The 122,012-nt window shown below is 39.9% G+C and overlaps 14 protein-coding genes across 18 annotated transcripts; 7 read left to right on the top strand and 7 right to left on the bottom strand.

The window, feature by feature from the left end:
- The first annotated feature begins 1,920 nt into the window (after positions 1 to 1,920).
- On the top strand, positions 1,921 to 13,740 carry LOC144044838 (carbohydrate sulfotransferase 12-like). The gene is made up of 6 exons (XM_077559495.1): positions 1,921 to 2,154; positions 2,473 to 2,564; positions 6,776 to 7,461; positions 7,952 to 8,104; positions 11,173 to 11,352; positions 11,561 to 13,740. The coding sequence occupies exons 3-6, from the start codon at positions 7,093 to 7,095 to the stop codon at positions 12,122 to 12,124; spliced, it is 1,266 nt and encodes a 421-aa protein (XP_077415621.1). The 5' UTR covers positions 1,921 to 2,154; positions 2,473 to 2,564; positions 6,776 to 7,092; the 3' UTR covers positions 12,125 to 13,740.
- A 2,619-nt stretch (positions 13,741 to 16,359) lies between these two features.
- Positions 16,360 to 19,954, bottom strand: c1qtnf6a (C1q and TNF related 6a). 2 transcript variants are annotated; one of them, XM_077558168.1, is made up of 3 exons: positions 19,455 to 19,954; positions 18,164 to 18,369; positions 16,360 to 17,045 (listed from the first exon to the last, which is right to left on the bottom strand). In XM_077558168.1, exons 2-3 carry the CDS (start codon positions 18,357 to 18,359, stop codon positions 16,498 to 16,500), a joined length of 744 nt encoding a protein of 247 aa, XP_077414294.1. In that variant the 5' UTR covers positions 18,360 to 18,369; positions 19,455 to 19,954; the 3' UTR covers positions 16,360 to 16,497. The 2 variants fall into 2 exon arrangements, with proteins under 2 accessions (XP_077414294.1, XP_077414293.1); XM_077558167.1 differs by lacking the exon at positions 19,455 to 19,954 and having other exon boundaries at positions 18,164 to 18,925.
- Positions 19,955 to 21,200: 1,246 nt separating this feature from the next.
- Positions 21,201 to 34,308, bottom strand: il2rb (interleukin 2 receptor, beta). 2 transcript variants are annotated; one of them, XM_077555561.1, is made up of 10 exons: positions 33,535 to 34,308; positions 31,284 to 31,378; positions 29,102 to 29,237; positions 28,966 to 29,032; positions 28,779 to 28,872; positions 28,548 to 28,693; positions 24,325 to 24,487; positions 24,157 to 24,259; positions 23,472 to 23,541; positions 21,201 to 23,385 (listed from the first exon to the last, which is right to left on the bottom strand). In XM_077555561.1, the coding sequence occupies exons 2-10, from the start codon at positions 31,360 to 31,362 to the stop codon at positions 22,624 to 22,626; spliced, it is 1,620 nt and encodes a 539-aa protein (XP_077411687.1). In that variant the 5' UTR covers positions 31,363 to 31,378; positions 33,535 to 34,308; the 3' UTR covers positions 21,201 to 22,623. The 2 variants fall into 2 exon arrangements, with proteins under 2 accessions (XP_077411687.1, XP_077411686.1); XM_077555560.1 differs by having other exon boundaries at positions 28,779 to 29,032.
- Positions 34,309 to 43,549: 9,241 nt separating this feature from the next.
- On the bottom strand, positions 43,550 to 47,217 carry LOC144044827 (SUMO-conjugating enzyme UBC9-like). Of its 2 annotated transcripts, none has more exons than XM_077559481.1 (7): positions 46,945 to 47,217; positions 46,682 to 46,767; positions 46,513 to 46,596; positions 45,382 to 45,454; positions 45,145 to 45,254; positions 44,436 to 44,515; positions 43,550 to 44,078 (listed from the first exon to the last, which is right to left on the bottom strand). In XM_077559481.1, the coding sequence occupies exons 2-7, from the start codon at positions 46,745 to 46,747 to the stop codon at positions 44,015 to 44,017; spliced, it is 477 nt and encodes a 158-aa protein (XP_077415607.1). In that variant the 5' UTR covers positions 46,748 to 46,767; positions 46,945 to 47,217; the 3' UTR covers positions 43,550 to 44,014. The 2 variants fall into 2 exon arrangements, with proteins under 2 accessions (XP_077415607.1, XP_077415608.1); XM_077559482.1 differs by having other exon boundaries at positions 46,988 to 47,217.
- A 1,945-nt stretch (positions 47,218 to 49,162) lies between these two features.
- LOC144044836 (3-mercaptopyruvate sulfurtransferase-like) lies at positions 49,163 to 51,372 on the bottom strand. The gene is made up of 2 exons (XM_077559489.1): positions 50,751 to 51,372; positions 49,163 to 50,547 (listed from the first exon to the last, which is right to left on the bottom strand). The coding sequence occupies exons 1-2, from the start codon at positions 51,340 to 51,342 to the stop codon at positions 50,249 to 50,251; spliced, it is 891 nt and encodes a 296-aa protein (XP_077415615.1). The 5' UTR covers positions 51,343 to 51,372; the 3' UTR covers positions 49,163 to 50,248.
- A 1,918-nt stretch (positions 51,373 to 53,290) lies between these two features.
- On the bottom strand, positions 53,291 to 56,264 carry LOC144044848 (3-mercaptopyruvate sulfurtransferase-like). The gene is made up of 2 exons (XM_077559506.1): positions 55,619 to 56,264; positions 53,291 to 54,150 (listed from the first exon to the last, which is right to left on the bottom strand). The coding sequence occupies exons 1-2, from the start codon at positions 56,208 to 56,210 to the stop codon at positions 53,852 to 53,854; spliced, it is 891 nt and encodes a 296-aa protein (XP_077415632.1). The 5' UTR covers positions 56,211 to 56,264; the 3' UTR covers positions 53,291 to 53,851.
- Positions 56,265 to 62,861: 6,597 nt separating this feature from the next.
- On the top strand, positions 62,862 to 67,505 carry LOC144044133 (uncharacterized). Its single transcript, XM_077558360.1, has 2 exons — positions 62,862 to 62,978; positions 63,188 to 67,505. Exon 2 carries the CDS (start codon positions 63,227 to 63,229, stop codon positions 67,076 to 67,078), a length of 3,852 nt encoding a protein of 1,283 aa, XP_077414486.1. The 5' UTR covers positions 62,862 to 62,978; positions 63,188 to 63,226; the 3' UTR covers positions 67,079 to 67,505.
- A 1,935-nt stretch (positions 67,506 to 69,440) lies between these two features.
- LOC144043723 (mitochondrial ribosome and complex I assembly factor AltMIEF1-like) lies at positions 69,441 to 70,815 on the top strand. Its single transcript, XM_077557654.1, has 2 exons — positions 69,441 to 69,550; positions 70,564 to 70,815. The coding sequence occupies exon 2, from the start codon at positions 70,603 to 70,605 to the stop codon at positions 70,813 to 70,815; it is 213 nt and encodes a 70-aa protein (XP_077413780.1). The 5' UTR covers positions 69,441 to 69,550; positions 70,564 to 70,602.
- A 633-nt stretch (positions 70,816 to 71,448) lies between these two features.
- Positions 71,449 to 73,787, top strand: mief1 (mitochondrial elongation factor 1). Its single transcript, XM_077557652.1, has 4 exons — positions 71,449 to 71,595; positions 71,687 to 71,867; positions 72,183 to 72,454; positions 72,539 to 73,787. The coding sequence occupies exons 1-4, from the start codon at positions 71,449 to 71,451 to the stop codon at positions 73,376 to 73,378; spliced, it is 1,440 nt and encodes a 479-aa protein (XP_077413778.1). The 3' UTR covers positions 73,379 to 73,787.
- Positions 73,788 to 75,085: 1,298 nt separating this feature from the next.
- Positions 75,086 to 78,512, bottom strand: napsa (napsin A aspartic peptidase). Its single transcript, XM_077557653.1, has 9 exons — positions 78,338 to 78,512; positions 77,960 to 78,113; positions 77,316 to 77,439; positions 76,613 to 76,731; positions 76,301 to 76,500; positions 76,111 to 76,233; positions 75,862 to 76,006; positions 75,691 to 75,789; positions 75,086 to 75,621 (listed from the first exon to the last, which is right to left on the bottom strand). The coding sequence occupies exons 1-9, from the start codon at positions 78,403 to 78,405 to the stop codon at positions 75,460 to 75,462; spliced, it is 1,194 nt and encodes a 397-aa protein (XP_077413779.1). The 5' UTR covers positions 78,406 to 78,512; the 3' UTR covers positions 75,086 to 75,459.
- Positions 78,513 to 82,057: 3,545 nt separating this feature from the next.
- Positions 82,058 to 85,886, top strand: LOC144044225 (uncharacterized). The gene is made up of 6 exons (XM_077558493.1): positions 82,058 to 82,205; positions 82,276 to 82,386; positions 82,650 to 82,748; positions 83,059 to 83,086; positions 83,337 to 83,391; positions 84,274 to 85,886. Exons 1-6 carry the CDS (start codon positions 82,146 to 82,148, stop codon positions 85,013 to 85,015), a joined length of 1,095 nt encoding a protein of 364 aa, XP_077414619.1. The 5' UTR covers positions 82,058 to 82,145; the 3' UTR covers positions 85,016 to 85,886.
- Positions 85,887 to 86,051: 165 nt separating this feature from the next.
- Positions 86,052 to 88,805, top strand: atf4b (activating transcription factor 4b). Its single transcript, XM_077558666.1, has 3 exons — positions 86,052 to 86,249; positions 87,040 to 87,498; positions 87,566 to 88,805. The coding sequence occupies exons 2-3, from the start codon at positions 87,144 to 87,146 to the stop codon at positions 88,516 to 88,518; spliced, it is 1,308 nt and encodes a 435-aa protein (XP_077414792.1). The 5' UTR covers positions 86,052 to 86,249; positions 87,040 to 87,143; the 3' UTR covers positions 88,519 to 88,805.
- A 2,501-nt stretch (positions 88,806 to 91,306) lies between these two features.
- On the bottom strand, positions 91,307 to 99,171 carry LOC144045051 (GTPase IMAP family member 8). Its single transcript, XM_077559855.1, has 6 exons — positions 98,922 to 99,171; positions 97,448 to 98,012; positions 96,391 to 96,488; positions 96,183 to 96,314; positions 95,268 to 95,858; positions 91,307 to 93,268 (listed from the first exon to the last, which is right to left on the bottom strand). Exons 1-6 carry the CDS (start codon positions 98,950 to 98,952, stop codon positions 93,195 to 93,197), a joined length of 1,491 nt encoding a protein of 496 aa, XP_077415981.1. The 5' UTR covers positions 98,953 to 99,171; the 3' UTR covers positions 91,307 to 93,194.
- Positions 99,172 to 100,220: 1,049 nt separating this feature from the next.
- Positions 100,221 to 110,904, top strand: adsl (adenylosuccinate lyase). 2 transcript variants are annotated; one of them, XM_077559615.1, is made up of 12 exons: positions 100,221 to 100,474; positions 103,638 to 103,841; positions 105,969 to 106,013; positions 106,201 to 106,280; positions 106,358 to 106,529; positions 106,619 to 106,665; positions 107,168 to 107,258; positions 108,218 to 108,287; positions 108,433 to 108,580; positions 109,351 to 109,531; positions 110,382 to 110,558; positions 110,650 to 110,904. In XM_077559615.1, the coding sequence occupies exons 1-12, from the start codon at positions 100,331 to 100,333 to the stop codon at positions 110,734 to 110,736; spliced, it is 1,446 nt and encodes a 481-aa protein (XP_077415741.1). In that variant the 5' UTR covers positions 100,221 to 100,330; the 3' UTR covers positions 110,737 to 110,904. The 2 variants fall into 2 exon arrangements, with proteins under 2 accessions (XP_077415741.1, XP_077415740.1); XM_077559614.1 differs by having other exon boundaries at positions 103,638 to 103,883.
- The last annotated feature ends 11,108 nt before the right edge of the window (positions 110,905 to 122,012 follow it).

Raw genomic sequence — 122,012 nt, 5'->3', positions numbered from 1 at the left:
CACTCACATACATATATGGTCTCCCAGGCGGGGAAGCGAACTCACGCCAACCACTCAGCCAGCCGGAGCCCAAAGAACGGATACACTCTCTTGCTCTTTTTGGCTTCAAAATGACGTCATTAAAATGCATCGGAGAGAGGCCGTTGTCATTATTGCGCAACATTTATCCGATACATATTGTGCAATAATTAAAGTAATACATTCATAAAAACTAAACTAAAACGAAACATTCGAAATAAAACATAAACTTTCACATAAAACAAACATAAAACATTCGAATAAAAACAAACTTGCTCTAAACTAATTAACACTAACTGAATTTAAAAATAAAAGTCCAAACGAAATAAAAACACTGCATGACAAAAATAATAATAATCCAAAACCCAACTGCAGGTCACCTGCTTTAGCAGCATAAGACAAAAATAGTGGTCCGGTGGGGTGCCTGGTGGGCCTGCCGGCCGTGTTGGGGTGGGGTGCGATCTGGGCTCCTGGGTTTGCTCTCCGGCCGGTGGCCCCTCAAGGCCCGGGGGTTGTGCCTTGGCGCTGCCGCGGCCTGGGGGGCCCTAGGGGGTTGTGCTTGCTCTGTCCTGGCCGGGGTCGACGGCTCCCCTCTTTGGTGGAGGTTTTCATGCATGCCACATCCACCACACCAGCATCTACCGAAATTCAAACACAATCTGCTTCTTCCTCTGGTCGTTGAATCGGTGGAGGTTGATGTCTGTGGATCTCACTCTGCTTCATCTATCCTTCCTTCCTTTCCTCAGTTTTTCCTTTGGTCTCTTGAGGTCTCACTAATTTGTTGGAATTTAGATGTTTCTGGGGTTGGTGAAAGATTCTGGTTCACAACTAGCGGGATTCTGAAGTATTCGGTTTATGTAAACGGTATGGGATTTTTAATGAGCACACACTCACACGCACCCCCCCCCCCCCCCCACACACACACACACACACACGCACCCGCACATGCTCACACACATACATAAAAAGAAAAAGAAAAAAAAGAGAGACAGAGAGCAATGATGATGACATGTCGAATCGGTAAGATTACCGAATGACCAATACTGAGCTCTCTCAGGAAAAAAAAAGAACAAAAAAGAGCACACAAAAAAAACTGTCTCAGTGTTTCACAGCCTTAAGTATCATTCAAAGCCACTGTCTTGAACTTTCCATAATGAATGAATGAATGAATGAATGAGTTCATTAATTAATTGCAAGAATGCTGGGGAATATGCATACACCTTCTACAGCTCCCTCTTCATGCTGACCACCTACTGCATCTTGGCACTCATCATCTTGATTATTTTGCAGTATAACATGAGTTGATGATGACTTGATTATTGCTGCAAGCAATGAAATATGTTCATGAAAGTGAAAGGAATAATGGTAGAGAAATTAAAGATGAAAGACTTGGGTAAACTGAAACACTACATACAATAGGTATTGCATTTGATCAAAATGATAAGGGTATAAAAGTCAAGATGACACAAAGAAATTGCCGGTAGGCCTATATTGAAAAATTACTTGAACGGTTCAATATGTAGCCTTCTACAGTAAACCAAGAATGGCACCATTTGAACAAAAATTTGACAAGCTATGTCAGGATTAAGCTGTGTATCTTAATTTATTGATTTGAGTGTAAGTTATCACAATAATTTAGCACACCAAAAGAAGAACAGTGGCGACTAAGATAGACTACGTTAATGATTCGACTGACAAGAAAGTTAGACTTAGACCAGTGGTGGGCAAACTCAGTCCTTCAGGGCAAGGGTCCTGCAGGTTTTGGATGTTTCCCCTGCTCCAACGCATCTGATTCCAATCAACAGGTTAGGATCGTTAAAAGGCTTATGCAGAGCTTGCTGATGAGCTGATCATATATCAGCTGTTAGAGTAGGGAAACATCCAAACCTGCCCACCCCTGATTTAGACATACTAGATTGGGCAGCGGACACCAGTGACAGACGAAGCACAACAGGCTTCATTTATTTTATTATTATTTTATTTATTTAAACATATTTATTTATTTAAAGTTATTCATTTCTATTTATTTATTGGCTTAAAGAAAAAACGGTCCTTTTGTTTCATGGAGGACACAAGAAACAATCCTTTGCGTTGTCCACATGCGAGGCAGAGTATGGCTGTTTGTACATTGTACAGGTGGGGACATATTGACAAATATTATTCAATATGCGCAATCTATCATAGGACACTCAAGTCCCCATAGCACTGTTGAAAAACCCAGTTAAAAAAGCAGAGGTGCTATCACTTCCACACTTAAGGCGTATGTAGTTATTCCTCCGTCATTATTTTCAGTACGTTATCAGGTTGTTGATCCTAAAACTAGTCGTACTGTAGTATCGCTATGCCAAGTTGCCAACTCTGGTCGAGTATCTCCCTGTCATGGTTTGATGGACTTGACCCAGAAAGCTCGAGCCAAATGATCGCGAGACTTGGACAACTCTCGTTTGATTTCAGGAGGAGGGGAGCATTGGATCGAAGACCTGCTGGCATCACAAGCGGGCTCAGCTGACGCGGGGCAGGCAGGCAAGCAGCGTCCCCAAAAATAGGTAAATAAGGTTCTATTTCTCCCGTTTTTAGTTCATATTAGCGTTGCCAAATCTTGGAAGAAACGCTAGATACATTTGTTGAACGCTAGAGAATACTTTGGCATTAAATGAAGCTAGACGGCGAAAGCGTGGGGAAAAGACACTGTTTTCCTCGGCAACCTTGAATTATTACCTCCAGTATTTGGGCTAACAACCCCACGCGAGACTTACTTTCCACGAGACGTGTCTCGTGTGTGAGGGACAGCCCGTTACCCCGGGCTCTCCCCCTCGGTTTAAGGCGACATTGTGCCCGTTCTGGCATCCGCGGACAGGACGGTGGCGACGGCGGTAGATGGGCGCCGAGGAGTGGGGGTGCAGCTGAGCCTATTTCGCCGGTTTTATGGCTTCGGGTGCAGCTCGCACAGTTGCCCACTCGCTAGAACGAGATAAAGACTACTTACAACTTCTTGTTTTAAACTGCCTTCAGCCCCACTTTAAGTCACATTTTACAAGCCATTGACGGCTATTGACGTTAAAAATTCATTTGAACTATTTCTATTAGTTTAGCATTTGTTCCACTTTTGTTAACAAGAGTATGAAAACCTAGGGGGAAAAGTATTCTACATTTAGAACAGATATAACATTCAGTCAATTATTAATTGCATTAAAAAATGTTAATCACCTGATGCGATTTAAAAAAAGAAAAGAAAAGATGATTAAAAATTAGGAGCGTCAGGCAATTAGAATTTTAATCGTAATTAATTGCGTGACTTCACGAGTTAACTCGTGCTTAATCACAATTTTTATATCCGTTCTAAATGTACAATAAAAAAATTATAGGTTTTTATACTCTTGTTGACAAAAGTGGAAACAAATGTTAAACTAATAGAAATAGTTAAAATGAACATTTGACGTCTATAACCGTGAATGGCAGTGAATGAGTTAATAATTTAGGCAAGACGAATGTTACCTTCAAAAGACAAAGGGGCAGGGGATAATATTACAACAATAATTTGGTCACTATTATTATTTTTTGCTATTTTCAATAGATAAATCACAAATTTAAAATTATTTCCCAGTTCATTTCCCACTTAGTGATGTGTGAATGTCGAATAAATGGTTTTCCATCTCCTACAACTGACTGGTGACCAGTCCGTGGTCTAAGTACAGGATAGAAAATGGAGGAAAAGTTTTTATTTAAACAATTTTATTTGGGAAAATGGCTGAATCAATGCCACAAATATTACAGGACTGTTGAGAATGTAAACTAAACACTTTATTGCTAGCAGCTTTGTTTTAAGAAATACCTTCCTTCATTTTTCTTGTCATAGATTCAACTAGTGGAATAATCGCAAACTTGTTCATTATAACTACCTTCACATAAGCACAAACTGTACTTTAGTTTTTATATTGTTTGTCTTCTGTCACACCACTTTCCAAAGGTTTTGGAAAACGGTAAGATGAGATACACCTTTATTTATCATTATCAAAAGGCTCACACTTCTAAGGTTCGAGGTTAAAATTTCAGCTCTGATTTTCCAAGCGTGGAGTTTGCATGTTATCCTTGTGCTTGCGTGGGTTTTCTGCAAGTACAACAGCTTCCTCCGACATGAAAACCTCCCAAATCATTATCTGAATTAAACTGACAGTGTGTAATCCTTAGCGCCATGTAGTGGTGAACTAATAATTAATTCAATTTAACCCACTATTGGTTTCAATAATATGCACAAAAAAAACCTCACATCAACGTACTTCTTTAAAATTTTATATATATATATATATATATATATATATATATATATATATATATATCTGGAGTCTCGACTTACAAGAGGCTGGCATGCAGTGTTGGGAACATTACTTTATAAAAGTAATTAGTTGAAGTTACTCATTACTTGCTCAAAATAGTAACTGGGTTAGTAATTGAATTACTTCAGATTAGTAACTCGTTAGCAGACAAAGTAACTATTTTCTAGGGGTGTTAGAAAAAATCGATTTGGCAATATATCGCGATGTTACAGCGAGCAATTCTCGAATCGATTCAATATGCGGCCAAATCGATTTTTAAAGATACATTTTTTATGGGAATATTCAACAAAACGTCTTACTTAGAGTTAGGATTCACACATTAAGCATAGAAGAATGTTGTATTAATGGATTATTAAGCCTTAATATTTTATTTCAGTGCTGTTCTAACATGAAACAGACTGCAACCTGCTTGTTAAATTCAGTGGCTCAGTTATAAGTCTAAATTTTCAGATAAATAAATACATTTTCATACAAATCTTACAGCGTACATGTACAAGTTTACTGATTAGTATTTTCTAAATTTGAGTTTTTAAAAAAATCGCAATAATCCATTTATAGATCTGCATCGGAATTAATTGGTATCGAATCGTGACCTATCAATCGTGATACGAATCGAATCGCCAGGTACTAGGCAATTCACACCCCTACTATTTTCACTACTTAATTAAAAAAAAATAATAATAATTTGGATTTATTATTATTATTATTATTATATTTTTATGCAAGGAATTTAAATGATATCCAGGCTATAACTAGAGTGCTTTAATTGATTTTTGTCAATATTTATTATCTCACACAAATGTCTCACTCCATAATGGCAGATCTCATACTATGTGCTAACACTGCTAATTACTATATCAATCAGAGAGAAAAAAAGTGGTGAATTGTGGCACATATGTCACCCCTGTGATTTGTAGACAGTCCTTGCACAAACGGTAAAGAGAAATACAAATGTTGGCGCTATTAATTCAACTAGTAGGCGAGTGTTTCACGAATGTGTCACTATGACTTATCTTTTCTTTAGAGTTGTCATGGTGCTTGTGGAGTTGCAAAGAATTGTCAGTAAATCAGTCATCATGGCGGCAGTTTTTCGGCAGATCACTAAAAATGTTATTTTGACCAACGTCATCTTGTCAAACGAACCTCGAATCAGTTCCAGGCTAGGCACGTGGACTCTTGCTAACGTCCATTGTAGAGGAACACACGTCGTTACACGCTTCCCGCGGCACCTACAAAATAAGTGACTCCACCTGTCAAGACACCTTTATTGCGACAAGGTGCGACAAAAACACAATTGAACTGGATGGAATTTGAGAGCCTTAAGTTGTCCTACAACCTTGTCAAATGCTTCTGGAGTGAGCAGAGATTGAGCATGGTCCTCTCTCAGGTTCAACATCAGTGACTGCTAACTCAACATTCTCACAAACCCACTCCAAAAGTCTTCGTGCGAGAGTGGAAGCCACTCTATATTTTCTTCCACTGACATTTCCCGGTCGCTGTAATGGCCAGGTGTCCAACTACATTTGTCCATTCATTCAGTCTGTTAAAAACTGCAATACGGAATGGAAATAGTGAGGCTCAGACCAGTGCTGGATTAGTTTCCAAAACAAGTTGTAAAATCAGTAGTCCTGACTGAGCTTTCCAGTGGGATTAGGTTACTGGGCACAGAGCAACATCCTCTCTGCAATAGCTTTGCACATGAATCTTTTGGCTTGGAGTAAGATTAGAAATCCAGTTGAGGTTGCGATGTGAAAGGCATGCGTATTAGCAGCTTCTGTGGCGTATGAGTATAGTGGAGTGTGAGGGGAGAAGCGATGGTGTGATGAATTTCCAGGTCAGACCAGCCAGCCCCCTTTGCTTCAGGGTACAGGAAATAAAGTGACGACTGTTGCATGAAAGCAACCAAATTTAGAAGGCTGTCTGAGTGGAAAACTGACGCTTGTGACTTTGACATTCCCACATTGAGAGGAGTACAATCTGGTAAAAGGAATCTAACTCAACACATCTGCAATGCAAATCCCCAGCTCACTCTGGTACACATGTAGAACGGGTAAATACTGGATTTCGCTTCGGTGGATTTATCTTGGTTTAAAAACTCATTTTTTTCCCGGGCCGTAATCTAGGTAACAATTATTGTTGCAGGGAAATCATATCAGCCTGGAATCTGTATGGTATGAAGCACTTCCTTTTAACTAGTATGTGATTTTAATTTTTTTTTTTAACTGCCTGCATTTGAGAGTTTGGTCCAATTTTAGTGTCTGCTTTGTATGCGCTTTCTCTTTGCAAATGTGCGGGAATTTTTACTTGGTAGCATTTGATGCTAAGTCAAAATGTCATGCTTGTTGGATTTAAAATGTAGTGGCGGCGCCATGGATTTGTTCTGCTCACAATGCGTGCGTTGTGTGTGTTGTCTTTTTTTGCAGTTGGCCACGTGGAGCGGAGGTGAGAATTTCATCCATGGATACATCCTGCAAGGCGACATGAGAAGCGCGGGTTCAGCTATAGCGACCGCCTATCCATCGCCATGGTGAGAGAGGACCTTCACTCTGTTGCCATGGAGACCCTGTAGCAAGAGCTGTGTAACTAAGATCTGTTGCCTTGGTGACCCCATAAAAAGAGCCAGGAAACTATTTCAAGCCGTTGCCATTGTTTTTTTTTGCTGTAACGGGGCCCTTCAAAGTAAAACGAGGTCGCGATGATGATCCTGTAGCTGGTAAAGCACATCTTGAACACCACTTTCATGATGGGAACATCAAGGATGTTTCACATTTTTATCGTCCTGGGCTCCGCCTTCATGATTCTTGTGATCATCCTCTACTGGAAGGAAGTTGGAGCATCTCTTCAGTATTTGCACAACCCTGTCTTACCGGGACCCAAAGTCGCAAATCCTGTTCAACAGCAGCAACCTCAAACCCCCCTAACCCCGTCCTTCCTCTCCGACATCGATGCCTTTGTCAACCAGTTCTTAGAGCCTGGAACTGGCGAACCCACAGACCCGTTGCCAGCTGAAACAAGCAACCAGTCAGAGAAGGCAGAAGAGCGATATGTACCGAGGCAGGAGTGGAAGATTCATTTGACTCCAGTGGCAGCAGAGCTCCGCCAGAGACAGGTAGTGGAAGTTGTATCTGCTTATTTGTAAGGCTTATTTATTGATTCAGGCTCATTATAGCCATAATATGGTGCAATTATAGTATGAATCGTCAGAATTTTTCCATCAAAATCCAGCCATTTTTCCTGAGTAAGTGTGTAGCAACCACAAAGTGGGCAGATACTTCATTGAGTGAAAAATCTTCGTGATTACAGCGCCAAAATCAAATTTCGTTTTAGCTGGCCTTTGCCTGCTTTTCAGAGGCTATTGCATACAAAAAACGAACTGCTAGATGTGTCATTTTGACCTATGTTATGCGTAAAACATTAGGGAAAAAATAGATTTTGATGGCACGAGAACTTAAAAAAATACTAATAAACTGGTATGGCATTTTGGCCCTATATAATTTTTCATGTCTGTCTCATATTTGGTCTGCTCTAAGGTGTTGGCAAAAAAAGACTCCTTTTTTAACTTATTGATGATCCATTTGCCTTCCAAATGAAATCAACAGGAGAGCCGGCAGAGGTTGCTTAAGGATCTGTGTGCCAACGACAGCTTGACGTTTCCTGGCAAAAACCGCTCATTTGACGACATTCCCAACAAGGACCTGAGTCATCTAATAATTGATGACAGGCATGGTATTATCTACTGCTACGTTCCAAAGGTACGCTTGCATTTGTACTCTTTTACTTTGTTGTACAGGGGAACCACCAAAGTCTAAAAGTAGTTTTTCTAAATTTTATGGAATAATACGGAGTGATAGACTTCAACATTCATTCAAGTATCTTTTTTTTTATGATACTGCATCTCTACAGAAGATGGACAATTTATAATAAATCAAGAAGTAAGTTGGTAAACTAAATAAATGTCAATAAATTAACACAAAATGCAACAGGCGCCATAAAACATTGAAACAATGGTGAGTCTCATGAGTCAAAAAGCCAAAGAATAAAGATGTAATTTAAAAGTGGATAGAGAGCGAGTTTGCCTAATATTTAACGGAAGGTCATTTGAATATCTATGGGGAGAGATTTGTTTACAATCTCGCTAATGTTTCTAGAGAGGAAAATGTGCTGCTCAGCACAGTTTAAATGTAAGTTAAAAAAAAAGAGATTATTATTAAGTGGAAATATGTTTTTATTATCTTCTGTATTCATAGTTGTTCTTTCACCAAGCAAAAACTTAATAATGGATACAAAATTTATCCAAATACTTGATTATTCAATAGAATTTTTTGTAGTGTATCTGAATACCAAAATATTCGATAGCTGTAAATAATAATAATGATAATAATAATAATAATGCATCAGATTTATGTAGCGATTTTCTTTCTAGAAACTAAAAGACGCTTCACAATGGATACATTATTCTTGCGCTCACACATTCACACTGTGGTGGCGGTAAGCTACTTAAGTAGCCACAGCTGCCCTGGGGCAGGCTGACGGAAGCGAGGCTGCCAATGTGCGCCTCCGACCACCACCAAACATTCGCACCTTCCATACACCAGTGTGAGTAGCACTGGAGGCAATTAGTTTGAAGTGCCTTTGCCAAAGACACAACAACACATGACTTGGGGAGAGCAGGAATCGAACAGCCAACCTTCTGGTTACTGAACGACCTTTTCTACATCCTGCGCTGTAGCCCGAGAGGGGACTCCAGCATGCTGCGCTACACAGGTTCATACATCATAGAGATGGATAATGAACGAGATGACCAGACACCTGACACTTGGGCAGACTGGCCATCGGGAATTTAATGAGTTTCCCAAATGCCCAGTCCATTTTCGGACCCCACTTGATAAATATTAATTGGTGCTGGGGGTATGAATTGCCTAGTACCTGGCGATTCGATCCGTTTCACGATTCATAGGTCACGATTCAATTTGGTACCAATTAATCCCGGTACAAATCTATAAATTGATTAGTGCGATTTTATTTTTTGTTGTTGATTTTTTTTAAACTCAAATTTAGAAAATACTAATCAGTAAACTGTATGAAAATGTATTTATCTGAAACTTCAGGTTTGTAATTGTGAGCCACTGTATTTAACAAACAGGTTGCAATCGGTTTGAACAGCAATTAAATAAAATAGTATGGCTTAATGTTCCGTTACTATAACATTCTTCCATGCTTAACGTGTGAACCCTAACCCTAAGTAAGATGTTTTGTTGAATATTTCCATTAACAAAAATTATGTTTAAAGCATATCAAAACAATTTGAGAATTGCGCACTGTAATATAGCGATATATTGCCAAATAAATGTTTTTAACACCCCTAATTGGTGCATTTCACCGTGCGCACTTTCTTACCATGGCGACGAACGGCGAATGGTAATGGCTGGATGTCGGCCAAAGTACCCTTGGGCCTATACGCTGATGAAAAAAATCTCCCTATTTTTCATTTCACAACCCAAAGTTGGAAAGTAGGGCCAGTAGTTGCTCAGTACAATATGAGCGATACAGCTTTAAAATGAGTGAAATACACAAATTCTTCATCGCAAGCTGAAGCTTTGTTGAACATACAATGAAGAAACGGTACCGTATTTTCGCGACAATAAGGCACACTTTAAAGTCTTACATTTTCTCAAAAATCGTCTGTGCGCCTAATAGTGAGGTGCGCCTTGTGTGGACCAAAATCTGACTGTGTGGGAGCACTTCTCGGGACACATTGCTTATATACAAGAAAGGCGGACCTGACTGACAGACATGAGAGCACGGAGGAGTCAACTTGGTGGTGAGTTTTCCAGTCCCTCCTCTCCCCCTCCCCGGGGGTGAACAGTCTGCTCGCGCAGGGATTGAAGGAGATTGAACATACCAAATGCAAAGGGGTGTCTGGGCTAAACTACTACATACAGTAGTGTATTGTTTCCTTTTTTTCCTTTCTTTTTTAAAATGCTTTATTAAACAACGTGCACCTACAGCAACAGACGTTTTTTTCCCCACGCATCACCTTTCCTCCCTTATCTCTGTGACTCAAATGTGTGCACATCTCAGCCGCTTTGAAAAATAAAGTTTGGCAAATGAACGCAGAGCTTGCTATCATTCCCGGAGGCTGGCGAACACAGCTTTACCAAGACTGGGAGGCAGCACTGTGCAGAGTTACACCACAATTTGTCAATGGATCGTGAATGCTTGGGCAAACGCAAAAGCCGGCATCATTTTCGAGGACACGACAACGAGACTGACTCTGACAATGAGACGGCGTGTTTGATGGAGAACTTGCCCAGTAGTTTGTTTTGGAAGATCATGAGGACTATGACTGATTTGTGGATTAGGATTGATCAAAAGCAACGTGAGTACATTGTTATATACTTCAAGTACAACTGAACTCACTGTTTACATTACTTCAACCGAACTCAGTTTTGTTCCGCTCGCTGCCTTTTTAAAAACATGCGCTAGCACTAGCATATGTTTTAGCATACTAGCATGCTACCATATGTTTTGAGCTAGCGTAGGTTTAATGGTGCCAATAGCACCCGCAACTGTGACTGCGCCTTATAATACGGTGCACCTTATAATACGGTGCGCCTTATGGTCGTGAAAATACGGTATATGCATTTTAGCACTTTAACGGATGGTGTTTGACTTTAAAGGTCCCACTGTTGTTTGCCTTTGTACAAACACATACAATTGGTATTATTTTCACGTATAGCAGCTTGTTTTTGTTTTTTTCCTGTGCTAATTCTCCTGAACTTCAAGCTAACCTTTTATGTTATCACCTCCTCCCCCTTAGGTGGCTTGTAGCAACTGGAAGCGAATCATGATTGTTCTCAGCGAGAGCCTGCTCCACAACGGCGTTCCCCAAAGAGACCCTATGGCCATCCCCATGGAGGTGGCTCACGCCGACAACATGCACTTCACCTTCAACAAGTTCTGGAAGCGCTACGGCAAGTTTGCAAAGCACCTCATGAAGGTCTGTTGAGATGATGTTTTTTGCCGGTTTTGTGTGTGATTTTGCTTTGGACTCCAACTAAAGTATTTACTATCTGAACCTGTATTCATTCTATTCAGAGGTGACACTTGTTATTATGTTCCACCCTCCCCCCCCCACCAGCTCAATTACTTTCAGTGTCTTCATTAATTGCTTTGGATGTCTGGTAACACATTTTTTTGTTTTAAAGGTCAAACTAAAGAAATACACAAAATTCCTTTTTGTGCGGGACCCCTTTCTGCGTCTCATATCAGCCTTCCGAGATAAGTTTGAGCACCGCAACCAGAGCTTCTACAAGGGTTTTGCTAAGGTCATCCTGCGGCGTTATGCCAACCACACGGCGCCCCCCGACTCTGTGGATGAGGCATTTGCTATGGGAGTCCAACCCTCCTTCCTGCACTTCATCCAGTATCTACTGGACCCTCAGACGGAGAAGGACAGTCCTTTTAATGAGCACTGGCAGCAGACGTACCGCCTTTGTCATCCGTGTCAGATCCAGTATGACTTTGTGGGCCACTTGGAGACGGCCGAAGAAGACGCCGAGCATTTGCTTCGCCTGCTGCGCGTTGACAATGTGGTGGAGTTTCCTACCTCGCACAGGAACATGACATCCAGGGATTTGGAATCGGACTGGTTCAGCACGGTGCCCCTGGAGATGCGGAGGGAACTTTACAAGTTGTACGAACCCGACTTCAGGCTTTTTGGTTACGACAGACCCGACTCTATCCTTAATGAGTTACTCGCACATACCTGACAAGATGTTTTCATCAATACCTAGGCATAGCTAGCAAGCTCACTGCAGATCACAATTGTGCCGAATAAATGCTGATGAGAACGAAGGCGCTGAAGTTATGTAGCAGAGGAGGGGCAAGCCCAAGTGCATCACTGGGCGCTGTTTTTTTGCCAACCAAACCCCCCAAAAAGTTAAACTCTGAAGCTTCACATTTTACTGGGTCTTTAACAAGTATCTTTCCAGTTTAACTCTGCTCATATTATTTGGGACTCCCTGCTATGGAAGCACACAAATGAGCCAGCTCAAGCAAATGTGAATGGACTGTTCATTGAAGATTTTACAATCGCACAAAGCACACAAATAAGTGTGAGGCTGCTTGAGTAACAGAAGATGTCTGTGTCATTTTTGCACTTCTTCTGAGCTCCCACGTCGAGTGTTTCACACTCCCAGTTCTGATGTCATGTTTGATTGGCTGCTGACCGTTGCCATGTGACTTACCCATGCAGGCTTTGTAGCGGGCTGCCAGATGGCTAATCAAACACATTTTTAATGCTGCTGCACTACAGTGGTAGCTTTACACTTATTTATATCATATTGTGCAACGTTTCATTGAAATCAAATCAAGTTTGAGAGCTTGAATGGTGTTAACTGGTGATGGAACAATGAAGTTGTCTTTTGCGCTCACACTAGTGGTAGTGCAATATCATTGTATCAGCTTCATCTTGGAGACCTTATTTAAATGTGATGTAATCATTTCCGGCATTTAGCAGCTTGCTCGGTTTACCCGTTCTCAAAGCATGATATAAACGGCTTTGAACTTGTAGCATCATATCAAAAGTGCAGCAATTCAAGTGAAAACCTAGCGGGATAGTAGGATTTGTCTTGGCTTGTTTTTGAGGCTTAAACTGGACTTGCAACATTTTTTAAAATTCAGCTGGATGCAGAAGCGGACAAAAAAAACCTGGATGTATTTCCAAAGGCAAAGGGATCTTTTTTTGTGAGCACCTCAACCTCGTTTTTGTCACGTTTGTGTTTTAACAGGTAACATGGTGGTGTTACGTAAGCTGCAACGTAACCAACAGTTGTAACACTTCTGAGTCCTGTGACAATAAAGGCCTGAGCATGAATATGAATCATCCTGGATGATATGAGTGGGATACAAGGTAGTGCCTTTGGTTGAAAATGTTTACACAGCAAAAAACAAACATTTTTTATAGAGAAAATTCTTACTTTGAACAACATACAGTAACAGTTGCAGCTGTGTGATGCTACACGCCTGTTTGATATTCTGGGCCTTGTCTTTCTTTTTGTGACCCCAATGTGAGTCAGCGGAACCCAGCTCAGAAGTCTTAATTGTCTTGGACCTTGTGTGACGATTCTGTACGCTCAATGAAAGTGAATCGGTATGTGCAACCAATTATCTTTATGCAGGATTACTGTGTGTGTTTTGTACTGTCGATTACACTCTATTTTTGGAGTCTTTTTTTCTTTTCTTTTTTTTTTTAATACAGTGCGAGCTATTTTCATGGGGTGCGGCTGTATCAATGTTCTGTCTTTTACAGTGCACAATGTCTGGTTATCCCAAATGCATTTTTATTGAAAAAAAAATAAATAAAGTTAGGGCTGTAGCTTGTCAATTGCTCAAAAGATGCCATTTTCCCCTTCATTTACGACACTCATTTTAATCCAATCAAAGAGGCAGCCGTTTGTCTTGTACCTGAAACGGTGCCTTTTTTCCTTGAGGTGAGTACTTACTGTACTTGAAGCTGCGATATATGCTATATAACTTAGTGTGCGTTTATAAATGGTCGATTCCTGTAAAGTAGTGTTACCATTAAATTTGCATGACGTTCATAGCTGGCCCTGCTTTTAATAGTGGCATTAATTTGAGGTCACTGCCCTCTAGCGCCTGTAGTGACTAACTACATGAACCTGGTGCCTTATGTGAAAGAAAAAAAAAAATCTCGTTCAACTACAAACAGGCAAACAGTTGACAATGTCGTTCAGTCAATGCTGATGCATGAAAATAAAACATGAAGAGAAAGAGGCGTTAATTCAGCAAAGTTAATCTGTGGGGCTTGTTGGTTGTGTATCAATAACAAGAAAATTAAAGGAGAAGTCAACCCCCAAAATTTGTTTACAATAATGTTATATGCAGCCCCACTAGTCTAAACACGGTATAGCCTACTCTGAATAATGTTGCATTTATGCAATATGAAATAAACTGAAAACTCCACCCATTTTTATCCATCGTAGGAAGAGGCCATTTGCTGTCGACTGAAAATGACATCACAATTGCTCAGGTAATGACCAATTACGGTTCAGCTTGCGAAAATCACATGACCAAAGTCAGAATGCAGGTGAACTGGGATTGGTTGTAAGCAATTGTGATGCCATTGTCAGCCGACGGTGAGTGGCAAAATGGCCAACTAATAACGGTATTACGCCACCTTTTATGGATCAAAAGTAATGAGACAAAATAATCATAAATCAAACTCACTTTTTAAATTAATTACAGCTTGAAGCCTGTAACGCATTTCCATCACCAGACGTTGGATTTCATCCTCGGTGATGCTCTGCCGGGACTCTACTGCAACTATCTTCAGTTCCTACTTGGGACATTTTCCCTTCCGTTTTTAAATACACACTTGAAATGGATTCAGGTCGTGTAATTGATTGACTTGGCCATTGTAGAGCACTCCACTTTGTCTTAAAAAAAACGATTTGATTGCTTTCGCTTTCTACAGGTTTTTGTCCATCTGCACTGTCAAGCCTCGTCTAATAAGTTCTGAAGCATTTGACTGAATAGAAGCAGATTACTCAAAGCACTTCAGAATCCATCCCGCTGCTTTTATTCATAGTTAAAGTGTCACTAAAAAGAAGGGAACCGGTTCCATCGGCAGCCATACATGCCCACCTGGTTATGGAATAGCTGAGCAGCCAGTCCCATTAGGTCCCTTGAAAATTGGGAGGCACACAACAAACGTGTAATTCCTACACCATTCACTTATTTTGGATTTCAATAGCCTCAAAGTAAAGCTGAAAGTCTGCCGTTAAAGCACCATGTCCGTTTCAGTTCATCGTTTCATTGTCCCAATATTTATGGACCTGACTGTATTATGTTGTATCATATAAGTCTGGTAATGATGTAATGGTAACGCTGTGGCATCATTCACATCATCTCTGCATTGCATTACATTGTGCTCATAAGTAATCTAAGCTTTTTCAAAGGAATTTTTAGCCATGTAAGTTATAGCCTGAATTTCTAAAAGATGTCATGGTTTTTGCGTCTTTTATTCCCCCCAAACAAACATCAGTTTTGTCATTAACATAAAACAGCCATTCAGTTTTAGTTTTTTAACCCTTCAAATCCCAGTTTCAGGAAGGTACTATTATACATGAAATAAACCCCATGACCAAAATGAATCAATGGCTTAATGTGGAGGTTTGGTGGAAAACAAAAAAATAAAACTCTTAAACTTACAAGTGTTAAGTCTAGAATGATAACAAATTGTATGATTCAATCCAGTAAAGGGATTTTAAAAAATGTGTATTTTCATTGGGACAAAAGTGGCCACAATAGAGCCAAAAGGTACAATTTGACAGAAACAGTGTTATTGACATAGTGAAAGAGCTGAAATAGGAAATCACGCAACCACACAAAAAGCCCCATCCTTTGGAATTGTCGTTAAATTTGCATATACACTAGGGGTGGGAATCTTTGAATGTCTCACGATTCGATTCAGATTTTTGGGTGTGTGATTTGATTTAAAATCGTTTTTCAATTAAGAGCGATTTTTGATTCAAAATGATTTAATGATAATGATTTTTGCTTCAATCTATAGATGTGCAAGTAATTGTAATGATCTATTCCAGTCTGACTCGCTAATGCTAATTAGCGCGCTACTCGCGGCACTTTAATCACTCAAAAGAACACTGCAAAAAAAAAAACTTTTATTGGAATAACTTGATTGTGACTTTTTCCTTCTACTCTCTAATGTGGCTACAACTTAACAGTGTATTAGACCGCGTGGATCCACACTGCCCCTCAGTGGCCAAACTGGGTACAACATGAACAGCGCTCCAGGCACACACAGACAAAGGCAAGACAGTATAATTAAAAAAAAAAAAAAATCGATTCTGAATCGTACTGAATGAGAATCGCGATTCTTATGGGAATCGATTTATTTGGCACACCCCTAATGTACACAGCTAAACTACTTTTTGAAGAATCAAGGAAGCAAGATAGACACAAATTTGCAGCTTAGCGCCTGGAGGGTTAAGTTAAAGAATATTTATTACTGTATTTTACATGTTCTGGATACAATGTGGTTTGCAGATGCCATTTTTTTTTTAAATAAAAAAAAAAGAATAACTCGATCTTTTTTTTGTTTTTACTCTGAGCTTGCTTTGATGAGGTATCCATTGAAAGTGACATAAATGTCCACATCATCGCTGTAAATTGCATTTTCTCTTTCCCGCTTATATAAGCGGATCCACACCTCGTCGTTGAGTCCCAAGTCCAGCATCAGGCTCTGGCTCTGCATGATGGAGCGGTCGCTGGGCTGGGCGTACACTATGGCCTGCTCGGCTTCGTTGCGCATGATGTGCAGGTAGGTCTCCTTGAAGTTCCAGGTGTGAATGTTGATGTTGAAGAAATAGATACCGGCTGTTTGGCAGATGAATTTCCCGCTGAACATGTTGAAGTGGTCGTCCAGGTTCACAAAAACGGTGTCAAATATCAGCGGCTGGTAGGCCTCCAGGCTGTGGAGAGACTTGCGGCGGCCCACGGAAAAAGCAGCGTGCTGAACTTTGCAGGGGTCGCCGGGGAGACCGGCCTGGCCCTTGGAGCCTTTTGAGCCCATGGGCCCTGTGGATCCTGGAGGGCCTTCCTGTCCAGTTTTGCCTGGCGTCCCTCTTTCACCACGGTCTCCCTTGTCACCTGAATCACAGCCAAATGTTTTTAGAATGTGGGAGAAAGCGGGAATACCCGAAGAGATTATGAACTGTTAGTACTGTGGCTGCCGGTTCTAGGGACATCTTTTTTTTTTTCTTTTTTTTCTTTTCTTTTTTTCTTTTTCTTTACAAAAGTAGTCAGTCAGTCCTAGTCAATACACATATAGAGAGGTGAACGATTTTGAATTTTTTTTTTATTGCAATTAATTTCCGTTAATGTTATGATTGCGATTTAATATGCAATTTTTGCTTTTCAAGATCCTCTTCCCATGTATTTTTTTTTAACCCAAACACAAGCAAATCTATTATAATAAACAATATACAGGATTTATTACACAAATGTTTTGGTCTTAGGTTCGGCTCACACTAAAATCCCAATTCATCACAATCAATTTGATAATAAATCAATCACAATGTGAAAATTGCATTCTACCACACTGTGATGTTGATTTGAATGTGATTAATTGTTCAGCATTTAAAGTGGAAGTCAAACTTAAACATTTCCTGACAACAATATGTTATATAGACTATCTGACCTCACTAGTCTGAAGATGGCATTCTGATTAATATTACATTTGTGGAATATGAGTTATGCAGCAATAGCCAGCCGTTTTTATCCATCTCGGGGGCAGCCATTTTGCCACTTGCTGTCGACTGAAGATGACATCACAGTTGCTCAGGGCTCAGGCACAACAACTAATTACAGCTTACCTGCTTTCTGAAGCGGAGCTGGTTTGATTGGTTGAGCAACTGTGATGTCATTTTTACTCGACAGCAAGTGACAAAATGACCGCCTTCTGATATTGATAAAAACTGATGGATTTTATAGCTGCTTAACTCATATTCCACTAACGCAATATTAACCTGAATACCATTTTTAGACTAGTGGGGCTGCATAGAACAAATTATTGTCATGAATTTTTTTGGGGGGGGACTTGACTTCCTCTTTAAAAAATAGCCTGACCTATTGTAAAAATATGCCCCCTAGTGGTTGTGAACTTTACATGGATGCCATCAGAGTGAGTTTGACTTTCTATTAAAAATAAAGCGATAAGATGCAGGATATAAACTACGTAGTGTCTTCAGGATGGACGACTGTCATACCTTTCAGGATTGTCATGTTGATGAAGGCGCGAACCTCGGGAAGCTGGTTGTACACTCCTGTGGTGGGCGGGGCTGCGATGTCCTCCGCTTGTTGCAGGTCATCACAGCAGCGCTTGCAGGGAACAGGGGGGGCATTGGGAGGGGCTGCCTGCGTCACCAGGTGAACCATGGACAGGCTGATGAGGACACCCAACATTTCGCTGATCCTAAGAGCGGGCGAATGTCACTCGAAAATAAACATCGATGCGTGGATAGCCATCCTTTGGTAGCTTGTTGCAATAAGTTGATGAGCTTCATGTCGTGCTTTAACTTCTCTATCGCTTATCCTCACTCAATGTTCCCACCAGTTGAAAAAGAGATGCTGGGCACAAATCCAGCATCAACGGGAATTCATGGTGCAGAACTAACATGAGAAATCCTTGCAGCGTATTTGTCGGTCAGCTGTCCATGTAATCACTGTGGAATTTTTACTGCTTTGTGAAAAAAAAGAAGCGCACTAGGGAGAAAGATGTCCTTGCAGCTGTGCAAGCCAGGGTTACGTGGTTCAGTGACGTGCACTTTCAAACTTGGGTCTTGGAGGAACTCGAAACAAATTAATAGCGGGTTCATAAATGCCACCGTTTGAGGATAAATCAAACATGTACCGTGCTAACGGGCTGTAATTCATCAGCCTTTAGCTGGTTGACTACCCAAAGTGTTTTTTTTAATCCAGAGCAGGCGGCCAAACAGAGTGCTGTTTCAAATGAAAACTTGTGGCTGTAATCTTTTTTTCTGAGTGACGAGCCAACGATAAGTGGGACACCGTGTATCGCTTTATATGGGACTGACAGAATGCACACATTTAAAAGAAAAGTAAATAACCACTTTGAAAGGGAACATCAAGAGCAATAAAGAAGTCTGTATTTTAGACTATTGCATGAATTCTTTGTGCATGCAACACCACAAAAAGTTTGTTGGAAACAAATTGGTCCTTTTCACTTTGTGCCTCAATAATGAGATGACAAAAGTATTACTACATTGCATTGTGTGTGCTCACGCAGCCCCGTGGTGCTATGGAAATGTCTTTTCATGTGGTTTCATCCCAAACTATTTTTATGACTACATATGGTTTCTGTTATCTATTACTGAATAGTCTTATAATGGATCACATCTCATACACAAGAATGGAAACGTTGCATAAGTACAGTCAAGTCATTGAGGAATATTTACTCTTGTACAGTCAGAGAAAATTCATTCAATTCAACAAGTTAACATTTCGTGGCAAATAATCCACAGCTGCAACGGATCTCACCTTGGTCAAGTATTTGCAGCCGCTTCAGTCCGCCAAAGAAGGCAAATTGTCAAGCCCACCCTTCTTCTTGTGTATATGTATGTGGGAGAGAGGCTTTTTCTTCTTGCTTATCCCTGCAGCCTCTTTCACCAGCCTCAATCTGTTTATTTTGGGAGGAAAGCGAATGCCTTCCCCCCTCCTCATTACAGTATAGTATGCAAAACATAGTTACAGTCAAAAGTCTACTAGCAGGAGAGAGAATGCAAGCAAAGGTTTCCAATTCTCAGCAACAACAAGTTTCTCATTTGCGGCTTGCCATTAAGTTTCGCTTTATGCACATGCAGCATTTAAAATACAATCTTGTCCATACGTTCCAATGTTTATTAGTAGGTGGTTGTTTTCAAATGTTTCTCAAATGCTGATCAGGAACATGAAAAAAATGTCCAAAGATTTCCTAAAAATAAACCCCTGCTCAATGTTAAGGTTTTGAGGCCCTGGTGGCTGAAATGGGGGCAGGGAGATGGCAAATGAAGCTTCATGAAGCAATTGTGATATTTTTTGACTCCACTAGATGGCACTCTTGCTTTAAAGAGGCAGTAGAAACTTGATCAATTTCCATTGCACTCGACTATATCTTTAAACCAGGAGCACCAACTAGAGGAGTAAAAAAAAAATATATATATATATATCGCAAGTGCTTCATGAAGCTTCATTTTCTCGGAATTAGATCTGAAAATTAGTCTCAACACTGAAAAATGGTAGAAAATGTAGAAATGGAGTCCATGTAACACAATGAGAATATAGGTATATGCATGCATCAAGTATTTAGACACACACAAAGCAGTAATTCATTTTACTTACACTTTATTTTGGAGTCAGCCAGTCCTTCATCAAGCATAATTGTCTGAAAATAAGCCTCCTCAGTGTCCATTTATAAATATAATATTTAGTCTCTTATTTATTTCAGGACAGCTGTCTCAAAGGCCATTTTTATTCTTTGGCTTTCAACACAGCATGAGTCACTGCCCTTGCTTTAGTGCTTTTTTAATTACATTTAATGCTTTTAAATGATTATATTCAATTTTATATTTATGTGCAGCAATTTGTTTCAAAATTGAGTTGTTAACACCATACTTGGCAAATAGACTACAGTAGTGACGTCAATTAGTACACATGATGAACGCCACAACCTGACAAAGGCATGCTTTCATGTAACACATTGTAGTGTTGATGTTTTCAATCATGACTGCGGTTTCCTCACTGACATTGATTGCAGTTGTATGTTCTGCGTGAGGTGACCCGACGGTGCTAATTGTGGTGGCAGCAAAATGTCAAACCGCACACAAAATACACACGCTCCCACACCGCCGGTACCACCTGACAGGACATGTAAACGCTCAAAGTAGATGCTCACGCGTACGCACGTCTTCTTCAGCCCATTTCTCAGGCTCACTTTCCACAGCGGCACAGGAAGTCACAGGGTGACCCATTTATTTAGATTTTTTTTTTTTTGGTATTGTTTGGTCAAAGCATACTAAGAACACTGAAAATGTACTGCACGTTTTCAGACAAGAATTAGCCATATAATAAAAATAAACGATATAATCACTATTTACTGGATATAACTTGCTGATGTGATAGACTGTTTTTCTTTTTACATTCACATGCCTCTCAGTACAAAACAGAGCCTTTTATTTTAATTTTATTTTTTAAACAAATCATTATTTAGCAGCCACCAACAAAAGAAAAAGACTGGTATTTTCCAGCTGATATTTTGGTTGCTGTTTATTTGGTACATTTGGTAAGCATTCAATTTTGTTGCATCCAGATAAAAACATGAGTATTTAGTTTTTTTTTCATTGTTTCATATATAATAGACACATACACACCTATATCATAATATCTAATATCATTCTCTCTGGATTCAGACGAACAAACTAGAGACAAAAACACAAACCACTTTTATCTGTACTCTCTACTTGGTCAAAAAAAGAAAGAAAGAAGGAAAGACGTAAATAGAGGGAGGTTAAGCCAACTGTGGTTAAGATCTTGATTGATTGACTGAATTCTCAGGGACTTATAAGGTGGTAAATAACTGACTTCTGAGTCAAGAAGCAAGATATTCCCTATCCATGGCATTGTGTATTTTGCCAGCCTAAAAACCTCATCTGAAAAAGCACATACAGTTAAAATGTACAGTGGACCACCACTAGGGAACGGGCCCGCCATCAAAAGGCGGAAATCTACTTTATATATGATCTAACTGACGCCCATTGTAAATCCAATCGTGTTTTTTTTAACTCTTTGACTGCCAAAAACGTTAAATAACGTTTCGTAAAATTCTATGGAGGAGTGCCAAAGACGTTAAAAGACGTTTGTTTCAAAACAGAGGTGAAACTAACCATTTTCTATTGTTGATTACTGAAAAACGGAATAAGGTAGAAACAAACTTTTTTTTCTGATGAAAGATGAGAGTCCAATCTTTCATTTGGTAGTATGTGTGTTTCCATAGTCCAAACACATAATTTTCTGTGGACCTTGAAAGATCAGTCAAAAATGCTTAAATCGGCTGGCACCCACGGCATCCCTTTTCTGAAAACGTCTGGCAGTCAAAGAGTTAATTAAACCCCTCCCCCCAAACAAACATGGATAAACCACCATTAAAAGAGAAGTCAATCCAAAAACTAATTTCTTGACAATAACATGTCCTATGAAGCCCCACCAGTCTAAATACGGTATTCTGGTTAATATTGCGTTAGTGGAATATGAGTTAAGCAGCAAAATCCAGCAGTTTTTAAGCAATATCAGAAGGCGGCCATTTTGGTCACTTGCTGTCCAGTGAAAATGACATCACAGTTGCTCAGGTCTCAGGTTAACAACCAATCACAGCTCAGCTTCAGAAAACAGGTGAAGCTGTGATTGGTCGAGCCCTGAGCAACTGTGATATCATCTTGAGTCGACAGGAAGTGGTAAAATGGTCGCCCCCTGAGATGAATAAAAACAACTGGATTATATTCCATATATGTAATATCAATCACAATGTCATCTTTAGATTAGTGAGGTCACATATTGTAAAGAAATGTTTAAGGCTGACCACCCTCAGGATGACTGGTGGAGGTGTCTGCGCTCTACGGAGGGCTCGAGTTAATCATGATTTTCAGCAGCAACAAAGAATAAAAATGGATCCATCTCAGATGGACGCATTGCTGAAAGTAGATTGTATCTCTTGCAGGATGAAATAGCCTGTTTTGCACGACTCCACTGGCATAGAGGAAGGCCTGTATGTTGTACAAGCAACGGGCCGGCCTGCAGCGCTAACATTAGCTGCTAGCACATGTGCATGCGTCTGAGCGCTATCTATCTGAGATAGATCAGGAGGAGTCGAGGGTCTACTCACCTGCACTGGAAGATGGAGAGGCAGGCTAAGGTGTGAGGAGCTACGGTGGCCTGCAACCTGTTGCTCCTCCCCGTTCACACCTTTTTTATCTTCCTCGACCTCAACATCTTCCTTTCCAATACAAAAGCCGGAGTCGGGGCTTTGTGTACCTCTCTTCAAGCTCTCACAGCTTGGAGACTCGGACAAAGCAGGGCAAAGGTGGAGAGAGATGTTAAAGTTCGGATTATGTGCCTTGTGCAAAATGTGAAAATCATCTTTATATGCAAAGTTGCCAAATTTGGGATCAGTTTGAACGGAGCTGCCGGAGGAGCTGGACACAAAGTAGCCCAAGTTGGAGAAGCACGACGACGAAGAGGACGAACTGTCCGCAAGCCTGTTCTCATCCGAGCCAGCCGACGGTTCGATGTTATTTGGAGGATGCAGGGCACAATTGGAGGTGGGCGGGGTGAAGGCGGAAAGACCCGCATCCCTGCTTTCACACACCTCCACTGGGGAGATGTGCTCGACAGGTTGGGCAATGTGCAAGGATTCAGCACAGCTAGGGTTCAGCCATTTCTGGAGAATGACATTCATAATAAGGAATTTGAAGAGTTTTTTTTTTCTTTTGTGTATGTATGCACATAATCAAAAGCTTTATTTACCTTTAAATTTCCACCATGCAGAGTTTGGAAGTACTTTGACGGATTTGGAACTGGCGTTAGTTTGGAGAATCTGAAATAGTACACAAAGTATTAGGCAGGCCACTTTATTAGGCACACCTGCACAATCTGTAGAGATCAAAGAGCGGCATTAAAACTTCAGTTGTTCCATCATTAACTCTTTGACTGCCAGGCGTTTTCAGAAAAGGGATGCCGTGGGTGCCAGCCGATTTAAGCATTTTGACTGATCTTTCAAGGTCCACAGAAAATGATGTGTTTGGACTATGGAAACACACATACTACCAAATGAAAGATTGGACTCTCATCTTTCATCAGAAAAAAAAGTTTGTTTCTACCTTATTCCGTTTTTCAGTAATCAACAATAGAAAATGGTTAGTTTCACCTCTGTTTTGAAACAAACGTCTTTTAACGTCTTTGGCACTCCTCCCTAGGATTTTACTAAACGTTATTTAACGTTTTTGGCAGTCAAAGAGTTAAAGGCAAAAGCCCAAAAAATAATACTTTTAAGAAAATTACACATCATCAATCTCGACCTTCAGAAATGTATTCATTTAACAATGTTTGTTATTGTGGTTGTTTGCAAGTTGTGTACAGCTTTGAATCAAACTTGCACAAGTACGGTGCCTACAAAGTGATATCAAACTGCATACACACAAATTTTACTCACCTCATAATGATGCTACATTTGTAAAGCACCAGCATCAGGATAACCATGACAACCACGATGATCAAAACAGCCATTTTGATAGCAGTTTGAGACAGATTCCAATCTAAAATAAAATTTTAGAGAGTTTGACAAGCCGGCAAGCTGGTATTGGGCTCCTCTCATCCTTACCTTCATTTGCTGATTCTGGCCCCGCGAAGGATGCGGTTGGACTCCAATCACTCCACTGGCTGCCTTCTCTGTCTGCTGGCTTGACCTTTACACGAACCTGGTGCTTGCCTTTCAGCTGTCCGATCCTTAATTGTGGTTCATTGGTGGAAAATGTGAAAACCTCCTGGTGGGACACACAGTTGCATTTTTTTTTTTGAGTGGCAATGGCTGTTTAACAGCATCACAGCTATTTGCATTTAAGATAAAAAGCATGTGTCAAGGCTATACTGTACAGTTTGTGAGGAAATGAGCATTTGACACATTAGGTTCTCTTCATTTCGTACTTAATATATTCACAAGAGGGGCTCCAGGTAGCGGAGGGGAACCGTCACTTGCCGGCGATGCAGGTTGGCATGGGTTTGCTTCCCCGCCTGGGAGACCATGTTTGTGTGAGTGAGTGCACAAAATATATATATATATATATATATATATATATATATATATATACACTCAAGAGTCCTTTCATATTTGTGGTTCATAACTTGGACTTTTTTTTTCAAGAATTTGTTAATTAAAATGTAATTGTTCAACTTCTATTGCTTCATTTCATATAAAATAGCTCATTTAAAAAAAGTTAATTGACTTTTTGTAAATTGCAACAAAAAACATTTGGTCATGTTTATAAGCCATGTTAGCACTTAAAAAAAAAAAAGTATGTATATATATATATATATATATATATATATATATATATATATATATATATATATATATATTTTTTTTTTAAACACTACAAAAAAAACGGTGTACTGTACCAAAAAATGCACGGTCAAGTGACAGGTACACTCGATTTAGTAAGAAAAACATGAAAAGATCGATACGACATCCTCCATGTGAACTGCTTTCATACACCAATGCTAAGCTAACTTCCTTTCCATAACATTTGTATGGACTCTTTTCACTGCACTATGGCCGCCGGCACGCCACATACGTACACATACATTAGCAGTTTCTCAATTTTCTTGTACGTCATCAGTTGTGGCTCGAATTCAGTTCCAATTGAAAGTACGCATAAACCAAGATTGAACGGAAAACCTGGATGTTGTTCCTGACTATAGCTTAAACCAGGGCTGTCATATAGTCACGCATTGCGCGTGACACACGCGCATTTTTCTCCGCTCTCACACTTTTATTTCTCACGCTAAGGAAAAGTATCTGTAACCAGGATTGAAAAACTAATTTCCAATTCAATTTTTAATTAATGTATTTAATTGAATAAGTTTAACGTTTGTGTCATGCGGTCACGTGACTTAGCGCACTCAGCCATTCGAGGTATGCGGAAGTGGTTGGCCACGGGTTGCAAGCGACACTGGGCTGGCGAAAATTTGCCACAAGTATTTTGTTGATTGTAGGGGTCGACCGCCGTTGCTGTCGAGCGAGTGAATCGGAGCCAAGTACAGTATGATTAAATTACGGAGTTGCTGAGTTGTGTTAACATCGCTTTTCCCCCTTCATTGTTTGAATGGGTTAGCCTAGCCAGTAATGTATGCTGTTTTCCAGGATGGTCGGAAGTCTAAGGTGGCCCTGAAGTGCAAAACGCAAAAACAAAAAACTGACATGACTGCAAATCAAAAAACACAAACCAAATTTTAAAAAAACACACAAAAACAAAACACACTAAAGCAAATCAAAAATCGCACAAATGAAAAGGTAATCACAAACACAAATCAGAAAACAAACACAAAAAAAACAGAACAAAACAATAAAAAGTAATTGCAATTACAAATCAAAAAAACACAAACAAGTAATGTCAAATACAAAAAATACAAACAAAAAACAACATAAAAAATAAAAATGTAATGCAAACAAATAAAAAACACAAAGACAAAAACCGGAACAAAACAACAAACACAAAACGAACAACTGCAACATTTTCCTAACGGAAGTAGTTGGTAGGTGGGGGAAGGGGGAGGGCTTTAGGAACCATACTCGCGACTGATTGGACGAGAGGTGCAGCTTGATTGGATGTGCTCACCGGTGATTGGCACGCGTGCGAGAGAGCTCTTCCTTTTACGCGAACTAAATATCTGCCCTAAATGTTGCGGTTGTTTTGTTTTTGCGGCAACCTTTTTTGTTTGTGGTAACCTTTTTGTTGTTTTGTTCCGTTTTTTGTTTTCTTTGCATTACATTTTTATTTTTAAGATTGTTGTTTGTTTGTTTTTTTATTTGTGTTTGCCATTGCTTTTTTTGATTTGTTTGCGATTACCTTTTTGCTGTTTTTTTTTCTTTTTTTTGTTTTCTGATTTGTGTTTGTGGTTACCTTTTCATTTGTGTGATTTTGATTTACTGTGTTGTTTTGTTCTTGTGTTTTTTTTTATATGATTTGTGTTTTTTGATTTGCGGTCGTGTCAGTTTTTTGTTTTTGCGTTTTGCACTTCAGGGGCTTCCAAAGTCGGAAAAAAAAAAAAGTACCCCGACTTCACGACGGACTACTATGTGACTCACTCTACAATGGCGACCCCTTTGGAAACACAGACCATGAATGGTAAAACACAATTTACTCAAGTATAAAACTAGATAGCTTTCTTCATTCATAAATTCGACATAACTTCACGTAACAACGTACGTGACAGTATGCCGCTATCTTTCTGCATGGAATTATACGGTGAACTTGAATGCTTATGAAATAAGATAAAAACAATAAATGAAGCAAAATTGCAAGAAGGCAAGTTTGCTGGAGGTCGAAATACATTTTGCGGACCAAAATAAAAAACAATTTATCACTATCCGCCATTTTGGTTGTTTACTTTCGCCTCTAACGGCCTCCAGGTGGCGGAGTGGAACCGTTACTTGCCTGCAATGCAGGTTGGCGTGGGTTCGCTTCCCCGTCTGGGAGACCATGTTTGTATGCGTGCGTATTTGTGTGAGTGAGTGCAAAAAAATACACACAAAAAGCTCCCCATTCATTTCAATGCGTCAGCCTTGCCTAGCGTAGCTGTTTGTTGTGTTGTTGTGTGTGTCGTGATATTTCTCTCAATATGATTCATCAAGTAAAATGCCATTAAAGTGACTTATTTATAGGATTGTGTATTACTGTGTGGAGAATTTTTTAATTGGAGAGCTTTAGAGTCCAGTCGCTTGGTTAATACTTGGGATGTCGTTCATTCATCCCCCCACCCTTGATCGATCCTCGACTGAAATCTCACTCCAAGGTGTGTGGTCAAAAGTTTACATATTGCAGCCCTGCTTGGGGGTAATTTACAAGTAGTGATAGATATTATAACATTTTTAATTTCTTCATTTCATATATTAACCATTGTTATACATTATTAACACTTTAATTCTTTATTAACCATGTTGAAATGTTTTATAGAGGTAGAATAGTGTTGTTCGGTATAATTTGACCTTAAACTGGGACATACTAGTTTAGTCTAAAAAAGTTCCTTCTCAGCGCTTTGTGCGAAAACACATTTGGTCCTTGAGAACAGAATCTGTTTTGAACACCCACACCTGACTCTGTTTTCGCCATCGCTCACGGAAAAGTACCAGAGAGTATGTTTTGTCTACAAATGAAAGAGAGGAGGTCTTTTTAACTATAAGACACCGTTGTGCACGCGGAAGAGCTACATTTGACGCTCTGAATCCCACCTGTTTAAGTGATGATTAGAGGCAGTTATTTGTCCAGAGATTCTCTGTTTTTTATTAAATCATTTTTGCAAAGGTGTATTTTTCTTGCATTAAATCTATCTTCATTTTTGGAACACGCAAAGAGGACATAATAATTTATTCCTCTTTCAGTAGGCAGCCCAAATCTGGAACTACAGTAACAGCTACAAGGGGCGTTATGAGTGGACCGGACACTAATCCAGGCTCCACTGGTTTAATGTCCATTAAATTGAGGTCCCATTGTAGTATTACCACAATGACTGTTTTAACAAATAAAAAATCATTTTAAGTGCAGTGTTAATGTTTAAACTGAGTAAAATGTTAAAATGGCTTACAAACATATTCAATTCTCAACACTAGTTTACAACCATCGCTACATACAAAATGGTGTACGTGGAGTAAAAAATAAATAAAAAATCAGTTCTGCAGTAAAGACAGGTAAAACAAAACAAAATAAAATGAGTAATTTCATAAGTAAGTAAATAGGTAAGTAAATAAATAAAATGAATAAACCACTGTGAGCAATACTGTAGGTTGGCCACTGATGCAACATTTCAAAATGTAAATACAATACTTGCCTTTGTCATTGGGTGACTCTTTTGGGTCTGAACTTCGTAGTCAAACAGTTTGAGGTGCGTGGAGCGGGGGCTACCTGAATGCCAAACTATCGCCGTGTGATTTTCAGTGAGGCTGACATTTGGGAGGCCTGGGGGGTGCATTTTAACTGAACACAAACACACACACAATCTTGAACTTGTTCTGGTAATAGATACAAAATGTAAAGAGATGACAAAATAAACTCTACACACTGTGATTTTGAGGTTTATAGTCTTTGAGGTATTCCACCAACACACCGTTACATTCAATGGAGATGTTGGGCATCACCTCAAAAAGATTGAATTTCTGGAGCAAGCCATTGAGACATGAAACAGAGAAGATCAAAGTGGTGCCTGTAAATGATTTTGTTTCTACATTCCTGTAAACAAATGAGCTTACTTTATTTTCAAAGACAAAACTGCATCCCGGTAGTGCGTTACGTTGTTGTTTCACCTTGCAGCTCTGACTAAGTCGATAAAGAATACAAAATCATCGTTATTACATATTAAATGAATATGTTATTGATGTGCCTTACTTGATCAGAATCGGATGTATCTCTCCATCTTTCTTGATTCGTGTTTTCTTGTAGCCAAAGATCATGCAATCGTCCACTGAAGAACTATTGAGTGTGCATGTCACATTGTTGATGAAGTCATTCACACAAGTGAGCCCTGAAATGCAAATAAATGATTAAAAGGTTGTCGTGGAACGAAATGAAGGTTGGCATGCTTGCAGCAAACTCAGAACTGAAATATAACCTTTATCCTTACACGCTCTGTGGGAAGTTAAGGATGTTCAGTCGTTTTTTTCAACCATGTCTTTGCATCTTGAATCTTGACTGTCACATTCAATTCAGGCTGTCTCTTAGAGATAGGGTAAGAAGCTCGGTCATCCGGGAGGGACTCAGGTTCGAGCCGCTACTCCTCCGCGTTGGGAGGAGCCAGTTGAGGTGGCTCGGGTTCAGATGCCTCCTACACCTCTCTGGAGAGGTGTTCCGGGCATGTCCCACTGGCGGGAGGCCCCGGGGACGATCCAGGACACGCTGGAGAGTCTATGTCTCCCGGCTGGCCTGGGAACGCCTTGGGATCCCATCGGAAGAGCTGGTCGAAGTGGCTGGGGAGAGGGAAGTCTGGGCTTCCCTCCTAAAGCTGCTGCCTCCGCAATCCGACCCCGGATAAGCAAATGGATGGATGGATAGATGGAAGACCCAAAATGCGATATTCCGGCCTATTCCCCGATGCATCTGGTAATTTGGTGACTGAAAGTGAACTCGATTTTAGACTCGCTAAAACCAGGTCTAAGTTATGGTGCAGGTGGCGATTTTGGTGGATTTAATTTGGGCGCAGGCAGACAGATTCTGAGCTCCACGGATGTGTGGGGTGGATGTCATCGTATTGCATCCATTAATATGACAACAGTGTGTAACAATCCTCTCAATCAATGTAGAAATTAATTAATTGAAGAAATTCCTGACAGCGACGCACAACTATGGGTGCAACTATGGATGCACGATTAGGGGCGCAAGGCGGTCTTCAAGTGGTCATCCACAGCGGCCAACTTGACATCATCTGCAAGTTGAGATCTTCTTGCAGTTGCCCCCCCCCAAAAAAAAAAAATTGAATTCTAAATTGAGTGAAATGAACCCTTTGCTTATCGGACAACACGATGATAGCCACAATGGTGTCTTAGATGATCTTGCTGACGTGGCCAGTTTATATCTTCCCCCTTTCAGACTTATTCCTTGAACCTCCTCACGTTTATGAAAATACATATGATGCCTGATTTTCATTTCTGTTGAGAAATTAATGATTCATCGGTAAAGCCTTTTGGGAAGTTCTTTTGATGGTAAGTTTTGAACGTAAACGTAGGGTAAAAAAAGAGGGAATGAAGGGTTAATTAAAGGATTAATTAATTGTAAATATGGTGATTGGATTTATATGATTATCATACATTTGCTGTGATGCATAATTTGCAATCATGAAACTTATTTGACTATGAAATGAGAAAGCACTAGCAGCTGAGCAGCAAGAAAAGGGACTCTTGCCAAGAGGAGAAAAACATCTAACTGCAAGATGTTTATAGCGTACCCGCTGATGATTGCAAAAGTCTTGCTAAACATGAAAACTGACATTTCCCATAGTCATGCAAAGACATCATGAAGAAACATCCACACCCATGTTTTAAGATATCGCTCTACTGCGTCCACCCCTCCCCTTTAGAATGTATTTTGAGGGACCTCCTTGATGCAAATAAAAAGATAAGAGTGCGAAGAAACTGTTTTAGAAAGTAGCAGCAAATTGTATGGTGCGATTCTTCTCCGTTCTCCTCGCTAGCTTGTAAGAAGGTGCAAAGGTGTCTTCTCTCCTTCATTGTGTTGTCGTTTCTATGACTGTCAGCTTATTGAACCTGACATGCGCGCTGATCTCCTTCATCTACATACCATGCAAATTGCGTGTCTCTCTCTCTCTGTGCTGAATTTAAAGGGAATGAGGGGAGCCGCTTCGACTGGACGGAAAACGGCTGCATTCCTCCCAAAACACAAGTCAGACTTCACTACACTTGGCGCTGGGCACGAAAATGGGGCCTAAAAAATCGAATATAATTTAAACTGACAAAGCCAGTGGGATTCAACAGTGTATGTTGATAACTGATATTAGCATAAGCTGTGTCCAATTAGCACGAAGGCTCACAGAATGAACAAACAAAATGAGTCGAACCTTGCAAGTTTGCCTCGCTGTCCGTAGGATGAAGAGAACACAGAAGCATCAAGATAAAAGAGGGCTGTAATGTCCCCATCTTCAGTATAGTCAATCTATGAACAGAATGGTCAAAAAAAGAGTAGCATGATATGAGTATCACAACATGGAAAACTGGAGCAGTGGGAGAGGGAAAAAAGTCACTTTTAATACACATTTCTCAAGATAATGAGATCAAAAGTTTACAGTTGAAGAGGGAATGGGCTCTTTGCACAACTCCACTACTTCCTTAACTCAATACCACTCCTTCATTTCCCGTCTTTCATGAGTGGACAAGCTGATTAATGCAGGTGTGCCTCACCACAGTAATCACGACAACAGTGGCCAGACACACCTGCATTAATCAGTTGGTCCACTCATGAAAGACAGGAAACAAAGGATTGGTATTAAGTTCAGGAAGTAGTTGAGCTGTGCAAAGAGCCCATAGTTTGCGACAACATTTAGGCCCCGTCCAGACGAAAGCAAAGACGGCTTTGTTCCTCAAAAAAACCTCGTACACACAGAAGCATTTCAATACTTGCGTGTTTCCAAAAGAAGACGCTGAGGACGTTTAACGGCTGTAATGTATATGCCAAGTCTGGAGTGGCGCTGTAGCGCAGGGAAAGCATAGAAGAAGAATCAGCGAAGAAGACAAACACTTTTTCTAACTTTTTTGCAATCTACAGAACAAACATGACTTTGCATGTATCAAAACAACATGAAAAAGACGGACACAGGAGAAGTGACAATGGCGGGTGATTCAAGTACAACACCGCTTGTTGAACGTGGGAATAAAAAAGCTAAATATTTTGCTGCAAAAGCATAAGCAACCTAAGGAGGCTGCGTGAAACGACTACGACACGGCTATCCGCCATTGTTGTTGACAGACTGACGGTTCGCGCGCAGTCACGCGAGAATTGGCGCATACGTCATCAATGTGCGACAATGCGTCGTCATCGAACTGCGACCATCACGTCATCGCTGGAGGAGTATCCTGCACGGTATCCTGAACGGTAAGAAACTTGTGAGGATACATTGAAACTGGCTTTCGTGTGGACGGGGCCTTACTCTTAGGCCCCGTCCACACAAAACCAGTGACGATGACGAATGTCAGCAGATTGATAACGTATGCGGCGTTGGCGGATAGCCGTGTCGTAGTCGTTTTGCGCAACCTCCTTAGCTTGCTTATGCCTTTGCAGCAAAATATTTTGCTTCTTTATTCTCACGTTCAACAAGCGGTGTTGTACTTGAATCACCCGCCATTGTCATTTCTCCTGTGTTTGTCTTTTTCATGTTGTTTTGATACATGGAAAGCCATGTTTGTTCTGTAGAAATTTTTTTTGTGTCTTCTTCGCTGATTCTTCTTCTACGCTTTACGTTAACTCCCTGTGGCTGCGCTACAGCGTCACTCCAGACTTGCCATATAAATTACAGCCGTTAAACGTCCTCAGCGTCTTCTTTCGGACACACGCAAGTCTTGAAATGCTTCTGTGTGTACGAGATTTGTTTGAGGAACGAAGCCGGATTTGCTTCCGTCTGGACGGGGCCTTAAACCACAGTGCATAGAAAAGGTCAGAATCTACGTTAAGCTAAACACTCACACATTTGTGTTTGTACTTAGAATAAAACAGAAGTAAAAATACTAATTATAAAATAAATAAGAACTGTCTAACAAAAAAAGCTTGAGCCATTTTAGAACAGGGACTTTTCCGGATTCAGTTGCTGTAGTTTTCTTTTTTAGAAATGAGTCATTATTGTATGAGATGATAAATGATCACAAGCAGATAAAACAAAAGTATGTGTTAGAGTAATTACTAAAGCTGGCTAAAAAAAACCTCACACTCCTTTATTAAAGTTAAAAAAAAAAAGGGCGCTCAAACTAAGAAGAAAAAAGATTTTTTGTTAATGTAAAGTGAATATCAAATAAATAAAAAAACACAATTATTTAATGATAACAACTGCCACAATACACGATACCCGTTTGTGTGCTTTCAGATTAGACATTGCTGAGGGCCAGAAATGAAATGAAAAAGTTTTTCAGGAATCACTCTTGTAGCCAACAATATCAAATAATTCTCTTAAAAAAGGCCACGTCCTGCTTCTATCATTTGTAATTCCCCTCACTTGATAAATCATAAATATGCTGACAAGAAAGTCATGAAGAATTCAGGGGGATCTGAAATGAAGAATGAATAAAAGTGTACAGGTTGGAAATCGAATGCTGATACCGTACCTGACTTTCTAGGCTTAGCGAAGACAGCAGTACATCCCTGAGCGGCGTCACATTGTCGTCCCTTCTGCCGGACGGTCGAATTGAGTCCTTTTCTTTGATCTCTCACCGTCCTTCTTCCCTTCCGCATGCTCTCATTTTCTTCTTCTCTCTCTGTCTCTCTCTCTCTCTCTCTCTCTCTCTCTCTTACTCATTCTTTGGCTTCCTTACTTCTTTTTGGGTGGCCGCTGACATTTTCCAATCGTCAACCACAGCTGGGCCTTTACAGGAAGCGAGTGATAGTGAAAGAGTGACGAGCAAGGGTGAGGTGGGAAGGTGAGTAAAAATGTCAGACGCAACCGCCTCCCTCCGCTCGCCACCACCTGTCACAAACCCCTCACCTCCAATCACAACTTACTACCATCGTTAAGATGTGCACTGGAAAGACAGTCAACACCACATCCTGTTTCTATCGCAGTGTCAAGACAGACGTTCACGTTGTCCTCTGAAGTGGTTCTAGTCAATGAAACACAACTTAAAAGAGATCCAAACGCCCAAAAAAGCGAATATGGAACCATATTTAGAAGCGCACAGCTATTTAAAAAAAGCAGCAAAGCAGCTGCAACGGCGCACCCGAGACCACCACACCACTCAACCACTTCAGTGGCGGACGTGCAGGGAAAGACGGTTGGAGGATGTCTTCTTGCTCAAAAGGTCATCAAACATCTGGGGAGAGTCATCAGGGCTTGGAATGCTCGAGGGGTCACCGAGCCACAATTGGAATTTATGAATGTGAAAGACGAGTGCAGGGGTGGCCAAGTTCGGTCCTCGAGAGCCACTATCCAGCCTGTTTTCCATGTTTCTCCCCACTGACACACCTGATTCATGATCAGGATCGTTATCAGGCAAAGCTTGCTGATGAGCTGATCATTAGATTCAGCTGCGCTGAAGGCGGGAGACATGGAAAACAGGCTGGATAGTGGCTCTCGAGGACCGAACTTGGCCACCCCTGGACTAGTGGGATCCCCCAGGGATCATTCCTTTGACCTCTTCTTTTTGTTAATTCCATAGTTGTGCAAAACATATGCATTTCACACCAGATGAATATACTTTATACTATAAACTACAAACTATAGTTAGACTTTAAAGCAGATGGGAAGTTTTAATAAAATTGGAAGAAAATCATGTAACTTTATACTAATTCTTATTATTCTTATTTCATGATTTTTCCCGATATCAACTTCATGTCTCTCTGCTGTAATTAGTGTCATATTTTAAATATGTCAATGTTATTTTGTATTTTGCTCTTTGATATTCATTTGTCTGAATCTAACGTTCCTTACTGAGGTTACTTGGGATGATGGAGTGAGCAAATGAAAAGCTTCTTTTTTTAATCTGATATAGGATAAATTGTGTTTGATTTACTTCATTTTCTTTAATTCCTCATCGGAGCCACAAATTAAAAAAAACAACAACAAACTTTTTTTTTTTAATTAAAGCAACAACAAACTTTTTTTTTTTGTTTAGTCATGCTGTATTTAGGATTAAGAAATGCCTCAATATTATGACTTAGACCTGTGCAATCTAATACATCCACCCAAGAGCTACAGTATAGGTCTGTGATAGATTTCTAATGATTTTGACTGACATTAGCTACTGGTGCATCAAATAATTCTCTATTCTTCTGCGTCGGTTTTTGATTATTGTTCATCTTCAACCCTATTTCCAATGAAGCTGGGTCATGGTGTAAATTATAAAATGTAAATAGAAATAGAATTCAATGATGATCAAATCCTTTGCAAATAATATTCAATGGATTGCAGTTGAAAGAGGAATAAATTTTTTTGTCCTCTTTGCGTGTTCCAAAATTTGAAGACAGATTTAATGTAAGAAAAAACACCTTTGCAAAAATGATTTTTTTAATCTAACAGAGATCTCTGGACACTCAAACAGCCTCTAATTCATCACTTAAACAGGTGGGATTCAGAGCGTCGAAATGTGTCTCTTCCGCGTGTACAATGGCTTCTTATAGTTAAAAGACCTCCTCTCTTTAATTTGTAGACAAAACATATCTCTGGGTACTTTTCCATGAGCGATGGCGAAAACAGAGTCAGGAGTGCGTGTTCAAAACAGATTCTGTTCTCAAGGACCAAATGTGTTTTCGCACAAAACGCTGAGAAGGAACTTTTTTAGACTAAATAGTATGTCCCATCTTATGGTCAGATTATACCGAAATCAACACCACCTTCTCTGCACAGGACACAAAACATCTCGACAAGGTTAATATAAAGAATTAAAATGTTAATAATGTGTAACAATGGTTAATATATGAAATGAAGAATTAAAAATGTTATATCTATCACAGTACACTACAAAGACGAGATATTTCATGTTAGAACTGATAAACTTGTTGTTGTTGGACTATTTGCTCATGTAGTTGCTCACAAAGTGGTGAACCTCACCGCATCCTTGCTCATTTGATATGCAATTTATGTCACTCACCTGTTTCCAATTAATCCGTTCACCTGTGGAATGCTCCAGCAGGTGCTTTTTCAGCATTCAGCAACTTTTCCCAGTCCTGTCCCTACTGGTTTTATGGAAAAGGCAACAAATTTAAAGTGGAAGTCAACCTTAAACATTTCTTGACAATAATATGTTGTATGTGACCTCATTAGTTTAAATATGACATCCTGATTAATATTACATTGTGGAATAAGAGTTATGAAGCAAAATCCAGGCGTTTTTAGCCATCTCAGGGGCGGCCATTTTGCCACTTGCTGATGACTAAAGATGACATCAATGTTGCTCAGGGCTTAGGCAACGGCCAATCATAGCTCACCTGTTTTCTGAAGCTGAGCTGTGATTGGTTGTTACCTGTGACATCATTGTCACGTGAGAGCAAAAAAGAAGAAGAGAATATTGGCAAAAACAACATTCATCAGTCTGAACATTAATATTTTGTCATCTGGATTTGCGAATCATTGTATTCTTTTATTATTTACATTTTTCACAACGTCCAAACTTTTTTAAAATTGGGGTTTGCACTTTTACTCTAATATCAAGTCCGTTGCTCAGTGTGGTTGACATTAGAAAAGTACTCTCAAATATTTAGGCTACCTTCTTTAGCAACATGAGAAACTGTTCTGAGCATGATGTAGTGCTGTTCTGCAGGCCTGCAAAACAACAACCACAACGATAAACATATTGTGTAATAGATTCCTAGGTTTTTTGCACTTGTAATAAATAATATTGTATACAGATACACTGACAACCAACCTTATCTCTAGACTCTAAAAATGTGAATAAATGAAAAAGATCGAGGACGGTTTCATGGGAATGTTTTGTCTTTGGCCGTCGTGAAGTTCACCGAAAGGCTATTGTGTGACTGACTACATGCAGCATTAAAAACCACAAAGTACTTATGCATACAAACTATTGCAGCTTATCACTTACAACCACAGTAGGCCAGAGGTCTGCTGCACCCTTAACACCCCCGAGTGAGTGAGATAAGTGAAGAGCAGGCGAGGGTTAGAAGAGGCGCAGGTGGAAACGCGGCACATCAGCCCATACGACTCATTCGAGGTCGGCCGAGGCGCTTTGAGTGCAACAATCTGAGCAAGCACGAGACCGCAAGTGGTGCTCAATTACAAGAGAGGGGACAGGATCTATAGTCTATGTCTATGTGGTGCCGTATGGGCCAAAAACCTGAAAAAAAAACTTGCATTCCACAGCCCCCCCCCCCCCCCCAAAAAAAATAGCGCATGCAAAAAAAAAAAATTCCCACACAACCTAAGCCTTTCAAAAATACAGAAAAAAACTCTCACACTAACCTAAAACATCTCTCTCTCTCTCTCTCTCATGTAACAAAAGGTACGTAAACACACACACACACACATTTGTAGTTACATAATTGTGAGGACATCCATAGGCATAATGCATTTCCTAGCCCCTTCCCCCTAACCCCAACCTTCATAAATGATTGCCTACCCCTATTCCTTATCCTAACCTCAACCATAACCCAATTCAAACCTAAACTCTAAAACCAAGTCTTGACCCTCAAAAAGAGGTCTGAACTTGTGGAGACCAGCAAAATGGCCCCACATGGACGGGTGGGCCCCACAACTCCATGAAATCAAAGAATGTTGGCACCACTATGTAACAAAACAAAACCACACACACACACACGTTTGTTTTACTATCTTCTCATTGACATAATGCATTTCCTAGCCCCTCCCACTAACCCCAACCATCAAAATTGATTGCCTATCCCTATTGCTTACCCTAACCTCAACCATAACTCAATTCAAACCTAAACTCTAAAGCCAAGTCTTGACCCTCAAAAAGAGGTCTGAACTTGTGGAGACCACCAAAATATCCCCCACAATTTCAAGTCGGTCCCCACAATGGTAGTTACACCTGGAATTTAAAACACGCACGTATGGGCCCCACGACGTGGCAAAGACAAAGGCACACCAAAGACCTCACACACACACAAACTCTCATGCTCACCAACAAACCACACTTACGCTACACAAAAAATCTTCCACAAAAAAAAAATCTCACACACCCCAAGGTTTCACTTTACAATAAGCATTTCACACATGCCAAACATCTCTCTCAGACATCCAAACAAATTCTCACTAACACTAAAATTCTCTCACTTCCTGGAAACTCTCACAAGCAGAAAATTCTCATTCACACCAAACTCTCTCACATACAAAACAAAGAACTCAAACTACAGGATATTTTTGTCGTTCAGGATGGTCTGACTACCGGTAAATTCCTTAATTATTCCTTCTCATTTTGGACTGGGCGAGTAGCCACACAAGTCTGAAACTGACCAGACCCCGCCCAATCATCGCAAATCACACTCTCACAAAATAACCTCTGACTTTAATAATAAAAAAAAAACTCTCACCATGATAAACAATCTTAAACTCACCAGAAAAAACTTTCACTTCACCAAAAAGCCTCCCACACACAAAAAAATAACACATTCACTAAATACCTAAATAAATGTTAATAAAGCACGTTTTGTTGTGGGTTAGAGATTAATCAGTGTGTGTGAGAGATGCCTTCAAAGTGTTAGGGTTGTTGTTGTTTTTTTGCTTATGAGATGTTTTTGTTGTGTGATAGGCCTACAAGTTTTTTGGTGCATGACAGAGGTTTTTGTTGTGTGTACAGTCCGATGTAAGTGACAGGTTGTTTTTATTTGGGTTGTGTGTGACAGTGTTCTTGCATGTAGGGTTTTTTTGTGTCATGTGAGATTTTTTTTGTGTCATGTGAGACATTTTTGGTGGCATTTTTGATGAGAGAGAGGTTTTGCTTGTGTTGACATTTTTTATTACGGTTTTTGCTACATGGTTTTTTTTTTTTTTTCGTTGCATGTAAAAAATTTTTGGTTGCATTTGTTTGTTTTTTTATGTGAGAGGTTTTTAGTTTGGTGAATTTGAGAAGGGTTTTCCAGTGTGTGTGGGGTAAATGCTATTTTTTCCCCATATGGCACCTCATAGTAGTCGTTGCATGTAATATGTACTGCATACTTTTTGAGATGACCAAACAACCACAGAATTTTTAACAAAATGCAAATCAGGAGAAATCCATTGTAATTTGTTTTCATTTTTGCCTGGTGGTGACTGTGCACTTGAGATATGACTGAACATGATTTCCCATTTACATGTGCCATATCCTCCTCCTCACATGCAACTATCCTCTTATTGATAATATATTGTATTGCCAAACTTGACACATCACGTCTTGCAAAAACAGGACTTTAATGCAAGTTGTCGACCACACTGGAAAAGAAGACCTCATTTTGAAGCCCCCACCTTTCCCATTTCTGTCAGCAACTTGTTGAGTTTCTGGTTCAAAATGTTTTTCTCCGTCCACTCCACTGGCGACGAGTCGAAGCAGCGCAGCATTTTATTGACAGAGACAAAATGCAGAAAGTTACAAAATAACACAATTAAGCCCAAAATTATTCAAACAATGAGCACATTTTGAATTGAAGTGCATTTTCTATTTGCTGACTGAGCAGCTTTTACCTGGAAATTTCACAACAAAGTGTGAGTAGACAGAAAGTAGTAAGATAACAAAGTTACTACGACAGTGGTAGTCGGAGTTTGAACATAATTGGTTCCTGCGAAGTGTTCAAAGTCCAAATTGTTCAACCTCCAAAACCTTTTTTCCCATAAGATATAATGTAAATGAAATTAATCCGTTCCCAAGCTCCAAAAACAGAAAATTCCCATTTTAATTTCTATTTATGTTTTTTTAACATTTATACCCTGTACATTATTTAAACAATAAAAAAAAATTACCGTACTTTTTTGTTGTGGTGTGATGGCATCAGTGCAAGATAAATGCTATGTTAATGCCAGCTTTAGTGCAGTGCTGAGTTTGTGTATTTTACATTGGGCATATTGTTAGACTACTAAGCGTTCCTTGCGTGCATTGTTTAACGTCAGACACATTGTTGAACATCTAAGGGGGGGGGGGGGGGGGGGGTCTTCGTGCCAGTATTTACAGAAGTAGTCAAGGTAGTTACAACGGTGCGATAATCTCCTTCCTAATTCCACTGTGGTGCGTGGCACTGTATGTTTTTCTTTGCTGCCACTGGCACTGTTGTCTTTCTTTGGGGGGCCCCATGGCAAAGAAAATTGTCATGGAAAAATTTAAAAATGCACGTGCGAATGTATAGAGCACCTCCGGGAGTATTCACGATCTGACTGGAAATGAGCAGTATATCGTCTCAACTACCGCAACGTGAGCATTCGGCATTGCCCGGCTTCGCTCGGCTTCACTCGGCTCCACTCATTTACCCGTTTTCAAGGTGCATTCGGTTTAGCTTGCTTTGCTTGGGAGTTCAAACTCCGAGGCATTTTTTACTCCGATTTTTGGGTTGGCTCTCTCTCTCACTCTCTCTCTCTCCTTCCCTCCCTCCCTCTCTGTCTGTCTCTCTCTCCCTCTCTCCCTGCTTCTCTCTCCCTCCCCCCTCTGTCTGTCTGTCTCTTCATCCCTCCCTCTCTCCCTCCCTCACTTCCTCCCTCCCTCTCTCTCTCTCTCTCGCTCTCTCTGTCTGTCTGTCTCTCTCTCTGCTTCCCTCGCTTCCTCCCTCCCTCCCTCTCTCTCCGTCTCTCTCTCTCCCACCCTCCCTCCCTCCTCCTCTCACTCTCTCTCAATGTTGAGAACAATCTTTCTTAAATGTGAGATTTAAAACACACTATAAAGCCATATGTTCTATATTTTCCCATGCCACATGCTTATTATCATAATAATGTCAGCTCACAAGACTCAAGGCTGTTTTGTTTATTTTCATGACCCTAACCAAGTGGGTGGGTGCCTCAGCCATCTTCTTGTCACATCATAAAAACATGACTTCATTTACACTTTTTGAAACGTTCAAACTTTGGGTACAGTTAAGACTGTTATAATGTCTGGAAATGTTCTCCAAATTTTAGATAAATCCTGCCAAATACATTCATTTATTTTGATATGCATGATCTAATGTAATTTGATTGACTATGCAGTGGTTTCGTTAGCTTTTTACAACATTCCAACACACACACACACACACACACACACACACACACGCACACACACACACACACGAGTGTAATGTTAGACTAGTGCACATACTGTATGTGCGAATGCGTGTGTGTGAATGGTTGTTAATCTACATATTCCCTGCCATTGGTTTGAGACTAATCCAGGGTGAATTTAAAATCAGTTGAAATAGGCTCCAGATTACCTGCACACATAACTCTTTTGCTCCCCAAAACGTATTTATATATTTAAATATATACTTCTTTTTTCTTTTTCTTTTTAATGCTAGAGCATACAGAAGGCTTTGATGGACCTTCTGAACTGAAGATGTAGTTTAAAGTAATGGTAGTTAATACAAAAAATGGCCAACAGGTGGCAGCAGAGTATAAGAGATCAACCGGGGCCATGTTGCAAACAAGCTGTTTTCCCCACCGTTTAAAACAGATTTGTGAATAATGATGAAACTTGCTGCAAAACGGAAACAGATAGAAACATACTTTTTTTTTCCTGACGAAAGAAGAGACTCTAATCTTTCCTTTGGTAGGTTCCATGTTATTATAGCAATAGAACGAAATATTCTATGGGTCTGGGAGCGAAGGAAGGAAGGAAGAAAGAAAGAAAGAAAGAAAGGAAGGAAGGAATGAAGGAAGGACGGTAGCTTGAGTGAAAATGGCTTGGGAGTGAAGGAGTTAATGAAGACAAAAATAAAAAGCCCATACAGCCCTGTTCAAATAACAGTTTTTTTTAACAATTAAAAATGAAACAGAGATAAATAATTTGGTTGTATTTTTAAATAACTGCAACCCACTGTATAAGCTGTAAAACAATTGAACAGTGTGTGTGTAGACTTTTTATTTCCCCTGTAGAACATTTTTCTTTTTAAATTCTAAAACATAGGAGGGTGTGCAGATTATATGCAAAAATAATAAACACTAACCTATTTCATCAGTTTTATGGCCAAACCATAGGTGTGGGTCTGGAGGCCACGTAAGCAGTGAGTGGCAGACGTAAGAGTCCTTGGTAACAGATTTCCATGGCAACGGCGCACCTGAAGATGAATTTTAGGATGTAAAGGCCACATTTGGAAGATATAGGAAAGAAATGGGGGAAAATATATTATATGGTCATAAGTTCCGATAGAAAATTACATTGATTGCGGCAACCGTTTCTTTTGCGTTGCCATGGCAATGACAGACACTTTTAGTCCTATTCCAAACTCCTCCATGAAATCATACATAATGATATTATGTAAGGCTTTCTTTTCCCTCTAACCACTAAAGCTATTCCAACTTTTGAAGTAGGATTATTCAATTGTCACAAGTATGTTATGCAAAAAGAAGCGCAGGTTGTTGGAAACGTCACTATAGGTTGGCTGGCTGATGACACACCTGGAAATATGTTCATGCGAAGCAGGTGACCCAGGGTTGCTCCTGGATCTGTATAGCGAGCTGGTACCAGTGGTGGCACCTCAGGGTTCTTGACTGACCTCATCTACAATACACAAACAACACAACTTTCTTTTTTTTTTCAAAACTTCAGTTTAGCTACCACAGACCACAAGAACAAAACATTCTTTCTTGTACTTGCCTTGTTTTCTTCGGTCCGAGCCCAGTGAGGTCAAACCACACGGGAGGCAAAGCGAAGAAAAAGGTGTTATATTTCCTACAAATGTCACACGCTCGACACCTGAGAACATTACATCAGGTTTCACCTTCGGACCGAAAACAAACACACACACACACACACAAAACATTATTCTCTTACAGATCATCATGCCAAATACATTTTTGGATACACAACTGTTATGTCAGTACAGGTATTCAAACTGAAATATATCATTACATTTATATATGCATATGTCACCTGTAAAATTCTCTCCTCAGGTTGCTGTCGCTTGTTCTTACCATTGTTTGAGCTTAATCCCTCACTCATCATTACTCCCGCTATAGATTATACCGTTTGTCAATCAAAATTGATTTTACTCACCATCTTGTACAGGTGCTCTTCAAAATATTTGAATATCCCCGAAAAGTTGAATAATTTCCATAATTCCATTCAAAAAGTCACACTTTCATAGATTATAGATTCAGGGTCCACAATTTAAATGGTTTCAAGTATTTATTTGTTTACTTTACATTATTTGGCTTCCAGCTCATAAAATCCACGAAAAGATGTCAACATTTTTTAGAATACTATAGTCTATGAAAGCTAGATTTTTTGAACGGAATTACGGAAATTGTTCAATTTTTTGACGAACACATGTATGCGTTGACCTACATACAGCTCCTAGAGTGCATATTGTGGTGTCACGAGAGCCACTTATGTTGGAGCGCTATCAACGCCAAGTCATCTGCAAACAATTCACAGGTAACACTATGTATTCTTCACAAATCACATCCTGTACAACAATAAACAGAAAAGGACTCAAGCCCCGGCCATTATTAATGACACTTATTTACATTCATATCACACATTGAGAAAAATGCCACAGGTACTCCTTAAATGTGGTTCTTTTATTCAATTTCATTTCACAATACACAATCTATTGTGTTCTTTATTATAATACCACACACAAATGTCCACTGGCTAAAACAATATAAAACATAACCTTCACAATTTTCTTTATTTATAGTATGTACACACGCTCAATTATCTCTTAGCAAAAACTCTCAGGCCTTTTTGCTTGCTCCCAAACATGCGTCGAGATCATTTGCGGAGAAATTGACACGGGTTGAATAAAGCAAAGTGGTGACCTGTTTTTCTAATGCTTCCCTCCTCGTTGTGGCTGGACGGAGGCTTGCTCCCTTCTTACGAGCAACTGTTTAGTTTACAACCAATTTACAAGTGCTGGGGTTATCTTTTACATGCCACCTACGAAATGGCGTTTAATAGTAGAGAAAAGTTGATCCTTGCTGGAGTGGTCCTTCAGGTTCTATCAAGTCAGAATGTCCTGCCAAATTTAGGTGGGTGCAAACTTCTTGGCCTGGGCCCTGACCCGCTTCTCGTAGTCCATCCGGTTCTGACTGGAATGGAAAAACACAATATTGGATTTTAATCCCTAATAATTATTAGGCAGGTTATTTTAAGGCATTCCGCATTTGTATGCTTTGTTGTATGGTTGATAAGCTTCATTATGACTGGCAGCCTTCCCCATCTTATTTATTTATGCTACAGTTAAGCCTCAAGTCATTAATACCCTGATAAACATTTTATAATAATAATAATGTTTTTTTTTTTACGGTAATTTTAATTTGTAATTGTACAGTATATTGATCTTTTATGGCAACACTTTAGCACAGGGAAGTGAAAAGGTTTTGGAATTTAATTACAATGAAATTCCAAAATAAAAGCCATCAAATGACTGCTAAGTGGATGCATACCAGTAAATTGTGTAAGCCTCTGCTTGTGCTGGGTCTTGAATGTTGGGCTCATTCAGCAGCTCCTGGATTCCCAACAGGATCTGAAAACAGAGTGCCGTTAAAGTGACATTTGCACCATTACTGCAGCCTTGTGTAATCTTGCAAGAATTTCCTCGCTTTCAAAAAACATTTACTTTTGTTTGTCAATTGAAAGTGTACACAACACAAACACATGCCAAACCCGAACTGAAGCATGTTAACTCATTCACTGCCGTTGACGGCAAAAATTCATTCAAACTATTTCTATTAGTTTCACATTTTTTCCCCACTTTTGTTAACAAGAGTATGAAAACCTAGATTTTTTTTTTTGGTACATTTGGAACACATATAAAATTTGTGATTAATCTTGAGTTAACTAGTGAAGTCATTTGATTAATTACAAGTAAAGAAAATTAATTGTCTAATGCCCCTAATAAAAAAAAGAAAAGGAAAGATTATTAAAAATTAGGGGCGTCAGACGATAACATTTTTTTATTTCAATTCATCGGATAACTTCAATAGTTAACTCACGATTAATCACAGATTTTTATATCCGTTCTAAATGTACAATAAAAAAATTATAGGTTGTCACACTCAAAAAAATGTGTAACTAATAGAAATAGTTCAAATGAATTTTTGACGTCTATAGCCGTCAACGGCAGTGAATGAGTTAATAACGAAACTGAAAAACCTGTTTGATGGTGATGGCGGGCCTCCAATCTTTGTCCTCCTCCAGGATGGACAGACAAACGGTGCCAGATGGGTAGACATTTGGATGGAATATTGGTGGCTCAAACTTGCCTGAGGAGTGGTGGGAAAAGACAAATTTAAGATTTTACTTTTCTGGAGATATATGTGACATTGTGCTGCGGAGTTTGTCATGAGGCAGCTTATGTTTACAACACGTGTGATGTCAGTGGGGACTCACATTTGGGTGGCGAGGAGGGGTAGTCGTCCTTGAAAAGCATCCTGAGTTTATACAGTCCTCCCTCCCACAAGGTCTAACAACAACAAAAAACACAGCCACAAAGAATTGAAGCCTTGCTGGGTTAGATGTTGCACTGAACAGCTGTTAAATATCCAATGAAGATGTCCATACTGCAAAACTAATCTCCTCTATTGTTCTGCTCTAGGCAGCGCCAGACATGACATGGAGGATTTTTATCCACACAAAACATCTATGGGTTTACTGTAATGTCATTCCCATGAAATACAATGCCATACTTCCGCTGGTAAAACAATCAGCTCAAGTCTATTTAAATGCCACGGTGATAATAATGCCTAGCAACATCAGGCTTTTCAGAATATCTTTTAACAGTGGAACAGCTGTATAATAAGTCAACACACCCCTGACCAAATGCCAAATTAATTGCATCTTGGCCTCTTTTTTTCCCCACAAAAAAAAGGTATTTGAATAGGGGTGTATGGACTTTTTATATTAACAGTCCGTAGCTCATCCCGAGCCTAAAATAAATACAATCAAACGATCCGTGTCCATTATGTGGCTTTATCCCCCACCTCTACATTTATAAAGAAGGTACGCTCCGTTTGCTTACCTGATTTGTCTCGTTCAGAGTCGCAATTATTGGTTAACCGAAAACTTGTGCACACACACTATACCAGTGGTGGGCAAACTCATACCTCGAGGGCCAGATTCCTGCAGGTTTTGGATTTCCCAGTTACTGATTCCAATCAACAGGACCGTTATCAGGCTTCTGCAGAGCTTTCTGATGAGCTGATCATATAATCGGCTGTTGGAGAAGAGAAATATCCAAAACCTGCAGGACTCCAGCCCTCGAGGACCAACTTTTCCCACCCCTGAACTATACCGATATTGAGGCCAAAATTTACATGCTGCGTCCATGTCATGTCTGGAGCGCCATACTTTTGTGTGTGTGGATAATTATTTTTTTATTTTTTTTCGGTCAGCAAAGTGCTGCAGAAAACTATTATTGTCACTAAAGCTTACACAACAAAGCAGTGCAAAGCTAGGAGCAACTCATCTTGTAGACTTTAAGCACCTAACGCTTAAATAAATAAATACATTTCTGAAACGTACGCCTTTCTTTCCAGGTATGGCACATTCCCAATTCATTAGATTCATGGTTCCATCTGGATTCTTGGTAGGGACAGCAACAAAACCCTGCGAGAAACAAAACGACTTGAGCGAGTACTGAGAGAAAAGTAGCATTCACGTTTGGGAATAATAAAGAAACTACTGTACTTACAAACGGGTGGTCTTTTCTCCAGGCTTTGCGCTCCTGGGACAGTCTGCTAAGCGCAATGCCTGACATTGATGCTCATTAACCCCTCCCTATGGGGGCATTTCAAACAAATTAATATAATAGACAACACAGAGTAAAGCCTTTGAAGGCGTTTACCAAAATGAGAACAACGCACGTAGGCACCAATCGTCTAACACGTTATTTAAATACGCTCTACCCCATATTATAATTTACTCGAGTGAACAGACCCACACAACCCTCCTTACCAGTTTAAATGTAAAATGAAATCTATCTTCAACCGAAACCCACCGGCTATTTTTTGGACTGAAGAAAACACACCCTTCGTCGTTGGAAAACACAAATAATGGACCACTAAGGACGTAAATGACCAAACTGATATAACAACACTTTGTTCACCATTCCACAAGCAATCTAAAACGAGGATGCTGGTGTTATTTTATCACCGCTTTTTGCAAATGTGCAAAAAAAAAAAATGTATCGTAACCCCGTCGCGATAACTAGCATACAGCTAACTAGGACCCCAATTTGTTTATTTCGGAAGGACCTTCAGGCAGCTTTATGGACAGCCCAAACACTTATGTCAAGACCGACGGCCATCTTGGTTGTGGCACAGTTCATGACAGTTGAAGTATTTGATTTGCCTTTCGAATAGAATACAGTACTGTATACTATATATTTAAATTCAAATAAAACAATTGCAGGTTCCCTACACGTTACTTTGTGTTGCACAATGAAATGTTTTGTATTGACAGTATGAAGTTTTTATTTATTATTTAATTTGTTTTTATAGTGTGTGACTTTATTATCATTTGGCAGAACGAAGTGCGTACATAATTAAATTTCAGCATATATATATATAAAACAATCATTTTTAGATCTATGGTGATGAGCAGCCAAATTAATGAGAGTGAGTAGGCTATAATGTGCTTATTGACAATTCCGAACATCCACCCATTTCTGATATTTCCGCGCCTTACAGTGAAAACAAATGGTGATATTGTATTGCTTTTGCCTGTGACTAGCATACAAACCAGGGCCAGGCAGATTGTTATAGTCGTCAATGACGTTTCATCGCAAAAATCATCACAAATCATATGACAACAATCTAAAGTCTAATGCTTGTCAATGAGCGGAGAGCTTCCTTTCACGGAGTAAATGTTGCGTACGAGGAAGGTGGGGAGCCAGACTGATCCCACTTGAATTGTCCCCATTCCAACCTCAAAGCGTTCAAGGCAAATGTTAAAAAAAGATGGCTGATTACAATAAATAGTTTGTTGTTCTGGTTGACGCAGTCAGTCCAAATCATGTTGGGTTATGTGAAGTTACTTACTTCGAATAACTACATTAATATCATATTAAGTAAAGACATAAATATGTTTTTAATTGTATAAATTGTTTTGCCATTCACGGTCTGTGTCTCTATTGTCGAGTGATATCAGACTGAAGCCGGTTGGTGATGTTAGGGTTCTTTTTTTTCTGACTTCGCAACTCCGATCTCTGATTTCAAAGGGCCGTTTCTGTGAACACATCCTGGTTTGAAGTCGGAAAATTCTGACTTCCCACCTTTCTCTTGTCCTCAAATATAGCATTAGACTATCATTCAGACTTGTGACACGATTGTAACATAAGGTCAAATTCTGAACAGAGAGATTTTTTTTAAAACACGCTGGGATGTGGAGGTTGAGATTCTTTTTAACCCTTGTGGGGACAACTTGGCTTGTCATGTGACTTGCAAAGCAAAGTCTCTTAGCTGGGTCAGGCATGGGCTAAAAAAAAACTGCGATAATAATGTAAAGTCAGAGGTAGCAATTTTGAGGAAAAATACAGAGACTAGACATAAAAAGATGATTCAGCTTTTTTAGATATAAGTTTAAAAGTTGTTATTTTTTAATTATTAAAATTAATTATGTAAAATACTTATAAAATAATTAAAGGAAAGAACAGAAAAGGTTTATTGTCCAGGGAGTAAAAGTAAGAGGACATCAGAAATATAAATAGGCTACTTCAGTAAAGTAGAGAGCTGAAAAATCTACTGTGACAAAGTATTTGTACTCTGCAACACTACGTAGAGTTGGACACATTTCAAGATTGCTTGCCTTCATTTATTCATAACTCGAGATTTTGTCAAAAGACTGATCACTGTATAATAAATGGAGAACATACAGTACATAGTACAACTGTGTAGAGGCTAGCTAACAACATACATTTTTCATTCTGCACTTTTATTTTACCCTCTGCATTTCCCTTGTTCCCTGAATTAGTGCATGGTTACCTTGCCAAACGACACACGGACAGGCTTTTTGTTCCATCCTTATTTATGCCATTCTTTACCATAATGTTTTGAATAAACTAAAGTATGCAAGGAATGATCCTTTTTTTTTTTCATCAAAAAATTTTCACAGCTGAGTTTTGTTGACAGAAAAAAAAAGTTTCTGGGGGAGAAAACAGCAGAAATGAAAAGGCTCCGTGTTTCAGATTTTATTGACTTACAATGTGGTGATGCATACAATCTATTTGAGCAATTCAGACTTATGCAAGCTCTACCCCAAAACAAGCGCAATATTTACTCATCTCAATTGGTTAATAAATGATGAGTGTGATAGTTCAAAAGGAATCCTACAAGAAAACTGAATCAAGTACACATTGCAATAGGCCTACATGATTTGTAAAGACTACTTGTCTTATTTAAAAATAATTAATGCATGATTTATAAAAAGACTACTTGTCCTAACTCATTCACTGCCATTGACGCCTATACACGTCAAAAATTCATTTGAACTATTTCTATTAGTTTAACATTTTTCCCACTTTTGTTAACAAGAGTATGAAAATCTTTTTTTTATTGCACATTTAGAACAGATATAAAATTTGTGATAAATTGTGAGTTAACTAGTGAAGTCATGCGATTAATTACAATTAAAAAATTTAATGACCTGATGCCCCTAATTTTTTATATATTTTTTTAAATCGTGAGTTAACTAGTGAAGTCATGCGATTAATTACAATTAAAATTTTTCCTAATACTTTTCTTTTAAAAAAAGATTTAAAAAAGATATATTTCAAGATCATCTTTTCTGTAAAAAGATTTAACAAAGAAAAGATTATTAAAAATTAGGGGCATCAGGTGATAAAAAATTGTCATCGTAATTAATTGCATGACTCACTAGTTAACTCACATTTTATATCGTTCTAAATATACAATAAACAAATATATGTTTTCATACTCTTGTTTAAAAAATGTTAAACTAATAAAAAAAAATGTTAAAATGAATTTTTGACGTATATAGGCGTCAATGGCAGTGAATGAGTCTTTTTTTAAGCATAAAAAGATAGTATTACATACTGAAAACATAGATGATTTGCATAGAGAGGTATATGATCCATTATTGTATGTTTCTATAATGAGCAGCAAGTTAATTGTGCATTGATTATATGATAAACTGCTGCAAAGCACTAATGCATTTTAAGAGTACACATTTTTAATTCACCTATAACACTATATCTCTTTTTCCGTTATGACTCCAGCGTTGTCAGACCTGGCCGGCTGCCTTACATCTTCTTTCCCTCGCCCTCTGAGATGATGTTCTCAGGAGATGCTCTTTTAAACCACTCAGACCAGGAGCCGTCATAAAGGCACACTTCCGGGTGTCCGAGCAGCTGAGCAACCACAACAGCAAAGCAGGCCGTCACGCCACAAGAGCAGGTGGCCCACAGCGGCTGGTCCAATTTGAGCTTGGCTTCTCCGAATCGTCTGGAGAGGTCCTCGTTGGCCAGAAACTTTCCAAATGAATCAAGGAAGGAAGTAAAGGGCAAGTTGATTGCACTGGGGAAGTGGCCAGGTAGAGTGCCTGTTTCAAAATAATAATAGGACCACATTTAAAAATTGAGCAAGCATAGCAAGGCACGATAAAAAATTAATTAAAAAAATAATAATAATAAATAAATAAACGAGAAGATTACAACTCAAGATGAAATCCAAACGTCAAAGCAGGCGAAATAAAAAAGATAAAAGCAAAACACTATTTACAACTTATTGCAAAAGCCTGCTTACCCTCTATAGGCTCCGGTTCGATCCCTCTGTACCTGCCCTCAGGCCTGGTGTCCACCACCTGTGCCTTCTTGGTGCTGATGTTCTCCAGCACGTCCTCATAAGTTTTCACCCACGCAGGGTTCGTGGTCACCTTGAAGTCTCTGCGCTCCGGCTTCACTTCACTTTCCGACGTCACCGGACGCCCTTCGGCCAACCAATTCTTCAGGCCCCCGTCCAGCACCGACACCGAGTTGTGGCCGAACTGTCGGAACAGCCACCAGACTCGTGGCGCGGTGTACAAGCCGAACTCGTGCGCGTCGTACACCACCACATGCGTGTCGTTGCCGATGCCCAGCTCGCCCACGTAGCGTGAAAAGTGGCTGCTCGTGGGAAGCGTGTGGCAGTATGGTGAGGTTTGGTCACTGCACTCAACGATGTCGAAGAACGAAGAACCCGGGATGTGCCTCTCCGCGAACTCCGCTTTGGGGTCCCGTTTGGTTATCGGGAGGTACCATGACGAGTCCAACACCCGAATTTTGGAGCCTACGAGGCCGTTCTTGATTGCGTCCGCCAGCCACTGGGCTGAGACCACAGCGCGAGCCTGTGCCGCCATGCCGTTGGAATCTATAGAGATTTGGCTTATCTCACTTATTTTCGGGGGTGGGTTACAAGGCGGGTCCATTTGTTGCTAAAAGTTGCTGAACGGCGTTGCGTCAGCAGTGGTTCTCAAACGTTTTCCAGCAAGCGCCACAATACCACTATAATCACCAACAATAAAATGCAGTATAGGCCTAATTAAGTGTTCATTAAAAATAGGTTTTATTCATAAAAAAAAAAAAACATCGATTAGTTAACTTTTATTAGTCCCTGACCCACAATAAAGAAATTTCCCAATCAAACATAAAAAAAAGTATATTAATTATACAGTAACATTATGTGCCGGTTGAACATTAACATTGTGCTTGAATATAGGAAAATACACAAACCTACATATGAGAATCCATTTAAATAGTATTAGCATACACATTAAAATTAAAGAAAGAAGTACGTCTACATTTTCCCATTCCAATCATTTAAAAATTAAATGTAAATATATTGTTTTGGTTGTTGTTTTTTACAATTCGAAATATACTAAAAATGTACTCTACTTGAAAAGTAAAAATATATATACAGTATATGTATCAGATTGGATTTAAAACATTTTAAACATAGCTAAATGCTCTCTATTCTAGAGTTTGCTGCACCGTTTCATGTTTCAAAATTGAACGTTTAATTGCATTTAAGTACCACCAGAGGGAGCCTCAGTACACTAGTACCATACCGAGAAACACACCAATCTACATTGTAGATTGATTACAAATAGCAAATTTAAATTACGTAGTTGTAGTTTATCATCACATTTTGTTTGTAATGTAAACATCGTATTTATGTTTATTTTATTTACATTTGTTCGGTGTTAGCTGTTTTTTTAACTTTTTGAACGGATCGAAAAATTTGGCATACAATGTTAAAAAACACTATCTGTTATGAATAAATGCATAATGCATTAGTAGTATTGAGATCTCGATACTGCCTCAAGGCACCTACTCTTGATAGTATTAGTATTATAATACTAAGTAGGCTTAGCCATTTTTAGATTGTTAATGCTACTGTGTGTGACTAATCAAACAAGCCTACACTCAACTGAATTTTTGTAAATGTTTACTAACTAAAAAAGTAGGACTCTGCTCGGAACTAAATGTTTCAAACATTACAAATTAGACTACTCGGAACTCATTTGAGAATTTTAAATTCTTATTTACAAGGAATATGTGTGTTTTTATTAGCCACTTTTAAAAAGTTAGTAAACGTTTCAAAAAACATTTTAAAAGTAGCTAAATCTGTTGCTAGATGGGGGAGGGGCTGCTTTAACAACAAACGTGCTAAGTTGCGTTGCTTACACTAGTGGGCGTCAGCGAGAAGTTAAACAGTGGTTACAAGTTTAATCATAACTTCAACCGCATAAGCGGTTCAGGAAATGGAGATGGACGTATAGACACATACACAATTAATGAGATCACTTCCAGAGAAGTAAAGGTTCATCTTGCATTGCCCTTACAAATAAATGGCTTACAGATGACTGGATTTCGGGGAGAGAGAAAAAAAATGCACCAGACGTGCGAGGGCACTGGAGAAGCAGAAAAGCAGGCTTGTTAAAAAAAATATCGAAGTGATTCAAAGCACAATAACAATTTGTCTGGGAGCCATAAAAATCCACCATCAGCACTGCATGTGCAGTGGGACGGATACAATTCTCTAGATTTAAATAACTTTGATGTTTTAAATATGTGAATGGACAGGAACATGACACCGCAAACAGGGAGGAGAGTTCTTCCGCCAGCATAGGAACAAAAGAAAAGGAAGCAGCAACCCTTTGGTGATATATTGTAAAGAAAGTGGACGACAAATAGGAACAGCAAACAGCCAGAAGAGTTTTCAATATTTAGACTCATCTCATCAATTAGCACAGCAAAGCTCGTCATTAAACGGTTGTTGAACAACGCAGCAAAAACAGCAACATATTTGACAAGTTTTCAAGTTGTGTTTAATAACATAAAAGGGGATACAATCTGTACTTTTGCCATCTACAATACTTTGCAACTCAGGCTCCTGCAAACCCTCCACACCCAAAAGGTGAATATTTACTTTTCTGATTAATGAATAATGAGAGTGACCCACGGGCATGACAAAGTTGAAATGGAATCATTTCAGAAAACAATGTATTTCATGCATGATTTGAAAAAGACCTCCCCTCTAATTAAAAAGTGTGCATTGTTTTTGAACCACAAGCATGGAGCATAAAAGATGTCACTTGAAAAAAAAACATAAGAACATCGTTTTATACACTGTAAGCATTCTGAAAAAAATGCTTTGCATAGAGTGTTACTGTGGTTCATTGCATATTTCTGTACACCTTTGCAACGATTACCTTTCTCTGAGTAACATGTTCATTGTGCATACATTGCATCATATACCAATACTGCTACAAACCACTAAGGCAGTTTAAATTGTGCAAATGTTTAAGCAATAGTTTCATTCACTTGTGACAAGCATGTTTCTTCTCTATCACCTAGACGGCCGCCTCACATCTTCTTTCCCTCTCCCTCTGAGATGACGTTTTCCGCAGATGCTCTTTTAAACCACTCAGCCCAGGAGCCGTCGTAAACGCACACGCCAGGGTGGCCAAGTAGGTGAGCGGCCAGAACGACAAGGCACGCCGTCACGCCAGAACCGCAGGTGGCCCACAGCGGCTGGTCCAATTTCACCCCGGCTTCCTTAAACAGTCTGGACAGGTCCTCATTGGCCAGATACTTTCCAGAGGCTTCCAGGAAGGAAGTGAACGGCATGTTGATGGCACCAGGGAAGTGGCCTGGTAGAGTACCTGTTAATACATTGAAAACGTGGAGCAAAGATTATACAGTGTTCACACCCTATATTTCAAATCACCTAGCGCAGTCTTACTCTACTACATCATGACCATTCAGGAAAAGATAAAACTCCAAGATACACTTCAGGAAGGGTAGCGTTATACAACTAGTGCAGGGATGTCATAACTTTTTCTTTGGAGGGACGCCTACAGAGAAGGGTCACTCCGATATTGTCCGATTCTATGAAAAACACTCAAACCGACCATACAAGCAATTACATATACTGTATTTACTTTTGTTCCCCGCGACCCTTGTGAGGAATAAGCAGTCACGAAAATTGAATTTTTGTATGCTATGTTTAAGGCAAACATTTTGGGATTTTTCATGATTTTGGGGTGGCCCACAGCCTTGTGTCCCACTAAAATAGATCTGCCCCTGCCCTGAGGATAAATTTTTTAAAGCAGTGTTTACATAAGGATCTTAGTTAATTATTAATGTGCCATGTTCACAAATCAGACTTTAGTCAGCAGAAAGTGGAGGAAAGCATTTTTTTTTTTAAGAAAAATGTTGTTACTAGGGGTGTGCCAAAAAAATCGATTCTCAAAAGAATCACGATTCTCATTAAGTACGATTCAGAATCGATTTAAAATGTCCCAAAATCGTTTTTTAAAAATTATTTTATACTGTCTTGCCTTTGTCTGTGTGTGCCTTTATTTGGAGCGCTGTTCATGTTGTATCCGGTTTGGCCACTTAGGGGCAGTGTGGTTCCACGCGGTCTAATACACTGTTAAGTTGTAGCCACAAGAGAGTAGAAGGAAAAAGTCACAATCAAGATATTTCAATAAAAGTTGTTTTTTTTTGCAGTGTGGAGCCGTTCTTTTGAGTGATAAGAGTGCCGCAAGTAGCGCGCTAATTGGCATTAGCGAGTCAGACTGGAGTAGCTCATTACAATTCCTTGCACATCTATAGATTGAAGCAAAAATCATTGTCAATCAAATCATTTCGAATCAAAAATAGTTCTTAACCGAAAATTTATTCTGAATCGAATCGCAGACCCAAAAATCAGAATTGAACTGAATCGAGAGACATTCAAAGATTCCCACCCCTAGCTCTCTAAGTCAAATTCATTAGTTGGGAGGTGTGTTGTACCCATGGGGGATGTGGTTGTCATAACTTCCACACCCAATAGGGTTGCAGGTCAAACATTATTTTTTTTAAATATTGATTATGCTGATGGCCGCTACAAAATGGACCGCAAGCCGCAAATGGCCTCCGGTCCGTATGGACACTACTAAACTTATTTATTGAGAAGGCTTTATTTCAAGGTATCTCTTAACAGGTGCAATTTACCTCACGTAACACACACATCAGTCACTTGGGTTTAAATGTAATGTATATACAGTACATATACAAATGAAAAAAATAGACATATTTACAAATGTACGTACACGTGTAAGTAATAAACTGGAGTAGCCTGCTCACCCTCTCTAGGCTCCGGTTCGACCCCCCTGTACCTGCCCGCAGACCGTGCGTCCACCACCTGTACCTTCTTGGTGCTGATGTTCTCTAGCACGTCCTCATAAGTTTTCACCCACGCAGGGTTCGTGGTCACCTTGAAGTCTCTGCGCTCCGGCTTCACTTCACTTTCCGACGTCACCGGACGCCCTTCGGCCAACCAATTCTTCATGCCCCCGTCCAGGACCGACACAGAGTTGTGGCCGAACAGTCGAAACATCCACCAGACACGGGGGGCGCTGTACGAGCCGAAGTCGTTTGTGTCGTACACCACCACATGCGTGTCGCTGCCGATGCCCAGCTCGCCTACGTAGCGCGAAAAGTGGCTGCTTGTGGGCAGCATGTGGTCGTAGGGTGAACTCTGGTCGCTGCACTCGTCGATGTCGAAGTAAGAAGAGCCCGGGATGTGCTTATCCGCGAACTCCGCTTTCGGGTCCCGTTTGGTTATCGGGAGGTACCATGACGAGTCCAGGATCCGAATCTTGGAGCCTACGAGGCCGTTTCTGATTGCGTCCGATAGCCACTGGGCTGAGACCACAGCGCGAGCCTGTGCCGCCATGATGGCTTGGAAATGTCATTCACACAACCAACAGTAGAGGGCGCCGGAGAGGAGTCGAGTCCCCAGCAAAATCAGTTGACCTTTAAACTTTTTAAACCAACAAGTTTCATCATCGTCTTTCGACGCGCAAAATGTCTTTCTCCAACTTCCTTATTTAAATTACGTTTTAAATTGAGATTATTTAGAAAAAAAGACGGTCCCTACATATACTATATATATATATATACATATACATATACATATACATACTGTACACTCACTGGCTTGCTGTAAAACGTGACAGAAGAAAAGCCTCCTAGAACTGCTGAACTTTTAGTTTATAACCGCTGTTGAATTAGTGGCAGGGGGTTACAAAGCTGCAGAAAAACTAAAGTCTAGATAGTGTCATATTGTCACCCATCTTAACATAATGCCACTATGCAATGCAATGGAACAGAGTTAACTATTTCCAAAATTAACCATATGCGAGGTTTATTTGATCTAAATATGATACTCTCATCATGGCAAATTAGTGAATAGGGAGAAAAATACACTACAATCATTAAGATAGCATCAACTTTTGTTGACTAAGGCCACCAGAGGGGGGTGGGGAGTGCATTGATGTTAGCATCCATTTTTAAAAATACAATTTTGGACATACCAAAAATTATATATACATGTATATATATTCATCTGTTTAATTATGGTGCTAGATTTAGTTTAATGAATATTTGATTAATTTGTTTTTTACCTCCCACAGGAAATGATGCACTTGCACATCTTGTCCATGAGTGAAACAGCATACAGCCACAAAACAAACCATTTTGCCAAAAATGTACTACAAAAAAAAAGACCACCAAGGGTTTGGAATGGGATTGGAGACACTGGTTGACAACATGGCATCTACATGCCTGGAAGTAAGGATTCCAAAAAGGTTCTTCATGAAGGGCAGATGTTACCCAGAACTATGGGCTCCTGAGGAACCCTTTAAAAAAAAAATCAAAAAAATCTGCAAGGGTTCTTTTGAGGGTAAGGGTTCCTCTAAGAACCGTTTCAATACAGAGAACTCTTTTTGGAATGAGTTCTTCAAGGGTTGTTGAAAACATGAGTTTTAGAAGGTCCTTACCATCAAATATTCAAATGTTTAGCCATGTTTCAGTATTCAATCAGAGATTCTAAAGACATTTTGCAAGGAGAGTATTGAGTACATTTGACAGTTTATAGATATATAAAAAAGTAAATGAGGCCAACGTACAGCAAAATACTAACACACAGCAGGAGCGTCATGTCTCAGCTGGTACACTGGCTGTCTCCCAACCTGAAGGTTGTGGATTTGGACCTCACCCTTTGAGTAGCCTTTTTTTTGTTTAGTTTTTTAATACACTGGTAAAATGTACTCAAAACTTTCATTGTAAAATTTACTTTGAGTTTTTTCGAGTCCCCCTCCCTCTTTTTTTCCCTTTTTTTTAAATCTACCTGCACTATGGGACTGAGTTAAGAGGCATTATTCTGTGATGTACAAATCTTAACCTAAGAATACAGTACAAATATATGATATAGCAACACAATACACTCTCTATAGGCTATATTAATTTTGTTCCTGCCATTGTAACCTACCCTGGAGGGAGGACCTCATGAGTCCCATTTATTCACTTTTGGAAATTGGGGAGTTTACCTATTTCTTCTTGAGCTTACCTATTTCTACTTGGGTGTAGATGGCGTCTGTGGCTCAGGAGTTAGAGCTGGTTGTCGAGTAATCAGAAGGTCTGCTGTTCAATTCCCACTCTTTCCAAGTTATGTTGTTGAGTCCTTGGGCAAGACATTTTACACACATTGCTGGAGGTGATATGAATCCACCTGCTGAGGACAGGTGTGTGCGGCTTGCATGCTTTTCCTTAGACAGTCTGCTGTCCTTATCATCATCATCATCATCATCAAACATTTTTAAATAATAATAAAAAAAAAATCCTCATTTAAATTTTTTTGTTTCTCAGTGTCAATGATAATGATTAAAACAATAAACATTTTGATTGTAGAATACAATGTGGTTCTTACTAAAAAACAATATATATATATATATATTAAAAAAAAAACTTCTTGTGCAGGTTCTAGATGAAACCCTTACAATATAAAAGGGTTCCAGAAGACCATTACATTAATTAAATCAGATGGAGGAAAAAAAGAAAAGAAAAAAAAAGCTTCTCCTGGTCTGCTTGGAGCATCCAACCATTCAGCATTGAGATGTTTTTCAGCTGGTAAAAGACTGTTTTAGTGATTGTGCAACAGTGCTATTGTATCTCAATCGCGTATAGTATTTCTACTTACCCTGTGATTGGCTGGCAAGCAGTTCAGGGTGTACCCCGCCTACCGCCCGAAGACAGCCGGGATAGGCTCTAGCAATCCCCGTAACCCTTGCGAGGAATAAGCGGCTCGGAAAATGGATGGGTTTCTACTTGACCCTTCTTTTTCAGTTGAGTTGTACAGGTTGTAGTTCACATGAAGTGAAAGTGGAAGAAAATTTGAGTATCTGAAGAAAACATGGAAACCCCCACACAGACCTGGGCCAAGATTGAAACTCATAAACACTTGTCGACTAACTGTCGATGGGCGAGTATCAATACCGGGTATCGGTATTAGACCGATAGCAGGCCTTATTTCAAGGTATCAATACTCATGTTAGCTACCCTCTTGTGAATGTTTTATGATCAGGAACAAGAAATTAAAAGAATTGATTTCTTGCAAGTTTATGGGGAAAATGCTATATTGGGATTGATTGATCTTTCTTTAAAATTATCTGTCATTTTTTTGGCGGGGGAATCTTTATCAAAAGTACTAGTGGTATCGGTATTGGTTACTACACAAGAGTTAAGTGCTCGTACTGGTATCGTATCGATTAAAAAAAAGAAAGTAGTATCACACATCTCTAATACTAACCAAATGCTTCTCAGTTACCAAATACATGAAATAAGCAAAATTATTATTTTTTCTTTGGTTTTAAACACTCCTGTTTTTGTGTGTGTAATTAACATGTATATTATATTTTCACAACTCAACTCATTAAGTGGGAAAAAGGAGGAAACACGAAATGAAGAAAGCAAGAAGAAATGAGAGCCATGAGAGCTGGGGGGGAGGGGGGAGGCACAAAAATTTTAATTGCTTAATAAGAGTCACTGCATTTCCATTAGAGTCAAACCCAAGTTTTCTCCCATTGACTGTTCTTCTATCATTCCGACTGGCCTGACCTGGGAGAAATTTCGACATTGAGGTGAGCAGATCTTCATGTTGGATTCGTTATTCTGTACCATGATGTGTCTTTTCATTCGTGCTATACTTATTATGTAAAGAAAATAAATACTTAATTTCAAGAACTGTAATATATACAAAGCTAAAATGTTAGACCTCAGACAGCGTAATTGCTTGACGTTTATTGCGAGTAATATATTTTCTACAATGCAATTTGAAACACTTAGAGAATCTCTAAGATAAAGAATATTAAGAACGCCAAAGCAAAAAAAAAAAAAAAGAATTAAATAATATTAACAAAAAATATTTTCTTCAGGCAAAATAGGCCAAAAAGGATATTTAACTGATTGGGAAAAGTCACAAATTTTATAAAAATAAAAAAAAAGTCTTTCAGAAATGCTAAGGTTTTGGGGTGTGATCACAGATCATTTTTCTGCAAATAGTCAACAGGGATGCAGAAACACATTGAAGCAAAAAGGATGAAATTGAACTGCTTTACGGGGGTCCTAAGCAGCAGGATCATACATTATGTATTAACCTCGGGTGAAACAAGGTGTTGCAAGTGGATGTTTTCTCAGAGTCGATCGCACTTAGGTTGAGTGGTGGGTTGCAACTTAGACTGTTCGCCAATACTGACAAATAAAGACAGAAGCGTCAACATGCACCTATGGCTCTCAGGATTCACTCAACCTAACATACCCACCCAGTTGCTGTTTTCAGACTGTGGGAGTTAATCGCAGCTGCTTCTGCTGATCTAGTTATTGAGCTATTGGAGTCACAAGACAAGTATCCTTGCTGCGAGCATGTTCCAAGAAATCTATATAGCCTGCATTGTGTGAATTATTTAAACTCATTTGGCCTAATCAAGAGAAATTCAATTAATAAACAGCAGCAACAAAACTATCTGCACGGGTGTCGGTGTGTAGCCCTCCGTCAACCAAATTAAGAATGAAATAAATTTGATAATATACAGATGAACTAAAACCTTCAATAGGACATCTTGTGATCGCAATGGAAGGACAGATTAGAAGCAGGACGTTTAAATTGATGTTGCATATTGCAATTAATGCAGCTCTGTTCCAATCCTATGTGGGCATGATGATGCTTAAATCACAGTGAATGCAAACCCATGGAAACTGTAATGTACTGTAAATTACAATAGATGTGCTGATGGTTAAATGAACTAGTAGAATATTTATTATAATCCTATATTTAATGTGATTATTTTTGATTACTGTTACACTCTAAAAATGGATTGGTTAAAAAAAAAAAATACCAATCTACTAGGTTAAGATCATATTGGCTTGATTAACCAATAGATTGGTCAGACATTGACCATTCCGGGTGGTTACGAGCAGACCAATTTAATTGGTTAGCCAAACAACAAATGAATTTAGTTACAATAGAAAATAAGTCTAGCTAGATCACATGGAAATATATTTATTGTATCAATGTATTGTATTCTAAATGTATTCATGAATTATTATAAGTGATTACTATATAAACTAGGTGTGTGAATTGCTTAGTACCTGGCGATTCGATCCGTATCACGATTCATAGGCCCTGAATCTATAAGTCGATTATTGCGAAAAAAATTTTTTACTCAAATTTAAAAAAAATACTCATCAGTAAACTTGTAGATGTGCACTGTAAGATTTGTATGAAAAAGTATTTGTTTATGTAAAACTTCAGGCTTATAACTGTGAGCCACTGTATTTAAAGGTGCATTGTGCCATTTAAAAAGCTAATATTAAAGCTTTTTTTACATCATGCATGCTCCACCAATGCCCAGATGAGTATGAAAAGCCCTGACTGTTTTACTCTGACTGCACCTATCAGCTTTTATCTTCCCTCTATAGTAGAGTGTGCAGGCCCTCACACGCCATAGTTTCTTTGGGGAGGGGAGGGGCGGAGATTTTCTTATCTCATTTGAAGTCCTGTTTTCCTTTGTCAACTGTGGCTGTCACTTTAAGATCGTGCACGTACTTGCACGCGCACCATGAACTAGCCTGACACAGATGCTGCAGTTACGCTTTGGGCCAGAGGTGGCAGTCGTGAGTAAAAAAGTGACAAACTGCACAAAGATACTTTAATGTGATTATTTTTACATACAGGATGAAAATGATCCAATTTCACGTAATTAGTTTTTTTCTTATTAATTACGAATATATATTTGTTTGTCTATCTCTGCCATCTTTGCATATACTGGATTGCAGAAGGAAACTATCTGTATCTCACTGATGCTATTCAGTCCACAGAATAAGTCATGTGTCTGCAAATATATTAGATTTATGCTCAGTTAAACGGGCCCAGGTTACATCCATCTGTCCAAGTCCATTTGTGAGTAAATATTGAAAGCATTATTTTTCAGAATTCACATTTTTTTTGTGACTGAATTTAGTGGTGTGCTGTGAGAATTGCCTGATGTAAAAAATGTGGCTTGGCTTAATAAATGTTGGGCAATAATGGCCTAACCTATGGGTTGAAACAGGGTTAGGCTTGTAAACATTACAAAAGTTTTGATGTACACATTGTTTTTATAATCCTGTAATTGTATATCACACTTAATGTACAGTGTCACAAATAAAGTAGTCCACTTTTCTCCCCAGCTTTGTAAATTTCAACAGGATGGCTCTTCTCAACTACCCTGTTCCAGAGATGGATGTGACCTTGCAGGAAGTTTGCCGCGTCCTACAGCTCACTTTAAGTCCTGATCGTTATGCAGACTTCAAAAGCACCCTAGAAAAGCAGAGGCCACTTCTTGAAGAAGCCCAGCAAAAATTAGCATCCAGTGCTGCAGGCCAAGAAAATTGGGTTACGGAGCAGTTCAAGAAAAGTCTGTTATCCTGTGCCGACCCCCTGTCAACCGCCACAGCCCTTCCAGTTGTTCTTCTACCTTCCAAGGCTAAGGGATGCAACCAGTTAACGAGAGCAGCTGCTCTGCTTTGGGCAGCAGCAAAGTTGTATAGCGAGCCAAACATGCTGAAGGGCGACGTGCCCATGGAACAGACCCAGCAATCGGAGCTTTTTGCTGCCACTCGAATCCCTGGCAAGAGTCGAGATGAAATTAAGGTACGGGAAAATTTGAATGTGTCAGAATTGTAGATTTTCATCCCGAGTCACCCTGTATTTTTACCTTCCTAGGTTTACCCGGAAAGCATTCATGCCATTATCACTTGTGTCGGAGGAGTCTTCCCAGTTGACATACTGCAGCGGTCCAGCAGTAGTGGGCCATTATCTGCTCGATCCTTCACTGATATCTACGACCATCTGGCTAAGGTGGTGGATCAGCCAAACAGTGGAAATCAGAATGACCCCTTGGCCATTTGTAGACTCTCTGCTTTGGAGCGCAAATCCTGGGCTGCCATCAGGGAAGAGATCATAGAGAACGGAGGAGCTGCTGCAGCATCATTGAAGCTAATGGAGAGCGCTGTGCTAACATTAAGTCTGGAGGACTGCAACGTGCCTTCTGAATTGGCGGACATCCTCAACGCAGTGAGGCTGGGAGGAGAAGGAGATGGTCCTTGCCTAAGATATTATGACAAGGTGGGACTGCTTAGATGACTCTTTTCTCCACTCTCTGCTTCATTTTACACTGCATTCTTGCTTACAGATTTAATTAAGGTATCATTAATTTCAGTGGTTGAAGGCAATTCAACTTCCACAGATCTCAAAGTGTGGTCACAGACGCCTTTAGACATCATACTTAGTTATCGGCATACAAAGTAAACTAACCCGCTGTCTCTTTTCGGCAGGTGGTGAATCTGGTGGTGTTCAAGGACTGCACGGCCGGGATGGTTTTTGAGCACTGTGCTGTAGATGGCATGGTGGCTGGCCTTGTAACTGAGCATGTATACCAATTGTCAGAGACAGCTGATTTGAGCCTCGTCCATACTAATGTAGTGAATGGTTCTGCCACAGTGGATGTCACAAATCCTTTATACCCAACATGCCTACCATTTACTTTGCACGGCAAGCATAGCACCAAGACATGCCCTGATTTAAAATCCCCAAATCCAGTTCTCACTTTCGATGTGTCTTCTTATCCTGATGTGTTTTCAACTCTGAGAAGCCAAAGAGGCCTTTATGATGCTTGGATAAACTTCTCTTTACAACTGTCCCTAATGCAGACTCTTGGGGAATCCGCCGCCACTCACATACTTGTCACTCCTACCCATATGCGCCACTACAAACATGGCCGTTGTGATCCCACCTACTCAGTCAGCATGAAGTCCCGTAAATTAATAGGTGTCTTGGCATCAAGCGTTCGCCCAGACAACACAATCCAATACACGAATAGCCTTCTAAATTTGTTCCATGTAGCATATTTGGAACACAAGGCTCTCATAAAAAACACCAAAACTGGACATGGTATAGGTCCCCATTTAGCTGTCCTTCGTCGAGCTTTATCAAATGACAATCCATTGAAAAAGTTTCTGGACCCTTTTGGATGTCCGTCTGTGTACCTCACCGGTACTGACCTGATGGAGGGAGTGGAGTGTGGAGTTGGAAATGTTTATGCCCAAGATCAGCTTGCTGTAACCTACCTTGGAAAAAAGGACAAGGTTCGAGTTGTGCTTAATGGGAAAGGTAGCTTTGCTTTGGTACTAGACAAGCTTCAGGAAAACCTGAAGGGAAACTTGAAGTTAGTGATGCTTTTAGCGCTCAAATATGCAATCGCATGTCAGATGGGAGCTCTTGAGTGTCTCTTCAAACAAAACAAAACAAATGACATGAATGGTGAGATTAATCACTTTCCAGCGAGCACTGGCAACAATAAAACAACCACAGATATGAGTTCGGACTATACTCTGATGATCCATGGCGGTGCTGGAGAAGGAATGATGCTGAACGCACAAGTGTTAAATGTCATTGAGTTTGCTCTGCACACAGCTTTAAACCTCGGATCGCAAGTGCTTCAATGTGGTGGGCGTAGTCTGGATGCAGTTCAAAGGTCAGTAGAGGCTCTGGAAGACTGCTTTCTCTTCAATGCAGGTAAAGGCTCAGTATTCAACAGAGAAGGCAAAAATGAAATGGAGGCCACCATAGTAGATGGCAAACTAATGAGGTCTGGATCTGTTGCCTGTGTACAAAGTGTAAAGAACCCAATAAAAGCAGCTCGATGCGTCATGGAAAAAAGCTCACATTCTCTTATTGTGGGAGAAGGTGCTGAGGAATTTCTGCGTGGAGTGTTGGATGAGGAGGCAAAACCAGTCAAGCCTGACTATTTCTACACCGATCTCCGTCATAAAGAGTTAGCTGCGAAGCTCACTGGTGTAAATTCTTCAAAAAACAACCATCCTCAAACAGTTGGAGCTGTGGCAATGGATTGCCAGCGGGGTTTGGCTGCTGCATCATCAACAGGTGGGTTAGTGGGGAAGCTGAAAGGGCGAGTTGGTGATACAGCAGTAGTTGGAGCAGGAATATATGCTGATAACACAATAGCTATTAGCTGCTCTGGAGATGGAGATGTGTTTCTAAGACACACTGTTGCACAAAAAATCGCCAGCCTCTACCATCACAAAGGCTATAGTCTCAGACAGGCATGTAGAGAGGTGATGACAGAAAACCTGAAAGATGTATGCGCAGGAATCATTGCAGTCGACTCTAAAGGGGACTCTGTTATTGAATCAAATGCTAGTGTCATGTTTGTGGCCTCGATGGTTGGTGGGATATCAAGAGTCGAGGTGCTTCGACCCCTAAAGAATGTCTCTAATGTGATTTGGGAAACAGATGAGCTGGTTGCATACCTGAATCCCAACCCTTGGACCCCTGGGTCAACTATTTTGACCAGAAAAACTCTTAGTGGGGCCCGGAGCATCTTCCATCTGGCTGAACCTGATTTTGTGTCTCTGCTTCAAGAAGCAAAATCTGTATCACGTATTCTATGCGGCAAACTTGGAGTGCAACGCTGTGCTTTGGTTTTCTATCCCAAACCCAATAAACCTGCACAAATTAGACTGCTACCACTTCACGGCTTAGGGCCAAAGTGGCAGCCCCATCTTTCAAGCGAAGAGGAATTTTTCTCCTACAACCCTGGATACTGTACCTCTAAAAGTGGTCCACGGTGGGATGATGAAGCACTGGACAAGGTTCAAGCCCAGATTATGACTGGATTGCCAACAACAAATGCACCCTCTAGCTTTGAATTTTTGGGGGCTCGCTCAGATAACAACCTGTTCAGTCGGATTGTACGAGGAGAGGAGCAACAGTGGAGAGTCTGGGAAGACAGTCAACATGTTGCCTTTCTAACACCCTACCCAAACACTCCTGGGGTAACTGTTGTGGTGCCTCGCAAACCACTGCCAAGTGACATCTTGAAACTGGAGGAAACTGACTACAAAGCTCTGATCTTGGCAACTTATAAAGTTGCCCAACTGCTGGAAGAGGGAATGGGAGTTGAATGTGTTGCACTGATCTTTGAGGGCTTTGAGATTAATTATGCTCATGCCAAGCTGCTCCCCTTGCTGCCTTCCCCAGAAGGCTTTAAGATTACAAGATCACAAGCAGAACTCTTCCAAAAATATCCTGGATATGTATCCTCACTTGATGGTCCAGCTGCTGACCCAGATGACCTCAAAACACTCTACTCCAAAATCACCCAGTGCCAGCCTTCCCGATCATGGGAAGACCCTCAGTCCCACTCCATACTCGCTATCACGAGCCAGTGGTATTGCAACCTGTTCCAGATTCAAAACACTCTTTTCCACAGCACAGTCGAATATTTTTGCAATTCCTGTCAGTACTCCTATGCCCTGACGCCTCTTACTACAGACACCATCTCCTCCCCAATGGGTCTGGGGTCTGATTCGGAGCCCGTTTCTGTTCACCTCTTGGGTCAAGACATCTACCTAGCAGACTCTATGCAATTTGTGCTTGAATATTTCCTCCGTTTCCAGGACAACCTACAGGGTACCTACTACATATCTCCCAGCTTTAGAGGAGAAGATCCTGACGCCACACACTTGAACCAATTCTACCATGTGGAGTGTGAACTGTTGGGTGACATGGACTGTGCCATTTCAATAGCAGAGGGATATTTGTCTCATCTCACCAAGTCCATGCTGAAGAGACACTCAGATATAATCCTCAAAACTGCTGGGACCCTCACACATATCACATTCATGCTAAGTAAATTAGATGGGAAAACCCCACTACCACGAGTGTCTCTAGACCAGGCCATTCCAATGATGTCTTCTGCCGATTGCCTGGAGTGGGTACAAGATGGCCAGCCACAGTTGGGCAGAAAGCTTACACGCAAAGGAGAGCGGCTTTTGATAGAAAAATATGGTGGTGCTGTTTGGCTGACTGAGATGGACCATCTAGCAGTTCCCTTCTACCAGGCCTATGTGGAGGGCAGCGGTCGGGCCAAAGCTAAGGCTGCAGACCTTCTGCTGGGTTTGGGAGAGACCGTGGGTCTTGGTGAACGTCATTCTACCCCTGCCATGGTACAGGAGGCCCTCAGACACCATGCAGTTCCACAGCAGCCCTATAAGTGGTACACTGACATGCGCGAGGTGAAGCCACTTCTTACCAGTGGGTGGGGGATGGGGACAGAACGATACTTGTGTTGGCTGCTTCAGCATGATGATGTAAGAGATATACAGATTATTCCGAGACTCAAAGGAAATAAGTATATGCCATGATCATCACTAGGCTACTCTGGCCATGCAGATCTGACTCAAGATAAATACACAACATGAACTGTAAATCATAACACGCCTGGATAATGCAAATTATTCAAATTTTCAGCTGTTTCAAGAACCTTTCAATTCTTTATTTCTCCTACAGTTGTGCAAAAATGATTATTATGATTATAGTCATCCATCTATCCACCCATCAGTTATTTAAATGCTTTCATCATCTCATTCTCACCTTCCGCCGAATTCACAAGAACTGTGCCAGTGAAAGTTGCCTCTTGTAGTACAAACTATGTTACAAAGTTGACAAAGTATTTAATCACAGCAAGCATACAATGTTTTTGTTAGTCTTGTGGATTTTTTGGGGGATCTCTCAGAACTTAAAAGACAAACATTTTCACAGTTGTTTTCATAAAGAAAATAAATAAATACAACTCTGCCTTTCTTGTAGGTGGGATATGTTTGTGATTTTACTACCAGTGTATGCACCACACACAGCCACACACATATCCAACCATTTCCATTTTCTAAAACGTTGATCCTCACAGTTCCACCTGTGCTGAAGCCGTATACAATCCACCTTAATTTGGGTGAGTTACATCTTGGACTGGTCACCAGTGACTCACAGGCACAACCATTCAAACTGGACACAGAGGTTGCAGATGCAAACCCAGACTCACGTGACTGTAAGGCAGACATGCTAACCACTAATCCAAAATGCTGTCCACCCTCCTCCAACACACACTTTTGTTTTAAATCATTAAATGGATGGAATTCTATGATACATTAATGACATATAAAAAACTAACTACAAATAATTCCCTCAGAGATTGATCATAATTGCAGTTCATCACCCGCAAATTCACATTTTCACGGAACCCACACTCCCCATTTTTTATGTGTGAGAGTCCATGTATACGTGTACCTGTATTAAATTGTTCGATACGGGGTCACGGTTCGTTTATGACCACGAGGAGTTGTGCTTGTCTACTCCGCCTTTTTATATGCTGCGTTGTGCTCAGATCCATTCACTTCACAGCACTGCCCGCCTGCGTTTCCCCACTCCCTCCGAGTGTGTTGTGTTCATGACATCACTGTATGGCCTGAATATACATACCGTATTCCATGTGCCAATGTGCGCTCCTGATTGGGCGGCTGTGCGAATGCCCGCTCCTGATTGGTCAACTGTGCGAAGTCCCACTCCTGATTGGTCGACAGGTTTCACGCTCGAAAGCTTGCGGTGGAAAAAAATACAACAGTATCTCTAAATTATGTCGACAACGCGCCAAACAATGAGGTGTGCCTTTTATGGGCACCAAGTTCCAAAATACTGTAAATGTTGTGCGACTCCAGTAAGCATTCCACTCGGCTTGACTGACTGCGTGGGAGGCTTGGGAGCATTTCCGCAGACATATTGCTCATATTTGAGGAAATACGGCCGTGGTTGAGGACTGGCAGGCATGATAAGAACCCGAAAGAGTCAACTGAAACATGACGTGATTAGACTGGGAGGCAGCACCTAGCGAGTTACACCACAATTTTTTATGCTTGAGTTAACGTTACTGCTTGCACTGTTGTTCGAGCACAAAAAGTTGTTGTTGTTTTTAATTAAAATTTTATGATTTGAAGATGCCAGAATTTGCATATGTTTTTTGTCTGATGACATTGTTTTAAAAAATAAATCAGACTTTATGTTCAAGCAACTGCTCAGTACTTGAGTATTCTTTTCAGGTATACTTCTTTACTTTGAGTGATTTTTTTAATTACTACTTTTTACTTTTACTTCTGTACAGTTTTTGGATACGCTATCCACCTTTGGTAGCAACACCTGATATGTTTCTTTTTTTTATTTTCTTAGAGTTGTACACCATAGTTTAAAAAACACCGTATTGAGGGAGATACTTTTTGTGTGAGTGTACTAGTACACACGACTAAGGATCCACCACAGAAGATAGGTGATTTATCAAATTAATTTCTGATAAGGTGTTTCTTGTTTTGACATACACTGCCTGTATATATGTTGCTTTATGGTTCTAAATATACACAGCAGAACATGAGGCATGTATTACTTTTGAGTCTAAACAAAATGTTGGTAATTTTATGGTTCTAAATATACACAGCAGAACATGAGGCATGTATTACTTTTGAGTCTAAACAAAATGTTGGTAATTGTAATAAACTACAAATCAAAAAAAATATTAAAATATACTTTTTCTGGTTTATAGGCTATACTCAGGTCTGGTTTACAAATATACTTGACATTTGTGAGCATATATTAAAAGTATCTAAACTAGCCTGTCCACTACTGTACTTATTAGTCTATACGACCGTAATGTACCCCTTTATTTGACGAAATAACTCACCCGGAAGTGCAATGTCAGTCGCCTATTTGTTTCCGGTTGTAACTTCAGTGTCTTGACCCCCGGCATTGGGAGGGCTGCTGATCTTTCTGAAAAATCCTCGGTCTAATTTTAACACGTAAGTGCTGAGCATTTGTTTGACGTGTGTTGCATTTTTGTGTTTAAATCACTGGTCGTGTTTCGTGCGTGTTTTACGTGTAGGTCAGCGCTTGGCTAACGTCAGTGGGTGTGATATGCTAACAAGCAAGTCCGAAGAGTGACTTTCCTTCCTGTCAGCCATTTTCTCTTGCCAAATTAACCTTTGCAACTTGCATTTTAGTGGCCACTGTTGCTATCATTTCACGACAGCTATCATAACTATGATATCACGTTAGTGCTCGCTGTGCGGGCTTGCTAACGTTAGCTTCAGCCTCTGCCTTAAGGAAACCTGTCTTGAAATTTGCAACGCGTGTCAGCCACCTCATTAATATCTAATGGTGTGTTTTTCTTCCTCATTCGGCTTTTGAATAGGACAATATGTTGAAAAGTATTGCTTTGGACATACTGTGCAAACACGTTTAGAGCACTGTTGATATTCTAGGTAAACTTCAATTAAATTCGGTCCCTTACTCTTCTTAATATAAGTATTCCTAACATCCACATTTCTGTGCAAAAATCTAAGGTCACACGATTACATTTGTTGTTTTAGAAAAGACAGGTGTGCCAATATGATTCTGCAGGTTGGACGATTCATTGGTACCATATTGACTAAAAAACTAAAATAATAATGCACTCGTATCTATGTCATGCACCATTCATCTAAGTTTTGTGGTCTGTTTCTTATTAGGTTAGTATTCATTGTTGACAAGCGGTACTGAAAATGAGTGAATGGATATTGACTGCTGTGAAAAATGGTCAAAACAAGTGGTGACCCAAGCCTTTTGCACACAACTGTGTATCTGTCATATTTACCATTTTGTAAAAATAAACTGCGCTAGAGGAGGCCTTAAACTTTTGCACAGTTAGCTATTTACATCCCTCTAATACCTTTATGGAAGAAGGACACATGGTCTCCCATTTTTGGTTTCCCTCTTATATTAATTCTATCACTGTCATTTTCTAATTTGATCACTCTCTAATGCCTTTTTCCAGGTGCCAGGGTCCCCCCCCCCTCTGCAAGTGTGGTCCCTCATGGGCGGCTGGTCTAGCAGTGCTGTGCTGGAGCTGTACCGGGCACTGCTCCGTGCAGGGCGTCACCTTCAGTACACTGACCGCAACTATTACCGCCGTGCTGTAGCTCGTGAATTTCGACGCTGCCAAGCCCTGACGACACCCGAAGACAAGGAGGAGGCTCTGAAGAGGGGCCAATTCTTCCTTAGTAGCCGATTGGGTGGGCTTATGTAGGGGGGAACTTGGGGAGGGGAACTGGTCATCTGGAAGTGTCTTTCCCAGGTTGGTTTTCTTATACTGTATTTATCTGTAAAATTCAATTCAGCTTTATTGATTTAAACCCAAAGCCTTAGAATTTGTGAACAGAAGCAAGACATGAGTGTGGGCTGATTGTCGCGTAGAAGCACCTACTAATGGTGAGCTAACAAGTTAGCAATATGCCAACAAAATTATGAATCCAAACAGGTAGAAATGGTCAGGTGGGCATAGGACATTGGTGCATCATGGGAGATCTTGACTATCCATGGCAAGAAGTACCCATGTAATTAAATGTTGCCGAGGATTTGGATGAAGGTACTGGAATTTATTTTTGACAATAGAATCTCAGTGGTGTTGCTCGATTCATCCCCCTTGACAAAAATGGCACTGCTCCCATCCATTTTTTGCTTATGACAAGTGTTCAACATAAATGAGTACACTCCATTTAGAAAAGTAAACTTGAGTATTATTAAACTCACCTATGTTTGAATGCTTGTGAATTTAATTAATTTGAAACTTTTCTTTACTAGATGTTTATTTGTGTATTTTCATGAAGAAAAAAAACATTATTTCATTAGAAAAAATCATTCTTTTTATTTCAGTTGCAGGATGGCCGGAGTGAATGGGGACCGCAAAGGGAAAAGAGATGACAATGGCATTGGCACAGCCATCGACTTCATGCTTTCCAACGCTAAGCTTGTTTTGGGGGTAGGCGGAGCTGCCATGCTTGGCATCGCAACGCTTGCTGTCAAAAGAGTACGCAAGATGCAATAATATCTGTTTATTTTACACACTTTCACATTTGTCCAAAGTGGAGAAACATCACTGCGCTGTCTTTGCCGCACAGATGTACGACCGTGCCATCAGTGCTCCAACCAGCCCCACCAAGATGGAGCAAAAAGGAAAACAAAGCTGGGAAGAGCCGGCCTGGGTGGGTTCGTCACCTCGGGTTCTGAACCACGACATGAAGGCCACCATTAGCAGGTCACTTCAGTCCCTGCCCACTGCCTCAAATTCCTTTGAATCAGGTGTGTACAACAAACTTTTTGACTTTGTATGAAATTGCTCTAAATAATTGTTTGGGGGTTTTCAACCATTTTGTTGCTTCTCTTTCTGTATTTGGTAACAGACATCCAATTTGGAGGATTTTTGCCATTTGTTCACAGTGGGTGTTCATGCGACGTTAGATTAGAATTTGTCTGATGAGATTAACTTTGTTTCAGATATGCTACATTGTAGAATACAGCTACTCTTGCGATTTGTAGTACAGTCTCACTCAAATAACATTTCACCCCTAATTCTTTTGGTCTTATCCTTCATCTGCCCTGTCTATTGCACCTCAGACTACCTGCGGAGGACTGTGGGTCGAACTGCAGTGAAAGGGAGCGGCCCGACTCAGTCCGAGCTGCTCCGTGCTCGGATGCGCCTGTCCCTGCAAGAGCGTCTGTGGGATTTCTACCAGAACAATGTGGACATTCCCGCCGAGGAGCAAGCTGTGGCCCGGAGGGCAGCGTTGGATATCTGTGCCGAGCTTCGGCTATTCCTTCACGCCAAACTTCCCGACATGCCGCTCCGAGAGATGTACCTGAGCGGCAGCCTCTACGATGACTTGCAGGTGAGACGTAGCACATCTTTCCGTCTTTGTTTTTCGTCAATCGTACCCAATCTGTGATTCAAACGCAACTCATTCATTACCAAGGTGGTGACAGCAGACCACGCCCAGCTCATGGTGCCTCTAATTCTGGAGAAGAACCTGTGGTCGTCCATACCCGGAGAGGACACAATCATGAACGTTCCAGGTTTCTGGTTGGTCCGCAGAGAGAATTTAGAATATTTCCCACGGAACAGCAGCTACTGGGACCGCTGCATGGTGGGAGGTTACCTCTCCCCTAAATCAGTCCTTGAGGTGTTTGACAAGCTGGTTGGTACGATCAACTGGCCCGCTATTGGCAGCGTCCTGGACTATGTGATTCGTCCTGTTGTCCCCTCAGAAACACTGACCTTGGAGGTTCAGTACGAGACGGACCGAAAGCTTCTCGTTGACTTTTTGCCATTACTTGTGATGGAGGACGGGACTTCTCTTATAGCCAAACCGAATCGGCTAGCCGCCGAGCGCCACGAAAACCTGTGGCGGCAGAGCTTCCGAGTGTCTGAGACCGCACGGCTCAGGGCCTTGGATCAAGAAGATGGCGGCTACCGATGCGCCTGCCTCAAGCTAGCTAAGGCCGTGTGCAAGCTCAATCCCGCCCTCAACCGGCTTAATGCCAGCCAGCTCACCAATGCCATCTTGCTGCTAAGTGAAAAACAAGCCAACTGGACCCACGGGGCGCTCGCCGACAACTTCCTACAGCTGCTGAAGACGCTAGTGGGTTACCTGGAGGCGGGGCGGCTTCCCTGCGCCCTTAGCCCAAAAGTGAACTTATTCTGTGAACTGACTGAGCAGGAAGTGGATGAGCTGGGCTACACTCTTTACTGCGCGCTTTCGGAACCCGAGTCACTTCTGATAACTGGAGCGACGCAGCTTCCGCATCCCTCATAAAAGATCTAATCCAATACATTGTGGTACTCAGTAAGTTGTTTTTCAGGTGCTGTTGACCTGCAAGCATATTTTTTCAGGAGAAGTACAACACCTGATACTGATGTGTGAGAAAATTGCCCAGTGGCATTCACTTGGTCTTGAGCTCAAGCACGGTGGCCATTGTATTAATAAAGTTGCTGTATGTTTCATGCATTGTCTTGAAAAGGTCAAACTTTCATTCTCATATACAATGTATTACTCTGCATCAGATCATAGCGCTTTTAAACTGATTGGACAGTTTTAGGTTAACAGACAAGTCTCCCACATTTTATGGTTATGGCGATTACAGATTTGTGACTGTCAAAACATAGAATGGAATGTTTATTGTCTGTATGTCAACACAAAAGCGAATAAAATGCTGATAAATTGATTTGCCAAAAGACTCAAGGTTCCTCAGTTAAAGAAAAGCTACTTTTAATTTCATCATCGTTAAAATCAGGCTTTGCAAGAATATTTGATTTGGCTATTCTGGCGTCCTGTTTGAAGACGAATGCATAACCTGTTGCCCAATTCATGTGGAAACAGTCATGTGTTGCCAACCAGCAAGTGTGTCAGGCGAAGGCAATATCCATCTGAAAATGTCAGACTGCGCCCACTGATTGGCTGTGCTGTCATTATATGGGATTAAAACACAGCAGCACGCTGTGGTCATGAGCAGAAACTATTCCCTTGTGACTGCCTGCGTGTACAGAGCTTGTCTTTGTTTCACTCGGATGAAGAGGACCTTTCTTCTCCACTTCCACAGCAGCTGATTGGTGCATATCTTTTTACTAGCTTGCGAGGATCATGCGTCACTTCGGGACTGAGGTTCCAAATGTGAGGACACTTTTCCAAGACTTTTAAAGAAGTTTTGCTGTCACACGTTTTTTGTTTTTTTTTGTGTGTGTGTGTGTTAATCAGATCTATGATGCATTGTGTTATCCGTAAGTTTCTGCTGCTGTCCTGCAAAACTGGGCACTTGTTCCAATCAGTGTAACTAGTGTAAATGGGTGGTGGGCCTAACCACTCCTCACTTGCTCTTCTGTAATGTACATGTTCAAACTTCAACCCTAATGAACTTCCAGTGCAAGATTATCTTGTCACAGGGTCAGCGTAACATTAAGTAGACAACTAAGTGGGGAGGTTCAAGTATTTGGCTCCAAAACTTAAGTGCATGATGCTGATTTCTCCTGTCACATGTAGCCTTAGGATGAAGGACTGATGATGGCTAGAGCACTTTATGGAGGCATTCAGTTACAATACATATTCAGTTCAAAATATATGAAATAATAAAGTAGATACATATTTTTGTATTGTGCATTTGTAACCAAAAGGATTACTGGCAATGACTCTAGTACCTGTATGTATCATTAAGTGCTTTGTATTGGATTTCCTGACAATCTTAATGGGTCTTTATGTGCATGTTAAATCTTTATGTGCATGTTAAATCTTCCTTTTGAAAATCTATTTAAAAAAAAAAAAAACTAAGTACTGAGAGTCACTGTGCCATGGTTTGTTAATTAAAATCAAAACCTAAAGTAGATTTCTACCTCTTCCTTGTGGTTCACGCTAGCCACATGCTGCTATCTTTCTTGCATGCCGTGCTTTATCCCCAGCTTTATTTTATTTTTAGTACAGCCTTGTATCCTAGCAGTGCTTCACTTTGGACATATAAATAAATAAGACAAATGGGTTTTAAAAACTGTTTTATTTTTGTCTTTTTTTTTTTTATATATATATTTTTTTAAAGAAAACGAATTAGGGAACTTGCTCTCATTGAACCATACCAACATAATTTTGCAACTCTGTCAGTTACTTGTCCCTTATGATAGAATCTAAGATTTACATTCAAATTCCTAACATGCGGTTGTTCTTTGTTCAGTTACGGAATACTTCCCTATTGGCTTGTTTCCCATCATTTCCGTTTCACACGAAAACCTCAATATGAATTAAAACCAGAGGTAACATATTGACTTGAGTGCACAATAGACAAATCAACAAAACATGGTGTCATCTTTAAATTCCAGTGCAATAAAAAAAAAAATGTTAAGAAAAAGGGGGGCCTATTTGGCTGGTGCAAACCCCACACGATCAGCACTCCTGTCAAAGACAGTGTAATACTTCCTGATGAAAACGTCTCCCAGAATCCAAAGTGGACCAGCAGGGGGCGGAATGTCCATGGCCATGAAGCCCGAGAGGCAGATGGAAGTCCCCATCTGAGACTCCTGCGTCAGATTGACAGTGCAGGAAGGGTTACAAAATAAAAATAATGGACTATTCAACACAACTCATACCTTCATGACATAATCCTCTCCAGTCAGGTTAAACATCTTCCCTCCAATGTTAAAGGAGATGAGAGGAAGGGAGTCAATCTTCTTACAGTCAATTAAATACTATGAAAGAAGTGGACATTATGTGTCAGAAACATAAAGTTGAGTATAAAGCGCTACGTTGAAGAACCGGACCTCTCCCATCAACAGGGGCAGCGCTCCGATGGCTTTCTGCAGCGCTCTGATTTCCTCCACAGGACCAACCATCAGGGATGTCCCTGTGTCAACAATAGCCTGGCAGCCTGCTTTGCAAAGAGTCAGCTGCTCACCCACATCAACTCTGAGGCAGCAAACAAACAAAAGGCAAAACAGAAAGTTGAGTGGTTTATAGACCGGTACAAAACTGTTCATGCAGTAATGCAGCCATGTGGGGTTTGTTCTCACTCATTCATCTTAATCTGCCAGTAGGCCTTGCGTGTGACGTTGACATAGTGCAGGTCCCCGGTGTAATACTGTGGATCCGACCCGCCCAGCATCAGCTCTCCTCCCACTGCTGCTGCAGGGTCCCTGAGAAGCAGACGTGTTACACACCCGTATCAAGGCGGTCGTTTATCTTGATGGGCACATTTTCTACCTGCTTATGTAGAAAGAGAAGACATTTTGCGGCAGCATCTTAGCCGCCATGGCAGTATCAAACACCGGGGTGACCTTGGCGACTGATATGGAGGGATAGGCCATACCCAGAACCCCATCAAAGCGAGCCACGGCAAATGTGATGCCAGGCTGCTTCACTGCTTCGCCAAACTGCTGTCCAGGCACAGACAAACCTGCTATCTGTCAAGCATAGGAAACGGAAAGAAAGGGCCTTTGTCGGATATAATGGAGATTGCGTGACCAACAAAAATTGTGGAATGTAGTCAAACAAAGGAGTTGGATGACAACTCACAGAGACTGTGTCTCCACTGATAAACCCAGACAAGCTGCCTCTGCCATATCGGATGGAAAAGCCAGTACCATTCTGAACATATGTAGTCGACTTCTTTGAGTTGTAGCGATGATGAAGCCCTGGTGAGAGGCAGAGGGTCAAAATGGTATGGATTAATGACGTAGACAAAAAATCTCAGTGGAACTATTTACCGTTGTAAATGTCAGACTGCTAAACTGTCTTTGCTTTGCATCCATCCATTTTATATAACACTTTATTTATTGAAATATTGTCATTTGATATTTCACATAAATTCTTGCTGGAATGAGTTGAGTCACCATATTGTATAATGCTGCACCATAACAAGTTGGGCTGGAATTACACCGCATGTCTCAAATAGAACAATTTGGATATGAGTCATGGGACTGAGCGTAAACAGGAAAAACAGATCAGAAGCAGGCGTATTCAAAAATAAAACTATTTCTTTCGTTATTAAAGTATTTTTTTTTAACCTGTGTATTGTCAGTGCCGGTTGACACTGTTATTTACAATTCTGGTTATTACCAATACTATGTGCATTGAAGTTTCAGTGAATGTATACAGTGATATGATATATATCATTTATGGACATGTAAAGACACAAATCTGATCTTGGCATTAAATCAGAATTGGTCCCACGAACCTGCCATCTGTAAATCAACACAAAGTGGATCAGGTCACTCACAGCAGGCGACATCGAGGAATGAGCAGTGAATGGAGGGCACCCAGAGGTTGGAAGAGCCTGTGTCGAACAGCACAGTGAAGTCCTGTGGTGGGGAGCCGATACTGATCGCCCCGAAGTACTGGGCCTCAAGACACAACACAACATCACAACAATGTTAATCTTGAGTATATGCAACTTTCAGAACAGATGTTAGAACTGTTGGCAGGTGTGACCTTGAAGATAAAAAGGTCGCTGTTATGAATTTTAAGTAGCAAATGCGCTTTACTTGGTGTGTGTCCCCCCGTTACATGTATTATATTTTAAAACAGTTAGTCTAGCAATCTAAAAGAAAAACATCACAGGTAAGGTGAATATTTATCAGCTGTGTTTTCTTTTATTAGTTATTTTTGTTGTAACGTGCCGTGGCCATGCAAGTCAAGCAGATACTGTCCTTACATAATTCCAATAGTTAAATTGTATAATACTGTGAGTTGTTTTATTTCTAGATACAGATTAGGTGGGGCAGTATCACACTACCTGGCCTTTAGAGTTGGTGTCAACAGCTTAAGCAGGTGTGGCAACATTTCTCAGTGACAAATATGCACTATTAAAAAACCTGGTTGTAGGTGACATTACTATATGTGGAGTAGGCTACTGGCACGCACATCCATGAAGTTAGTCAGCCTCTCCACGGGTACTTCTGGGGAGGGTGCGCTGTCCGGAGCGCCACTGGACTTCGCCAAAGCCCGAATTTGATCCAGAGACATTCCATTATCGCTAATGATGCGACGGAGGCTTCTGGTCTTCTGAAGGGGTACCCTAAAAACAACAACTGTTACAGACTAACTGCTTTCTGTTTCCGGGTTCATATAGGGTAAAACGAAACAAAAACAACTTTAATAATAACCTACGTGGTGGTGACAATTACATTGGAAATATTCATCTGAAATTTTTATAACAAATTCTAGTACATTACATTCTAATAATCACATACTTTAGTGAGCAATAAGTCTTCTAAATTCTATTATATTCAAATACAGTACCTTATAATTGCGATGCTGTGTGCCACAAGCAACACACCGACTAAGGAGAAAATCCCCAGGCGTGCCATTTCTGTCCAGGAAAAAAAAAAGGTATATTTTTTCGTGTTTTAATGTCGCTTAAATTCTTTATAACAAACCAACCGACGCATGTGTTTAAAGATGGAGTTTCGGCATTGTCCGCGTTCACTCGGTTATATTCGACCCGGCGCGCCCATTGGTGGAAGCCAATATGACAGTTGTTCCTATTGGTTGAGGCAGATGTCAATCATTTAGTATTACACAAATCGGCCGACGGTCACGAGTGACACCGTGACAAGGAGTGATAAGGCACGCATGAAACCGCTTTTGAAAACACAGCTGACACAAGGTTCAACATTATGGAGACATACAATTTAAATTAATGTTATATGGTATGTATGGGTTCATGTTTTGTTGTTTGCGCATTAAAGACCATCCTTAATCCAGCAAAACACTACCCATGATACACATGGTACCTCGATGCACTTTTAAAATGGTACGGTTATGGGAGCACTTTCCGTTACTAAGCTGCCCAAGTCATATTTTCCATCAGAAAAAAAAAAATCATACAGCACGCCACAAAACAATGATGTCACAAAAAGTGGGGCCAATCATGCACCTTCTGCCAGAGGAGGACTATTAAACTGTAAAGTGAATTTGGATAATTGCTTATAAATGCTTTATACATAAGATATTATAATTGCTGAAAACATTTGCACACAATTCAAGACTGAGAACTACGTAGTGGCCAAAAGGTTAAGGTCTGCCATTGTGACAGGAGATTCTATTCAAACATAAATATTCCACATTTATTTATTTTTATTTTGTTGTGGCTAAATTAGCTGCATGACTAGCCCCTCACTTGCTCTATAAGAACTTTAGCGGCAGCCCTTTTGTTTGCATCAGCGGTTATCTGGTGCAATTGTGCAGTTTGCTGGCTAGCTATCCCTGCTCCCCAAAATTGCATCTTTACTTTGGATAGTCAGCGTCAGTCAGGGTGACCTTTTTGTCTTTAAATTCCGATTAGGGTATGGTTTAGGGCTTCACGTTGGCATATCTGCTTTAGAGAGTATCAAAGTTGGAGTGTGGAAAAGCCTTAAAAGCTGTAGGCAGATGGAAAAAAAAAATTGCGTCTGAAACATGTGTACAAATATATTTCATTGACAGTGGAGTGGAACATGGTTTTAGTGCATTCAGAGGACACATCCACAACATTTGAGAACTGAGAGAAGGGCTCGATATTTTTAAAGTCCCTGTAAAGTGAAATTAATAATGTCAATGTTTTATGTTGACACCCACACGCACTCACTCACTCACTCAAATACTCACTAATTGTCTGCAAACATGTAATGTATTCAAAAACTTTACAGGTCTTTAAGATTTTTGGACAAACAGTTTGCCTTTACACTTTCTTTTGATAATATAGTCATCTGTGAAAAGTATCTTAACGCTTTTGAAGCCAACAAAGTGGCAAGTAACACTAGATTAATCTACTTTCAGGCCTTTCTCCGCTTGTACAAACAAGGATACATATTTTGTATTTAGAATTTCTGCAAACATTTCTGAATCTGCATCCCCATGGATACATCATTTGGATTTGTTTCCCATTGATGAAAGCATCAATCAGTACAACCACGGCCACCCCACCCCCCCCGGATGCAGGATATCCTGGATATTCAACAATATTGTCAATGACTACTAAATAATTGATATCTCAGCTCCTGAAGCAGATTGAAACATAATTCCCCAAACATTTCAGAGCTTACACATGTGCTGTTCACACAAATCTAAGCTTATTATTATAAACCTTTAATATTAAAAAAAAATAATAATAATAATCAAAATCAACAACAGTGTCGCATCTGCGGGTTGGATTTTGGACACAGTTGTCATGTTGCCTGAATGTCAGCCTATGTTAGTGCTATGTTAGTCCATGAAAAGGCATCATTTAGTTGTTTTTGTTATTTATTTATTTGTATAAATGTGTATAAAATCAACATAGTTATTTTTTTAATATACTTAGTAATGAATTTCACTGTTCGGTTTCCTTTTCTACTCATTCTGTACAGGTCAGTAACTGACATTTGTCTTATTGCCGCCAAGTGGCAGAATTATATTGTAACTGAGCAACTCATTGACAATTGTAACAGCTCCGATGCATGGAATTCATAACATATGCTCTGAGGTTATTTTATGCAGCCCACTAGTCTTGTGCTTGCAGCCCAAGGTTAACATGTGAACGGTATGGCTGCATGGTTAAGAACCACTTAATTAGACATTTCAGGTATGAATTTATGGCCACCCCTATATGAGTCATGGTTTCACCCTGGCCACCCCAATTAAAAATGAGTACAACATTATTGAATAATTGAATAATATCTATTGGATGCTAAAGTAGTAATTAAAATGAACACAATACATAAGTGATGTGAGACAGAAACCAATAAATACAGTGAAACATGATAAATAACACACATTAACATTTCCTGTCCATCAAGTTCAAGATTAAAAAAATAATAGAAAAGTTTTTGTGGGCGTAACCGATTTTTTTGTTATGTAAGTGATCCTCCTATATAAGGATAGGCATCAGAAATTACATCGTGGGATGATAAAGGAACGGTAAGCATAACTACACTATTGCATAGCAAAATGCATGTTTTGACAGAAATTGATTAAGAATGTATCCATTTGGAATGCACAATTGTGTTTGTCTTTTTTGGTGGATGCAAGCCTGATTGTACGTAAACAGAAATTACAAAGAAAAATTATAAAATGCTGAGGAAAAAATACTCTTGTAAAAGAAACTTGTTCAATGCAAATACAATCTTAGGTGTCAACCGTATTATGTATTTGAGATGTATATATATGTATGACTATAATCCTCTTTCTTGGTTTGTGTTCCCCCTCAAATTCATGAGAGTGTGTAAATAGTGATAAACTTTTGAGATAAGCACTACTAGTTTTGCAGTATTGTAAAAATAGTATGCGGCTGGGTGCAAGACAAGCATGGATCCAGTATTTTTTTCTCTCTCCCAGTGCTAATGGTCCTTAAATGATACCAAGTGGCGAATGAGAAAATAATGTGTAAATATATATTTAAAAAATAAAATAAAATGCTGGAAGTGCTCAACTGGGGCGATAACGATTTCAGATTTCTGAAAACATTTCCTTGTTTCATCGTTCTATTGCATTCCTTCAAGATGTTTCCGTCATGCAACAATGGGTGACAGGTGGTGACAGCTGTCCAAAAAATTTTACTCCCTGCAATCTATTTGAACAGAGTCAGATATGGCTGCAGATTGTATTTACAGTGTAATACAGTACATCACAAAGATAGGGACACGTTAAAAGTCTTAATTATAATCTATTGTAATGGTAATAGTGACTGACACATATCAATGGATAGCATTGAAAATACCAATAGCGTATTCTTTTGGTATGTTTTGATCTTTTTTGTTTTAGATTTACAGCCCTAGTGGTAATGCACTAATACTACAATAGTCACAACATTAAAAAAAATATATATATAAATCACTGTAGTACTATTGGGTTCATTTATAAAAGTACAGTATTTGTTATTATTGTTATTTGTGAATGGGGACATTACCTTCAGTTTATTCTAATAAAAGAATAATGTTGTTGTGCAAAAGTATGTATTATTTTCTGGTTAATTCTTATTATTATTATTATTTTGATCTTATAGCCTACTCCCACAAAGAGCAATTACCCCTTTGGCTACAGGCATCTTTAACCTGTTTGTCCAGCTCCATAGCCACAAACAGGCATTTACATGGATGCCAAAAAGTTCAACAGGCGCAATCGAACGTCCTTTACAGAGGCACTGACAAAGGTATGAAATACATCTTTGCCTTAATTTGTCATTAACACATTCAATCAAAAAGCTTTGCCATTTGCTCCAGCCTGCAGAGAACTATGAAAGAAAGCTACCCACTCGTATTCCTCGACCCCCTCCACCCAACAGCAGGCAAGCTTCAGTTCGGCAGAATTCTTCCCTACTCAGGACAGAAAACGTGAGTGGAAACTGCCCTCCACATGCGTCACAGGCTGCTATTGTTCACCTAAGACAGTGGAACAAATGCTCAATATAGCCAGAAAGCTGTATTGTAAAAAATTCAGCCGGCTGAAACCGATCAACTTGAAGATCGGCCTCAGTTTTCTCAAACAAGGCCCAATTTGTTTCCCAGCCGGGTTTCTTTATTCAAGACAGATAATGGGATGTTGCTTGTTGGCATGTGACTCAGTGTGATGGGCACATTTCTTTTGTCTTCAACAGATTCTACCCCTCGCACCTATAACGTCAGAAAATGAGCCACTATACATTGAAATAGATGAGCCGCTATACCCGGAGATCTTGCCACGAAACAATGTCACGGTGAGAAAGACGTAGTATGTATCGTCTCGTGCATTGAGAGGACAAAAAGACAAATTGTTTTTTGCCCCCAAATCAAGCTTTAAAAAAACATGTACTCAAATGTAAAAATAATGACCAAGACATGTAGACAGCATTTGTAGACACCAGTTTATAAAGTTTATCAGCAAAAAAAAGAAAAGAAAAGTTGATTAAGTGTTGAGTTATGCTTTAACACAGGTTTTTTTTTTTACATTCATGATGCACTGTAAAATCACCAGCAGATATAATAAGAACAAATGTACATTTTAATCTGAGTTTTTGTCTCTTACAGAATATAGATTGGATGCATAATGTTTCAAGTATGTATACAGTTTGATTTCTTTGAATGCATACAGTAAAAGCCCAAACTTTCTTGTGACATTTTCAGCTAAAATATATCCATTGAATATGAATAATTTGGAGATTGCCGTATTCCTGATATATATTTTTAAAGGTTGCAGTACCTAGGCCTATTCATATAATAATAACACTCACTTAAGATTTTTTTTTTTTGTAATGTGCAATAAATGAAAGTGAAGCTAATCTTAGAATGTGCTGGATTTTTGACAGTGTCTTCGTACATGACTCCACCGTTGCATGGATTTAGCCTTGAGGAAAAAATAAGGTAACCTCAGGAATTGATCTGATCACTCCAGTATAGCAATCGTTAATAGGGGCCTACATTTGACAGGAGTCTGCCTGAATGAATACAGAGCGTCTAAATTTCATTTGTGGCTAGCTGCCGCAATTGTACATTCCTTTACGACTTGTTCCATTTCTACCCCTACAGTTTGCTAGGAAGCAATGGTTAAAAATGAATGTGCTTTTGTGTTATTTGGGCTGCAGTTTCTCTGTTGTGTGGACCCATGCATGGCCCATGGAGCGAGGTGGAGGCAAATTAGAATTCTCTGCTGCTCTGCCGCAAGCCAGCTGGGCGCTAGCTCACTAGTTGGAGCTATAACGGCTACCTAGCGGGCTAGAAAGCTCACTGGCTCGCGGACCGGCAACGGGGCCGTTCAATATGTTCCGTATGGGTCCAGCCAACACTAACACATACTCTTTTGTGAAAGTAATTATTATTATTATTATTATTATTATTATTATTATTATTATTATTAGAAAGCTTGTGGTCTAATAGACTTCTGGACGCTGCGGACCAGTGGCGTGGTTGTCCGATATGTTAGTTAGTTCCTTGGTTGGTGTTGTGTCAGTGTGTGGGTGCACATAACAGAGACACTTAAACGTTTATTAAACACAAGCAGCACACTTTATTGAAATTGTGGCTAACACAGTAACACTACACATTTACTGTATGTGATGACAGATGTCTGAGTTCATCCTGAGAACTATACTATTTGAGTGAGTTTCCAGCCTATTTGTAGACATGCCAACAGCCTGATTTCATATAGGCTAGTTGGAGATTTTTTTTTTTAGTGGTTCAAATTTGGCAGGCTTTTGTGGAGTGTCAAATATTTTCAACACTTTTTTTTTTCTCCCCACTTCACAGGGTCTTCAACCAGAGAGCTTTGATTACAAAGCAGGCCCTTTGGATCTTTAATACTCTTATGACAGAGCGCCATCAACGTCTGCAAGGCTATATTTTAGAGTTAAAATCCATCTCTAAACTTTTGGACAAAGAGAAGAAGCTGGTCAAGGGTATGGGCATAGCTGGAGGCACCACAGGTGCAGTGGGAGGAGTGGCTGCAGTGGTTGGGATAATTTTGGCACCGGTGACCATGTGCACCTCCCTGGTTGTTACAGCTGCTGGTGTTACTATGTTGGGGGCAGCAGGAGGAATGGGTGCTCGTGCTTCTAAGCCCAACAAAAATATTGGAGACAAAAACATGATTCAGAAACTTGTCTCGAATTACATGTTAAATGTTTCTGACATCGAACAGTCTCTGAATTTTATCCGCTGTGAGATGAAGGAAGTGCAAAAGCACGATCTTGAGAGATTACAGCAGGCTGGGGCGCAGCCTGACGCATTGGCAGTTGCACATGAATTACAGTCTGTAATGAATAACATAAAAAATGGTAGAGAGGATGTGTACATAAGAAGAATTTCTTCTGAGATGCTGCTACATGCCTTTATTAAACAAATGGATCAGTATTTTAAGGAAAAGGGTGAACGCAAAAGGGTTAAGATGTCCACTAAGAGCAATCTCTCAGGGAAAATTCAACTGCTGGCCCAAAATCTTCAAAGGGAGCTTGACTATCTGAATTTTGTGTGGGAATGTATTGTAGCATAAACAATATTATATATGGATGTAAATGTTTGATTTTGTGTAAGCTTCCATTTGCAAATGTGATATTTTGTGTGTGTGTGTGTGTGTGTGTGTGTGTGTGTAGGGAGGGGTTATCTTAAGTATTTGCTCAAAAGTTGCAGGAGTTTGATCTTAATTAAAATAATTAACTCACTCACTGCCATTGACCATTGACGGCTATAAATGTCAAAAATTCATTTGAAATATTTCTATTAGTTTAACATTTTTTCCCACTTTTGTTAACAAGAGTATGAAAACCTAGATTTTTTTATTGTACATTTAGAACAGATATGAAATTTGTGATGAATCGCGAGTTAACTAGACTAGTGAAGTCATGTGATTAATTACGATTAAAAACTTTAATCGCCTGACGCTCCAAATTTTTTATATATATATTTTTATTCATTCACTGCCATTGATGTCAAAAATTCATTTGAACTATTTCTATTAGTTTAACATTTTTCCCACTTTTGTTAACAAGAGTATGAAAACCTAGAATTTTTTATTGTACATTTAGAACCAATATAAAATGTGGGATTCATTGTGAGTTAACTAGTGAAGTCATGCGATTAATTACAATTTAAAAAATTGAATCGCCTCTTGCCCCAAATTTTTTAATAATCTTTAAAAAATAATAATAATAATTATGGCAGTGAATGAGTTAACATTAAACACTACAATCAAATGTACAATGTTGACATTGTAATTATTTTAATAATCACATAAACTAAATTTAGCAGAGTTTTAAAATTGTGTAAATTACTGTCTTGGCTCGAAATCTTAAGTGGACAATTTCAATTTGTATTACTTTGTCATTTGTCATTTTTTTTTACCATATTGTTTAATGTTGTTCCAGTAGCGCACAAATGAATTATGAATAAATGTATTCATTTGCTAAAAAAGAAAAGAAAAAAAGTGGTGGTTATTTATTTTACCTTTAGAAAGTGGAAGTACGTCAACAGTACAAAATATAGTTCTTGGCGGAGTGATCGCTAACACGCATATTGCGGAAGCATACCGGAGGGGAGAACAAGTTTACCATTGAAGCCGTTCACCATATTGCCTTCCGCACAGCAACAAGCAGCACAACAGGATTCACGGACATCGCTCTATTTTTTGCCGAAATGGCAGTGTGAAAGTGTGCAGCGACCCAGCAGCAGCCAACAAAACAGTGCATCCAACCAGTGCACTGAGTTACTTCTAATTCAGCGAAAATGTCGTAAGTATTGAAATCGTGACTTCCTCGTTCCTTGTGTTGGGCCTGGCGTGGCCGCGGTTATCGGCGACGTCGTGGTATGTGTACTTGAATTGAACTACAACTCAAGTATTACAATTCAAGTACACAGTTTTTAATATTTTTATTCGCAGACAAAATTAATGTTGAAAGATTGATTAACCGTGGCTGACGTAACTTGTGACATTGGGAAGCAATCTTGTGATATGTTTTCAATCTAGCCTTAATTCTCCCCATCATTAACTCAAGTTGTGAAAACATTAAAAAAAAATTATCCTCCGTTGTTATAAATATAAATGTAATTTTGGTACTTTGATGTGCCTACGTGGCTGTTGAACAAGATCGTTACCTTGTGATAAAATGGCGGCTTTGTGTGCTGGGGGAGGGGGGAAGTCTGACCTTTTTGGAGACGATTGACGTCACAGGCACGACAACACGTGACTTGTTTTCCCCCCCTGCAGCGATAGGGGGCAGTGTTGTCGTAATTTATAAACAAAAAGCAATACCTGCAAATGTCTTAGCCAGGATAACATTTTATTCTGGTCATACAATTGTGTATATATGACTAAATAAAAGAAATGATTTAAAAAAATTCTTAAATGCTGTATATCCTCTTATTTGTCTTTTTTTGTTACACTTTACTCACTTTAGAAGCATTTCAGCGTTCATTGTTGTACTGTTGTGCCAAGTCAACGACCCACATGTTTTAACATATCACCAGAAAGTGAACATCGTAACCCAAGGTAATTGCAACCAAATATATTACTGTTTCCAGGTCCCACGTGGAAACCCTCAGCACTGCTGCACACGACAGCAACAAAGCATTTGGCACCTTCAGAACATTGTCACGCACTCCTCTTGTGACCAACAACAGCCACTATGACCATGATGACGACAAGCTCACTGTTTGGCCTGGAAGACATGGAGGCCCTTCTGTGGGAGCCTTCCTCTCCCATGGCTGACGCCGTAGGCTCAGTTGCATTTCACCCTGACCAAGGGGACCATCGCAAAGGAGGACCAACCTCAGGGGATGGAGTCACATCACCAATGTCACCATTCAACTCCTCATTTCTGTCGTCTTCTTCCTCTCCCCCTTCCTTATATTCCCCCCCTCGTTCACCGCCGGCTGTCCCCCAGGGGAAAATTGGGATTTCATCTGACCCGCTTCCGTTCCCCTGGCTGGTCCAATCTGGGCAGTTGAGAGATACTGAGGTGGTCTCAACTGACAGCAAAGGTATCTATTATTATTATTATTATTGATTTGTAGTTGAACTGACTGATGGTGTCCATTTTACCCTCAGATGATGTGTTTGGTGACCTGGACTGGATGGCTGAAAGAGTGGATCTGAGTGACTTTGACCTGGACTATCTGATAGGTGCCTGTAGTCCTAACGAAGAGTCTCCCTGTGATCCAGATGACCTCCTGGCCTCGCTTGTTTGCCCCATTGAGCTTGATTCGCTCCCAATCGCCACTCTGCCACATCTTGCTCCTCCTACACCAGATATTGCTCACTCACCCTCTGTTGGTTCTGATCCACTTATCTCCTCAGCAGAACCAGCATCTCACAGCGACGAGTGCGGTGTTCCTTCCCCAGCTATCCCAGAAGCCCAAGAGGAGTTAGAAATCAAATCGGAACCAACATATGCTGACTCCTCACGTTCTTCCTCACCGTATGTTGACTCCCCCTCCTCTCCTGCATACACCCTGGACCTAGGTAGTGAAGTGGATGTTCCCATGGATGAGGTGAAGCCAGTGGTAGTGACCGTGGTGCCTCAGGTCCAAAGGGTGGTGCTCTCCCTTTCCCCAACACGAATTGTCCTTGTGCTGGCTCCTAAAAATGATGGAAGTGTGCCCTGTACTGCATCCGCCCAGTCCAGCGTTGATCATTCCTCTCCCCCAGCCTCGCCTCCAACAAGTTCGTCCAGAGCCAGACCATACCCTGATCCCAAACAAAAAGATAGGCCACCCATGCCCACAGTCAAAGTTAAGTCATTCCAAGGTGCAGATGAAAGAGAAACTTTGAAGGCGCCAAAGAACAAGAAATTAAAGAAGATGGAGCAGAATAAGACGGCAGCCACTCGCTATCGGCAGAAAAAAAGGGCGGAGCAAGATGCCCTGTCGACAGATTACTCTATGCTAGAAAGGAAGAATGTAGAGCTGAAAGAGAAGGCTGAATCTATGGCGAGAGAGATTGAGTACCTCAAAGAGCTCATGGAGGAAGTCCGTCTGGCAAGGTTGAAAAATGGACTTTGAGCACTGACAGGATGTGCAAGCAGGCGTTTGAGCAGACGTGCTCACTATTTTTATCTGTTGCAGAGCTAACCTCTACTGTATGAATTGCACACCTTGATTTTAAGTATAGCACACGAGTATCTCCTTTTTAATATTATTCAAATGTACTAAGCGTAGCTTCCGGTACAGTTCCATGTCATGCATGTTTCTCATCTCTGGGCCTCAGTCATTATAGTTGGGCCTTTAAGTTGTTTTAAATATGTATTAATAAAACCATCTGTATTATTAAAGATGACATAAATTGGTTACTTCGTGACTTTCTTTTTTTGGGGGGGGGGGGCGGGGCTGTCAGGCCATTAACAAGAAATGGTGCATTATAATTAAAAAGCTTGAAAAGTAATAGGAAGTTAATTGATTTTGCCAGCAGCTGTAGAAAAGTGATACATGTTAATGTGTTAATGCATAGTTCTGTTCTCGTTACACTACGCAAATAACCAGTGTAGCGTGCCTTTGATTGGAGCAGGTGACAGTTAATCATGTTCTGAAGCAGAGAGCAGTGGGCCTGGCCGAGCAAAGGAGAAAACGCTGATAGTGCTAACATCCGCAAATCTTAAATAATACAGTTGTTAAAAAAACAAAAACAAACGTACATTCAGCTAATAAATGACTCCTCTGTTCACTTTAGGAAACATTTGTAGTCATTTCATCCAAAATGGTGCAGAAGTACATGAATAGGAAAACATGTCTTTAAACTAGAAACTGCTCTGATATTTAAAATAGAGGCTGTTGGGTGATGCTCATCCTTAAGAAGGAAAAAATATAAATACAAACGCAACCCTTGTGAGGAATAAGCGGTTTGGTAAATGGATGGATTTAATGGGAAGGAAGTCATGAAACATCACACTTAAGTTTGTGCTTTCTGAAAATGTATGCAAAAGGTATGTAATTGGCACGGTACAAACCGAAATTAAGTAAATTTCTTAAATTAATCTGACAAAATTACAGGTAACTATAGATTTATAAAATGATGGGAAGACCACTAGAAATTATTATTTCACGTGTTTTAACAAAGTGAAATATTCAGTTGCTACAATACAATTTAGTGGTGCAATCTGCTTTCGCACTCAGAAAAACCTGTAAAAGCTCTTCCTCGCTCAAATGAGTGAATGGCGAAGGTGACATGCTAACTTTAAACGTTTTGTTTGTTTAGCACAAGATGTCGCCACAGAGCCACATTTCCCACAATGCATTACCTGCGGGCGGCAGTAGTCCATGAGACAAAAGTGTGTGTGTGTATGTATTGTTTTTGTTACATAGTGAGGCCAACATTTCAGGATTTCACAGAGTTGTGGGGCGATTTGGCTGGTCCCCACAAGTTTGACCTCTTTTTGAGGATCAAAACTTGGTTTTAGAGTTTAGGTTTGAATTGAGTTATGGTTGAGGTTAGGGTATGGAATAGGGGTAGGCAATAATTTTTGATGGTGGGTTTAGGGGAAGGGGCTAGGAAATGCATTATGTCAATGAGATGGCCCCACAAAAAGAGTAAAAGAAACGTGTGTGCGCGCGCACACGTGCGACCTTGCGTGTGTGTGTGTGTGTGTAGCGCAAATAAAGTGAACTATGAAGAGCATACGGATTGCTGCAATCAACAGATCCAATATGACACGAACAACGTTCATATTTGTTCGAATCTTTTCATTTCAGGCAAATTTTTATTGTAAATAAGTTCTTTTTTTTAAATATGGGTACTGTACAAATCTTGAAAAGCACAATTTGATACTTTATTGTGCTTTTTTTGTTGTTGAAAGAGTGAAAGCGAGCTGTAAAAAACAACCAACTCAAAAAAAAAAAAAACAGTCAATATCCCACAATAAGAAAAACAACACCCGCTCAAGTCACACTATTTTCTGTCATAATCCAGGGTGTCAAACCTGCATCAGACAACTTTTGAGAAGGCATTATTATTACTCTCCCCTTAAGTGTCTATCTACTTAGTTTATGCAGCGGTACCATTCCGGTCATAGCTTTCTTGACTCTTGTAGTCCTGAAAATCCTTCAAGGTTTGAAATTGGCTGGGTAAAAACAAAAACAACAACAACAACAGAAAAAAAAACACCAATTGAAATACTGAAACATCTGAGTATGAAACTGCTGGGAAGATTTCATAATCGTTACTCCACTCAAGACTTGTCGATCTGTTACGGATCGGCTTTCTTCTTGTAGCAAATAAATGCCTTCTTGTCTAGTGTCTCAGAATACTTTTCCATTGTCTTGATTTTGATGATATATATTTAAATTTTCAACTGACCATTTGGGAATATATTAGGCAATGGACAACCGCATGGGATTGTGGGATATGCTACTATTATTATTTTTTTTTAGCACAATTAAGGTCGAATCCCTCAATAGCCAAAGTTTAGGATTTGTTAGTGTGTACATATATAATTGTATAACTTTTTTGTTCAAGGACAGCAGTCATAAAGCATTTTATTTTTTAGCTAGTTAGGTTGCAATCATTACAAACTATTTGTACATAACCTATCAGTCAATTGAATAAAAAAATGTATTTCCTATAACATACATTATCTAAGTAGGTTACTTTATGACAGGGAAAAGTCTAAAGTCACTTGTATTATCCAAACATGCATGACAATGCATAAGTGTGTGTCGCATGAAGTATCTTGCACTGTATTGAAATTCTATTTGACACGTCATTTGTAATGACAAAGAAGGCGTTTGATAGAATTCCCAGTGATCTACATTAAAAACACATCCACACAATAAAATGAAAGCGAGATATACACAACAATATATCGGTATCTTTTATTGTATGACAATGAACAAAGTGCTGATGATGTTACCGTCACCATTACAAGGAGCAACACAGCAAGTAACATCACTTTGAGCTAGTGAAGTGGCAAAACGTACATAGTGCAAAATGCTTCACTTAAAAGCGACATTAGAACATACTTTACACGGTAAATATTACACTGCATATACAATAAAGCCACAGAGGAACACTCTTGATTCAAACGAACGATTGAAACATCCACGTATCGAACTGTTAAGTCATGCTTGTAAGCGCTGCGGTAGGCTACATAATTAGATGAAGCACAGTGCCATTAAAGCAAAAGTTCTTGTGTTTCTTATTTCTGCTTGCAGCCGTAAAAAGCACAGGGACGTGAAGTCAGAGCAGATATTCCCATGGGTGTTATCAAGCAATGGTGAAAAGAAGTGAAGTTTGCCATCAAATCTCTAGGAACTCATTTATCTGCATGCAGTGTTCGAACATGCCTCAGACAGATGGATATATATATCTTGTCGGTTTACATAGCAGATTTATTCTAGACGTAGAAAAAGTTACTTGGTAGCCCTATTTTTTTTGAGCTCCAGTGATTCATGAGGTTATGTGGTTTCTGTAGCATGCGAAAGCCTGACGTATTCTATAGGAAACAGCCCTGCAGCAAGGCTGTACTCCCACTATCACGCTTTGATGCTGAGGCACATAGAGCCGAGTTGAACTTGTCAACAAACACACCGTACTGGACGTATTAGCACAAATGGCGAAGCAGAGCCAGCCAGCCTTGGGTAGCTCGCCGCGCTACTTCCTATACAGCCGCTCCCGTGGTGTTTGCATCCCTCTTGAGCACGAGAACCACTGCAGACAAGACTATATTTATGACTCAATTAGCTTAATGGACCATCATGATATACTTGTTAAAAAGGATCCAAGTAAATAACTGAGACCAAAGCGCAAAGACTCTCCTGTAGTTGCTGCAAACGGGCACTTTTTGATTCGATGAAATTGATGTAACCCATGTCTGCAGCATTTCAATCAGCATTACCCAGCTTTTCTGTGAAAGTGCCAGATTTTACCCGAGCGAGAGAGCAAGGCTGCTTCAACTCTGACTCACCGAGCAGAAACAAATCAAATATTAATGAAGGAAGCCGTTTTACAATTTTAATATCACTCAGGATTCATAGTTGTCATAAAACGATCCGCTTTCATGTGCAAAGGCGTACTGGAGTGAGTGAGCAAACATTGGCGAGTGAGTGCACTCGCTCCCAGCAGATTTCTCATCTATCGTCATCTGGCACCGGTAACTGTTTTTGTTTCGCCGTTCAATGGGTCGCTTTCCTGCAGAAGCGTTTCCCTACCAAGCCTTTGATTTGGCGAAATCAAAAAGCATGAGATAGAGTTGACGAGTTTTTCAAAATGAAAGGTGCAATTACAGAATGAAGCGCCCCTCCTGTTAGTCTTTTGGCAGACATGAAAGAGACAACAAGCTGCCTTCTCCAGATAATGTCATCTTGGACAAATCCCTTCGTGATTGAAACGGATTAGACTTCTGATGTGCTCGCTGGCTGCATCACTCAACTCGACTCTTCAACTCTAAATCTTAACAGTGTGTGGATGGAACATTAGGTTACAGAGAGGACTTTGCTGCGGCACCTCATTCTGTAAATATATTCATGAAACGTTTCTTCCGCAAGAGTGCTCAAAAGTGATCCTCGTCCGACATCCATCAGTGTTTTTCCTCAAACACTGAGCTACTCACTATCATTCCCTCTTATTTCCTAAAACATCTAGAATGGCTATCTAGATGAGGCTAAAGGTACATGAGGTTAGGTTTGGTCCAACTGGACACTCAAAAAGAACAGTAAACGCACACAGGAGCTCTTAGCTTTCACTTTCATCACTGCAGCTGGCACCCTCGACAGTCGTCCTCTGGCTCGGTGTTGTCGGATGAGTAAGAGCTCTCCTCGCTCACTGTCAAATACAACACAATTCAATTACACAATGTTGATGACAAGGCAACAACATCACACAGTCCGATGCACCACAGTGTCATCAGGTTTTTCATTCTGTCTCATGTCAACAGTTGAATAACCAGCGGACAGTCAACTAATACAAGAGCTGCGTCAAACATTTGGTCTTAACCAGTTAACTCATTCACTGCCATTGACGTCTGTAGATGTCAAAAATTAATTTGAACTATTTCTATGAGTTTAAAAAAAAAAATCCACTTTTGCTAACAAGAGTATGAAAACCTAGACATTTTTTTATTGTAAATTTAGAACAGATATAAAATTTGTGATTAATCGTTAGTTAACTAGTGAAGTCATGTGATTAATTACAATTAAAATGGAATCGCCTGAAAAAAATAAAAATAATAAATAAATAAATAAGGGGCGTTTAATCATAATTAATCGCATGATAATTGTTTATCTGTTATTAATATACAATAAAAAATATAGGTTTTTCATAAAAAATGAAATGAAATGAACTAATAGAAATAGTTGAATTTTGAATTTTTGACGTCAATAGTCGTCAATGGCAGTGAATGAGTTACAGGAGGAAGTCAACCCCCCCATTTTTTTTTTTACAATAATATGTTCTGTACAGCCGTTCAATCTAAATATGTTATTCTGTTTGATATTGTCTTAGCAAAATGGCCACCCTGAGCTGGATAAAAACGGCTGGATTTTGCTTCAAAACTCATATTCCACAAATGTAATATTAATCAGGATGTCATGTTTAGACTAGTGAGGTCACATAAAACATATTATTGTCAAGAAATGTTTAAGGTTGACTTCCATTTTAGCTGTATGTTATTAGTTGTAGTTGTAATTTGTAGTGGTGTACTGCATCACACTGAAAGTCTCGTTCGGAATGCTTCAATTCACGCATGAGTATATGAAATCAAATTCACCCAAATTAATTCCCTTGTGTCATCCAATCAGCTCCCTCAGCAGCCTGTGTCTTGTCCAGGTGATTCTCGTTGTCTCGTCAGTTTGTTTGTATTTAGTTGCTGGTTTGCGTCAGTCAACGGATTGGCGGATTATTGTCACTGTCATGTCTCCGCGTAAATGTAGTCAATTTGGTTCTTTGAATCTTTTTTGTTTTGTTTTGCCTTTTGTCATAGTTTCTAGGACACAGTTTCTCAGCCCCGATCCTCGAGTACCCCTATCCAGTCTGTTTTCAATGTTTCTCTCAGCCACCACACCTGAGGACCTGAGGCTTCAGGCAGAGATGGCTGATTAGCTTATCGTTTGAAACACCTGTGTTGGCTGTGGGAGACATGGAAAACAGGCTAGATAGGGGTACTTGAAGACCGCGGTTGAGAACCACTGTTCTAGGAGATTCCAAAGTGCCTTATTTTCTTTTGTGTTTTTGTAATTAAATATACAGTATGTTTTTGTTGGCAAACATGTCGAGCTTTGCTGCTTCCCTGCACTTATCTTCAACCAAGCACACGCCTTGACATTTAAACCACCCAGTAATTGACATCAGGAGCCAGTCTAGTTGGCCCATTACCCATACTTAGTTCATACTCCTTGCGTTTTCATGTTGGCATCTGGTATATTGGCTGGCCCGCATCATTTTGATGCTCATTCTATATTTTTGGTCAAGGGGTGCGGTGATATGTAAAAACGGAATTACAAATGCATGGTAGATGACCACATTGTAGCTCAAGGACATCTTAAGGATATAAATTGATGACAGGCCTACGGGAGTGATGCTGTTTTTGAATACAATAAAATTGTCCACAAAAATACTGAGTCATGGTGGGGCAAATTAAGACTCTCTGATGACGCAATGCAGTTCTACACCACTAATCAACTCCCTTCCATAACGTCAATCGAAACTGAACATCATCCCTGTAAAAGCGATTCTTGATGCAGTTCTTGTATTGAATGTAATTAGATTACACACGTGTACCTATGGATTGTCAAGTATGTGTAGAAGTTAAAATTGCAAGACTTACGCCATTCGGTCTGCACAGGGAGGAAGGCCTTGTCCCCGTTCTCCCTGATCATCTCCTCAATCTTATCCAGGAGGTTTGAGACACTCCTGTCCTTGCCTGGGATCTTACTGTCCAAGACGTGGTAATAGTTCCCACAGTATTCAAGCAGTCTTTGGAGCTCCCGGCCCCCTCTGAGTATGTGCTCCTCAATGGGTGTTCGGCCCAGCCAGTCGCCACAGCTGAACAGTATCATAGTGTGGAGGCAGGCGGTGTCGCCAAACAGAGTCTCAATGTGGGACAGAAGGGTTCTTCTCTTCCTGGCGGTGAGGGAGGAGACGACGGGGAGAACCAGAAGCAGTGTGTGCGGTCCAGGTCGCAGAAGGGCGGCGCCACGCTGTGACTCCTGACGGATGCGCTTCGGCGTGCGCCGCACGGAGAACCAATCCCATCCCGGGGTGTCGACTATGGTGACCCGGCGACCGGACACGAGCGCTTGCCTCCGGAGACAAAGGTCCGTCTCTTGGCCAGACTCAAAGAACCGACGGCCCAGAATGGCGTTCCCCACGGAGCTCTTTCCAACCCCTTTCCAACCTAACAACAGCAACCTTAGTTCTGCCAACAGATGAAGCAAGAAAAAACAATGAGCAACATGAGTGCAGATCTCCTCAAAGTTTTGCTCTGACCAACCAATCTGCACTACTGATTCAGAAGACCTTGGGCAGATTAGATTGACAGAGCAGCACATACAGACGGAAATCTGATTGGACAGAAAATCTACCAAACGGTATACTGGAAGCAGTGTAGTCGAGAGAAGAGAACCATTGAATGGTAAAAAAAAAAAAATCCTTTCTTGGGGCAGAATTGGGACACATATGCGCTCATCTTTCTCCGTTTTCTCCATCACACACACTAACTCACACAAACAGCCCCTCGTACCTCTGGGAGGACCTCCGATCATCTGCTCTCTCTGTCTAGCATGCTCCTCCATCCTCATCCTCTCCTCATCCAGAGCTCTCCTCGCCTGCTCCTCCTCCAGCAAAATCAGCTCATTCACCTCAAAGTACCAGCCTGCACAAAAGCAGCCGGCATTCATCCAACAATAATGTCACAGGAGGCAGTACAAAACAAAAGAAGATACACAAACCTTGATTGTCAGTGATCATTTCCTCCACCTTTTCCATCAACTCAGGCACCTGTGTATTGTCCTCTGTGTCTTTCCAGCTGTTGTCAAAAGCATGGTACCTGCAGGTAGAACAAACGTAGTGGAACTCAACCAAAAGTCACATTTGTTTATATTTTCTCTCCTCCTACTACTACTACTACTGTCTTCTAAGAATTTTTATCTTGTGCATCCCCCGTGGAAATCAGCTGTAAAACTGTTATTGTTTCCAGCACCTTCTATTCACAAATTATGAAAGCCTTTTCATTACTCAGCTGATTGTGGCAAGAAAAAAAAAAACGATACTCAACACAAAACAGCCTGAGGGATTGTTTGCTTTGCAATATCATGCTTGCGTGAGCTAGCCTAAAGCTTGAGGTAAAGTATTGGGGCACCTTGCCTTTACTTTGCAGTAGTGTGTTCGTGTGAGCTAGCCTAAAGCTTAAGCTAACGTATTGGGACATCTTGCCCACGAGTAGTGGGGATTCACACGGACATGTCTAATTTCAAGGTAGAGTGTAAAGCGCCTATTGGGAAGTAATTCAGAATGAATCCAACATGGGGAGTTCCACTTACGAAATTGCTAATGGCAAGGACTGTCACAATTAAGTTCAAGATTTGTTTAGTATTGTGTTCGTGTGAGCTAGCCTAAAGCTAACATGCATCTAAGAGCTTAAACTCTTCTGTACACAACTTCTGATTCTTGTTCTGTTTTTTTCTTTCTTTCTTTTTTGGTCCATTTGTTGGAAGAGAACATTCATGATTCCTCTAATGTTGGGCAAGATGACCTGGCTTACAATTTCTGTTAAGAGTTCTTCCCTAAGGTGTTTGATTAGCTTGAGGTCAGGCTTAGCATGCCTTAATGGACCTTCCCTTATGCACTGGGTCCAAGTCATGCTGGATTTGAAGACCCACAATGTTGGAGCCATCAGATAGTCTATAATGCTTCAATATGAACGATAACTAATTGTTAGGTGGACCTAGTAGTGATTGGGACACACTAGCGCAGAGTTGGTTAATAAGTAAGCATACAGTAGTGTACCTGCTTCCACATCTCTCCACCAGCCACTGCAGGGCCTCTCCTGTGTTTGCGATGTGCTCCTCAATGAAGACGCCCTTCTGTAGCTTGTCCACTCCAGTGAAGAGCACCATGGAGTATCTCCACGTACCACCCCCCAGAGCTCCTAGCTGCTCCTCCGCGGCTCTCCTTTCAGTGTCGGTGAAAGGCTGCGTGACGGACACCACCAGCAGGATTGCGTGAGGTCCAGGAGGGCACAGGATGGCCCCCATGCAGGGCCCTTCACTATCCAAGCTAGGCGGGGGTCTTGGCAGGCTTTCGGACTCAGCGCCAGTGTTTCCATTGTCGTCTGCTTCGGTGTCATCTTCTGCATCGCTGGGGATGGCCCACGGGGGCGTATCTACCACTGTAACTCGACGGCCGAAGATCTCCGTCTGACCCACGTTGCTGTGAGTAGTCTCAGTCCCAGCATCAAAAACCTCTTCTCCCAGGATGGTGTTGGCTGAGGAGGTCTTACCAGATTTTGGACCCCCAAGGATCAGCAGCCGGCGTTCAGGGGGGTGACGACCCCTGGCGTCCCCTGCTGAAACTATAGGACATGGGTAAGAAGTACTTAAGCACAGAAATTGGCCTCTACCTAGAGCAGTGATTCTCAAATATGGGAACTCTCCCTCGTTGTGGTATGCAAAAGAATCATGCTTAGTTAGAACAGTTTAGTTGTATTAAACCTTTAGTTCAATACCTTGAAGTTTGTATTGATAGTGCAGTACATAGATTTGAATTAAATCATAATTTAAATACAATGTGCATACTTAAATTAATATTAAACGTACTTTTAGGCACAAAACAGTGTCCTTTGTGATGATTACTTTGGTCTGTAGGCTACTACGCTACCATATTTGAATGCTGGACATGATGGAGAGCCAGTTATTTTTTAGGTGGCACTTGCTGGTGTAAAAGTAATTTTTCTTTGCCCAAAGCCTTTCCATGTGTCTTACTTATCTGAGCTTTTCTGCTGCTTCAAAAGTCTTCTCATTTACTAATTTAGTTCTTGTCCTTCCCTCCCTATCGACCCTTTCAGCATGCTGCCTTTATGCTTCCTTTACGTCCGAAAAGAAATATGGGTCAGAGAGGAGGAACCTTGGACACTTTCCAGGAAGCACGTCATATGCACAAACAGGATTTTTCAAATACAAAGTTACAAGAGAAATGATACACATCAAGGTAAGATGTCAATGCTGAAAATGATACAGTACACATTACCTAAGCAAATGGCTCTGCAGGGGTGATGTAAAGGGGGGCGATGTAAAGGGGGCGATATGGGGAGGAGAGTAAGGCTTAGTGAGCAATCCAGCTCCTAAGTGCGCTGCTGAACACATGAGGACTAGCAACAGTTTCTCAGGCTTGAGGATGACTGTCAAGAATTTCAAACCGAAATCCACTGACTGAACGAGAGGGTCTGAGCTGGAGGTGGATGAAAGGATGAAAACACACTTACCAGTGTCAGAGGCAGAGGACACAGCAGCCATCTTGTGTGTAGAACCTCTGGCTTCCTCCTCCTCAGCCCCCCTCCTCCGTCTTCTTCTTGCCTCCACTGTGGATTCCTCTTGCAGCCTCTTCAGAGAGAAGAGTGAGCGGCGATGGATCCTGAGCAGGGTGCAGAAAGCTGGCAGCTCAAGTGCTCTTCCTCTCTGACCCTCATTCTACTGCAGCGTAGCCCTCTGTGGTCTCCCTCTGCCTACCCTGCCTATGCCATTCAAAAGCCCCCCCCCCCCCCCACATACACTTTTTTGGTAATCTTTTAACCCTTCGCCCCAGTCTTTTTCTTCATTCCTTCTGTTTCTTATCCCACTTCTGTTGTGTCAGCAACCCCTTTGTCTCATTTATCTATCAGAGCAGACTGGGCAACCTCCGTACGTGTAGTCCATATTTGTAGCAGCAATTACATGTCTCATCACATTTAAAGCAAACGAGAACGCTGTTGCTCAGCAGCATCAGCAGCAGCATCTGTGGGCAGCGGATGTAGACTGCAGTCAGGAGGACAGATAGAACGATGGATGGACAGAGAGAGATGTGTGTGTGTGTGTGTGTGTGGGGGGGGGGGGGGATATGCAATAATTGCAAGAAGCGAGATTTACAGCTGAGTGTATCCTGCAGCTGCTGCATCAAGCACAAACACAACTCTTTATGACACCCGCAGACACAGATGACGTACAACCGCTACACCGCATGAATAATTCTAGCAGTGATGTAAAATGCATGCATGGCCATGCACGTTATATAACACACGCGCACAATTATCTAGAATGAAAGTGTCCCCTTTGCGTGCATTATTTCTGATGGATGAATCCGGATTACAAAGTATTTACAATTAATTGAAAAATAAAACATCTACAGTAAAAAGCTAAAAATAATAAATTCACAGGTTAAAATGTAGCTGTGACGTAATATAACATTCATGGACCGTGGGGAATTATTTATCCTTCCATCCTTTATCCTATCGTTAGCCTAATAGCATAATTTGTCAAGTGTTTTTTTTTTCTTGTTTTCGGAAAAAGTGAAATAGAGAAGGGAAAAAAACACACACAACAAACTCATCAAACAAGAAGAGTCCAGTAGCCTTGATTGAAGACTTTCTGATTCAGAGAATCAAAACATACATAAAGAAAAACATTATTTACACATTGGAATCTTTTGTTTATTGATATCGTGTGTGTAAACTGAATGTACTCCACTCTGCCGTATGTCGCTACAAATGTCACAAACCACAAGCCGTATAGCAACGTAGAGTGTCGTAAATCTGCATGCAACTTGTGGAAGAGGCTAAGCCGCTACTTGGTTAGCGCGTGTCCCTGTGAAAAGGAGCCTGTCAAACATCTTGAGCGAGCATAAGCCCAGTTGAGAATCATGGCAGGAGCTGACGAATTCATGAAGTATCGTTCCCCACTGGTCTCAAGATATGCCAGCAAGGAAATGGCTTACAATTTCAGTGATAGGAAGAAGTTCACAACCTGGAGAAAGCTGTGGATCTACCTTGCTAAGGCTGAAAAGGTTTGACATTCAGTGAAAACCGAACTCACCGTTGCTATAATTGCATATAAATGCATGTACTAATGTGTCGACCTTCACGAAGGCAGAACAAGTTCCTTGCTCTAAAAATAGTTTAAAGGAGCCCCACACCATAATGCTTTCTGCAGACAGCTACACACTCGTACACACTCGTTTTATAAACAATTTTGTTGGTGCACTTAGAATATATGTAATTATCATAATACCGTATTTATTCGTGATATGCAATCGATTTAATCAAATGTTGTTTGACTTAATTATAATTATTTATTATTTTAGTAATTAACTATTTGATAATATACAAAAGCTTTCATGATGTGCAAATGCAAATTCACATATATTGTTTGATATTCTTCCGATATCTAAAATAAATATCTTACAAAATATTGTCTTTTATGTAAGCATGCCAATAACTCTGCAAGGTACGTTTAAAAAATCATGTATGGGTTTACTAAATGTGACACACAATCAAATGCATTAGCAGCATGTTGTTAAAATCTTAGAATAATCTGATACCCATCTGATACCCATCCAATAATTCAATACCATCTATAATAGGGGTGTGAATTGCCTAGTACCTGGCGATTCGATTTGTATCACGATTCGATTCGATACAGTTTAATCCCGATGCAAATCTATAAATTGATTATTGCGATTTTTCTTTTTTTTTACAAACTCAAATTTAGAAAATACTAATCAGTAAACTTGTACATGTACACTGTAAGATTTGTATGAAAATGTATTTATTTATCTGGAAATTCAGGTTGCAGTCTGTTTCATGTTTGAACAGCACTGAAATGAAATATTAAGGCTTAATGTTCCATTCATATAACATTCTTCCATGCTTAATGTGTGAATCCTAACCCTAAGAAAGACGTTTTGTTGAATATTCCCATAAAAAAATTGATGTTTGAAAATCGATTCGGCCGCATATCGAATCGATTTGAGAATTGCACGCTGTAATATCTCAATATATTGCCCAATCGATTTTTTTCTAACATCCCTAATCTATAATAATAATAATGATGATGATGATAATACTACTACATAACTAATTCTACTACCACTACTACTAATACTAATAATAATCACAATGGTGGCGATTCTTTTCTAAATATTTTTTTTCTTATTGAGAGCATCTCAGTCGACAAGGGTCAACAAAAAAAAACAGTTGAACCCAACAGTTGCTGATATTTCATTTATTTAAAAAAAAAAAACACCCTCATTTAAAATAATATTAGTCAGCAAATTACTGAGTTCCATATGCGGTTGTAGATATTTTAAATAGTTTCTTCATTCTTGAGTGCATGTCCTCTGCAGTAAGTACTGTAATGTAATTATATGCTAAAAACACAGTGTGACTGTGTTGATGATGATCACATTGAAGACATGATGATGTTAACTGGTGGCAGACCCAGGCTCACATGCATCTTTTTCACATGACCTCACAAACGGTTACAGTCCATAGTTGCGCTTTCAGACATTCCTGTTCTTCAACTTTGTTGCACTTTTTCAGTGTTGACTTAAGAAAGTTTTGGCCGGCTGCGCTGTGGTCTTGGTTTGCATGTAAAAATGGTGTGCAGAGAATGTGTTGGTAACGGGATACAGCAGCTTGAGACTGCTGCCCGGAATGGAGCTTCAACAGAGCTAAACTTCGCTGACCTACTTGAGATTAATGTAGTTTGTGTGCTCCATAAGGGCCCGGAAACATACTGACCTTTAACAAGCCAGAACTTGAAGTAGTAAATAGTTTTAGGGGTGGTGCCGAGTTGCCCAGTTAATCTATTTTATAGTTCCGTCACATGGCTGCTGTCCATTGAACAAAAAAGCACCAATCTAATCAGATTATTAAATCATGACACAAAGACGTCACATGCCTCTCTCTGGAAAGACAACAAATAAGCAAATCAATAGCACAGAGCTTCTTTTCCATATCTTAAACAGTCCTTAACAAATGCTCAAACAACCCTGTACTTGGAACCACATTACGTGCTGCCATTAAATAAGCACATAAAAGAGGAATTGACATTCAGACATTTTCTTGATAAGGGACCTGGAAATTAAATGAGCCTATTATTGATTTAAAGTGTGTCGTTGTCCCCCCCGCAAATAAATCTTTATCCCCAGAACAAATTATACCTGAAGAGCAGCAAAATGGCAGACGAGAAGACCCAAAACTCTGAGCAACCTTCATATTAAAATGACACAAGAATGACATGAATATTGAAGAAAAATTTCATGAAAAATGCACGATTACATGCTTGACTCCATCCTAGTGATTCTTTTTAATAAAAAAAAAAAAAAGAGCATATCAACTCGGGGTGTTAGAAAAAAATTGATTCTGCAATATATTGCGATATTACAGCGCGCGATTCTCGAATCGATTCGATATGCGGCCAAATAGATTTTTAAACATCAATTTTTTATGAGAATATTCAACAAAACGTCTTACTTAGGGTTAGGATTCACACATTAAGCATGGAAGAATGTTATATTAATGGAACATTAAGCCTTAATATTTGATTTCAGTGCTGTTCAAACATGAAACAGACTGCAACCTGTTTGTTAAATGCTTTGGCTCAGTTATAAGCCGCAATTTTCAGATAAATCAATACATTTTTCATACAAATCTTACAGTGTACATGTACAAATTGACTGATTAGTATTTTCAAAATTTTAGTAAAAATAAATAAAAATCGCAATAATCAATTTATAGATTCTCATCGGGATTAATCAGTATCGAATCGAATCGTGACCTATGAATCGTGATACGAATCGAATCGCCAGGTACTAGGCAACTCACACCCCTAATATCAACGTGTGAAATGTGGCCAGACATATTGAAACACTAGCTTTACTAGTCTGAGCTGCCTCACTTACCGGTGCATTAATTTTACATCACTGACTTCTGTATTAAAAAGTATGCCATTTTAACACAAAATGGTCCTCCCATACTAGATTTTTCTTACCCTTTACGTAATCAGTTTCTCCAGTGGCTCATTGAGAGCACAAACTACGTCATAGTACTACATTCAAACCCACTCACAATAGGCGAGAATCAGTGATATAGCGAAACCATATATATATATATATATAAAAAAGAAAAACGTATCAAAATAGTTTTACCCCTCTCATCCACTTTAAGGCTTTGGATCTGCCCATCAGCGACGAGCAGATTGTGGAGATGGAGAGCCACGCGGATGACATCGACTTCACCATGGCAGCCGAGGAGGAGCGTAAACTCAGGCATGATGTGATGGCTCACGTGCACACCTTCGCTCACTACTGTCCCACCGCTGCGCCCATCATCCACTTGGGAGCCACCTCCTGCTACGTGGGAGACAACACTGTAATGACCGCTCAAATGACTCAAACATCGCATGCATTGCTGGTGCGGGACGTATACCTTGTACCTCCAAAATAGTCACTTCAGGAGAGCCCCAAAAACAGCATGTTTGTACAACCATTAACTAGAGATAGACCGATATTTTTTTTTCACGGCCGATACGATTATTAGTAGTCAAGGACGCCGATAACCGATATTTGGAGCCGATATTCATTTTCACGAAAAGGGAAACTATTGGCTTCAAAATCCAGCTCATGATTTGTTTTAAATTCTTAAGCATATGTTTATGTAACAACTTTTAGGGTTTGTAAAAAAAAAAAAAAAAAAATCTTAATCAATAGACAATTTTGTTTTAAAAATCTAACAAAAAGTTCAGGGATCTCCCAGGGGCAGTAGCGTGTCTTCAAAAGTTAAATATAAACTCAAGTAAATAGCTCCCTATTGTTTTCTACAGTAAATAAAGTTTTCCAAAATGTATCTGTGAAGTATTCAAATACACTTATCTTAGTTTTAATTTCAAACAAAACAGAATTTGCAGAGTGCGCCCAGGGTCAGCAGCATCTCTGAAAATTTTAAATAATTAGTTCCCTGAAGTTAACACTTTTTTCAAACTGATGTATTATCGGCCGTAGGAGTCTTCAAAATGGCTGATGCCAATATTCGTCAAAATGGCCTCTATCCTTATTACCCTTAACATTACATCATCGAAGAGAGCAAGCCATTTTCAACACTTAAGATTGGTAAATAATTTGTGAATACCCACACACATGTGGACTGACTGTTAGTATATATTTTTTGAAAAAATATAAACAGATTTGATTATCTATTAATTTGGAGGGAATCTAAACGTTTTCATTGTAAACACGTGCTGTAAGTTTCACTACAGCATGTAATTCCAGTATAAAGATCCATCCATTTCCTATATTATTATTATTATTATTATTATTATTATTATTATTAATATTATCTGTTACAAAAACGGTAAAGAAAACTTACCAGACAAATTAACCCTGTACTAGCAAGCTACGTCACGGAAATCATCACGTGAAGTATCGTACAAATGATAAGTTATTTTTTGTTTTTTATATATATATTTTTTTTTTTTACAAAATGATAGTCAGACCTTGCTAAAATGATCTCATCCATTTTGCTGGATAGCCCACTGCGTAGCATGCCCTGCGTTCATTGGCTCATCACCGAAACCCTCGCTGATTGGTTTGAAGCCCCCGGCGACAGCGACAAAAGTTGATCATGTTTGAACGTTCTAGTTTCTAGTACGTCTTCTCGTCGGCAGCAATATATTTACAATGATAGTATATTTTTGGATGCGTGTTGTAAAAAATGGAATTGCGACATTGTGCTTTGCCTTGTGAGGGTTTTCTCCAGGTTACACGACTCTAAATTGTCCACAGGTGTGAATGTACAGTAAGTGTGATTGTGCCCTGAGATTGATTGGTGTCCAGCACTTGGTCTATCCTGCCTCTTGCCCAAAGCCAGCTGTGATCATTTCCAGCTCATTGCCAAAACTAATGCGGATGATTGTAATCCACATTTTAAGAAATAGTTGTGTATTTTGGGTAGGATTGTTAGAAAAAATCGATTCGGCAATATATCGCGATATTATAGCGCGCAATTCTCGAATCGATTCGATATGCGGCCGAATCGATTTTTAAACATCAATTTTTTTATGGGAATATTAGGATTCACACATTAAGCATGGAAGAATGTTATATCAATGGAACATTAAGCCTTAATATTTGATTTCTGTGCTGTTCAGACATGAAACAGGCTGCAACCTGAATTTTCAGATAAATAAATACATTTTCATACAAATCTTACGGTGTACATGTACAAGTTTACTGATTAGTATTTTCTAAATTTGAGTTAAAAAAAATCGCAATAATCAATTTATAGATTTGCATCGGGATTAATCGAATCGCATCGTGACCTATGAATCGTGATACGAATCGAATCGCCAGGTACTAGGCAATCCACACCCCTAATTTTGAGTATGCAGAATTAAGAAAATATCCACTCTCCTAATGATATCAGAGAGCACCATGTGTTCTTAAAAGTGAACCAGAGCATTTGTTCCACTCGTGCGCTTTAAGATATTTTGTTCTTCCTCAGGATCTGATTATGCTGCGTGATGGATTCGACATTCTCTTACCCAAGGTGAGGCTCAGCTGTATAGCCACGAATGTGCATTCACTCATCCAATTATATCAGCAGAGTTAGTCATTTGGATACATTGTGGGTCTCAGATGTTTCAAACAGGAGCGTCGTGATTTTTTTTTTCTCTCTTATGCTTACAATAATAAATTCACGTGTGTGAGATTTTTTCTCTTTCTCGTTTTGACAGTTGGCAAGAGTCATTGACAGACTGTCTAACTTTGCTGAGAAGCACTCTGACCTGCCCACGCTCGGCTTCACGCACTACCAGTAAGTCCATTCTTTCTTTTTCTTCACTGCATACTCGGTCATCTTCCCCACTTCACTACCGCCTTTCCCGCCCGCAGGCCGGCGCAGTTGACCACGGTAGGAAAGCGGGCGTGCCTGTGGCTGCAGGACTTGGCCATGGACATGCGGAACCTGCAGCGAGCCCGCGATGACCTACGTTTCCGTGGGGTCAAGGGGACCACTGGCACTCAGGCCAGTTTCCTGCAGCTCTTTCAAGGAGACCACGACAAGGTGACACATTTCAATTGAAGTCACCTACGCAATCCTATTGAAGACATTCTGTTCATGTATAGAATGTTAAATGATTGATCTTCCGTTAGGTGGAAGAGCTGGACAGGTTGGTGACAGAAATGGCGGGCTTTAAAAGGTACGTTGTGGATATACAATATACTTTAGTATGCGCATTTGGACAATTGGCTGGATCTCAGCAGTCTAATTTTGATCAGCACCACATTACACACATTCACAGATACGTATGTATCCCCTGCATATGCCAGAATTTTGAATCCAATTCAGTATTTTGGAAAAGAAGAAGAAGAAGAAGAAAATTCTTGCATCTAGATCATTTTTTGGCTGTCTTCCTTCCCCACATTCCCCGCTCTTCCACAGCAACCAAGTGGAAAAGTGAGTAAAGGATGCTTCACTGCCAAAGTGTTGTACTGAGAGCGGTTTGAATATTTTGCTCTTTAGCGGTATGTGAATGGCCAAATATTAGATGCACACAGAATGTGCACTCCCACCACACAAAAACTACAACCACAATAGGAACAATACTAATGACAATGGTAATTGAACACAGCACAGAGAGGAAAACGTTTGTGGAGATGAGATGTTGAAGCTGTTAAATGCTTGTTACATGTGCTACACAGAGCCTACCTGGTGACTGGACAGACATATAGCCGTAAAGTGGACGTCGACTCTCTTTCCAGCCTTGCCAGTTTAGGAGCGACTGTTCATAAGGTAATGTACACTCTTAGAGAAATGCCTTCCTCGAGTGGTCTTTCTCTCTCTCTCTCTCACTCTCTCGCTTTCTTTTTCTCCTTGTCAAATTGTGTCTTTTTCTCTCTCTCTTTCTTTCTCTTGCTCTCTTTCTTTCTCTCCTTCACTAATTTTTCTTTTTTTTTCTTTCTCTCTCTCTCCCTCTCTTTCTTTCCTTCTCTAATTGTTTCTTTCTTTCTTTCTCTCCTCTAATTTTTTCTTTCTTTCTTTATCTCTCTTTCTTTCTCTCCTTCTCAAAATTTTCCTTTCTTTCTTTCTCTTTATCTCCTCAAAATTTTTCTTTCTTTCTCTATCTCTTTCTCTCTTTCTTTTTTCCTCTTTCTTTTTAATTTCTCTCCTTCTCTCTTTTTCTTTCTTTTTTATTTTTCTCTTCTCCAATTTTTCCTTCTCTCTCTCTCTCCTCTATTGGAGATCTGGAGAGTTTTTGTGACATGTGGACTGTTAATGGGGCACTGTGCGATGTGAATGAAGAGGTGTTGTGTTTTAGCGATGTTCTGCTGTGAAAGCATTTTATTTTTTTGTCTATTTATTGAATTGTTCTTTGCCGACCTGTGTGTTTAGGAAAAGAATGTAAATAAGAGCGGCAAATAAATGTATTTTTTCAAAATCAAAAATCAAATCAATCTATTTTCTCTCTCTCTCTCTCTTTCTTTTTTCCTCTTTCTTTTTTATTTCTCTTCTTTCTTTATATCTTTCTCTCTCTCGCTTTCTTTCTTTTTTTATGTCTCTCCTCTCTCTCTCTTTTTTCTTTCTTACTTTTTTGTCTCTTTTTCTCTTTCTCGTTCTTTCTTTCTCTCTCTCTCTCTTTCTTTTTTCTTTCCTCTCTTTCTTTCTCTCCTCTCGCTCTTATTCTTTCTTTCGTTCCCATTTTGCAGTAAATGTAATTTGGCCAATGTGAATTAAAGTGTACTTTTCCACAGATTTGTACTGACATCCGCCTTCTAGCCAACCTGAAGGAGATTGAGGAGCCCTTTGAGAAAGAACAGATCGGTACATTCACTTAATAATGTGTTTACCAAAGACAATTGAATTAATGTGTTTGGAGAAAAAAGGGAAGTTGATATGTTTCATAACATGAATCAAAGATTCTGATGCTAGCATCTACAGTGTAACAACACTTCTGTCCTCCATGCAGGTTCTAGTGCCATGCCGTACAAGAGGAACCCCATGCGTGCTGAGCGTTGCTGTAGCCTGGCCCGGCATTTGGTGGCGCTGATGGCTGACCCGTTGCAGACGGCCTCAGTGCAGTGGCTAGAGCGCACGCTGGATGATAGTGCCAACAGGTCAACCTCACATGGAATCGTCTTGTCTTAATGATACTTGGATCAGGGATGGGCAAAGTGTGGCCTGCGGACAGCGTGATCCGCTCCGGTCTTTAATCCAGCCCAATGAGCATCTACATGACTGAAAGTCCTGGAATATTTGTGGCATTAATTTAGCATTTTTTTTTCCATTTATTCGTTTTTTAAAAATTTAATGTATTTGTATTCATTGATCACGTTAAATAATTGGTTAACTGATTATTAATTAAACATAACGGACACATTTGAGTCAAATAAATACTTTTAAACATTTTTGTTGTTGTTGCAGTTAAACAATTTTAAATATAATAGGACATTGAGAATTTATTATTATTAAAATAGATAAATCAACTTCAGTTGTTATACATATTTTACATACACATTTTATTTTAATGACCGGTCTCATCTGTCCATTTTAAAAATCAAATGATCAAATGTAGCTCTACTAAGTTTTGCCCACCACTAGCTAGTTGTGGCAAAAATACACAATGTCCTGAACTAGAAGATACTAAAAAAGAAGACTGGTGTCATCAATATCGCTATCATATTGTATCTGTATTATCAAACAATTCTCTTGTGGATTAGGCCATGGGAAGGACATATCTTGCTTTTCCGAGTCATTTGCCGCCATTGTTAATGGCCTTTTGGTTCTTGTTCCTCCATGTCGCTGCTGTACCTGTTTTTTCCACCTTAGACCATTTTCCTTTTATTTATGCAGTAATCTTTATTTTTTTTTATTCTTTCTCATATAGGAGGATCTCCCTGCCAGAGTCCTTCCTCACTGCTGACATCATCCTCAGCACTCTGCAGAACATCACAGAGGGCCTGGTGGTCTACCCCAAAGTCATTGAAAGACACATCCGCCATGAGTTGCCCTTCATGGCCACTGAGAACATCATCATGGCCATGGTGAAGGCCGGAGGCAACAGACAGGTACACCAGCAATGTGCGCACTGGTAGATGGGTGGATGGATGGATGGATGGATAGAAAGATAGATAGATAGATAGATAGATGTATTGTTGAAAACTCACATTCAAACATTACAGACGCTCCCCACCTTACGAACGAGTTACGTTCCGGACGATCGTTTGTAAGGTGAATTTGTTCGTAAGTTGCTTCAGTGCTATATTTTGTATTATAATTTATGTTTAAAGCCTATATAAGTATATTGAAGGTTTATATAAGTATGTTTAAGGCTTGTACAAGTAACCTGCATTGGTTTGTACTGAAAAAAAAATTAATAAAATGGAGAGAATACGTACAGTACTGTACTGTACTACGTATATGTTAGAGAGAGAGAGCGAGACACTCACACACAGTATGTACATGTACGTAATAAGATAAATAAAATGAAGTTTAACTTACTTTTGGAAGATGTACTCGATGCTTAAGGAGATGATGGAGGAGGAGGAAGAGGAGGATTTTATATCATGAGAGATTCTTCGTCGTCGCTGGAATCGGCTTCAAAAGTTATTTCCTGCTTCATGGGGACCGGCGTTTCTTCTTCCTCCTCCTCCTCGCCACGTTGCTCAGCCTCCAAGGAGCTCTCACAGCGCCAATCGTCGGTATTAGCGGCGGAAAGAAGCACTACGCGCAATACAAAATCTAACTTACAGCATTTCTTTCCGAACATTTTTCGACATACTTTACGCGCAGAAATGTTCGTATGTACCGTTGTTCGTAACTCGAATGTTCGTAAGTAGGGGAGCGTCTGTACAACCTTTACAGTGTGCATTGAAACATTAACACTTATGAATTATGTTTACTGCATTGTCTTCTCAGGACTGCCATGAGAAGATCCGCGTCCTGTCTCAGGAGGCAGCAGCTGTGGTCAAACAGGAAGGTGGTGATAATGACCTGCTGTCTCGAGTGCAGGCTGACCCTTACTTTGCCCCCATTTTGGGACAACTGGATGCCATACTAGACCCCAAGACCTTTATCGGTCGTGCTCCCCAGCAGGTAGAACTTTTATTTGATGATACAGCATCCTCCTGGTGGTGTCAAGTACTGATTACGTAAATGACCTGTTTTTATTACTGTTGTCCTCTAGGTGGCCAGATTCCTATCAGAAGAGGTGCGCCCTCTACTGGAGCCTTACAAGTCCAAAATGGATGTCAAGATTGAACTTGAGCTCTAACACGTTACCATGTATAAAAAGCGGTATTATGGTGAAGACAACATGGTAACTTACGGCTCTTAATTTCTCTATGATGGTTTTGATTTCAACCTGCTGTTTAAGAATAATAAATCTGGGATTATTTGATGACTTTTTAAAGATAAAATGCGATTAAAGTAAACAAATGAATACGTCTCCTTTTCGTATGTCCTATTTGTGAGACAAAGCCAATGTTATTTCATTTATTCAAGGCTTTGCAAGATGATGAGTCATTCCTAATTTTGCTTAGTGCTGTGGTGAACTCTTTATGTCCCTTTCTGTGACTTCAAAAATGTAATTACGTTTACTGACTGTTCATACTATACTTTAAAGTTTAAATGAATTCAAAAGTCCATGGTGTACCCTGCTTCCTGTCCAAAGTCAGCTGGTATAAGCTCCGTCTCACGTGACTAATGAGAACTAATGATGTTTTGCAGATGGTAAATTAAACTGTGTAGTTAATCACAAACGCATATCAAAACTTACTAAACAGAAGCCATTACACTAAGTATATAAGTAGCAGTACTTTTTTTGACGAAGAATAACAGTTCATGCTGAGACATTGTCTCATAAAACATTTCACAATCTCAGGATGGCGTTTACAGTACATGCATTTACAAATGAAAAATGTACAGTTAGAGGTGCTTTTGGCCCATTATGGTGAAATGATGATGCTGGTTTTCTGAACATCTAATGTTCTTCAGCATAGAGCGTCTTGTTTTTCTTTTTTTTTTCTTTTGAAAGACTACTGTATATTCATTATGAATATTTTCATAATGTAAGTTAAAGTTTGAAGTTCTTGACGGGAGAAACGAATAATAATTTTGTAATGCCTTTTTTTCCCAAACCAGTATTGCAACACTTCAAATAACTGTAGTGTTTCTTGTGGGAACAAAAGTTCAAGAGACTGTCGTCATGGATACAGTCGGACTGATGAGTGTCTCAGCTGTTCAACTCACCTGCAAATATCATTATTGAAAGTTGAATTGTGACCTCAACGGTTCTGACTGCCATGGGCCATGTCATTCACTGATGGTTTGTCTGCAAAACTCCACTTTGACACATTGCTCAGATGTTGAAATTCTTCGAGAAGCATTAAAGCTTTTCATTTCCGGTAATGTGTGCGAATTATTTTGGTTCTCTCCCCCAGTTACGTTTTTCTCCAGAATGGAGGGCTCTGATTACATTAGGTTACTGTGCTATATTTCTTATGTTTCAGGGTTTGCACAAAAACAAAAACAAAAAAACAATTGAATGTTGTCTACGTCATCATATCAGGGGACATATAATATATATTGTGGATACTGTAATTCCTTTAGAGAAGCCAATTGATTGATTTTAATGAGAAAAAAATTCAAAGGAACCACATTTACATTCATGATTTTCTTTCCAATATGTTAAAAATATTATTACATTTATTGGCTGAAAGACTCACAAAGTTTTATGGTGCCATCTTGTGGCATATTAGTGCCAAGCATCTACATTGAAGTGAGGGAATGAGCTTCACTCGAGCTGCTTTTCCACCAACAAGCCCAGGATCTTTGAGTTCTGAGTAAAGGAAGTTCTTGGTTGTAAAAGTTCCGCAGGGAATTTATAATTTGTGTTTCCACAGCGTCTTAGAGTTCTCACATTTATTTATTTCATGCTGCAGACGCTCTGCCAAGACGAAATGTTATTTATCTATTTATATTTATTTCTATTTATAGATTTATTTTTGTATTTATTTCGACATTTATTTTTATATTAATTTTTATTTTTTGAATCTCGTTTTTTATTTTTATATTTATTTGAACTTTTATTTATTTATTTATTCATGCATATATGTATTTTTTGTTATTTTCTATTTCCATTTATATTTATTTTTTAAGATTTTTTTTTAATTTTTTTTTTTAAATCTGTTTTTATTTTCACTTTCAGTCATTTATTTTGTCATTTATTTGTTAATTTGGGCAGTTTTGGTCCTCCATATGTGCAGCCCACCCCCTCAAAGTTCCAACTTATCTCAACAAGACCCTGCTGCTGATATAGTACTCGGATGGCCCTTGGGGAATTTAATTACTCCGGAAATTTTTGTTGGTGGCAAAACACGCAAACTGAATTTTACAAAGGTAAATTGAAAAGTTCTCCAAAAGTTCCGGCGGTGGAAAAGCCCCTTAGTAGTGTGTACACTATCACTGCTCACTGCTCTTCACAGCAGAGAACACATTTTCATTTTTCTAAAGCCACGTGACAAAGTTCTTCATGTCTTTGCACCATTCGGATCACTTCATATTTCCATCCGTACTTTAGGTTTCTTCCTTATGGTAAGCACATGATACAGTTTTGTAAACAGTAGGCCTAAAGCAGGGGTCACCAACGTGGTGCCCACGAGCACCACGGAGCCCCAAAGGACCAGATGAGTAGCCTGCAGGCCTCTTTTAAAGCTAGCTCACCAGTAATGGAACATTATAATAAGGCCGCATATTGGCCTGATACTAATACCTGGTATCGGTACTCACTCATCCCTAAAAATAATGACAATATTATTGATGGTAATTTCAGCAAATTTGTGTTTTAAGCAGTGTGTATCCAACTGGAAGAGCTTTGCATTAATCATACACAGTCTACACACTACTGAAGGAAGTGGATTCAGCAGTAATGCATATTAACACATGGTGGCACCATTTAACCATTAGTCACTTGGTAAATTTCTATCCTAGCCCTTGAAAGGTAATACATTTAAATTGTATTATATTCACACACGCATATTTGTACAGCTGTGAAAATACAAGTAGTTAACAAACTAATAAACTAATGTAGTTATTTTATACTCCAAACAAGCCCCTTTAATACTTTCCTTATGATAAATTTTCTGCGCAATATGAAATAATGTCATGTTCAGTGCATAGTCAAAGAATACCAGGAAGCGTCTGCGCTTGGTCTCTCTCCCCCCCCCATCTGTCAGCTGGCCGGACAATAGATGAAGGGGAACAGGAGAGGAAAAATGTTTCCTTCTAACGTAATGAGAACAACCACCTACATAATCTACATAATAGAAATACAGGTCCAATTGGTAATTGATTTTCCCTGAGGGGTTCTTAAAATAATACAACAATAATAGTAGCTGGAACAATACTGGACAGACAACTTCAGTTTCGACCAGCAGGGGTACTGTGTAGAGAAAATGTGAAAAGTTCTTTCAGTGAAGTCCATATTTAGTGACATTTGTTAGGACTGTTTAAGTTTTGGGGGGAAACCGAGCTCCCACAGTAATACCTTAATCAAGATTGTTTATTTTGACATTTTATATTGATATTTGTATTTATACATATTTTATTGTTGCATTTTGAAATTCGCTTGGGGCTTACGCAGAGGTCCAGCTTAAAAAGAGAATACTTGGCCCCCAGTGTACCACTCTTTCCTGACAGCATTCTTTCACATACTCCGTGCTGCGTGATGACTCGAGGGGGGCTTTGACCAGCGGGCATGGCCTGGAATTCTATGGGAATTTCTCAAGAGCTGTCAGTTGCCAGTGTTTTGCAGCAGTCTGCTTGCTGATGATCTACTTACTGTACATTTTAAACTACAGTATATAGCTTGCTCCCTTCATCAGATTTCAGTTTTATTCTCAACCTTCACAAAAACTCTAAAATGCAACTGTGTACAATAGCTAGTAGTATAGAAATACCATCCAACCGGGAGTTCACCTCAGATGGTGACGATAGTAAAACAAAAAATTAAAATAAATGAAAGAGTTTTCTATCTTGCCGAGGGGCTGTTAAAATGACAAAATGTACTTAAATTACAGCAACTCACAGACAGGAATTCAGAAGGAGTTCGCGGGTGCCAGAACACCCCCAACCCTGCTGTTTTCATTATTGAAAATAAAAGGCCTCCGATAAAGTCAAGAAAACTCATAAAATCACCAGTAGCCATGTGCAAAGTCTTAGAGGCCCTTGATGAAAATGTCAGCGAAAGGTCTGGGTCCTTTATTGTAATGGCGGACAACATGTTTTATGTGACGCCCGCCTTGTTGCTTTTGACTTGGATTCAGAAAGGAGCCGCTGGTGGACCTGCCTTCTATGCTTGTACTCTAATCTCTCCGAACACCTGCTTGGGCTCAACTCCCTTGACCAGAAACAAAAGCAACGGTCCTATCAAGCCATGGAGGACCACAATCCAACACCGCTGCAGACCCCCCGAACCAATCCGTTTCACCCTTACGCTGCAACCTGTCGTGTCTTATCACCACAGAGCCAAATCCTGCACATTCCACCTGGAAAGGCCACTTTATCTGCAAGAAAGCTGCCTCTGCCAAATTTAGAAGGTTTAGAGAGGATGAGGAGGTCAGAGTTTGGGAGCATTATTAGGAGTGGTGGGGGAGCGGGGGCGGACTTGCGGAATAGAGATTGAATTGTCCACAAGTGAAAGCATGAGATGGAGAGACAGAAAGAGAGGCCTATAGAAGCAGCTGACATATTAAGTAAGTTCTAGGGGGATGATGGACTGAGCTTAGAAGAGAGAAAAGAAGACGAGTGGGCACCAGCAGCCGTGATCTCACCCCACACTCCTTGTGGCGGCGGCTTCCAGAAAGATGCCCTTTTGCTGAAAAATGCCAAGCGCACCGCATTCCATCTAGCCACACAAAGGGCCCACCCTCGTCTAGGCTGCACAGGCGCAATCAGACAAGGGATAATTATATAATTAGGCTGACTGCTGCCGACCGGGACCGTCAGATATGATGTTATGTTATCAGACAATGAAGCCAGTCTGGCCCTTTAGAGGCACACACGTGTGTGCGTGAGTGTGCAAGTGTGGGGTCCCTCTGAGGCACTTATGGCTAACAGATTGTCATGATTGTGACTAACGGCTATAGGTCGACCTTTTAGCTTTTGGTGATAAGAGCCTGCATTGTAGTGATCTAAATGCGTGTGCGTGTTAGGATGTATGAGAAGGTTGGTTTTAAGCTGCCATCAGAATTTTATTTTTTTTGGCTCCCCCTTACAGTTGGGTTAATGTAAGAAAGTGTAGAAGTTAATTGGGGCACTTTTTTTCAGTTGGGATCAGCACCAGCACACATGTGACGCAAATGAGGATATGCGGTGCAGAAAATGGAAGGACGTTGTGATGACAGTTGAGTCGCTCGTGTGATCAGTGACGAATCGACATCAAACTCCAAATGTCAACGTGGAGTAGTTAAGTTGACTACTCTGAGGCCATGTATACACGTAGCTGTTTTTTTTGCAAACGGGAGATATTTTTCTGCGGCTTGCCCTGTCATCCACACGTCCGCGGGCATTTTTTTCATTACAAAAAAAGGTTTCTATAAACTCCGGCCAAAGTGAAGATTTGCGTATTTCTTCGGCTCCGCGGTCGAGTGTGTCCGTTACACACGTCGTCCTCTACACACGTCACTCACTCTCAATCACATACCTCAAGTTGTAGAAAAAAAAGAAGAAGAAAAAAATAAATAAATACTAATTTAAAAAAAGCGCCGTTGATTTGTTTCCCCACCGGGGAGACCATGTTTGTGTACGTGTGTGTGTGGGGGAAAAAAAAGTTGTTAAAAAAAGAAGTGAAGCTTTTTAAGATTTTGTATTTATCCTCTTTGTTTTCCTCTATGCTCCGTTTATGATGTACTCATTGACTGTTTACAAGTATTTTTTTAAATTAATAAAAACAAGTCTCGTGCGCGCTGATAGCACTGATAAATAATTTTTTTTAGAGGGCGGGGACAATGTTCCGAGAAAAAAACTCAAAACACTTTATAAAGTGGCAAATTTGCCACTTTATATTGACCATTTGCATTGACGTCACGTGATCACGTGACTGCCCTATGACGGACGGCGGAAGGAAATGATTGTTGAATAGAAGTGGACGTGACCCGGAGCGACTTAGTGACTGTTATTTTACAAATTAAAAGTTATTATTGCCTATGGAATCTACCACTTCAACCAAAGTTCGCCTGTCAGTCAAAGTTGCACATTTAGTCGGGATTCATAGAGCGCGATATTTACTTAAGTTGGAGATTGCTAGTTTGAAAACAGCCCCTTACCTTCTGTTGCCTGCTGTTTTTACCAAGTTAATCAAATCGCAATGCCGTTTCGTCTCCTTACACCGTGGCTGATTCAAAAGCTTGTCGCTGGCTGAGTCTCTGGGACGAGATGCTACGCTCTCACCGGGGGACAATATACCTCGTAATGCAACGGTAAAACTTGTTTATCATGCTAACTGACTTATTTTTACACAGTCAGTTCTATATTGAAACGCTGTGATGATGTTATGTTACTATGTTTACTAGCATGGTACAAAACTCCAAGCACAAAGACGAAATCCCCCATTGCTAAACAGTCAAATGCACTTAATAGTTTTGAAGAAGGTGCATTTTAAAACTAAGCTGTGTGTTCGTGCACTTGGAGTGGATGCTAACTATTTGGCTCGTTAATGTGATTTGAAACACCCAATTCGACACCTCTTTTACAATCTTTGTTAGAGTGCACGTTTACGAGTACAATGTATGTGTGTCCTTATGTTATGACACATTTTTAAGTTGGCAACTAAAAAAACTGTTATGACATCTGACTTTTCCATATTTTGAAGTAGGCTAGGCTACTTTAGCTTTGAAGTATGCTAGGCTATAGCTTCTTGTCTTAATTACGAGTAATGTTGGTTATGCTTAGTCACGTAACTTTCTCCAAACAAGTACTCTAACTACAATTATAATTAAAATGCTTCCATTAAGTTACCCTGACGAACCTTCATAAAATATCAGACCCATCCGGATTGTCACAATCTTTTGGGCATAGGTATGACCACCCCTAGCCTCATTGTAGAGGCAGGATTTAGGTTCCCATGTGAGAATGGAGAGCCAGTGTCCCTCCCTGTTGGCCACTGCCCAACATTCTCCCCTCGCATCGTGGCCTTGGCTTTGGCTGTGCGTCCATTGCAGAATAGACTATTGTTGATCACGTAAGAAGGAGAGCCAAGGGAAGACGGAGGCTAGAGGTGGTGGGAGACTAGAGCTCTTGGTGGGCTTGAAATGAGCTTTTAACAAGCTGGTCAAAAAGCAAATGGACAATGAAGAGTGGTTTCCCCTCACACTATCAAGTTACTGTGCATGTATCCTGGCTCACACTTATCATCTCCCAGGCTATTTTTTGTTGATTCTTCTTGTTGTAGTTTACGCCGGTGTGGAACTGCACCCAGACAGCCTGCAGGTGATCTCTCTCATCAAAATAGAAATAAATAGTCTAGTTGCAGATTAGCATGAAATCTCCCACTGCAGAATTATATTTGGACATTAGATGGCTTTGAGATGGTGAGAAATGTTTGTCCAAATAAGAATGGCTGCCATTACCAATGATTTCCGTTTATAATCATGCTGTTTTTAGAGCCTGGCGACATGTTCTCAAGTTTAGCTGGACCCTCCACCCCCCCAGAGGTTTGGATTGCTTGGAGCCTTTTCAGAAAGAGGACATAGTTGGCACAGCTGAGTTTTAATAGCGTGCAACATTAATTGAAAATAAACCAATGCTGCCTTTTGAAGTCATGCCATATTTTGAAATTGTTGCCAGTGCTATTGGAATACTGTGTTATATCATCTTTCTGCACAAATGGCCACATAGAAAATGAGGCCAAAAATGGATGCTGCCATCTTTCCTTGTTGTTATGAAGGAACTCTGATAAGCAATTTTACAAGTTTACAACACAAAAACACTAAAAGGGTTTGAAATAACTAGCACCAGGTCCAAGGCGCACTTCCGATCTTGCCAGGGATAGGCAAATTAGTTTGCCATTAACGTCCTCCTCTGGTCCCAACAGTGGGAAAATGAACGGGCAGGCAAACTAAAGCACTTGAACTGATGGAAAAATTAAAAAAATAGGGATACTTTTGAGTTCCATAAAATTGAGTATGGCTAAAAATGTGTGTGTGTGTGCTACTTTGCATAAGATCAAGTTGATATAAGCGAAATTAGCTTGCATCGTCTTCTTTAAGTCCCGGTTCTCCGCAGGCATTGGAAACTAAATACGAAGGAGGGGGTTTGTTGTTACCCGGCACATGAAGGCATGTAGCAGACATTTTGGCAAGGATCAAATTCATTGGACTGTTAAGGCCAATGCCGTAGGTTAAAGATTTCTACACCACGCAAAAAAAAAAAAAAGATTACTGACATAACTCAGTGTTCCTTTTTAAACATGGTAATCTAGAATATAATGTTATATTATCTATGGTTCAAAGTTTCCACTCATTTAATGCTAAATATTACACATAGTAAGTACAGTGCTTGCTTACTTTCCAGAGCCAGGCGTTTGTAATTTATTGACCGCAACCTTGAGAACGTGAATAGTTTGTGTGTGTTAAGACATGAAATAAATGCATGGATTGCGCAAGCGTCATAATATTCTGTTCTGCCCTCCGCTGCTCCTTGATGGACTACTTCAAAGATCGTTTAGACGAGGTCGGTGCAATTACAGTGGTAAGGGGATGAGGAGGTACAATAAAAAAAAACTCTAATAACATAATATATAAATACTATAATACATCACATCCATCAATTTTCTTTACTATTAACAAATGCGAGTAAGTCGGAGCCTATCACTGAGACTTTGGGCAAAAAGTGGGGTTCTGGACTGGTTGCCTACAGGTTGCAGAATTTTGCTGTAGACTCAGGTACGAGGTATATCTGCAAGTCCATAATATGGAAATAATGCCGTAATTTTAATGAGAATTATTATTATTATTATTACTTTTTTTTAACGCATTCACTGCCATTGACGGTTATAAACATCCAAAAAATCATTTCAACTATTTCTATTAGTTTAAAATCAATTCTACTTTTGTTAACAAGAGTATGAAAACCTAGATTTTTTAAATTGTACATTTAGAACAGATCTAAAATGTGTGATTAATCGTGAGTTAACTATTGAAGTCATGCGATTAATTACGAGTAAAAAAATGTAATTGCCTGACGCCCCTAATTTTTAATAATCATCTCGTCAGGCGATTAAATTTTGTTATTGTAATTAATCGCATGACTTCACTAGTTAACTCACAATTAATCACAAAATTTATATCTGTTCTAAATGAACAATTAAAAAAAAATCCAGGTTTCCATACTCTTGTTAACAAAAGTAGAATATATTTTTGTAAATGTTGTAAATGTACATTTTCATACTCTTGTTGACAAAAGTGGAAAAAAATATTAAACTAATAGAATTAGTTCAAATAAATTGTTGACGTTTATAGCCGTCAATGGCAGTTAATGAGTTAATATACACTGCAGTCACTCTTTTTTGTAGCTGATATGCAGTTGCTATGTTCCTTAAATTGTGCATTGAAGTAGAAATTGTTATTAAATGATGCTTTTGTCAGTACGTCAAGGTTTCTTAGCCGAGGTTTGCCCAAACACGTCGAGGTCTCCGATCCCTGCTCTTCCATGCAGGTAATGTCAGTGATGTCATCATTTAATAGTAATCATTTGAAGATATTCACCTATTACGGTCGCAACCGCATGTGCGTTACAGTGAATCTCAGATGAACCCGCAGGTCCTGTCCAAGGATGGGCCTGTCCATGGGCCACTTGACGTCAAAGAAGTTCCCTCCAAAACAACAACGAACCTTTTCCCCTGTCCTCTCCAAGCTAGCCTGCATTTTCACATTTCATTGGTATTTCCGCATGTCTCCCACAGATGCAAAATAAAGAGCATCAGAGTAATCATTAAAATGTGGAACAATAATAACTGGGGGAACTGAATGAAAGCCTGGAGAGGCTTGTTGACCTTTCAGAGCTAAACTGGTCCTGGCTTCTGTCTGTGCACTGCTGAGCCCATTGTGTTCTCAGGCCTTATCATTGTGTTGCAGTTTCCTCTCCCTGCTGTGTGAGTGCACATGTGCATGTGTGAGAGTAAGCGTATGATGCGTGTACAAGTGTCCTGTCCTCGTACTCTGCGTTATGAAGATGAATTGAAAATGAATTGGGATCTGTGAATATTTATTGTGTGTAGGACAGGTGTACTAGCATTTATTGGTTCTAATATTTTAGACTTTTCTGATAGAAGATTAAATGTGAGTTGTAGAAATAGTCATGTAAGAAAGATGCGCTGACATCACTCAACTCAACAGCCAATCAGATTACTCCAATTGTATCTGGGGTTGTGCTAATTTGCTGTGATGTATCAACTGCCCTTGTAGGCACAATCTCTCAGTATTCACAATTTCCAATTATTACAATGACCATTTTCATGCTAATTAGCCTTTCCAAAATATTAGTTTACTTGTATAAAATGATATAATTTGTAGGTTGTGTTCAATAATAAAATAATGTCAATTTTTTTGTGTGTCTGTATACTCTTCCACTCATCTCAGACAAGGTGTGAGGATGCAACATTTCCCCCTAAAATCCCACAAAAACGAGGCCTGTCGAAGTTAATTTTTATGTTAGTCAAATATTAGTTAAATAAAATAAAACTTTACTTTAAACAGATGAATATTAAATTAATTTTGTGTCAAAAGCTATATAGTTGGCGTTGGGCCAAAACCTTGTACCTCCAATATGGTCACTTTTCAGAAGACCCCAAAAATGAAACAGTGCATCATCAAAGAGAGCAAAGCATTTTTCAACACTTTAGATTGGTCTATAATTTGTAAAAAAATAACACGTGTGGATTAGGATTTCATGAGTTTTTTGTGTGTTATGTCTTAATGACTGTGAAAAAGAGATTCTTACATATGATACATTTTGGGACTCGTCAAATGTGGAGCACTGTGTTCCATAGTGACGTTCCATCAGGTCAAGATGGTGCCTGAGCATGTCACTGTCCAGACTTTGTTTTCTATTGCTTTTAAAGTTAACATTCTACTACTGTATGTGGTCTGCGATTGGTTCGAGACGGGTCCAGGGTGTATCTCGCCTCTTGCCCAAAGTGAACTTAGATAGGCTCCACTTCCCCCGGCCGCGACCCTAATGAGGACAATGACGAAATTAAATAAAATGGATGGCTGGATTCTGACTATGCTATTCATACATATGATTTGGTCTTGCCACGTTAATGGACATAATAGACGCAAAGCCTGCATGAAACGAAGTGGAAAGAGATCCAAAGTCTCTCTGTCTCTGTCAAATTAATTATTTGTGAGGTTTGGTCTGTAACATGAATTAAAGCAATTATACTGTCATGCAAGCATGCATGAACTGGCTTAACCGAACTGGAACTGTCAGCCAGGCTATTTCTAAACAGTCACTTTGTAAAGCAGCTGATGGTTGCCTTAAAAGTTGAAT

This window comes from Vanacampus margaritifer, chromosome 2 (genome assembly GCF_051991255.1).
Source record: "Vanacampus margaritifer isolate UIUO_Vmar chromosome 2, RoL_Vmar_1.0, whole genome shotgun sequence".
Lineage (NCBI taxonomy): Eukaryota > Metazoa > Chordata > Actinopteri > Syngnathiformes > Syngnathidae > Vanacampus > Vanacampus margaritifer.
The sequence above is the reverse complement of the archived record's forward strand: the minus strand, read 5'-3'. Positions and strand labels throughout refer to the sequence as shown.

Bases quoted from the DNA above. Each gene is read 5' to 3' on its own strand.
- LOC144044836 (XM_077559489.1), bottom strand. From the start codon at position 51,342: ATGGCGGCACAGGCTCGCGCTGTGGTCTCAGCCCAGTGGCTGGCGGAC. The intron at 50,548-50,750 runs GTAAGCAGGCTT...ATTTTGAAACAG, and splicing joins CGAACCGGAGCCTATAGAGG to GCACTCTACCTGGCCACTTC.
- LOC144044838 (XM_077559495.1), top strand. From the start codon at position 7,093: ATGATGGGAACATCAAGGATGTTTCACATTTTTATCGTCCTGGGCTCC. The intron at 7,462-7,951 runs GTAGTGGAAGTT...TGAAATCAACAG, and splicing joins CAGAGCTCCGCCAGAGACAG to GAGAGCCGGCAGAGGTTGCT. The intron at 11,353-11,560 runs GTCTGTTGAGAT...TTTGTTTTAAAG, and splicing joins TTGCAAAGCACCTCATGAAG to GTCAAACTAAAGAAATACAC.
- LOC144043723 (XM_077557654.1), top strand. From the start codon at position 70,603: ATGGGCGGCTGGTCTAGCAGTGCTGTGCTGGAGCTGTACCGGGCACTG.
- atf4b (XM_077558666.1), top strand. From the start codon at position 87,144: ATGACCATGATGACGACAAGCTCACTGTTTGGCCTGGAAGACATGGAG. The intron at 87,499-87,565 runs GTATCTATTATT...TTTTACCCTCAG, and splicing joins GGTCTCAACTGACAGCAAAG to ATGATGTGTTTGGTGACCTG.
- mief1 (XM_077557652.1), top strand. From the start codon at position 71,449: ATGGCCGGAGTGAATGGGGACCGCAAAGGGAAAAGAGATGACAATGGC. The intron at 71,868-72,182 runs GTGTGTACAACA...ATTGCACCTCAG, and splicing joins CTCAAATTCCTTTGAATCAG to ACTACCTGCGGAGGACTGTG. The intron at 72,455-72,538 runs GTGAGACGTAGC...TTCATTACCAAG, and splicing joins GCCTCTACGATGACTTGCAG to GTGGTGACAGCAGACCACGC.
- LOC144044225 (XM_077558493.1), top strand. From the start codon at position 82,146: ATGGATGCCAAAAAGTTCAACAGGCGCAATCGAACGTCCTTTACAGAG. The intron at 82,206-82,275 runs GTATGAAATACA...CATTTGCTCCAG, and splicing joins TTACAGAGGCACTGACAAAG to CCTGCAGAGAACTATGAAAG. The intron at 82,749-83,058 runs GTGAGAAAGACG...TGTCTCTTACAG, and splicing joins TGCCACGAAACAATGTCACG to AATATAGATTGGATGCATAA.
- LOC144044848 (XM_077559506.1), bottom strand. From the start codon at position 56,210: ATGGCGGCACAGGCTCGCGCTGTGGTCTCAGCCCAGTGGCTATCGGAC. The intron at 54,151-55,618 runs GTGAGCAGGCTA...ATGTATTAACAG, and splicing joins CGAACCGGAGCCTAGAGAGG to GTACTCTACCAGGCCACTTC.
- napsa (XM_077557653.1), bottom strand. From the start codon at position 78,405: ATGGCACGCCTGGGGATTTTCTCCTTAGTCGGTGTGTTGCTTGTGGCA. The intron at 76,732-77,315 runs GTGAGTGACCTG...GCCTCTCACCAG, and splicing joins ATTCCTCGATGTCGCCTGCT to GGCTTCATCATCGCTACAAC. The intron at 75,790-75,861 runs GTCCGGTTCTTC...CTTCTTTCATAG, and splicing joins TGCCCCTGTTGATGGGAGAG to TATTTAATTGACTGTAAGAA.
- adsl (XM_077559614.1), top strand. From the start codon at position 100,331: ATGGCAGGAGCTGACGAATTCATGAAGTATCGTTCCCCACTGGTCTCA. The intron at 103,884-105,968 runs GTGCGGGACGTA...GTTCTTCCTCAG, and splicing joins AAACATCGCATGCATTGCTG to GATCTGATTATGCTGCGTGA. The intron at 108,288-108,432 runs GTACATTCACTT...TCCTCCATGCAG, and splicing joins CTTTGAGAAAGAACAGATCG to GTTCTAGTGCCATGCCGTAC.
- LOC144044133 (XM_077558360.1), top strand. From the start codon at position 63,227: ATGGTTTTTGAGCACTGTGCTGTAGATGGCATGGTGGCTGGCCTTGTA.
- il2rb (XM_077555560.1), bottom strand. From the start codon at position 31,362: ATGGGGACATTACAGCCCTCTTTTATCTTGATGCTTCTGTGTTCTCTT. The intron at 29,033-29,101 runs GTAAGGCACATC...TTATCGACTTAG, and splicing joins ATACATCCGATTCTGATCAA to TCAGAGCTGCAAGGTGAAAC. The intron at 24,488-28,547 runs GCAAGTATTGTA...GTGTCCCACCAG, and splicing joins AGAGTCACCCAATGACAAAG to GAGGTTTTCACATTTTCCAC.
- LOC144045051 (XM_077559855.1), bottom strand. From the start codon at position 98,952: ATGGCTGCTGTGTCCTCTGCCTCTGACACTG. The intron at 98,013-98,921 runs GTAAGTGTGTTT...CATGTCCTATAG, and splicing joins GTCCTCTGCCTCTGACACTG to TTTCAGCAGGGGACGCCAGG. The intron at 95,859-96,182 runs GTACGAGGGGCT...ATCTGTTGGCAG, and splicing joins GATCGGAGGTCCTCCCAGAG to AACTAAGGTTGCTGTTGTTA.
- c1qtnf6a (XM_077558168.1), bottom strand. From the start codon at position 18,359: ATGTTGGGTGTCCTCATCAGCCTGTCCATGGTTCACCTGGTGACGCAG. The intron at 17,046-18,163 runs GTATGACAGTCG...GCTGTGATTCAG, and splicing joins CAACATGACAATCCTGAAAG to GTGACAAGGGAGACCGTGGT.
- LOC144044827 (XM_077559481.1), bottom strand. From the start codon at position 46,747: ATGTCAGGCATTGCGCTTAGCAGACTGTCCCAGGAGCGCAAAGCCTGG. The intron at 44,516-45,144 runs GTTTTTCAGTTT...CTCTGTTTTCAG, and splicing joins CCGCCATCACCATCAAACAG to ATCCTGTTGGGAATCCAGGA. The intron at 44,079-44,435 runs GTATGCATCCAC...TTTCCATTCCAG, and splicing joins GAGGCTTACACAATTTACTG to TCAGAACCGGATGGACTACG.